General features: G+C 45.2%; 2 protein-coding genes and 1 pseudogene across 2 annotated transcripts; all 3 read left to right on the top strand.

Moving 5' to 3' along the window:
* The first annotated feature begins 3,306 nt into the window (after nucleotides 1–3,306).
* keap1a (kelch-like ECH-associated protein 1a) lies at nucleotides 3,307–25,568 on the top strand. Its single transcript, XM_046324481.1, is given in 13 exon segments — nucleotides 3,307–3,629; nucleotides 10,869–11,079; nucleotides 11,532–11,731; nucleotides 12,016–12,172; nucleotides 21,821–21,913; nucleotides 22,051–22,197; nucleotides 22,281–22,390; nucleotides 22,546–22,675; nucleotides 22,773–22,969; nucleotides 23,902–24,107; nucleotides 24,322–24,354; nucleotides 24,357–24,497; nucleotides 24,650–25,568. Coding segments are annotated over 13 exon segments (1,869 nt in total). The 5' UTR covers nucleotides 3,307–3,561; the 3' UTR covers nucleotides 24,826–25,568.
* Nucleotides 25,569–41,659: 16,091 nt separating this feature from the next.
* On the top strand, nucleotides 41,660–56,555 carry LOC124010585 (annotated as a pseudogene).
* A 9,893-nt stretch (nucleotides 56,556–66,448) lies between these two features.
* On the top strand, nucleotides 66,449–69,008 carry LOC124010705. The gene is made up of 2 exons (XM_046323355.1): nucleotides 66,449–66,486; nucleotides 68,424–69,008. Exons 1-2 carry the CDS (start codon nucleotides 66,466–66,468, stop codon nucleotides 69,006–69,008), a joined length of 606 nt encoding a protein of 201 aa, XP_046179311.1. The 5' UTR covers nucleotides 66,449–66,465.
* The last annotated feature ends 33,223 nt before the right edge of the window (nucleotides 69,009–102,231 follow it).

The following is a 102,231-nucleotide window of genomic DNA, read 5'->3' as shown; positions in this document are numbered from 1 at the left end:
GTGGCAGGTGTGCGTAATGAGTGAACTGGTGACCTCGAGCACCGAAGAGGGGGAGTGAGAGCACGTAACAATCAGTGTTTTGATATGATGAAGATATTGTGAGTAATCAGATTCATCTATTTTTGTTTTGTTTCATTTTCAGGAGAGCTGATTGGTGTGTGGACTACCTGCTCAGGCAGACTGGGAAGGCCATGCAGGACATGGGCCCTGAGTCGGAGGAGACTGATTTTGAGGACTATGCAATGGACCTCACAGTTGGTAGTCTTCTGGATGACTTCACTACCACACCACTACTGACTTCTCTGCTGCGTGCCCCACCCAGGCTGCTCACCACTACAGTCATCCTGCTGCGTGCCACACCCAGGCTGCTCACCACTACAGTCCAACCTGCTGCGTGCCACACCCAGGCTGCTCACCACTACAGTCCAACCTGCTGCGTGCCCCACCCAGGCTGCTCACCACTACAGTCCAACCTGCTGCGTGCCCCACCCAGGCTGCTCACCACTACAGTCCAACCTGCTGCGTGCCCCACCCAGGCTGCTCACCACTACAGTCCAACCTGCTGCGTGCCCCACCCAGGCTGCTCCCACTACAGTCATCCTGCTGCGTGCCACACCCAGGCTGCTCACCACTACAGTCCAACCTGCTGCGTGCCCCACCCAGGCTGCTCACCACTACAGTCCAACCTGCTGCGTGCCCCACCCAGGCTGCTCACCACTACAGTCCAACCTGCTGCGTGCCCCACCCAGGCTGCTCACCACTACAGTCATCCTGCTGCGTGCCCCACCCAGGCTGCTCACCACTACAGTCCAACCTGCTGCGTGCCTCACCCAGGCTGCTCACCACTACAGTCCAACCTGCTGCGTGCCCCACCCAGGCTGCTCACCACTACAGTCCAACCTGCTGCTTGCCCCACCCAGGCTGCTCACCACTACAGTCCAACATGCTGCGTGCCCCACCCAGGCTGCTCACCACTACAGTCCAACCTGCTGGGTGCCCCACCCAGGCTGCTCATCACTACAGTCCAACCTGCTGCGTGCCCCACCCAGGCTGCTCACCACTACAGTCCAACCTGCTGCGTGCCCCACCCAGGCTGCTCACCACTACAGTCCAACCTGCTTCCTCCAGTGCCAAGTCTGCTGCTTTCTTCACCCACATCCCAGTCTGCTGCCAGCCAACTCCACCCATGAAAAAAAACTTGATTGGTTTGATAAGTGGCAACGCATCACTAGTTTCCATGTAGACTCTGCTGTACTGCAGACCTTTTTTAAAATCTTCTTTCTAAAATTAGAGGGTTGATTCAATCAGATTGAGCGCTAACCAACGTTTGCTCTTGTGCGTCACAAACCACTCACTTCCTTCCCACACACACTTGTCGAATCAATGTTGTTTCCACGTCATTTCAAATCAATTATGTTGAACCCACTTGGAGTAGATGTTGAATTGACGTCTGTGCCCAGTGGGATATTTTCCATACCGCGATAGAAACTGTAGGCTATTGCATCATTTCCATGTTAATTTGGGTGGGGGGATATAAATCGTATCGGTCTAATCGGGAGTAGGGCCTATCGCCTACAATAGAACATCACACATTCAGGTGTTTGAACTATTAACGCGGCTGCAGGAACTTCTGACACGGCTTCATGGGATTTGTTTGATATTGGCAGTTTAGGTGATAAGGTAGCACAAGGAGCCACTTGTGGATTTGACAGCTCTAACACAGCTCGAACATTTCACATTTCCCATTCATAAATATATAATGATGTTTCTAGATGTCAACCAATTATACTTTTGGGTGTCAGTGAAAATGTATGGAGTCAAAAGTACATTACTTTCATTAGCAATGTAGTGAAGTAAAAGTAAAAATGTTGCCAAAAATAGTAATAGTAATGTAAAGTACAGATACGCCCAAAACTATTCAAGTAGTACTTTCAAGTATGTTTTACTTAAGTACTTTACACCACTGGGTTTGAGTGTGCCAAGAACTGCAACGCTGCTGGGTTTTTCACGCGAAACAGTTTCCTGTGTGTATCAAGAATGGTCCACCACTCAAAGGACATCCAGCCAACTTGACACAACTGTGGAAGCATTGGAGTCAACATGGGCCAACATCTCTGTGGAACGCTTTGGACACCTTGTTTTGTCCATGCCACAATGAATTGAGGTTGTTCTGAGGGCAAAGGGGGGTGCAACTCAATATTAGGACATTGTTCCTAATGTTTTGTACACTCAGTGTATGTGGCTCTCAGAGGAAATTGTCATACATCCCACTTTGCACACACTGGTTGAACCCATGTGGGATAAACAGTGTTCATTGTTTTTCAGCTTATAATACATCAGGAATAATAAACACCTACATTAAGATTAGAAATGGGGAGGGATATTATAAATAAAGTAGGTATTTGCTTTCAACTGTCCAATCATTTCACATACGTGCAGACGAAGAAAACGAAACGAGGAGAGGAAGACTAAGAAAGGAATCCTCTTCAGATAGATTGAGATGCAGCCATACCGCTGTGTCACTGTGCCATGGTAGTTTCACTTGACTTTCTCCTATCAGTGTTGAAAGTACTGTTAATAAAATAATAAAATACTGTTAATAAAATAAAAAACGCACACGCGCCTGCCCACTGGTCACCTGCCCACAGGTCACCTGCCCCAATCCTTTCACTATGTTCTGTAATGACGTTATAATTACAGATACAGACAGGGGTTTATGTACATATACATAATCACCCACGCTACGTTTATTTGTGATCCTATCATGCATATTGAGAAATCAGTGATTGAACGAACCGTTTACGGATCCACAACCACTAGGTCGAGAATGTGGCTGTAATTCTTAGGGGAAATGCATGCCAGCAAACGTCATGGTGTTCCATTAAACCGTTCCGCCAGATGCCTCCACATCAGAATGGGACACCACCCAGAACGTTCTGATGCTGGGCTGTCTGATGATACTGTTCCATCAAACTACGCATCCCCATATCCACATAGCAATGTGTACAGTTTATTTGTTCATAAACTGCTGACCTTGCACACACACACACACACACACACACACACACACACACACACACACACACACACACACACACACACACACACACACACACACACACACACACACACACACACACACACACACACACACACACACACACACACACCCTTCGTGATCTATTTGACTTTCAATATGAGGTACTGCATGCTTAATTGAATAGGCCTGGAGCACTATATTTATTTATGACTCAAAGAAACTGTTTAGGACCTTAGTATGTGGGCGTTGATTTGTTTTTAGCGTATAACTGTCTGATGTCATAGATAGTCTACAAGCCACGCTGAACTGAGCTGGGTTGGCGTATCTTGCGTTATAATCGTCGGGTAATCGGGTTAATTTCTTGGAATGTTGTTATTGTTGTTTTGTGCGTACTTGCCGACTTGCCGGGTGTCAATAATGGAGTTGTACTGCGAGGCTATGCTGCTATGAAGTTGAAGTTGCTAAGTCATGGTGATGTAGAAATCGCGCAGCGCGCATATAATGCATCTACTGTGATGTGAATGCCCCACGTCAATGCGAAACGCGCAGCGTTCAGGCGCTCACAGCACAGGAGCCAGCTTCAAACAAGGTATTGTGCATCTGGATGTGTCTAAATTGTATCCGAAAAAAGTCACTCGTTTTATTCAATAGGTGCGATGTCATTTAAAAGTGAAGTGGCAAGTTTTGTTTTTGTGCCGAAATAATGTCTACGCGGTTGCGTCATCAAAGGACAACTGCGTTCGCAGTTTGACAAGCTGATTTCCATACTGACAGTCAGTGAGCCGAATGTGTCGTAGCCACATTGTTTACTGTGTCCTTAACCGCGAAAATAACACTAGATGGAAACTACTATTTTGGAATAAATCCCTGTAGCTTAAAATATAATATAGCAGGGGAGGTGAGTATCTACTGATTTGAGCATATAGGCTAGGCTACATCAGGGTCTGATGTGTGTAATATTTTACTTTTGACATGTCCTATTGTTGTTGAATGCACTGCAGTCGAAAAGGAAGTGAAAATTGATTAAGAAGCAGATGAGCGCCACATATGACTAACTCCCGCTCATATATCTCAATCTAAACTTGCCTGGAAACCTGACGTTGAATTGCATTGCAATAATGGTTGAATTGAAGACGTTTAAGCTGCCTATCAGTCGTTGTTTTTTGCTACCAGTGAAAATGAGCTCTTGCAACAGCTGCATAGTGCGTATTCAGAGGCTGATTAATGCAGGTGCTTACGGGGTCTGAAGCCCCTGTGCTCAAGCCCGTAGGGGGTCCTTGAGGCAGAGAAAATTTGAGAGAAAGTTATGCGTTTGAGAGTCTATATAAACATTCTGATAAGTATAAATAACGACAATCTCAAGGGAATACGTTTATCTATAACATGAATATAGCTGATTTATGGAGTGAGTCATGATTATGAATGAACAATAAACAAGATAAAGGTATTGGTTTTGCATGTTGTCATGCATGCTGTCATCAGCATTATTAGTACACTCTTGAGTGGTTTCCGATTATGTGCACCTTATCAGTTGTTCCAGTGAACAGAGTTGAACCCTTCCCCTGCATAGGAAGTGATCATGCCACAACTGGGTTCAGTGGCCTTGTTCAGCTTTAGGGCCTATGGTTTCATATATTGTCTAATCATTGTTTGACTTGTATGTTGACTTTTATGTTCTTGGAAAAACATGTTTTTCTTTGTAGTCAAATATGTCTGTGCCAGATGCCTTATGACAGTGCAAAATAGTGACACACACACACACACACACACACACACACACACACACACACACACACACACACACACACACACACACACACACACACACACACACACACACACACACACACACACACACACACACACACACACACACACACACACACACACACACACCCACACAAACAATCATATTCTGTAAGTGTTGTAGTGAGTCACCTGTCTGGTCAGAACCACTTTCTCATTAGTCATAATGTTGAAACATGCCTCTGCTCTGTTGTGTGTGTGTGTGTGTACTGTATATCCGCACATCCTGTTATGAAATAATTAAACATTATCCTCATCCAATTGAACTGAAACAATTGAGAACTTATTTATTGGCAGTTCATTTAGAATTTTCTGACCATGTTTGGTTGCTCAGCATGTAACCTCTAGCCTGAAATGATTTCATTGACATGGATAACGGTGTCAAGCAGCATTGCGTGAATACTGTCGTGTCAGGCTATGACATAGCAAATACCATGTTGTAAATATATTCATATTATTTACCTTTATTTAACCAGGCAAGTCAGTTAAGAACAAATTCTTATTTTCAATGACGGCCTAGGAACAGTGGGTTAACTGCCTGTTCAGGGGCAGAACGACAGATTTGTACCTTGTCAGCTCGGGGGTTTGAACTTGCAACCTTCCGGTTACTAGTCCAACGCTCTAACCACTAGGCAGGGTAGCCTAGTTAAATGCCTCTAGTCAGGTTGTTAAATGATGAAGGGGATGAGCTGAGGAGAGGAAGCCAATTCAAAGTATTGAGATGCAACCCTCAGTGATAGAACAGCACTGTGTGTTCTTGTTGGTTCTGTTGCACGTGGACACACCCACTGTTCTGTTAATGGTTTACTTTTGGATACTGTCACAGTGTTTGAACAGTGTGTGCTGTAAAACTGCATCTTAGTTTCAACTAGTATTTGTTACATTGTATAGCATATACTGTACCATTCAAAAGTTTGGACACACCTACTCATTCCAGGTTTCTCCCCTATTTGTACTATTTTCTACATTGTTAAATAATAACGAAGACATCAACACTATGAAATAACACAGATGGAATGATGTAGTAACCAAAAAATTGTTAAACAAATCAAAGTATATTTTATATTTGAGATTCTTTAAAGTAGCAACCCTTTGTCTTGATGACAGCTTTGCACACTCTTGGCATTCGCTCAGCATATGTGGGAACTCCTTCAAGACTGTTGGAAAAGCATTCCACGTGATGCTGGTTGAGAGAATGCCAAGAGTGTGCAAAGCTGTCAATCAAGGCAAAGGGTGACTACTTTGAAGAATCTCAAATATAACATATATTTAGAGTTGTTTAACACTTTTTTGGTTCCTACATGATTCCATATTTGCTATTTCATAGTTTTGACATCTGTACTATTATTCTACAATGTAGAAAATAGTAAAAATAAAGAAAAACCTTTGAGTGAGTAAGTGTGTCCAAACTTTTGACTGGTACTGTATGTTCGCGGTGTAACTTTGTTTCAGTAGTTGAAGTTCTGCAGATTCTCACTCTGTGCCCTGTGGACTGTACGCCTATTTGCTGTGTCGACAGGGTTAGTTTTGGTGTGTTAAAACTCCTTAAGCCAGATCAGGAGTTCAGTACCAGGGGACACAGCTCAGGACAATGGACCTTTATAGGAGGTAGGAGGGGGGTTGAATATGAAAGACTCTCTCTTTCTCCTCCTCCTCACTCCCCCTCTTTTTCTATCCCCTCCCTCTTTTTGCCATTCACCACACTCTTTCCATCCCCTCTCTTTCCTTCCCCCTTTCGCTCTCTCTCCCCACTCTCTCTCCTGGCTGGTGGGTGTAGGTCTTGTGACTTGTGATCAGGCTAGCTTTAGGGTGACACACACCACACTAGGCCTATGTAATATCTGGTATGACTGTTTGTCTTCTATTTATAAGCCATAAGGAAGTGAAACTATGCTTGAAGTTCTCATATAGTTTACCCAATAGCAATTTTTAATATTCATACTGAACATAAATATAATCGCAACATGTAAAGTGTTGGTTTCATCTTTCATGAGCTTGAAATAAAATATATTTTTTTAAATCCATACGCACAAAAAACGTATTTCTCTCAAATTTTATACACAATTTTTTTTATCCCTGTTAGTGAGCATTTTTCCTTTGCCAAGATCATCCATCCACCTGACAGGTGTGGCATATCAAGAAGCTGATTAAACAGCATAGTCATTACACAGGTGCACCTTGTGCTGGGGACAATAAAAGGCCACTCTAAAATGTGCAGTTTTGTCACACAGCAAAATGACACAGATGTGGCATGCTGACTGCAGGAATGTCCACCAGAGCTGTCGTTTCAGAGAATTTTTCAGTACGTTCAACCAGCCTCACAACCTCAGACCAGGTGTAACCACGCCAACCCAGGACCTCCACATCTGGCTTCTTCACCTGTGGGATCGTCTGAGACCAGCCACCCGGGCAGCTGATGAAACTGTAGGCTCGCACAACCAAAGGACTTCTGCACAAACTGTCAGAAACCGTCTCGGTGAAGCTCATCAGTGTGCTCGTCTTCCTCACAAGGGTGTTGACTGACTGCAGTTTGGTGTCGAAACCGACTTCAGTGGGAAAATGCTCACCTTCGATGGCCACTGGCATGCTGGAGAAGTGTGCTCTTCACGGATGAATCCCAGTTTCAATTGTACCGGGCAGATGGCATCCTGTGGGTGAGCATTTTTCTGATGTCAACGTTGTGAAGAGAGGCCCATTGTCATGCCATTCATCTACCATGTTTCAGCATGATAATGCACAACCCCATTTTGCAAGGATCTGTACACAATTCCTGGAAGCTGAAAATGTTCCAGTCCTTCCATAGCCTGCATACTCACGAGACATGTCACCCATTGAGGTTGTTTGGGATCCTCGCGTACGACAGCGTGTTCCAGTTCCTGCCAATATCCAGCAACTTCGTACAGCCATTGAAGAGGAGTGGGACTACATTCCACAGGCCAAAATCAACGGCCTGATCAACTTTATGCGAAGGAGATGTGTCGCGCTGCACGAGGCAAATGGAGTTCACACCGGATACTGACTGGTTTTCTGATCCACGACCCCTCCCTCCTTTTTGTCAAGGTACAATTGAAGTCAGCGGTTACGCACACGATAGCAAAATACATTTAAACTCAGTTTTTCACAATTCATGACATTTAATCCTAGTAAAAATTCCCCGTCTTAGATCAGTAAGGATCACCACTTTATTTTAAGACTGTGAAATGTCTTAATAATAGTGGAGAGAAGGATTTATTTCAGCTTTTAATTCTTTCATCACATTCCCAGTGGGTCAGAAGTTTACATACACTCAATTAGTATTTGGTAGCATTGCCTTTAAATTGCTTAACTTGGGTCAAACGTTTCAGGTAGAATTCCACAAGCTTCCCACAATAAGTTGGGTGAATTTTGGCCCATTCCTCCTGACAGAGTTGGTGTAACTGAGTAAGGTTTGTAGGCCTCCTTGCTCGAACACACTTTTTCAGTTCTGCCCACAAACCTTCTATGGGATTGAAGTCAGGGCTTTGTGAGGGCCACTGCAATACCTTGACTTTGTTGTCATTAAGCCATTTTGCCACAACTTTGGAAGTATTGTGGCAACATTGTCCATTTGGAATATCCATTTGCTACCAAGCTTTAACTTCCTGACTGATGTCTTGTGATGGTGCTTCAATATATCCATATAATTTCCCTTCTTCATGATACCTTCATGATCTATTTTGGGAAGTGCACCAGTCCCTCCTGCAGCAAAGCACCCCCACAACATGATGCTGCCACCCCAGTGCTTCACGGTTGGGATGGTGTTCTTCGGCTTGCAAGCCTCCCCCTTGTTCCTCCAAACATAAGGATGGTCATTGTGGCCAAACAGTTCTATAATTGTTTCATCAGACCAGAGGACATTTCTCCAAAAAGTAGCATCTTTGTCCCCATGTGCAGTTGCAAACCGTAGTCTTGTTTTTTTATGGCAGTTATGGAGCAGTGGCTTCTTCCTTGATGAGCGACCTTTCAGGTTATGTTGATATAGGACTTGTTTTACTTTGGATATAGATACTTTTGTACCTGTTTCCTCCAGCATCTTCACAAGGTCCTTTGCTGTTGTTTTAGGATTGATTTGCACTTTTCGCACCAAAGTACGTTCATCTCTAGGAGACAGAACGCGTCTCCTTCCTGAGCGGTATGACGACTGCGCGGTCATCATGGTGTTTATACTTACATACTATTGTTTGTACAGATGAATGTGGTACCTTTTACAAATAAAATCAGAGGTTTTGGCTCAGGATTTTCCCATGATGTCAAGCAAAGAGGCACTGAGTTTGAAGGTAGGCCTTGAAATACATCCACAGGTACACCTCCAATTGACTAAAATTATATCAATTAGCCTATCAGAAGCTTCTAAAGCCATGACATTATTTTCTGGAATTTTCCAAGCTTTTTAAAGGCACAGTCAACTTAGTGTATGTAAACTTCTGACCTACTGGAATTGTGATACAGTGAATTATAAGTGAAATAATCTGTCTGTAAATAATTGTTGGAAAAATCACATGCACAAAGTAGATGTCCTAAACGACTTGCCAAAACTATAGTTTGTTAACAATAAAATTGTGGAGTGGTTGAAAAAACGAGTTTTAATGACTCCAACCTAAGTGTATGTAAACTTCCGACTTCAACTATATCTGTGACCAATAGATGCATATCTGTATACCCAGTCATGTGAAATCCGTAAGTTAGGGCCTGATTAATTCATTTCAATTGACTGATTTCCTTTTATGAACTGTAATTCAGTAAAATCGTGGAAATTGTTGAATGCTGCGTTTTATATTTTTGTTCAGTGTACGTGAAGAGGGTAAAGTTGGTAATCATTTTACGAGCAGAACAGCTTCATTTCCAAAAGTTTAAGAGGTGAAAACCATTTGTTTTAGAGACAGGGGTGTCACCAATGCTGTGTTCTATTCATTAGGTATGCCAAAGTTCATTTTAAAGGATATGTTACAAGCTCAAAACATTTGTAGCAGAATTACAATTATGACAATAACCATGGTCATTTGCATGACATTTCATCTTTACACAAAGTTCCATAATCATCACAGCCCTAGGTCTGTTGACAGTGGTGTGTGTGTGAGTGTGGGGGAGGGGGGGGGTGTTAACACATTTGATATACACTCTCCATTGGATACACACATGCTGCCTCTCCTAATGACTATATTGTATTAATTTGCTCCCAGTCAAACAGAAGCCGCCAGATCATCCCTGATGTCATCTATCTTGGACGTAGTGGATTTAGAGGACAAAAAGTGAAGAATTGCCAACCAATGATTCATTCCTGAACTCCAGAACTAGAAGCGCAACACCAAAGGACCAAGCTGGAATCTCATGGACTAAATCAGGAATATCTGCTCTAAAGATGGAACCTCTGGACTAAACTAGAACTCCATGGACTAAATAGGAATAGTTCTTAAACCAGGAATATCAGGACCAAAAGCTGAAATATCACAGACTAATTTAGGCATTTCTGGACTAAAATTGGAGTCTCTGGGCTGAATATGGAATTGCTGGGCTGAACTAGAAGTCTTTGGGTGAAATCAGTAATCTCAGCGACATGACAGTTTTTTTCTGTGATATCTGACTGACTAGCTTTGAGGATGTGTGTGTTGTAACAGGCTAGTCACTAGGTAGCTATGCTAGAGAGGTGAACATATTATCAACACATTGACTCTGGAGGAAATACTGCCAATAGTGATGGAAGGAAGTTATAATCATCAAATCGGACAAACGGAGGGGTACGTGGGTGTTACTTGTGTAGGACTTTGATTTATTTGTAAAAACAGATACTGCGTGTAAAACCCCACCCGTGAACGTTTAGTAGTATTGATAAGTATCACGCGTTGAGTGACTATGCACTATGCACTGTGTTACAATCATTCAATAAGGATTAATCGGGTACAAAAGTCGACTTGGGGGATTCAGGGAAAATCTATACTTAGTCCATTGATTGATTAATCCGTCTCTAAGACAGACACCCCCCCCCCTCCCCCCTCCCATCGGTCAGGATGTTGTGCCCCAGGAAGAAGCGCCTCACTAGGGATGCAGATTTCTCTGCCATTGCGGTGCCATCGATGCGGGGGTCTGGGTACCTGGACTACACCATTGAGACCCACCCCTCCAGAGCCCTGCAGGCCATGGAGGACTTCAGAAGGCACGAGATGCTGTGTGACATCACCCTACACGTCACCTATAAGGACACGACTGTTGACTTCAAGGTGAGATGGCTGCTCTTTGTTCCTACTTATAAAGCTGTATAAGGTGATACTTGACTGTAAAATACAGCGTTATGGGCCTCCCGGGTGGCGCAGTGGTTAAGGGTGCTGTACTGCAGCGCCAGCTGTGCCATCAGAGTCCCTGGGTTCGCACCCAGGCTCTGTTGTAACCGGCCGTGACCGGGAGGCCCGTGGGGCGACGCACAATTGGCCTAGCGTCGCCCGGGTTAGGGAGGGCTTGGTCGGTAGGGGTGAAAAAAAGGGGTAAAAAAAACAAAATTCAACTTTAAAAAATACAGCGTTAACCTTGTGCATTACCCTGGGGGTTTGCTTATCAAAGCAAAAGGCTGTAAAATACTTTCTTAGTTGAATCATGTGTTTTACTGCTTGGTTGGAGTAAAAGCCTGCACCCCACTCATGTATAAGATTGGCCACACCTCCCCTCCCAACCTCAGGTGCATAAAGTGGTGCTGGCGTCCTGCAGCCCATATTTCAAAGCCATGTTCACCAGCAGCTTTAAGGAGTGCCACGCCTCCGAGGTGACGCTACGTGATGTCTGCCCCCTGGTGGTAGGGAGGCTCATTGACTTTGCCTACACCTCACGCATCACCGTGGGGGAGAAGTGTGTGCTGCACCTCCTACTGGCCGCTATGAGGTATGAGTCTATGTGGTGACATAAATAATTTGACTGGAAGATGGTTTACATATAAAGTTCTTCCTGGTGTCTTATATGATGAATCCTTCTGTAACTTTTAAGGCATGTTGTGACTACTTCATTGAACAGATGTGTGTGTGTGTGTGTGTGTGTGTGTGTGTGTGTGTGTGTGTGTGTGTGTGTGTGTGTGTGTGTGTGTGTGTGTGTGTGTGTGTGTGTGTGTGTGTGTGTGTGTGTGTGTGTGTGTGTGTGTGTGTGTGTGTGTGTGTGTGTGTGTGTGTCAGGTACCAGATAGAAGATGTGGCTAAGGCTTGCTGTGACTACCTCACTAAAAACTTGGAGCCTGCCAACGTGATCGGCATCGCTCGGTTCGCTGAGGAGATTGGCTGCACCGAGCTGCACCTGAGGAGCCGCGAGTACATCAACACACACTTCAACGAGGTAGGAACCACACACACACACACACACACACACACACACACACACACACACACACACACACACACACACACACACACACACACACACACACACACACACACACTTTGTATCTCATTCACATAATGTAGCCAATATGGCTGGCTATGTGTCTGAAGTGACCTGAAGTAACCTTTCAGATGTCGGTTGGATTTGGGCCAAAATAATGTTGCTGTCTGTCAAGCAGCTGTCATATTGCTGTACACATGAGCTATTTTAGCACGATGTCATAAAGACTATAAAACATCAACGAGACAAAAACGATTTTGCCTTTTGTTGATAGACGTTAGAAGAACCAAGAGGCCCTGACATACAGACTTTTAGAGACCATTACAGCATCCATTATGTTTTCACACTGTGAAGAGCAGGAAGCCACTGTCGTGTCTTTGGCTATGCCAGATTGAGTGATATGACATGCTATTCCATAAAATAAATTCTCCGTAATTAATATTACCTGATTGAGCTAATCATGTAAATGTAATTAACTAGAGAGTCGGGGCACCACGACAGAATATTTATAGAGATGTTATCTTCCGAATAAACTCTTAAAGACCTAGTAATATTTTACATCAATAGCAGTCAATATTAATCGTCACCTTAATTCTGTCTCACCTGAAAGTTGTAAATTCTTGGTTATCTTCACGAACCCTGGCTAACAAGTTGAAACAGCAATACAAAATTGTGTTTAATTATTTATTTACTAAATACCTAACTAATCACACAGAATTACACATACACATAATTAATCATAATTTGATTACAAATTACGTCATAAAGGAAAACGTCCCTAGTGGGCGGAACAGATATGACAGCTTGTTACACAAAAGAAAAGGGTCTGGGTTTGAGTGAAAGAGCGGGAAGACTAAGTAACAAAGGAAGAAGCTGTGCCATCGTAAATACAGTATCTTATGCATTCTAAATTACCGCCCATTTGGAAAAGGAAAATGCAATAAATATTTACTCTGCACTGCGCTTCAGTAGGTTGGTGGTAGATGGAAGGCTGTGTTGCCAAACCGAGTCCTTTGAAGAATGTCTCTGGTGGTCAATTGGACACGTTGTAGTAACGTCGTTGTGTGATAGACGGGATACTCTGTCTGTTCCTTCCTAACCCTCGTTTGCAGCTGCTGTTGCTAACTCAACGGCAAGGAGGTATCACTTCTGTAGTGAATAAGAGTTCAAAGTTCATACTATTCGCAGCCAAAGCTCACACTGATGTTGGCTTCATTCTATAGTTATTATCTGAACCATTCTAACATTGGACCGTCGTCCTCACATCCTCAGAACAGGAGGTTATATTTTCGTCAAGGCTTTATATAGTGGAGCGAGAATGGTGTGTCTGAAAAGTTTTATAACCCATGACTCTTCACAGGGGCGGGCCACTGATTGAGCAGAGCCCTAACCTTATGAAGACCCAAATCTCTCATTTGGAAGCTAACATTACATTTAATCTCTTCACCAATAATTTTATATTCAAACATTTAAATTGAACAACAATTCCATGTGAATCCGATAACTCTGATGTGTAGACTTTCCACTGTAGAGTTTATGTCATCTTATCATTGATGAGAATGTCTCAGATGACAACCGAACGGACATCATATTCATTAGGTACCACCGCATATGTTCAATTGGTCGGATTACCAGAATATAGTTCATTTCCACCCCACCTTCTGAGGTTCCAAGAATCTCTATGTTAAGCAAGGGGTTTTCAAATGTAACATCAGTAGGGTAGAGAGATGAAAAAGGGGGGAAGAGGTATTTATGACTGTTATAAACCTACCCCCAGGCCAACGTCATGACACCACTGGATGGGTAATGGTTTTGGTAGGAATCCCAGAGCTTCCACAATGTAGGGTTGCACATGTACACAGTATATACACCCTTCATCAGTTCTAGAGTGAAAGCATTAGAAATGTGCTTATGCTTATCGTCAGGCTTGAAGTCGTAATTATACAGGATTCTCTGACCTTTCTTGTACATGTACAGTACCTTCAGAAAATATTCACACCCCTTGACTTTTCCCACATTTTGTTGTTAAAGTGTGTTTCAATTTGATTTCATTGTCATTTTTGATAAACGATGTGGAAGAATAGTGGAAGTGGAAGAATAATTCTAACATCTATTTAAATAAAAAAATATTAAAAATGAAACACATATCTTGATTAGATAAGTATCCACCCCCCTGAGAGAATATCTGTTAGAAACACCTTTGGCAGTGATTACAGCTATAATTATTTTGGGGTAAGTCTCTAAGAGCTTTGCACACCAGGATTGTACAATATTTGCCCATTTTTTTATTTTGAAAAGGTTCTTCAAGCACTGTCAAGTTGGTTGTTGATCATTGCTAGAAAGCCAATTTCAAATCTTGCCATAGATTTTCAAGCCGATTTAAGTCAAAACAGGAACATTCAATGTCATCTTGGTAAACAACTCCAGTGTATATTTGGCCTTGTGGTTTAGGTTATTGTCCTGCTGAAAGGGGAATTTGTCTCCCAGTGTCTGTTGAAAAGAAGACTGAACCTGATTTTCCTCTAGGATTTTGCCTGTGCTTAGCTCTATTCCGTTAATTTTTATCCTAAAAAAACAACCTAGTCCTTGCCGATGACAAGCATACCCATAACATGAGGATGCCACCACCATGCATGAAAATATGAAGAGTGGTACTCAGATGGATTTCCCACAAACACAATGCTTCGTATTCAGGATAAAAAGTACATTTCTTTGCCAAATGTTTTGCAGTATTCCATTAAGTGCCTTATTGCAAAAGGGATACATGTTTTGGAATATTGTTTATTCTGTACAGGCTTCCTTTTTTCACTCTGTCATTTAGGTTAATATTGTGGAGTCACTACAATGCTGTTGGTCCATCCTCAGTTTTCTCATATCACATCCATTAAACTCTGTAACTGTTAAAAATCACCATTGGTTTTATGGTGAAACCCCTGAGCAATTTCCTTCCTCTCTGGCAACTGAGTTAGGAAGGACACATATATCTTTGTAGTGACCGGGTGTATTGGTACACCATCCAAAGCCTAATGAATTACTTCACCATGCTCAAAGTGATATTCAGCACCTGCTTTTTTATTTTTACACATCTACCAAGTTGTGCACTTCTTTGGGAGCATTATAAACCTCCCTGGTCTTTGTGGTTGAATCTGTGCTTGAAATGCACTTTTTTCGATTGAGGGATCTTACAGATAATTGTATGTGTGCGGTACACAGATGAGGTAGTCATTCAAAAATCATGTTAAACACTATTATTGATCAAATCAAATCACATTTTATTGGTCACATACACATTGTTAGCAGATGTTAATGCGAGTGTAGCGAAATGCTTGTGCTTCTAGTTCCGACCATGCAGTAATATCTAACGAGTAATCTAACAATTTCACAACAACTACCCTATACACACAAGAGTAAATTAATTAATAAGATTATGTACATATAAATATATGGATGAGCGATGGCCGAATGGCATATGCAAGATGCAGTAGATGGTATAGAATACAGTATATACATATGAGATGAGTATTGTAGAGTATGTAAATATGATATAAAGTGGCATTGTTTAAAGTGACTAGTGATACATTTATTACATCCAATTTTTAATTATTAAAGTGGCTAGAGGTTTGAGTCAGTATGTTGGCAGCAGCCACTCAATGTTAGTGGTCACAGAGTGAGTCCATGCAAATGATTATGTGACTTGTTAAGCACAGTTTTACTCCTGAACTTATTTAGGCTTGCCATAAAGAAGGGGTTGATTACTTATTGACTCAAGACATTTCAGATTTGCAATGTTCTACAAACAAAATTGATTTTTTATTCAGGCTGTAACACAACAAAATGTGGAAAAAGTATAGGGGTGTGAATACTTTCTGAAGGCAATGGAAAAGTTGTTCATGGCAGTGAATCTCAAGTAGTAGACTCCTCTTACTGGTGGTGTGGAGATACCTGGAGCAGAGGACAAGAACATTTTGCATACATTCTTTAATAAAGCCATGGTTTCTTGCATGTTAACATTAGAAGCCTAATCCCTAAGTTTGTTTTACTCACTGCTTTAGCACACTCTGCCAACCCAGATGTCTTAGCCGTGTCTGAATCCTGGTTTAGGAAAACCACCAAAAAGTCTCTCACTGTTGCCGCTTGCTATAGACCTCCCTCTGCCCCCAGCTGTGCCCTCGATACCATATGTGAATTGATTGCCCCCCATCTATCTTCTGAGCTTGTGCTACTAGGTGACCTAAACTGGGACATGCTTAACACGCCGGCCATCCTACAAACTAAGCTTGATGCCCTCAATCTCACACAAATGATCAATGAACCTACCAGGTACAACCCCAAATCAGTAAACACGGGCACCCTCATAGATGTCATCCTAACTAATTTGCCCTCCAAATACACCTCTGCTGTTTTCAATCAAGATCTCAGCGATCACTGCCTCATTGCCAGTATCCATAATGGTTCTGCGACCAATCGACCGCCCCTCATCACTGTCAAACGCTCCCTTGCCTTTCTAATCGACCTGGCCGGGGTATCCTGGAATGACATTGACCTCATCCCGTCAGTAGATGATGCCTGGCTATTCTTTAAAAGTGCCTTCCTCACCGTCTTAAATAAGCTTGACCCTCTCAAAAAATGTTGAACTAGGAATAGATATAGTCCTTGGTTCACTCCAGACCTGTCTGCCCTTGACCAGCACAAAAACATCCTGTGGCGTTCTGCATTAGCATCGAATAGCCCCCGTGATATGCAACTTTTCAGGGAAGTTAGGAACAAATATACACAGGCAGTTAGAAAAGCTAAGGCAAGCTTTTTCAAACAGAAATTTGCATCCTGCAGTACAAACTCAAAAAAGTTCTGGGACACTATAAAGTCCATGGAGAATAAGAGCACCTCCTCCCAGCTGCCCACTGCTCTGATGCTAGGAAACACTGTCACCACCGATAAATCCACTATAATTGAGAATTTCGAAAATAATTTCGCTACGGCTGGCCATGCTTTCCACATGGCTACCCCTACCCCGGTCAACTGCCCGGCAACCTCCACAGCAACCCGCCCAAGCCCCCACCATTTCTCCTTTACCCAAATCCAGATAGCTGATGTTCTGGAAGAGCTGCAAAATCTGGACCCCTTCAAATCATCTGGGTTTGACAATCTGGAACCTCACTTTCTAAAATGATCTGCCGAAATTGTTGCAACCCCTATCACTAGCCTGTTCAACCTCTCTTTCGTATCGTCTGAGAGTCCCAAAGATTGGAAAGCTGCCGCGGTCATCCCCCTCTTCAAAGGGGGTGACACTCTAGACACAAACTGCTACAGACCTATATCTATCCTACCCTGTCTTTCTAAGGTCTTCGAAAGCCAAGTTAACAAACAGATTACTGACCATTTCGAATCCCACCATACCTTCTCTGCTATGCAATCTGGTTTCAGAGCTGGTCATGGGTGCACCTCAGTCACGTTCAAGGTTCTAAACGACATCATAACCGCCATCGATAAGAGACATTACTGTGCAGCCGTATTCATCGACCTGGCCAAGGCTTTTGACTTGGTCAATCACCACATTCTAATTGGCAGACTCGACAGCCTTGGTTTCTCAAATGATTGCCTCGCCTGGTTAACCAACTACTTCTCTGATAGAGTTCAGTGTGTCAAATCAGAGGGCCTGTTGTCCGGACCTCTGACAGTCTCTATGGGTGTGCCACAGGGTTCAATTCTCGGACCGACTCTCTTTTCTGTATACATCAATGATGTTGCTCTTGCTGCTGGTGATTCTCTGATAAACCTCTACGCAGATGACACCATTCTGTATACTTCTGGCCCCTCCTTGGACACTGTGTTAACTAACCTCTAGACGAGCTTCAATGCCATACAACTCTCCTTTCGTGGCCTCCAACTGCTCTTAAACTCAAATAAAACTAAATGCATGCTATTCAATCGATCACTGCCCGCACCTGTTCGCCCGTCCACCATCACTACTCTGGACGGCTCTGAATACATGGACAACTACAAATACCTGGGTGTCTGGTTAGACTGTACACTCTCCTTTCAGACTCACATTAAGCATCTCCAATCCAAAATTAAATCTAGAATCGGCTTCCTATATCGCAACAAAGCATCCTTCACTCATGCTGCCAAACATACCCTCGTAAAACAGACCATCCTACCGATCCTCGACTTCGGTGATGTCATCTATAAAATAGCCTCCAACACTCTACTCAACAAACTGGATGCAGTTTATCACAGTACCATCTGTTTTGTCACCAAAGCCCCATACACTACCCACCATTGCGACCTGTACGCTCTCGTTGGTTGGCCCTCGCTTCGTACTCATCGCCAAACCCACTGGCTACAGGTTATCTACAAGTCTCTGCTAGGTAAAGCCCCGCCTTATCTCAGCTCACTGGTCACCATAGCAGCACCCACTCGTAGCACGCACTCCAGCAGGTATATCTCACCCCCAAAGCCAATTCCTCCTTTGGTCGTCTTTCCATCCAGTTCTCTGCTGCCCATGACTGGGACAAATGGCAAAAATCTCTGAAGCTGGAGACTCACATCTCCCTCACTAGCTTTAAGCACCAGCTGTCAGAGCAGTTTACAGATCACTGCACCTGTACATAGCCCATCTGTAAACAGCCCATCTATCTACCTGCCTCATCCCCATACTGGTATTTATTTATTTTGCTTCTTTGCACCCCAGTATCTCTACCTGCACATTAATCTTCTGCCGATCTACCATTCCAGTGTTTAATTGCTATATTGGCCTATTTATTTCCTTAACTTACCTCATTTGCACTCACTGTATATATACTTTTTGTTTTCTTTTGTTCTACTGTATTATTGACTGTATGTTTTGTTTATTCCATTTATAACTCTGTGTTGTTGTTTGTGTCGAATTGCACGAATTACGCTTTATCTTGGCCAGGTCCCAGTTGTAAATGAGAACTTGTTCTCACCTAGCTTACCTGGTTAAATAAAGATAAAAAAAATAAAAATAAATAAATACTACCTGTTGTCGGGTCGTAGGCCTTGCCGATATTGGTGATGACTCTGGTGTAGACCGGGGTGGTGACATTATTGAAGGGGCCTACAGGTCCATTGTGGCTCAAACCAGCAGAGAAGGCCACTTTTGGTGTGCCCATGAACACAGGAGAGAAAACGGTAGAATTACTTGATGATACTGATTCAATTACATCATTCTTCTATTCACAATCACAGAGTGCAAATGACAGTGTATTTTATGGTTCACGGGTTCTCAATTGTAGTTAATACATTATACTTGTGCAACAGTGAATTCTGCAGCAATGTCGATTTAGTGAAATTAACTGATCCCCAACTCAAAATCAATGTTGTTCACATCCGTTTTACTAGAACTGCAGCTGACCTCGTCAGCTCTCACTGGCACTCTGGCCTCCAGGCCTGAAAACCACAGACATATATTCACACTAAGAGTCACCAGTAACTTTACATCCAACATGAAACAATGTTAACCCTTCTTCAAATCACTATAAACATTGGGACGCTGTGACTGACTTAGTCCCTTCAATTTACACCTTTACAACTATACCTGTTAAATCACCTGTGTCCTTTAATCTTCATCTTCCCCATGGTGGCTTCTAAGGTCCACCACTGTGTTTCTATACCTCAGCCTCATTGGCTGTCAGTCTGACCTCCATGTTACTTCTCTCTCTGCTCCACCACGATGGTTCCCAGGTTGTGCACTATGTCTCTCAGCTCCTTCATCTCGGTCCAGATGTCAGGGGGGAGTGGTGGTCTGTTCGTTGGTCGTCTCTCCATCTGAACCTCACTCACCCTGCACTGTGTCCCTGTTGAGTGATGTCACTCTCTCTGACCCCTCCACTCTCCTCTTGAGTCCATGCCCCAGACAGACAGAACACCCTCCACTCTCCTCCTGAGTCCATGCCCCAGACAGACAGAACACACTCCACTCTCCTCCTGAGTCCATGCCCCAGACAGACAGAACACCCTCCACTCTCCTCCTGAGTCCATGCCCCAGACAGACAGAACACCCTCCACTCTCCTCCTGAGTCCATGCCCCAGACAGACAGAACACCCTCCACTCTCCTCCTGAGTCCATTCCCCAGACAGACAGAACACCCTCCACTCTCCGCCAGAGTCCATTCCCCGGGCAGACAGAACACCCTCCACTCTCCTCCTGAGTCCATGCCCCAGACAGACAGAACACCCTCCACTCTCCTCCTGGTCCATGCCCCAGACAGAACACCCTCCACTCTCCTCCTGAGTCCATGCCCCAGACAGACAGAACACCCTCCACTCTCCTCCTGAGTCCATGCCCCAGACAGACAGAACACCCTCCACTCTCCTCCTGAGTCCATTCCCCAGACAGACAGAACACCCTCCACTCTCCTCCTGAGTCCATGCCCCAGACAGACAGAACATCCTCCACTCTCCTCCTGAGTCCATGCCCCAGACAGACAGAACCCCCTCCACTCTCCTCCTGAGTCCATGCCCCAGACAGACAGAACACCCTCCACTCTCCTCCTGAGTCCATGCCCCAGACAGACAGAACATGCCCCAGACAGACAGAACACCCTCCACTCTCCTCCTGAGTCCATGCCCCAGACAGACAGAACACCCCCACTCTCCTCCTGAGTCCATGTCCCAGACAGACAGAACACCCTCCTCTCTCCTCCTGAGTCCATGTCCCAGACAGACAGAACACCCTCCACTCTCCTCCTGAGTCCATGCCCCAGACAGACAGAACACCCTCCTCTCTCCTCCTGAGTCCATGCCCCAGACAGACAGAACACCCTCCACTCTCCTCCTGAGTCCATGCCCCAGACAGACAGAACACCCTCCACTCTCCTCCTGAGTCCATGTCCCAGACAGACAGAACACCCTCCTCTCTCCTCCTGAGTCCATGTCCCAGACAGACAGAACACCCTCCACTCTCCTCCTGAGTCCATGCCCCAGACAGACAGAACACCCTCCACTCTCCTCCTGAGTCCATGTCCCAGACAGACAGACACCCTCTCTCCTCCTGCCCCAGACAGACAGAACACCCTCCACTCTCCTCCTGAGTCCATGTCCCAGACAGACAGAACACCCTCCACTCTCCTCCTGAGTCCATGCCCCAGACAGACAGAACACCCTCCACTCTCCTCCTGAGTCCATTCCCCAGACAGACAGAACACCCTCCACTCTCCTCCTGAGTCCATGCCCCAGACAGACAGAACACTCTCCACTCTCCTCCTGAGTCCATGTCCCAGACAGACAGAACAGCAACACCAGCAGACCTACAGCACCCCTCATTCTGATACAATGCCTCTTCAGATATGATGCGCTTCATGAGGCTCAGACCCCCTCCTTATATACACACATCAGTTAAGCAGTACTTGTACAAGAGACACGTTATTAAAAGGTCAAGGTAGGTAAGTCTTGTAAATGTTGTATAAGACCAATGAGAAGTCTGCAACTGTTGTTTGGTGAAGGGTCCCCTGGCGTCACCTGTTCCCTATAGACAAAAACAGTGTGCGTAGTCAGACATAGACATGCCTTATTGACGGATTGTGTCTGTGTGTGTGAGCATGTGACGCGTGTTGACTGTGCGTCTATTTGTCCCTACCCCAGGTAACCAAAGAGGAGGAGTTCTTCAGTCTGTCTCACTGTCAGCTGTTGGAGCTCATCAGCCAGGACAGCCTCAAGGTGCTCTGTGAGTCAGAGGTATGGATTTGATTTATATTCTATATACATGGCTTATCCTGAGGTGTATATTTATATACTTCACTTATATGCATATTTCTATGTGAAAATCAAGATAACCGCCTGCCAAAGTTTGACCATGAGCCCCTTGATGTCAGGTGTACAAGGCTTGTACAGACTGGGTGCGATGGGACGTGGAGAGCAGAGCTCCGTATCTCCACGCCCTCCTCAATGCTCTCCACGTCTACGCTCTGCCTCCCAAGTTCATCAAGATACAGCTCCAGTCCTGCCCCATCCTCAGCAAGGCAAGTCCCTATCTATGAAACCTATGTCGTCTATTCATCTATGACCGGCTGCTGGGATTGATTGATACCTTCCTTCATTCCAGGCCAACTCCTGTAGAGACTTCCTGTCTAAGATATTCCAGGAAATGGCGTTGAGGAAGCCCCTCCCCCCTGCGCCTCACCGTGGAACGCAGCTTATCTACGTAGCCGGAGGGTAGTCTACAAACATATGATGGGATGGTGTGGGGTGTCGTAGGATAGGAGAGTGTAGGACACGATACAATACAATGAGATAATTGGAAGACAGGATATGATGATATAATCCTATTATGGTTATGTACTGTCTGATCCTCCTGTGTTCCATCCCAGGTATCGGCAGCACTCTCTGTCTTCTATGGAGGCCTATGACCCTGGTAGGAACATCTGGCTGAAGCTAGCTGACATGGGCTCTCCCTGCAGTGGCCTGGGCTCCTGTGTGCTGTTTGGCCTGCTCTACACGGTACACGAACGCACGCACACACCTTGCTTTTTACAGCCTTGTCTGTCTCTCTAACCCCTCCCCCCTCTTCATCCCTCCCTCTCTCCCTCCTCCTCAGGTGGGAGGCAGGAACCTGTCCCTACAGAACAACACTGAGTCCAGTTCCCTGTGCTGCTACAACCCCATGACCAATCAGTGGAGCCAGCACGCCTCCCTCAACACCCCCAGGAACAGGGTGGGGGTGGCCGTGGTGGACGGGAGCATTTACGCCGTGGGGGGGTCCCAGGGGTCCACACATCATAACACTGTGGAGAGGTGAGGAGAGGGGAGAGAAATAGTGAGGAGAAGGGGGGGGGGGGGTGTAGAGGAGAGGAGAGAGAGCAGAAAGAGAGTGAGATGTGGTGTAAATTCCCCAAGATAATGTTGGAATTCCTGAGCCCGAGGTGGGGGACTAATTAGTGTGACAGCCTTTGGTCCGGCTGTGTTGGTACCTGCTTCCAAGGAATGTCAATCCGGTTGGGAATGCTTCACAACTCGCTGCTGAGCGGCTACAAGGTAGGAAATCATCTTCACCGGAATGTCATTACAGGACCCGTGGCTCTGGTAGAATACCTCAGAGATGTGTCCAACCTGCCTTTTTTAAAATATCTTCCTTCCCTTCTTCCATCCATCCACCCTTGCCTCTCCTCTCAGCTGCTCTCCTATCCTCCCACCTAACTTGTTACTAGACACCTCACAAAGTACGTAGCTTTATCTTAATCCACTGTAAGTTGCCTGGCTCCTATACAATAAGTTAATTATACTATCTAACTCACACTCTGACAGCACCTACAGTCCCATGCACTCAGGTCATGATGATAACAATGATAATGAGCATTGCACTATGCAGAAATCGCACAATTTCTAATAGTTTGCCTAATTTGAATGTTTGCGACAAAACAAGCAAGTATAGTGTAGAGAATCTTTGAACCATCTTAACCTCTGTGAAATATCTTTTCCATAACCAAAAATATTGTATTTTCAGCTGTTTGACGTTGGTGTACATAACCGAAAGTAAAAGATTCAAAAGTAAAACTTAAGAATGGGAAGCATAGAAATAACACGCATAGAACAGATCTACTGCTTCTTAGACGTTCTTTCTTTAAGTCACATTTCTATGTAAATTTGGTCGGGACGCCCAAAAAGTTACATATTACAGCTTTAAGACAATAACAACCATAAATTCTCTCTCTCTCGCTCTCTGCCAGGTATGACCCAGAGGCGAACCGCTGGGTGTTTGTGAGCCCCATGTCAGTAGCCCGTCTGGGGGCGGGGGTAGCAGGTTGCGAGGGGTCTCTGTACGTGGTGGGGGGGTTCGACGGCCAGAACCGCTGGAACACAGCAGAGAGGTTCCACCCCGATTCCAACACCTGGCACCAACTGGCACCCATGACCACTGTACGCAGTGGACTAGGTGAGAATGTGTGTGTGTGTGTGTGTGTGTGTGTGTGTGTGTGTGTGTGTGTGTGTGTGTGTGTGTGTGTGTGTGTGTGTGTGTGTGTGTGTGTGTGTGTGTGTGTGTGTGTGTGTGTGTGTGTGTGTGTGTGTGTGTGTGTGTGTGTATACACCTGTAAAGGTGTGTGGATAATGTCTCTCTCTGTTTCTCCCTCGTGTGTGTGTGTGTGTAGGTGTGGTGTGTGTGGACTCATACCTGTATGCAGTAGGGGGTATGACGGTCATACCCAGCTCAGCTCCATGGAGAGGTACAGTGTAACCAGAGATGTGTGGGAGCCAGTGGCCTCCATGCAGCACTGCCGCAGCGCTCACGGGGTCACCATCTACCAGGGGCGCATCTTCATACTGGGTGAGCCTGGAGAAACCTGCCGTCTCTCTGGAGAGTTTGGCCAACTTTAGAACCAGATATACCATGTTGCTCCTACTTAGCCTTGGATTCACCCATCCTGTTTCCCTCTCTCTGCCCTTCCATCCCTCGTCCTCCCTGCCTCCTGCCTCCAGGTGGTTTTAACTCCACAGGGTTTCTGTCCAGTGTTGAGAGTTACTGCCCTGACACCAACCAGTGGACGTCCATCACCAACATGTTACTAGGACGCAGCGGAATGGCCGTCGCAGTAACAATGGAGCCCTGCCCCGGCAACCTGCCCGAGGAGGAAGAAGAAGAGGAAGTGACATAGAGTTCGAGCGAGGAGACATGACTCATCATAACTCTTTTTGTATTTGACTCAACATGGCGGCAGAGCAGGACTTGTTGCAGTAGAATTAGAATGAGTAGAAAGTACAAAGCTCTTAGATCACTTTTATCCAAAGCCACAAAGTTTGCATTAATCAGGAATGTCTGTTCTGATCATTCTAATTCTATGTGGAGTCAGTAGGAAGTGGACCAGGGGGAGGAAGTGACCTCACAATGACTTCAAAGTGACCTCACCATTATTAGGGTGCTACAGACAAAGAGTTAGAAATTAGATTACTAGAATGGGCATGAACCTTCATATGATGCCATTATAAGACACTTTGCCTGAATCACTAAATGGGCTGTCACCCCCAAACAGAAGACAATTGCATTGGTAACAATTTATTTTTAAATGTATCAACTTAAATTTAAGGAACACCGAACTTTACAAGACTGACATGACTTATTTCGACAACAGCAGCCATTACACATTCCAACGGTACATCATGAGGTTAGAATAAGACCTTTCGGCTACAAAGACCCAACTGACTGGAATCACAGTGAATTTAAGAGCCATTTTTCAAATGTTAAGAACAAACAGTTTGTGTTTTTAATCAAGACACTGTCTTTCAAAGATAATTCTTAAAAATCAAAATAACTTCACAGATCTTAATGGTAAAAGGTTTAAACACTGTTTCCCATGGTTGTTCAATTAACCATAAACTATTAATGAACATGCACCTGTGGAACGATCGTTAAGACACTAACAGCTTACAGACGGTTAGCAATTAAGGTCACAGTTATGAAAACTTAGGACAGTAAAGAGGCCTTTCTACTGACTCTGAAAAACACCAAAAGAAAGATGCCCAGGGTCCCAGCTCATCTGCGTGAACGTGGCTTAGGCATGCTGCAAGGAGGCATGAGGACTCCAGATGTGGCCAGGGCAATAAATTCCAATGTCCGTACTGTGAGACGCCTAAGACGGTGCTACAGGGAGACAGGACGGACAGCTGATCGTCCTCGCATTGGCAGACCACGTGTAACAAGACCTGCACAGGATCGGTAAATCCGAACATCACACCTGCGGGACAGGTACAGGATGGCAACAACAACTGCCCGAGTTACACCAGGAATGCACAATCCCTCCATCAGTGCTCAGACTGTCCGCAATAGGCTGAGAGAGGCTGGACTGAGGGCTTGTAGGCCTGTTGTAAGGCAGGTCTTCACCAAACATCACGGGCAACAACGTCGCCTATGGGCACAAACCCACCGTCGCTGGACCAGACGGGACTGGCAAAGAGTTGCGCTTTTGAGTTGCATTTTTGTCTCACCAGGGGTGATGGTCGGATTTGCGTTTATCGTCGAAGGAATGAGCGTTACACCGAGGCCTGTATTCTGGAGCGGGATCGATTTGGAGGTGGAGGGTCGGTCATGGTCTGGGGTGTCACAGCATCATCGGACTGAGCTTGTTGTCATTGCAGGCAATCTCAATGCTGTGCATTACAGGGAAGACATCCTCCTCCCTCATGTGGTACCCTTCCTGCAGGCTCATCCTGACATGACCCTCCAGCATGACAATTCCACCAGCCATACTGCTTGTTCTGTGTGTGATTTCCTGCAAGACAGGAATGTCAGTGTTCTGCCATGGCCAGCGAAGAGCCTGGATCTCAATCCCATTGAGCACGTCTCAGACCGGTTGGATCGGAGGGTGAGGGCTAGGGCCATTCCCCCCAGAAATGTCTGGGAACTTGCAGGTGCCTCGGTGGAAGAGTGGGGTCACATCTCACAGCAAGAACTGGCAAATCTGGTGCAGTCCATGAGGAGGAGATGCACTGCAGTACTTAATGCAGCTGGTAACCACACTAGATACTGACTGTTACTTTTGATTTTGACCCCCACTTTGTTCAGGGACACATTATTCCATTTCTGTTAGTCACATGTCTGTGGAACTTGTTCAGTTTATGTCTCAGTTGTTGAATCTTGTTATGTTCATACAAATATTTACTCATGTTAAGTAAATACTGAAAATAAATGCAGTTGACAGTGAGAGGACGTTTCTTTTCTGCTGAGTTTATGTATATATTATAGGTACTTAGTTTTATTAGTTGTATTAGTAGTTGGAGCAGTAGTTTTACTTGTAGCCCTACTATGCTGTTAATGTATGTATTTTTCAAATATATTTTGTTATTATCAGACAGTAGTTGCCATATTATTCTCGTTACTAAGTATTGTTTGTTTCGGCCTGCAAGATTTCAAACACTAAAATACATGTAAACAGACCATCAATGTCTACATGTGTTTTCTTGGGAAATAGAGTGATACAATATCAGTACTTGTTGCATTTACAACTTGTCTAAATCTTACAGATAAAGGTCAGACATTTTGGTCAGGGAGTTTGTTTAACCATGGTTTGCCAGTGCTGTGATAAGATAGTGTCAAATAATGAAGATGAAGAATTTCTGCACTCTGTGTGTGTTAGCTTGCCAGCTAATTTTAGAGGAATGATTCCATAAATGTTTCAAATTAACTACCAATATGCCAACATTCTATTCAAACAATACAGTCAATCCACAGCCATACACTGTCTCAAATCAGTTGATAGGATTTAGACAAGTTGTAAATGCAGCAGGTACTGATATTGTATCATATAATATCACTCTGTTTTCCAAGAAAACAAATGTAGACATTGATGGTCTGTTTACATATGTTAGTTTTAAAAAGAACTGAAAATGGTATAAAACCCGTATAAACTGTATTTATGAATATATGACAATATTTTAGGTTGACAGTATTACATAATTTCCAATATATCACATTCCTTCCTTAAATTGTCCAGCATACATAAAACCAGGATTATGCCAGTACTGACATTCATTCCAATTAGACTGGTTTGGTTTTCTCCCTGACCACAACGGCTGCCATTTTCACTCTACTCTGGAACTCTGAGGGCTAATTTGACATAGCCCCTCTAGTCATTTAATGAAATCTATTTTGCTACAGAACTTCTCAGAGACTCTTCTAATTGACTGTGCCATCATGTCCCCTCTCACTATCGACAACTCTGACCATAACTTCAGCAGTTTTTCACATGCAGTGTTTTCAGATTCCAAGTGCACCTTATTATAGTTCACATACACGGTTTGTTGTCTTGTCCACATCATAGGAGGAAGCTCCAGAGAAGCTGAAATGAAGACAGTTCTCTCTCTGACCTCACATAGTTTGCGTTACAAATGGCACCCTATTCAATTCATAGTGCCATATTTTTTGACCAGGGCCCAGAGGTATTAAAACGTGTGCTTCGTTCCTCTTGCTGCGCTGCAGTAGAGCCTCGTCACTGTGGGAGCATGTTGGTTAACCACCACTAGGTGGAGGAAGACGACTACCAAAGACTAGAGGGATGAGAACACAACAGGGCACATAACAGAAAGCACATAACAACAGGACACATTGGAGTGTGTTGTTCATTCTGTATTCTAACTATGGTCATAGGACTGTTTAGTAGACGTCACAGCATTAGTCACCACTGGTTTACGTCAGACTACTGTTTCCTTATCTCTCTGTGTGTGTGTGTGCCTGTTCGACCCCTCCCCCTCTGTGCTAGCTGATGTTATCTCTGTGTGTGTTCAGTAGGAGTCTTTAGGGTCAGGCATATTCACAGCCAAACCTCCAGGTCTCTAGTACTGCTGGTTTTCATTCCTCACTGACTGACTAGCCAGGGCAGCGTTCACCTGGTGTCCCAGGTCTCACACCTAAGATCAGAATCAGCCCCTGATAAGAGGGGAACGATGAGCACGAAAAGTGTGTATATTTGACTGAAAGAGAGTGGAAATGGAAGGAGGAGAGAGAGGAGGTGGAAGGAGAGGAGAGAGGAGGTGGAAGGAGAGGAGAGAGAGAATATGGAAGGAGGAGGTGGAAGGTGGAGAGAAAGGAGGTGGAAGGAGGAGAGAGAGGAGGTAGAAGGAGAAGAGAGAGGAGGTGGAAGGAGTAGATAGGGAGGTGGAAGGAGGAGAGAGGGAGCAGGTGGAACAAGGAGTAGATAAGGGAGTAGTTGGAAGGAGGAGAGAGGGAGCAGGTGGAACAAGGAGTGAGTGAGGAGGTGGAAGGAGAAGAGAGGGAGTAGGTGGAGGGAGTAGAGAGGGAGGAGGCGGAAGGAGGAGAGAGGGGAGGTGGAAGGTGGAGAGAGAGGAGGTGGAAGGAGTAGATAGGGAGTAGTTGGAAGGAGGATAGAGGGAGCAGGTGGAACAAAGAGTGAGGGAGGAGGTGGAAGGAGAAGAGAGGGAGGAGGTGGAAGGAGAAGAGAGGGAGGAGGTGGAAGGAGGGGAGAGGGGAGGTCGAAGGAGCAGAGAGGGGAGGTGGAAGGAGTAGAGAGAGGAGGTGGAAGGAGTAGATAGGGAGTAGTTGGAAGGAGGATAGAGGGAGCAGGTGGAACAAGGAGTGAGGGAGGAGGTGGAAGGAGAAGAGAGGGAGGAGGTGGAAGGAGAAGAGAGGGAGGAGGTGGAAGGAGGGGAGAGGGGAGGTCGAAGGAGCAGAGAGGGGAGGTGGAAGGAGTAGAGAGAGGAGGTGGAAGGAGAGGAGAGGGAGGAGGTGGAAGGAGGAGAGAGGGATCCGGTGGAACAAGGAGTGAGGGAGGAGGTGGAAGGAGAAGAGAGGGAGGAGGTGGAAGGAGGGGAGAGGGGAGGTCAAAGGAGGAGAGAGGGGAGGTGGAAGGAGGAGAGAGGGGAGGTGGAAGGAGTAGAGAGGGAGGAGGTGGAGGGAGTAGAGAGGGAGGAGGCAGAAGGAGGAGAGAGGGGAGGTGGAAGGTGGAGAGAAAGGAGGTGGAAGGAGGAGAGAGAGGAGGTGGAAGGAGGAGAGAGGGGAGGTAGGAGAGAGAGGAGGTGGGAGGAGGTGGAAGGATGGGAAAGAGGAGGTGGAAGGAGTAGAGAGAGAGGAGGTGGAAGGAGAGGAGTGGGAGGAGGTGGAAGGAGGAGATGGGGAGGAGGTTGAAGGAGGAGAGAGGGGAGGTGGAAGGAGGAGAAAGGGGAGATGGAAGGAGGAGTGAGGAGGTGGAAGGAGTAGAGCAGGAGGAGGTGGAAGGATAAGAAAGGAGGTGAAAGGAGGAGAGGGGGAGGAGGTGGAGGGAGGTAGAGAGAGAGGAGGTGGAAGGAGGAGTCAGAGAAGGTGGAAGAATGAGAGGAGGTGGAAGGAGGAGAGAGAGGAGGTGGAAGGAAGTGAGAGGAGGTGGAAGGAGAGGAGAGAGAGAATATGGAAGGAGGAGAGATGGAGGAGGTGGAAGGAGGAGAGAGAGGAGGTGGAAGGAGAGGAGAGAGAGAACATGGAAGGAAGAGGTGGAAGGAGGAGAGATGGGGGAGGTGGAAGAAGCAGAGAGAGGAGGTGGAAGGAGTAGAGACGGGCGGTGGAAGGAGGAGAGAGGGAGGAGTAGGAAGGAGGAGAGAGGGGAGGTGGAAGGAGTAGAGAGGGAGGAGGTGGAGGGAGTAGAGAGGGAGGAGTGAGGAGGCGGAAGGAGGAGAGAGGGGAGGTGGAAGGTGGCGAGAACGGAGGTGGAAGGAGGAGAGAGAGGAGGTGGAAGGAGGAGAGAGGGGAGGTGGAAGGTGGAGAGAGGGAGGAGGTAGAAGGAGGAGAGAGGGGAGGTGGAAGGAGGAGAGAGAGGAGGTGGAAGGAGAGGAGAGAGAGAATATGGAAGGAGGAGAGATGGAGGAGGTGGAAGAAGGAGAGAGGGGGTGGAAGGAGAGGAGACAGAGAATATGGAAGGAGGAGGTGGAAGGTGGAGAGAAAGGAGGTGGGAGGAGGAGAGAGAGGAGGTGGAAGGAGGAGAGATTGGAGGTGGAAGGTGGAGAGAGGGGAGGTGGAAGGAGGAGAGAGAGGAGGTGGAAGGAGTAGATAGGGAGTAGTTGGAAGGAGGAGAGAGGGAGCAGGTGGAACAATGAGTGAGTGAGGAGGTGGAAGGAGAAGAGAGGGAGGAGGTGGAAGGAGGGGAGAGGGAGGTCGAATGAGCAGAGAGGGGAGGTGGAAGGAGGAGAGAGAGGAGGTGGAAGGAGTAGATAGGGAGTAGTTGGAAGGAGGAGAGAGGGAGCCGGTGGAACAAGGAGTGAGGGAGGAGGTGGAAGGAGAAGAGAGGGAGGAGGTGGAAGGAGTAGAGAGGGAGGAGGTGGAAGGAGAAGAGGGAGGAGGTGGAAGGAGGGGAGAGGGAGGTCGAATGAGCAGAGAGGGGAGGTGGAAGGAGGAGAGAGAGGAGGTGGAAGGAGTAGATAGGGAGTAGTTGGAAGGAGGAGAGAGGGAGCCGGTGGAACAAGGAGTGAGGGAGGAGGTGGAAGGAGAAGAGAGGGAGGAGGTGGAAGGGGGGAGAGGGGAGGTCAAAGGAGGAGAGAGGGGAGGTGGAAGGAGGGGAGAGGGGAGGTGGAAGGAGTAGAGAGGGAGGAGGTGGAGGGAGTATAAAGGGAGGAGGTGGAAGGAGGAGAGAGGGGAGGTGGAAGGTGGAGAGAGAGGAGGTGGAAGGAGGAGAGAGGGGAGGTGGAAGGTGGAGAGAGGGAGGAGGTAGAAAGAGGAGAGAGAGGAGGTGGAAGGAGGAGAGAGAGGAGGTGGAAGGAGGAGAGAGGGAGCAGGTGGAACAATGAGTGAGGGAGGAGGTGGAAGGAGAAGAGAGGGAGGAGGTGGAACAAGGAGTGAGGGCGTAGTTGGAAGGAGGAGAGATGGAGCAGGTGGAGGGAGTAGAGAGGGAGGAGGCGGAAGGAGGAGAGAGGGGAGGTGGAAGGTGGAGAGAAAGGAGGTGGAAGGAGGAGAGAGAGGAGGTGGAAGGAGGAGAGAGAGGAGGTGGAAGGAGAAGAGAGGGAGGAGGTGGAAGGATGGGAAATGGGAGGTGGAAGGAGTAGAGAGAGAGGAGGTGGAAGGAGAGGAGAGGGAGGTGGAAGGAGGAGATGGGGAGGTTGAAGGAGGAGAGAGGGGAGGTGGAAGGAGGAGAAAGGGGAGATGGAAGGAGGAGTGAGGAGGTGGAAGGAGTAGAGAGGGAGGAGGTGGAAGGATAAGAGAGGAGGCTAAAGGAGGAGAGGAGGAGGAGGTGGAGGGAGGGAGGGAGGGAGGAGGTGGAAGGAGGTAGAGAGAGAGGAGGTGGAAGGAGGAGTCAGAGAAGGTGGAAGAATGAGAGGAGGTGGAAGGAGGAGAGAGAGGAGGTGGAAGGAGGTGAGAGGAGGTGGAAGGAGAGGAGAGAGAGAATATGGAAGGAGGAGAGATGGAGGAGGTGGAAGGAGGAGAGAGAGGAGGTGGAAGGAGAGGAGAGAATATGGAAGGAGGAGGTGGAAGGAGGAGAGATGGAGGAGGTGGAAGGAGGAGAGAGGGAGGAGTAGGAAGGAGGAGAGAGGGGAGGTGGAGGGAGTAGAGAGGGAGGAGGTGGAGGGAGTAGAGAGGGAGGAGGTGGAAGGAGGAGAGAAGGGAGGTGGAAGGTGGAGAGAACGGAGGTGGAAGGAGGAGAGAGAGGAGGTGGAAGGAGGAGAGAGGGGAGGTGCAAGGTGGAGAGGGGGAGGAGGTAGAAGGAGGAGAGAGGGGAGGTGGAAGAAGGAGAGAGAGGAGGTGGAAGGAGTAGATAGGGAGTAGTTGGAAGGAGGAGAGAGGGAGCAGGTGGAACAAGGAGTGAGTGAGGAGGTGGAAGGAGAAGAGAGGGAGGAGGTGGAGGGAGTAGAGAGGGAGGAGGCAGAAGGAGGAGAGAGGGGAGTTGGAAGGAGTAGAAAGGGAGGAGGTGGAAGAAGGTGTGAGGGGAGGTGGAAGGAGGAGAGACAGGAGGTAGGAGAGAGAGGAGGTGGGAGGATGTGGAAGGATGAGAAAGAGGATGTGGAAGGAGTAGAGAGAGAGGAGGTGGAAGGAGAGGAGAGGGAGGAGGTGGAAGGAGGAGATGGGGAGGAGGATGAAGGAGGAGAGAGGGGAGGTGGAAGGAGGAGAAAGGGGAGATGGAAGGAGGGAGGAGGTGGAAGGATAAGAGAGGAGGTGAAAGGAGGAGAGGGGGAGGGGTGGAGGGAGGGAGGAGGTGGAAGGAGGTAGAGAGAGAGAGGAGGTGGAAGGAGGAGTCAGAGAAGCTGGAAGAATGAGAGGTGGAAGGAGGAGAGAGAGGACGTGGAAGGAGTAGAGAGGGAGGAGGTGGAAGGAGAGGAGAGAGGAGGAGAGGGAAGGAGTTGGAAGAATGAGAGGGGAGGTGGAAATAGGAGAGAGAGGAGGTGGAAGGAGGAGAGTGGAGAGTAGGAGGAGAGGTTCTTACTCACATGGCAAACACATGGCACACGCTGACACGCAACACACACTGACTGTTCCTGATCTGACTGGCTCTTGCTTCAGTCTATGCAGTGTGTCCTTAAAGAAAGCAGAGCTAGGTTTCAACCCGTCTTAAACACATAGAAACAGATCATATAGAATGTTTTTAGTTCTGTGTGATATATAGAGGTTTAAATGGAATGTGCATACCTGTGGAAGTGACCTTGGGAAGGGATGACCTTATCAATATCTCTGCCTGCAAACATTGTGTTGCCTTCTGAAGCTCCAACGGCACACACACACATCAACATCCCTCCCTGCCTACAAACCTTATCTGTTACATTCTGAAGGATGCTCCATGTTTAGTGTTCCATGAAGGTGACATTGGTGGTAACGCACACACACATACACATATATACACACTACACACACACAGGCACACACAGATTACATTGATGCATATGGATGATACACACACACACACACACACACACACACACACACACACACACACACACACACACACACACACACACACACACACACACACACACACACACACACACACACACACACACACACACACACACACACACAATGGAATAGTGTACCTGATTTCCCCCCAAGCCATGTTCCCTGTGACGCAAAGTAATGTACGTACAAGAATGACATATGTACAGCGCGCAGGTGTGTATGTGAGAGTGTGTATGTGCTCAAAGCTCCAAAGCATCTAGTTTGTTACCTGTCCAGTTCAACCTGCTCCAGGTGTGGTGGCCTGGACACAGTGACCAGGTAAGACCATCCATGACGGCCTGTCCCAAATGGCATCCTATTCCCTTCACAGTGTCAAAAGTAGTGCACTACAGTATGGTAGTCAAAAGTAGTGCACTACAGTATGGTAGGGAATAAGGTGCCATTTGGGACGGCGATTACTAGAAATCGCACTCATCACAAGGCCCCATGTAGATGTGATGGTTGCCGTGCATCGCCCCCCCACCTCCTTACATACCCCCCAACTGTTACAATACCTTCAACTTCACACAATAGAGAAAGAGGCTTCAGGTTATATGGATTATGATCAGGGATCATTTCAGATATTCTTTTCAAGTTGAATTGGAATTTTGATCAATTTTTGTTGTGAGAGATCTTCTGAATGTGGGCATATTCATTTTGCATCCTAGCATATGAAGACATGTTTTTAAACCCTCTTTTAGTGTATATGAATGAAGTGTTGAACGTTACGCAGTCCATTTCAGTGCTCAAAACATAATGACTAGAGTTTAAGTATAGCCTTCGTGTAGTTATTGTATTACACTGTTATTTAACTTCACATGATTCTTCATTTGATAATCGGTCAAGGAAAAGCAAAGATTAATGAGTGTGATCGACAGTGTGTGCAATTTGTGCGGTGCTGCTGATATCCCACTAGCTGACTGTATTCAGTTTGACTGTGTTTCTCCAGAGCTCCGAGGAAAGCATCAGTTGACAGTTTCAAGCTCCCCCTAGCTGAATTGATTCTACTATGAGGCCGCTCGAAACGCAGCACCGAATGGCGGGGGTCTGCGATGTTACGTCCTTCTTTAACCAACCCCTTTAAATACACAAAACTCGTCGAAATAAAAAGTAAGCCTATTCGTCTTCTTTGTTGTTTATTTTAGACTTTAAAGTAGTCCGAATTCAAGTTGAGCAGTCATTGGTTATGAATGCAATGTTTTGTCAAATATGCCCCCCCCCTTGTTCTTGGAAATAGTATATTCCACAATTTATTCCAGGCAAAGACTGACAGTTTTTTGGGTCACAGAACGGCTGTTGAAGTCACCAGTTTACCCTCCCCCCGCCATAATAAGGAATTAGTACATTTATGATAACGAAAAGGTTAGTGGACTGAGGGAGAAAGCATGTTGACATGTCTGCCCATTTCTACTGAATGAAAAGTATTTTGTCATCTTTATTAAAAGGCTTTAATGTTTTCTTGTTTGTTTCTCTAGTCTACCACATCCACCTTTCTTATATCATTTCATGTGAAAATGTAGGCCTGCCTATGCTATAACACATTTATCATAAATGATGACATTATAATAGAGTAATGCCAGTGTATTCCATGCCAGTGCACATCTTAGTGATGTGAAATATGATTGTCATGTTGTAGTTTTATTTTCTCCAGAATAAAAAAAAGACAAACAGAAGAGATAGAATAATAATATGTTGGACAATTATTCTCAATAACAGAAAACTCTCTCCCCATATCCTGTACTGTACATATGGCTGGTAAATGAACAGTGCTAGCAGTTAAGGGAGAAGGACTAGTGACACTTGACTCCACAGGTCCTATGTAGCCATTCACACAATAATCCTAATGCTTCAAACACAGCTCAAGACCTGGACGATAGCATACATACTCACTGTGTGTGTGTGTGTGTGTGTGTGTGTGTGTGTGTGTGTGTGTGTGTGTGTGTGTGTGTGTGTGTGTGTGTGTGTGTGTGTGTGTGTGTGTGTGTGTGTGTGTGTGTGTGTGTGTGTGTGTGTGTTAAAAGAATACAGTGAATCCCCAGGACCAATCAAGCATTAGTGTATTTAAGATCTGATTATCCCCTATGGTGCTTCTGTGGTTGTTGTTGATGGTGTTTTTCATGTTGCTACATTGTTAACCCTAAAATCCGGTTGTGCTATAAGTCAAACGGTTTTGCTATATTTCAGTCTTCTGTGATGTATATGAAGTATAATATTGGGATGCAAACTCAAAATGTAATACATTTCAACTCTATATCTGACATGGTGCAGGTGTCTTCTTTTTAAGCCCACAACCATGTGTGTGAAGGTGAATACTTGTTTTAAAGTAGATTTGTTTAAGATACCAATACCTTGATTTAGCTCACTGCTGTAAAATGTTTAAATAAAGAAATGCACACATTTATAGTCAAATTTGATCTTTCAAATATATATTTGAACGTTTTTTCCTGTTTTGAACAGATATTTGGACACATTTCATCCAGCCACTTGTTATGAACATTTGTCTGCTATTCATTCAAAGTGTTGTGTTTCTGTGATACTCAGAGGCCGAGAAATTGGCGATTGAGCTAATCTGACATACTGACACGATTTAAAATGGCCAACGATATGGTCACTTGTGCCAACAGACTTTGAGCTCTAACTTTGGAAAGCTACGGGCTGTCAACTCAGTTCTACTTACATCTGAAACATGACACTCTGGACTTGGTACGGAGACATTGACTAGAAGAATGTGCATTGACATTTGACTTTTTTAACAACAAAAATGGTTCATATGTTGTTTTCACCTCTTTCCACAACTAATAATCTTTAAAACCTGTTAAATCAACATCAGATTTTGACAAGCAATTGATAAACCTTTCAAGCAAAATAGAAAGATTAATGTTTCATTCACCACATCTGGATAGAACATAATAGAATAGAGCAGGTATGTACAAGTGCTTTGTGATGTCTGCAGTAGATACTGCTGAACAGCTAGAATGGACCCATTATGGCTAACACTGGATTAACGTCATCCTTCACTGTGAGTGTGTGTATGTACCCCCGTTAGCTAATGGGGATCATATGTGGAGTCAGCACAGAAACACTAAACTATTTACTTTCCCCACCACCACCACACTCACAAACATCCTCTGCCTTAAACCCCTCGTCAGTGAGTTAAACACTACTCCTTGGGGAGGTAGAGTACAGCCCTGCCACCGTGTGTGTTAGAGATAGGTGAATGGAGGGAGAGGCGAGAAGGGACAGGGAGAGAGGGAGAGAGAGCAGGAGGAATGGAGTGCTCAGAGGGAGAGGGACAGCGGTATAGAATGAGAAAGACGGAGCGAGAAAAGAAAGAGAGGTTTAGAGGCCCACAGAGGGGTAGAGGGGCCCTGTAGTTCTGGCAGAGGGGCGAGACTGTCAACAACGCATGTATCAAAACCCCCAGACAACACACTCCATATACACACAAACACACAGGCCCCGTTTTTGGTGTGTGTGTACATACGTAACACTGCATGTGACACCAAGAGCAGAGGTAGGACAAACATAATGCCAAGCAGAACCTTCTCTACTGGAGAGAGAGGGGTGAGAGAGAATGAGACAGAGGGGTGAGGGAGAAGGAGAGAAAGGGGGATGGAGAAGGAGACAGAGGGGTGAGGGAGAAGGAGACAGAGGGGTGAGGGAGAAGGAGAGAAAGGGGGATGGAGAAGGAGACAGAGGGGTGAGGGAGAAGGAGAGAAAGGGGGATGGAGAAGGGGATAGAGGGGTGAGGGAGAAGGAGAGAAAGGGGGATGGAGAAGGGGATAGAGGGGTGAGGGAGAAGGAGAGAAAGGGGGAGGAAGAAGGGGATAGAGGGGTGAGGGAGAAGGAGAGAAAGGGGGAGGAAGAAGTGGAAAGATGGGAGAGGGTGAAGGAGATAGAGCACAAGGGAGGGAGCAGGAGAGAGGGGGGAGAGGGGAAGGGAGAAGGAGAGAGTGGGAAAGATGGGAGAGGGAGAAGGGGAGAGAGAGCAAAGGGAGAAGGTGAGAAAGGGGGAGGGAGAAGGAGAGAGAGGGGGAGGAAGAATGGGAGAGAGGGGGAGGGAGAAGGAAAGAGGGGGAGATGGGTAGAGAGGGGGAGGGAGTAGGATAGAGAGAGGGGGAGGGAGAATGGGAAAGACGGGAGAGGGAGGAGAGAGGGGGAGGGGAGAGAGAAAGGGAAATGGAAAGCAATGAAGAGAGAGAATATTTAGAGAGATTGGGAGGTGGGATATAATAGAGCATTATTTATTCAGTCAGCAAACATACCTGGGAAAGTAGTTATGTGGTCATTTTACCTAAAACCATTTAGCAATTCGGGAAATAAAGCAATATCAAGACATGACCAGATAACTATTGCAGTAAGAGTTTGATTGAATTCAATATTTAAATAAAATAGTGTTAAAAGCTGAGAACATCAGTGTACTGTCTGACTCTTAGGTCGTGTAGTAATAGATCACACCACAGTCTGTGTTCCTTTAATGAAAAATCTGTGTTCCGTGTGTGTGTGTGTGTGTGTGTGTGTGTGTGTGTGTGCGTGCCACTGTTAAAACCCTTCTTTAAGAGGACATGCAATCTGGATCCTATTTAACATCCATGTGTTTTTATTTCAGGGCTCTTAGGTCAGATGTACTTGACTCTGCTCCAACTGTTTAAAAGTTTGCCATTATTGACACACAGTATCAAAACTTGACTTAGATTGAAGTGGTGATATTTGACATTCTGATCCCAAAGCCTGTGTATGTGTGTGTGTGTTTGTATGCCTATGATATGACTGTACGGAGTTGTGTTCTGTCAGAAATAGGGCAGGTTAGGTCATAGACAGTTTCATAAGCCCAGTCTGACCTCTTTATACAGACACACACAATCTCCCTCTCTCTCCCTCTCTTTTTCTTTCTCTCCTTTAATCTCTCGGAATATTAGTCAACTCTCTCAAATTCCCACATCTCTCTCTTTCTCTCCCTCTGGATCCCCTTTGTTTTCCACTGGCTGATTACAACCACGCTGATACGATTCATATCTACACGTAACAAAAATATAAACGGAACATGTACAGTGTTGGTGCCATGTTTCATGAGATGAAATAGAATAAAAGATCCCAGAAATATTCCATACGCACATACATTTATTTCTCTCAAGTTGCGCACAAATTTGTTTACATCTCTGTTAGTGAGCATTTCTCCTTTGCCAAGATAATCCATCCATTTGACAGGTGTGGCATATCAAGAAGCTGATTAAACAGGATTATCAGTACACAAGTGCACCTTGTGCCGGGGACAATAAAAGGCCATTCTAAAATGTGCAGTTTTGTCACACAACACAATGCCACAGATGTCTCAAGTTTTGAAAGAGCCCGCAATTGGCATGCAGATTGCAGGAATGTCCACCCGAGCTGTTGCAAGAGAATTCAACGTTAATTTGTTTTAGAGAATTTGACAGTACGTCAAACCGGCCTCACAACCACAGACCACATGTAACCACACCAGCCCAGGACCTCCACATCCGGCTTCTTCACTTGCGGGATTGTCTGAGGGGAGAAGGAGCTGAGGAGTATTTCTGTCTGTAATAAAGCCCTTTTTGTGGGGAAAAACTCATTCTGATAGGCTGGGCCTGGCTTCCCATTAGGTGGGCCTGGCACCCAAGTGGATGGGCCTATGCCCTCCAAGGCCCACACATGGCAGCGCCCTTGCCCGGTCATGTGAAATCTATAGAATAGGACCTACTTAATTTATTTTAATTGACTGATTTCCTTATAAGAACTGTAACTCAGCAAAATCTTTGAAATTGTTGCATGTTGAGATTTATATTTTTGTTCAGTATAAAACAGCAACCTGACATTTTAGTTTCTGGAAATATGGTCCACCTATATGTTGTGGCGCTAAAACCCATGTACTTACATGGTAATTAGCAGGTAATCATTAGCGAGTAATTAGCATGAGCAGGTAAGGTCCAGGGACACATTGTTGAAAAACGCCTACAACTGATATACCTGTTTGCAGCTTGCACAAGGAGTGGGGAGGATGGAGAAGATGGGTGGAAGAATTCATGAATGGGAGACAAGGGGAGAGGAAAGGAGAGGAGAGAAAAAGAGGCTGAAAAAGCAAGGAGAGGCAGCGTCATACCGAGGCAGTGGTTGTCTGTGGTTTTCCCCTCAGACAGAGTGAAAATAGGGGCGTAGAGAAACCAGGCAGTATGATCTTTAGAGAGATTACATTTCTAAAGAAATAGAAAGTATTGAGAGAAAACAGAGATTAGAGAGATACAGGAGAAGGTAGACATTTCCCTTAACTCTAAGGCTGTGTTTACACAGGCAGGCCAATTCTTCTGATTGCTCAAAATACCAATTAGTGGAAAAATAATCAGAATAGAAGTGGGCTACATGTGTAAACGCAGCCTAGCTGGTCCCAGGTCAGACACTTGTTCAGTCCTGTTAATGGTTATGATCAGAATGTGAGGTCGGGTAACCTGATCCTAGATCTGTAGTTAGAGGTAACAGCTATTCTGAGAGATAGTAGAACTATCAGGAAGTGTGAGAAGCAAAATAGTTAACCACATTGATTCAATGTGCTACTACTTAAACTCACACTCTCTACTAGCTAGATTGTGGTACTGACATGCTCATGTTAGAGCCCTGTTCCAGTAACCTCTTTCTTTCTTACAGCATTGAAACGGGGCCCAAGTCTTTGAGACGAAGCCATCTATAGGAATCTAGTGAATACTGATCCAGAAATCCAACAAACAGCCTAATTGGTGAGTCAAACGGCCTCATTCAATTAGCAATGAAACATGTGAATGTAATATTCTGAGAGGTCCTCTTCTGGAGTGATTGAAAATACAGGTCTGGCTCGATTGAACACAACCTGTTTGGAGTGTGTGTGAGATGTGTGTGTGTGTGCGCGTGTGTACATTAGGGTGAATACCTCTGAATTCCAGGAGTGTAGTTGATTTATAATTACCCTAACGAATCATCCTACCCTATCAGAAATATACACACACACACAGGCACACACGCTCAACAGTGTGTGTGTTCTGAGAGGTATGTGGGCTCAGGCCAATCGATACTGATGCTATGATGAGACAGTGATAGAGTTTGAGGTCTAGAGCTGAGTAGATACAAACACACTCTCCCTCACTCTCTACCCTATTGGAGCAACACAAGCACGCTGACAGCTCTGCCTAGCTAGACGGTGTTTGTGTCCAAGCTCTTGGTACACTCTCTTTACCCCGTTTTTGGACAACGTGTTTGCTTATGTGTGTCCTGTAGAAAACAGTGGAGGTGGCTAACCCCAAGAATGACACATGCATGCAGTCAGTGTGTCCTTCCCACAGATGAGCAACATTTAAGCAGATCACTTCGCTCCTGCACACACACACACACACACACACACACACACACACACACACACACACACACACACACACACACACACACACACACACACACACACACACACACACACACACACACACACACACACACACACACCCAGCCACTGCACTGCACCCACACTCACACACATTCTTAAAGGGACAGGACACACACCCATCCCTCAACTTCATACTTGGTATACATGTACACATTTGATTCATTATTCCCGTTGCCTCACATAGGCTGTGTTTAGACAGGCACCCCAATTCTGATCTTTTTTTCTTCACTAAATTGGTCCTTTCACCAAACAGATCAGCTCTGGAAAAGATCTGATGTGAAAAGATCTGACATGAAAAGATCTGATGTGATTCGTAAAAAGACCAATTAGTGGCAAAATGATCAGAATTTGGCTTACTGTGTAAACACAGCCATAGAACTATATCTAAACAGGACACACAGAGCTGTTATATACCATTCCTGGCCGGAACATACCTTACAGAGCACACAGTTACATGTGGGCACAGTAGGGTACTGTTAAAAGAGGCATGTTAGTGATCAAAACCCTGCACACATCCATGTGGGACTCCAAGCCCAGGAATGAAGAACACTGACCAGTCTATCATAATTTAGTTTGGCAAATAAACAAAAAAAAGGGATCTATCCCTTTAAGAAGCCCCCACCATTCCATAACAGGGGGAGCGTGGGTAAAACCCTGGAACAGCGACTGAAAAAAAAAAGATCACCAACAGACGGTTTCAAGCTCCCCGCGACGGCAGCAGCCCCTGTTCGGATCGGCAATGTTGAGGATGGATGTAGCCTGCTAGAAAAAAAGACACCGGGGCACAGTGAGAGAGAGAGAACACTACTGCTGTGTAGCTATGGAGATCGTACGTGGTCGCTTTCTTTGACAGGTGTCGGAACCGGACTGAATAAAAAGTATCGAAACCAGCTTCAAGGATGTACGCCAAGGGGAAAGGTGCTGTTGTGCCCTCAGATAACCAAGCAAGAGAAAAGTAAGTGGGAATAGTGCAATGTCACAAACACCAGCTAGAGACACTAGTGATAGGATATCTACTGTTATCTCCAACGCTCACATACACCACCTCGCTTGTTGTCATAGAAAGGGTGCAGATTAGGATACGATATGCTCTCCGTAGTTGTTTCGGGTCTTTGTTTTTCAGGTTTTCTTGCATCGGTGAATTCTTGTAAGCAAATAGTTATTGGGGGTTGATTGCTAGCCTAGCTAAACGTTAGCTTACTACCAAGGTATCCATTCCTACTAGTTTCATTCTCATCCGGTACAGTATATTATTAACTTCATGTATGACATTGGCGATATTAAACAACATTGAAAAAATCCTTTGTTTTTTAAAACGGTCTGCAATATGTTGCATTTTAGAATTGAGTGGAAAAGAGCATCCCTACTTCTCTGGGTATTGGGAACAATACACAAGCATCTTCACGAATGCGTTTCAGGAAGCCTGGGATTAGTTTATGGTGAAATAACGTAGCCGACTGATAGCTTTTACAAAGTTGAAACTAATGTAACCAGTTTTGTTTCAATGTAACAAAGGAGTGTCCAACGTTCCAAAAAGGAACTATTCGAACTCCTCTACATTGTATGAATGTGTACCTTCATACGCGAGTTACTGCTAGGTAGGCTAGGAGCTAGCTAGCGGCAAGTATGATAACTGTGTCCAAACAGTTTGTTTTAGCCCTTATTAAAGAGTAAAATAAGTGTCCTTTATAAAACGAGGTTTTCTATCGTTTAAAATTGGCCACTACGCTGAGCAATTCGCCTAATAGTTGGAGTTACAAACGAGGTAGTGTGCTAGCTCAGATAGCGGTAGCTTACCTATCCCTTTGTCTGCTAGCTACGGATGCCGTTTTGTCCGTACAGGATGATGTTCCGCTGAACTGGCTGCTAAGTACGACAGTAAACTTTATCGTATCCACCCAGTGCTACTGTGTTGCATTTATGTTTCTTTCCTAAACATGTTTGTCACAGCATGTGTTATTTGGTTTCTAAAGAGATTTCAAATTTGTATGGTATAACCTGCAGACCCAGATACTCACAAGTATGCATTGTGAACAACACAACTACTAGGCTATTCGTACTGATTTATTTGAGCTTTACTGACCAGCTGTAGATGGCTCTCTTTTACCCTTGTCTTGCCAAATGTCAACAAAGCCGATGCCTTATTATTTGCCCGTACTTTCCCCCCACACATTTCAGCCCATATTTAAATTAAAGCTGTTCTAAGCCCTGTCCCTTGGATGTGCAAATAAATTGTCAACACATTTGTCTGCTCCTTCTGTGTATGTCACTGCTGTGCTTGATATGATTATGTTCCATCTACAATCTAGCCTAATTGATTTTATGAATCAACCCCAAAACTTGAGCTCTGGGCAGACCATAGCTTAGCTCAGAAGGCAAACTTTTGTTGGTTTTCCTCCCCTCTGTCTCTATTATTCTGCCTCCTCGCCTCCCTTCCCTCTCCTCCTCTGTCTCCTCTCCTTTCTTCCCCTCCTCTCCAATGCCCAGTTCTCCCTTCCTCTCTTCCAAGTCCTCATCTCCCTCTTCTGTGTTGAATTATTGAGTGTCTGACTGAAGCGGTTGCTCTGTGCTGTGAGTCGGAGCGGTGCGTGCGTGCGGTGGCTCTGAGATGGAGCAATGTCTGTGTTTCTCTGTCTGTGAGAAGGAGAGTGTTTGCTGGTGGGCTGTCTTAGCCATGTTTAAAGAGGGGTTTTGTCTGCAGCCGCAGGCAGGATGTCAGGTGTACTGGTGGTGAACATCAGGGGGGAAGTTGGTGTGAGAGAGAAAGGGACTGAGGGAGGAGTGAGCTGTCCCTTTGCTGACTAATTGTGTGTGTGCAGAGACACTACCTTCCCATCAAAACATCTCCCAGTGTTGCAGCTCAAGAAACTCTCTTCCTGTCAATGCGTGAGCTTAAATAATGCAGCAGACCAGGTGCACATAGCCCCCCACCCCATACACACACACACACACACACACACACACACACACACACACACACACCTCTCATCACACATAAACATTTCATCAGTGCCCTTGTGGGGGAGATCGGTAGTTTGATCGTTAACCATAGCCTTCTGTAAACGGTCAGGAGAAGACATGGTGTGTATGTGAGAGAGTAGACCTACACTAACCAAAGTCAGTGGTGTAGTGGAGGGTAAAGGCAGTTTACCCACCATGCATCCCACTTCTGGCTTGCCTCTGAAGCTAAGCAGAGGCACTCTTTCCTGTGATCTAAAAAAAAAATAAGTATCCCAGTGCCCCAGGGCAGTGATTGGGGACGTTTCCCTGTGTTTAGTGCTGTCTTTCGGATGGGATGTTAAAGATCCCATGGCACGTATCATAAGAGAAAGGATGTTAACTCCCAGTGGCCTGGCTATATTTCCCCACCTTTTGGAGAAAATGCATTGAAAGTATAGGCAGCGTTACTTTATTCACTGTGAACACTGATCAGTTTGTGTGTGTGTGCTGAGAGACCCACACTCTAAACCAGAAATCTCAGAGCTAAGTTACTTTCAAATCATTGACTGCCCTGTGCATTGGTCAGGTGTGTGTGAGAGTCTTAACTGACCCAAGACTGACAGTAAACTTTACTACACCACCAGGCAGCCACAGACAATTGTGTGTTAGAACCACTACCTCTGACGACCTGGCTCATAAATCAGAGGCTCGCCTGTCTGAAGAGCTGAAACCCCACAATTACCTCCTACTCTTAAGACTGTTTGTACTCTTCTCTGGCAGTGTGTTTGTCCTGTCTCACCAGTTGTTTTATCTGTGATCACAGGGTGGGAACACCCCTCAGCTATTTATGGTCCTGTCCTGTGAGACTGCCCTTACGACTGTACACACACCAGACCTGGATTCAAATACATGTATATTTTGTTACTCAAATACACAGAAAATAAGTATTTAGATATTTTCAAATGACATGGGCCGAATCAACTACTTCTATTGTATTCGCAAGCTGTTGCGTCTCAACTGATGGCAGGCACAACACGAACCTCAGATGATGAAAGGTCTAAACTACAACATATTTGAATATAAAAAATATTGTTTTTCATGAAATTATTAAATATTTTGAGAAACTTGTTTTTGTAAGTAAAAAAAAAATATATATCAAACTCAACTGGTATCTTTTATAGTGGTGAAGACATGGCTGTCTCATGGTATGTGAAATGGGTCAACTTTGAGCACCTTAATTTTCTGGATGTTTTGGTATTCAGGTGTAAGAAGCCACTTTCGGACCATTTAGGTCATGGTCCAATATGTATGGGGAAAAAAGATTTACACAGTTCTGCAATTCTACCCATTTTTCCATGGGGTGGAAAAAGAGGCACTATGCAGACATTTCTCTTCATTCTAATAGTTTGACAAATTTCTGTTGGACAAAAAAGTGAGCATAGTGTAGAGAATCATTGTACCATCTAGACTGCTGTGAAATTGTTTCCATAACCAAAAATATTTAATTTTCAGCTGTTTGAAAACTGGTGTACAAAAGTAAAAGATGCAAAAATATAATTTAAATGGGAAGCATCGAAATGGCGCACATAGAAGAGATACTACTTCTTAGGCTTTCAATGAGTGACAGATCTGTAACTCACGTTTCTATGACTTTTGCCGGGTCGCCCAAAAAGTTACATATTTTAGCTTTTTGAAGCAAATTTCCAGTAGTTCTACACTTTATGACGTATGCCATGTTAACCCTTTCCAGCCTGAGCGGATTGTTCCACTGGATCATGACCTCTGTGTGCATTAATGAGCATAATGAAAACATGATACCTATTTTGAATGTTGAGAAACTGCCCTCTCAAATGACAATCAGTCAAGAAAGAGCACCTGTGAAAATGTATCTTACATGAAAATCTATGCCCCCCCCCCCCCAATAACTGCAATTTATAACCATTTCTAATGAAGATCGAAAACACTTAGAGCATATTGAGTGAGTCTCTTGTTTTGTAAGGATTGATAATATGAAATAAGAATATAAATACCTTTTACTGTGAACAAGTTGTTTTGGTGACCAATGGTATTTAAAAAGAATTCTATGGAATGTTCCTTGATCAGACACTTATCTGCGTGGTATATTCAACACATCTGCTCCAAAACAAATTACAAATAGCATTTAGTCTGACGTGATAAGCAAAGACATAAACGAGCAATAATATAAACAAGACAACTTTATTGAAATAATAACGTTAAGCATCGTCTCATTCAAACCTGTACAAAAAACTCAAAGTTAAAGTTATCACCATCATAGCCATAACATTAAATACAACATTAATCTCAGAGGTATTGTCATTGAAATGTGTTGGAATGACAGAATATGATAAAGGCATAATACCAATTTATTGGCTTTTATAACTTAAAATGTTTTCTCTACATTATTACCCCAGGCCTATCACGTGAGCAGTCAGAAAGGGAACCATTTTAAAAGCCCAACATTATTTTAGTCTTTACATGTCCTTTACATCTCCAAGGCCATGGGAGTCATGTGTCAAACATGTTGGCAGGCTGGCATGCAGGATATATGGGAACAGGAAAGGACAACATACAATTGTGAGGAACATGCACGAGAGAGTTATGGAGGAGCCAAGGTGGGGGGGGGCTCTGGTGGGCAGAGGAGTCGGCTATCTCAGAGTAGCTGCGGTGGACCTGGAGGCTGGTATGCAGCCAGTGTGAGCACAGTGGTCAATCTGGTTTAATTGACATTTGAGTCATTTAGCAGACGCTCTTATCCAGACCGACTTACAGGAGCAGTTGGGGTTAATTGCCTTGCTCAAGGGCAGATCAAAATATATATTTTTGTCATGTAGTCAGCTCAGGGATTCGAACCAGCGACCTTTCGGTTACTGGCCCAACGCTCTTAACTGCTAGTTTACCTGCTGATTTTTACTAGGCCATACTAGCGACAAACTTAGCTATGTTTGACAGTACACAGAAAATCTAGCTCCAAAAATGTCAGAACGGAGGGAGAAGCAACTTTCTTACCTCATCTGATCCACCTGGTTGTTTCCACTTTGAAGCGGTCAAAATGGCACTCGATCCACTCTCCTTCCAGTCATCTACCAGGGCACTGAGGCAAATGGAGGATTTGCTCTGTGACCTTTCATTAAAGTAAAAAAAAAAACAAGTTCCCACCCATAAAGCCCTAAACCATTTAATATATCTACTTGTAGATCATGTGTAAATGGCAGTTTACAGAAATACATTTGGTGGTTGGACGGTGGTGTTATGGCTTTAAACCATTGTTGAACTATTATTACGAAATTAGAATGCTCTGGCTGGAAAGGGTATTTGGTATTTGGCCATGATTACTACACGTTTAGATTGGTCAATTAATCCAAGAATTGTTCGCTGGCGTGGGTCATTTAGTGACTGACATAAGAGAGATTGCCGATGCGTTACCAAATTTCGAACTTGCAACTTGTGTACTCTACTATTCTAACTCACAACAGTAAGTTGAGGCCCCGACTGGGTTCCCAAAACAGCCTAGCGGCCTGGGGCCCTAAGCGACCGCTTATGCCTGCAGCCTGCCGTGCACACACAGTCAGCCTTGTTGTTCTAGTAGGTTTGTGTAATCCTCAACCAGATCTTTGCTAATGCTAACTCCTATGGCTTTTTCTATAGTTTTGCTAATTCAAGGTCCTGTTCTCCTCTGTTGCAGGTTAGCGCTGTACGTATACGAGTACCTGCTGCATGTAGGAGCACAGAAGTCTGCACAGACCTTCTTGTCAGAGGTAAGACGCACACACCTTTCTGTCCGATGTCGTCCTACCTCTAGCCTGGTGGTCGCCAACTTTGGTCCTTCCCAATAAGCAAGGGACTAGAGTGAGAAAGGAGAAAGGTGGAGAACGACAGAGGAAAAGAGGGGGACACTGAGGTAGAGAGCTGTGGACAGGTAGCGGTAGCCTAGATGGTGGTAGAGGGAGACCGAGAGAGCGAAGGGGAAGGACGGCGTTGGGGAAGGGGAAGGACGGCGTTGGAGAAGGGGAAGGACGGCGTTGGAGAAGGGGAAGGGCGGCGAAGGGGAAGGGCGGCGTTGACAAAAGGGTAGAACGAGGTGTGACTGTCTGAGGGTATTGACTGAGAGGTAGGGAAAGGAGTGTAAGGGAGAGTGTGGTACCGAATAGGGACAGAGTTGACTGGCTGAGACAGACTGATTATGTGTTCTTAACCTCTCGGCCAGGGGTGTCAAACTCATTCCATGGAGGGCCAAGTGTCTGGGTTTTTGGTTTTTCCTTTCAATTAAGACCTAGACAACCAGGTGAGGGGAGTTCTTCACTAATCAGTGACCTTAATTCATCAATCAAGTACAAAGGGAGTGAGAACCTGCAGACGCTCAGCCGTCAGTGGAATGAGTTTCACACATACTCTACCGGCACACACCCACCCTGACAGTCTCCTCTCCTGCTGAGTTTAGAACTAGACAGCATGTTGCTCTCTCTCTTTCAGATACGATGGGAAAAGAATATTACGTTAGGGGAGCCTCCTGGATTCCTGCACTCGTGGTGGTGGTGAGTATCTCAGCCCCTTGCATCTTCTTGTGTTCACACGTTTGTATTCCATTAGTGTGTGTGTGTGTGGGTGTGTGTGTGTGTGTTGCCATTTATCGACTGTAACAGGCCCACAATGTGGTTACTTAAGTCCCATTTGGATATAAGTTAGCTGTTTTCTCCAAGTAACGTTTAGAAGTGACTGCTAAATGCTAACTGCCGTTCGTATAAGCTGGTTAGCATACAGAAATTGGTGGTGGTCAGTTGTTTTTAACTATATAATGCGATTGATTTGTAATAGAGGTTGGCCGAATATGATTTTAATACCGATACCGATTATCAGAGGACCATAAAAAGCCTATTTATTATTATTTTTTTGTTTGTAATAATTACAATACTGAATGAACACTTATTTTAACTTAATATAATACATCAATAAAAATCTATTTAGCCTCAAATAAATAATGAAACATGTTTAATTTGGTTTATATAATGCAAAAACGGTGTTGGAGGAGAAAGTAAAAGTGCAATATGTGCCATGTAAAAAAGCTAACATTTAAGTTCCTTGCTCAGAACATATGAAAGCTGGTGGTTCCTTATAACATGAGACTTCAATATTCCAAGGTAAGGTTTTAGGTTGTAGTTAATATAGTATTTATAGGACTATTTCCCTCTATAATATTTGTATTTCATATACCTTTGACTATTGGATGTTCTTATAGGCACTTTAGTATTGCCAGTGTAACAGTATAGCTTCCATCCCTCTCCTCGCCCCTACCTGGGCTTGAACGAGGAACACATCGACAACAGCCACCATCGAAGCATCGTTACCCATCGCTCCACAAAATCGGCCCTAATTAATTGGCCATTCCGATTAATCAGCCGACCTCTAATTGTAATGATGACATGAACACATGTTGGGGTTGACATCCATACAAGCATTATATTGAGATTTCTACCTCAACATAGTGTGAAATACACATGTCAACAATAGCCTAAATGTCGGCTGATTTTGCTGGGGGGCAATGAGAAGATCTTTCCCCCACGGTCCTTCATGTGTCTCCATGGCAATTCCAATGCTTTGGTGGAGTTCGCTTGACCTCTTTATCGCCTCGATTGGCTCATCAGGTGCTCCCTGACACGAACCCTCTTCCTCTATTTCCTGTTGCAGTGTATTCTGGGATTTGTATTGCGCTGCGCCGGACAGACGGGAGAACTGCGAACACTCCAGCGAGGCCAAGGCCTTCCATGATTACGTGAGTGACCGGCCCAAGTGTGTGTGTGTCTTCGTCCCGCCTCTCCCGTGTGTGTGGCTATCGTCAGTGTGTGGAGATAATGGAATGGAGGTCTTAATCCAGTAAGCCCAGCACTGGGCCGGGGTTAAGCCAGGGATTTGTGGGTGGGTTTGTGTGTTGCAGCCCTGGCATCTGGCCCAGAGCAAGGGGGGCTTTCACATCCTCGGTGCCAGAGAGAGCTGGTTAACCGTGTGTGTGCATGCTTTGTATGCTCTGTTTTGTCTGCCGTGGCTGGCAACTGTTTGAGTGAAGTGCCAGTTTGCCAGTCTCGAGGACCAGATGGTCACTCAAACACACAAGGTGTGTGTCTATATCCATGTAGAGCATTCTGGCAGGGGGGGGGTGTGTGCATCTCTGTCTCTGTGTGTGTGTGTGTCTGTGTGTGTGTGTGTGTGTGTGGCCTCAGACATGCTGTTTTCTAAGTCCATAGAAAACAAATGATTTAGTTATCCTGTAACTCTCTTAACCTTCTTTCCTCTCTCGTTTTGCCCCCTTTACTCTCTCATCTCTTTGTTTGTGGGAGGGGGGGGGGTTTACCACTCTTCTCTCCCCCTTTTTCTTTCTCTCTCCCTAAATCTTCCAGTGTTTGTTTGTCTTACCATTGAAAAGGTCAATAATGTGTTGAGCACCATTGATCTGTCCATTTTCTCTGTGTGTGTGGGCTGGATAGATCAATTCCATTCAGTATCGGTGAGCCACATACCACATCACCCAATCAAATCATCAATTTTGATTTGTTGATTAATTATTCATGGTGGTGGATTCCTATAGGCTGAGCCAGACGTTAACCTTCCCCTGTGGTGCTTCCTGTCACTGTGTGTTGCCATTTATTTCTGTTTGTGTGGGTGAGTGATAGTCCACCATGTAGCTTTATTGATGTACAGTTATTTGTCATTGAGGTGTAGGATTTAGGATTTGTCTGTGTTTTGTCGATATGTCAAGCATGATGCCAGTAGCCTGGTTAATGGTATTTCTATACGAACCTTGCCCTCTGGTATGATAGGTGGAGTTTTCACCATATTGCCTATATCTATCCAATTATTTCATATCCACACAAGTGGTTAGGGCCTGGCTAAAGGTTGTTACTGAAAACCCGTCACTCTGTCTCTCTCTCGTCTCTTTCTCCTACCTCCCTCTTCTCCCCCTCTCTCCGAGAGGGGGATGCTAGAGGCACGGGGAGCAAAGGACCAGTCTCCATAGCAACAGCTTCGACAAGCTACTGCAAGAGATGAGAGAGGGGGAGTGGGCAAAAGGAAGTGAGAGAGACGGGGAGGGTGAGGTTAGAGACGGGGAGGGGAGGTTAGGACGGGGAGGGTGAGGTTAGGGCCGGGGGAGGGTGAGGTTAGGGCCGGGGGAGGGTGAGGTTAGGGCCGGGGGAGGGTGAGGTTAGGGCCGGGGGGTGAGGTTAGGGCCGGGGGAGGGTGAGGTTAGGGCCGGGGAGGGTGAGGTTAGGGCCGGGGGAGGGTGAGGTTAGGGCCGGGGGAGGTTAGGGCCGGGGGAGGTTAGGGCCGGGGGAGGTTAGGGCCGGGGGAGGTTAGGGCCGGGGGAGGTTAGGGCCGGGGGAGGTTAGGGCCGGGGGAGGTTAGGGCCGGGGGAGGTTAGGGCCCGGGGGAGGTTAGGGCCGGGGGAGGTTAGGGCCGGGGGAGGTTAGGGCCGGGGAGGTTAGGGCCGGGGAGGGGAGGGCCGGGAGGTTAGGGCCGGGGAGGGGGAGGAGGGTGAGGTTAGGGCCGGGGAGGGGAAGGAGAGGTGAGGTTAGGGCCGGGGGAGGGGAAGGAGAGGTGAGGTTAGGGCCGGGGGGGGAAGGAGAGGTGAGGTTAGGGCCGGGGAGGGGAAGGAGAGGTGAGGTTAGGGCCGGGGAGGGGAAGGAGAGGTGAGGTTAGGGCCGGGGAGGGGAAGGAGAGGTGAGGTTAGGGCCGGGGGAGGGGAAGGAGAGGTGAGGTTAAGGCTGTGGGAGAGGTGAGGTTAAGGCTGTGGGAGGCGGAGGAGAGCTGAGGTTAGGGCTGGGGTGAGGTTAGGGCTGGGGTGAGGTTAGGGTGAGGAGAGGTTAGGGCTGGGGTGAGGTGAGGTTAGAGCCAGGGGAGGTGAGGTTAGGGCTGTGGGAGGGAGAGGAGAGGTGAGGTTAGGGCTGTGGGAGGGCCGTGGGGGGGAGAGGAGGAGTGCAGATGTTTGGAGAGGGTTAAGGGGAATGAGCCGGGGAAAGAGAGCAAGATGGAGGGAAGACCCTATGTTGTCCCCAGGGACTCAGTGGCCTGTTCATGGGCAGAATTAACATAAATGTATAAAGACAAGGTGTGTGTCAGTTTAACATAAAGTGGAAAGGGCAGGTTTTAGGATGGTCTGTGTCTGTGTGACTCTGTGCTTCATTTTTTAACGTGTGTGTGTGTGTGTGTGTGTTGCAGAGTGCGGCAGCAGCCCCCAGTCCTGTGATGGGGAATATGCCTCCTAATGATGGTATGCCAGGAGGACCAATGCCGCCTGGATTCTTCCAGGTAATACACCTCTTCATCCATCTCTTTTGCTACCTCCCTCGCCCCTCACTTTACGCATGGTAAAACTCCCTCCCTCCACTCCACCAATCATCTTCATCATCCATGACTTTATTCCCGCTCTTCCTAGATCTCCTCACACTTCTTTTTCACCTCCCTCTCTTGCTCTCCACCCCCCTCTTTCTCTCCACCTCCAATAATCCCTCTCTCCTCTCATATATAGATCACACACACACGCACACACACACAAAGCCAGACAGCGTGATGGACAGCCCTGGCATTTGGCAGCGGCGATGATAAGGTGGAACGGAGAGAGATGGGCCTCAATGTGTTTGTTTCTGTGGCGATCACTTCATTGTCTGTCGAGAGTGGAAGAGCGAACTGGAGAGAGCTGAAATGAAAGAATGGGAGGGAGGAAGTCTGTGAAAGTGGGAGATGGCAAGAGAATAGTGAGGGAGCGAGAAGAGAGGAGAGGCACGGAAGTGCTATTTATAACACAAGTGAAGGAGGAGGGTGTCTGTGCTTGTGTTGTCCTTTTTGTACAAGTGGCCTTATCATTAGCAAGAGCTGCTTGCTGCAATTATGCCTGTGTTGCTATTATCATGTGTGTGCTTGGTGTTTGTTCACTAATAAAAAATAAAAAAATTGAAGACTCACACAATTCACAAAACAAACCTGAAGTCATTCATGCACATTCAAGCAATTCCTCAGTCTTGTTGCATGTCCTGATGTTGAACAGTATGGGATGGACGGTGACCAAACATGCTGTAGGCTCCTCTGATCCACTGTTGTTCTGAGCTGTGTTTTATAGTTGTGTCAACATTGCCCTCTAGTGGTGAAGATCCCCTCTTACCATGGATTAGGAAAAATGCCCTCCTCTCCCCCTCGGTGTTCTGATTGGCTACTGCCTAGCTTCTCTTCCACATCCCTGATTGGCTTGTTCCTGCAGCTGTAGTTGTTAACTCCTCTCTCTGATGTCACTCTTCTCTTCTCAGGGTCCGCCAGGCTCCCAGCAGTCTCCTCACGCACAGCCCCCCCCACGGCATGGGACCACACGGACAGGTAACAAACACACATAAATAATTGACTCTCCTCTGGAGCTTTTCTGGGGGGGGGGGGTGGAAGCTTTAGCTTCCACACAGACACACTCCACCAACCCCTCATCAATAAAACAAAAGAGGAGCCACTGTGGACCAACACACTGAGTGCACATGTGCACGGGACAGACAGAACACACACAATGCTCTACATGTACCACTACATGTAAGGCTAATGGATGAGAGCGACGCCTGCATCCTTGAAGACAAGCTTCCTCTGTAAAATATCTTGTTGATTAGCCGGCTCATTGTTTTAGTGTTCTGTGTTCTCACCCCCTTCCTCCATTCACACTCTGTCCATCTGTCTGCTCAACTCCTTTTCAGTGGAAATGACAAACTCTCTCTGTCTCTCTGTCTCTCTCAGCCTTTCATGTCGCCACGGTTTCCAGGTGGACCCCGCCCCTCTCTCCGAATGCCAAATCAGGTATGGACCACACGCTCACCTATACAGCTGAACATGCACTTCCAGGTAGGTATGTGCTGGTGGTCCATACTCACCATCGCCCCTTCTCTCATCCATCTGTTTCCCTCAGCCTCCCGGGGGAATCCCTGGTTCTCAGCCTCTCCTGCCAAACAGCATGGACCCCACCAGACCACAAGGTGTGTGTGTGTGTGTACACATTATTCATGCTTGTGTTTATGGAAGCTTGCAGTTTTTCAAGTGACGTTCCTTTCTGAGAACGCCGGTGCCCCCAGGACCTTACAGATCTAGGGGTCATCTGGGTGGAAGATAGGATAGTGTGGGTCTCTGAGTTTTGGCTTGAGATTACAGGTTCAGATTATAGAGTACTGTTTAACCCAACAGGGGTCCCAGTTAATGAGGTTAGAGGAGAGTTTAGTCTGTTGCCTGCCATTAACCCTGCCTTCCTGGTTCAGACTGACCATATGTGAATTAGGTGTGGAGGTGACCGTCTCATTGGATAAAAGTGTTTGCTAAGTGAATCGAATTATCCATATTAGACCATCACATAGTGTCTTTAACTACCAGTGTGTGTTGGTGTTAAGACTGTTTCTTGTCATCTTTTCTCCTGTAGGACATCCTAATATGGGCGGGCCAATGAGAATGAACGCTCCACGAGGAATGGGGCCCATGGGTCCACAGGTAAGCACACACACACACACACACACACACACACACACACACACACACACACACACACACACACACACACACACACACACACACACACACACACACACACACACACACACACACACTCTATAGTTTTGACACTCTCTTTTCTCTATGTAGAACTACGGGGGTATGAGACCCCCTCCTAACGCCATGGGTGGTCCTATGCCTGGGATGAACATGTAAGTGTTCCCTCCATAGGGAGAAATACAGTCTATCCCATAGCACCAGCTTCATGGTTGAATATCGAATGTCATGTCGAACATCATGCCTGTTGAACTGTTGTTTTCTTGGTTTATGGCAGTGTTTCCTATACTTAAAGTCTGTCTCTGTCTCTCAGGGGACCTGGTGGTAGAGGGCCGTGGCCTGGTCCCAATGCGAACTCAGTAAGTTGTTTCCTCGCTCAATTTTCCATAGATTAGATGATTCATTACAATGATTATTATTTAAGATGGCTTGAAATGTACAATACAGCCCTCTTGTTGCTGGAGGAAAGACCTACTGGTTAGTTGAGAATCTCTCCCGGCAGTAACTATGACCCCCCCCCCCCCTCCTAACCTCTAGTTTCCCTTCTCTCATCACAGATACAATACTCCTCCTCATCTCCCGGCCACTATGTGGTGAGTAGCCAACCGTCAGTGTTTTCAATAACTTGTCAGTTATAAAACTGTTCCTTAGCTGTGGAAATAGGGGGAAATTGTGTGCACTGTTCTCATTGACCTTTTTGAACTGTTTCCCAGGGTCCTCCAGGAGGAGGGGGGCCGCCCGGAACTCCCATCATGCCCAGCCCAGGTGGTGCGTCTCTTAAATATGTCCCCCCAGCGCCAGTACTATATTTACACTATGTGTGTTGCCTCTCTCTCTCTCTCTCTCTGTGGACTAATGTTGTACTATTGTGTTCGTCTCCCCCAGACTCCAACAACTCCAGTGAAAACATCTACACTATGATGAACCCTATAGGACCAGGAGGAAACAGACCCAACGTGAGTCACATTACACGTCGTATTCCACCGCGTGATGTCACGCAGCGTGACACCACCAATACAGTATGACACAGTATGACTTTACCCCCCTGCTGATTAGATAGGGCAATAAAACCAGTCCGAAGGTCCAGTTTCACTGAAACATCTTTCATGTTCTGTGTGTGTGTTCACTCCCAGTTCCCTATGGGCCCGGGGCCTGATGGACCGATGGGAGCTATGGGAGCCATGGAACCTCACCACATGAATGGCTCACTAGGTGGGTGCTATGACAGGGTTATAAAACCTGTTACTAATGCAGTCGTAAGGGTGACAAAATGTTCAGTGCATGGATGAACTGTTTTGAATCTCATCTTTCTCTCATGGTCTCTCAGGCTCTGGGGACATGGACGGGTTGCCAAAGGTGAATATAAATCCCCTTTTCTACAACATTTGACTTCAATCTCTCAAACAGACAGAGGGACATGTCTTGGAGCTGCTGGTCAAATAACTTGTGGTACAACATATTTATAGAGTTATCTTACTCTCTATCTATCCAGAACTCTCCTAACAACATGGGGGGTATGAGCAACCCTCCCGGGACGCCACGGGACGATGGAGAGATGGGTGGAAACTTCCTCAACCCATTCCAAAGTGAAAGTGTGAGTACTGCTGGCCAATGACCCCCTGACCCTTATACCTTGACCCCTCAAGAACCAGGGTGGGTGACCTGGTATGTAATGTTGTAGCGTTTACATTTTTCACTCATGTCTACCACCCCCCCCCCCCCCTTCTCTCTTCACAGTATTCACCCAACATGACGATGAGTGTGTAATTTTAATTTCTTTATTTTTGTATTTTCTTTTGGTTATTTTTGTTTTTGTACCTTTCCACCTGGATTTTCCAACCCCTCACCTTGGATCGGACTCATTCTGCCTTTCCCACCTCACCTCCACCCCCCCGAACTCTTGCCGCTACCCAGGCTTCTAGGACAGCCCTGGGGCATGCTGGGCCTCTAGTGAAGGCGGAGCTTCCCGACGCTGTCTGTGGCCTAGACAGGAAACAGAGACACAGGAAGTCCCTACTCTCTAACCCTGCCCCCTGCCTCTCTGACTTCTTGTCAGGCTCTGGACAATGAGAGAGGGGATGATGGAGAGACTGGATAACATGGACACCCTTCAGGACACAGCATGGTAGGGTTCTGTCAGTAACTGTCTGGAAGCTCGACAAACATTTACATTGGCATTCGCTTTTATTTTGATGTTTTTATTGTTTCTAATGGATTTGATTGTGTTTCTAATGGATACAGGGGTGGATACAGGGAACGAATCTCGAATGATCCCCCTTTCCCTATGTAGTGCACTACTTTAGAGGAATAGGGTGTCATTTGAGACCTAGACATGGAAGTGTCGTCTAGCCCCCTTCCCCCCTCGTTCACTCTGTGTATACATTTAAAAAACAAGTGTTGTGATGTTTTCCATTACTCTGTATGTAATGTATTATTGCTATTCTTTTATAATATTTTATTGTTATGATTTAATAATATTATGAATCTGTTTATTTTAAAATGTAGGATTTAATTTCTGGAGGTTTTTTGTTGTTGTTGAAAGGGCATGCACCCACTGATGACGTCACAGGAAAGTGAACCTTCACTAGTCTCCTTAAGGAAAACCCACAGGATATACACAATCTACTGCCCAGTCAGAGAACAGCACCTTGGTCCATCATGGTACTTTAAATTGTAATGTCCCTCTCCACCCCCCCCGAGAAGGCGTTTTCTCTGTAGTAGACTACTAGACTAAGTGACCGTGAACATGCAGAGGATGCAGTCTTATTTATTTGTTTAATCTTCCTTTTGAGACAGACTTATTGTCAACCTGTTCTATCTGCACACTCCGGAATCACTCTGCACCAATCAGCATCCACCTAGAGGAAGACATCTTGGAAGTGTCTGGTTTTTATTTGTATTTTTTTTTACCTGGAGGGCAGTTCTTCTGACCTTCTGTGAAATTATTCTGCTTGGATGCTTAAAGGACTCTTGTAACAGAGCTGAGCCAATCAGGAGGTGGTGTGGCAATTGCCATGGTAACTGGCAAAACCCCCCCCCAAGAGGTCAACATTTGTCCTTAATAATAATAATAATAATATATGCCATTTAGCAGACGCTTTTATCCAAGAGTCATGTGTGCACAACATTTGTCCTTACTCACACACAACCAACCAATCGGCCTACCTACACCTACACCCTCCCCCTCTCCAACCACCTCTCTCTCCTTTTGTGGCGTCTCCATCTGTCTTTGGTTTGTTTTGTAAATACTGTAAAGTGAATTTTGATATCATGACATGTTTTGATATTTCCGTCACAACCTGCGAGATGAGTTGATTCAGACCAACTTGGTTTGAAAAGAGACGGTGTGTGTGTGTGTGTTTTTTTACAGTACCTCACTGTTTATCTCTGACACAACTAGCGCCAGGAGGGACCCTCTTTATTGGATCATTATGTAGGACCTACAACTAACGTTAAGAGTCCAGTATTTCCTGGCCAGGTCAAGCTGTTAGGGAAATCTCCTGTCCCTCGTAACGATATATGATTGTTTTCTATTCAGCCCTTTTCTGTATTTGAATTGAGAAAAGATGTTAAAGGTTCTTAATGATGTGGAGAGAGTTAAGGGGGGGGGGGCTTCTGGTGTAGTTTGAGATACTGCTGTATAGATTCAACTCTGAACCATATTCACTAAGGGCAAATCGGAAATGCACCCAATTCCCTATATAGTGCACTACTGAAGCCAAAAGTAGTGCACTACATAGGGAAATTGGGTGCCATTTGGAACGTGCCCTAGTTTGCACCAGTGCAAACTGTTTGTTGGAAGAGGATAATTATTGGAAAACGAACCGTGAAACTGTTTAGTTTTTAAAATGTGAGATATATTTACTTACCATAACTAGGGCTAGGAGTTTTTTTATGTGCCCTTGTCAGTGGAGGCTGCTGAGGGGAGGATGGCTCATAATGTCTGGACTGGAGCGTGGAACCATGTTTGTATGTAACATTTCACTGATTCGGGCTCCAGCCATTAGCACAAGCCTCCCATCCCAATTAAGGTGCACCGACCTCCTGTGGTCCTTGTCATTTCATGTGCTCTGGAAAAACTCATGACCTTCTTTTGACCTTTCCACTCTGCCCATACGGAAGAGGACGCCCCTTTATCTGTGACCGCATGGGCAGCGCCATTGAGGCTACAACCCGTAGGGACCCCCATCCGGTTGACTACTTTAGCATGGCGAAAGCCCTCAATGGCGCTACCCATGCTAAAATGGCATTTTGGCCACTATTATTCTCTATGGCTCTACCTTTTTTCAAGTTGTTTCCCGACTGTGACCTGTTCAGGGAAACCTCCTGGCCCTAGTGGTGTCAAACTGTGCACCGGTGCAAACGCCTCTCCTGTATGAAAAATCAACGTTTGTCACATTGTTGGTCATTTGTGTCTTTCTATGGTGACGTATAATACTGTTTCATTCTGGGTTGAAAGGAGGGGACAGTGGGCGAGGACACATTTGACTGTTCCTTGGGTTTGTCCATCTCGCTAGTCTAAAGTAGCGTCCTCCTCTCCCTTCACCTGCACTGACGTGGAAGATGGATCTGTGCAGACGAAGGAGATGACGTGAGGAGAGGAAGCCACTTTAAATTTGAGCCGCAGGCCATGTTTTTCCTCTGACGACAAAGCAGCATTGGATACGAGGCAGTTTGTTTTTCCAGAACATTTAGTCCATTACAATGATCCTGTGTTTTTAAATTCTGTTAACCCCTTTTTTTTTTAGATTGGGTGCCACCTTGATTTGACGATCCAACTGAAAGAACTTTGACCCATCTCTTGCAGTGCTGTGTAATATAAATGATCCCATGACATTTGGTTGGAATATTGCCATATTCAGGTTCTTTTCAAAAGCAGCGGGACCATAATCTAAGGGGCCAACATGGTATCATGCCAATCTGGATAAAACATGGTGAAGAACTGCTTCCTGGGTTTGCTTGGTATTTCCTGATAGGCTAGTTTCTACTCCTAAATGTCTTGTGTAGTAATAAAACGTTTCCTATTTGTACGTTTTCTTTGTTGTAATAAAGTTTCTTTAGAGACTGATAAAGTTGCTTATTGGGAAGAGAAAAAAAGGGGGAGATCTTGCATCAACAATAAATGTCAGTTGTTTTGGGTTTTTCACCGAGTCATCTTTTTTTTCACCCCTGTGTCCTTCTCGTTGTTGTAGATGATACATCAAAAAAACAAATAAAGTGAATTCACTACTTTTGCGAAGACATTTAGTTCTTTCAACATCTTTTAGAGGCTTCTAGTTCACATCACCTCAATTAGTTTGCGCTCTCTTGCACTGCTGACGATGAGCGCAAAGGATGTTTTGTGTGTGTGTGTGTGTGTAGGCAGAATAGCCAGAAAACATTCCTCCTTATCCACTATCTTTTTATCACCATTCTGTGTAGTGACAAGATGCCGTTGACAGACATGGCAGCTCTGCTTCTAGCTCCTAAGCAACTTTGCAGTATTTCTTTTTTGTTTTTGTGACAAGCATTTCGCTGCACCCGCAATAACATCTGCTAAATGTGTATGTGACCAATAAAATTGGTTTTAGAGTGCCATTTCTGCACACACACACCCCTCTGGGCTGTTTGAACTCAGGCGGTGGTCTGCCAGATGAAGGCTGTTCAAAGCTGACTTCTATCAGTCCTTCCCAGAGCCTTTTGTAGTGTGGAGACTCAGCAACAGGTGACATTTAGAGCTGAAAACCATTGACAACTTTGAACACTCACCGCTACCCACGCCTGCCCTTCACCTGAGACAGGACCCCCACGCTCCTCATACAGGAGAGAGGTAGAACGGAGCGAAGAGGATGTGTATCAGTGTCCAGTCGGCTGAAGTTGTCTGCTGCCAATATGTGATGTGTGGATCTCCACTTGGTCTGGAGTGAAACCTTCACAACCCAGGACCTCAGACAACCATGTCGGGCCCCCAGGACCTCCTGCCAGACGGCAGTCCCCTGATTGGAGCAGCGAGGCTGGGGAAGCTTCGCCTCGTTAGGCTGCTCCTGGAGGGTGGTGCTCAGGTCAACGAGAGGAACCCGGGAGGAGAGACTCCTCTCCTGGCAGCGTGTAAAGCCCTGAGAGGGGAACCCACTGGACCTGGAACCCTGAAACTGCTCAGATACCTACTAGACAACCAGGTCTGTGTCTGCTTTTAAAGGAGAGCTCTGTATGTTTAATTTTCCCTTGTGGGATTCTATCGTATTCTATTCTAAACAGGTGTGTGTGTGTGTGTGTGTGTGTGTGTGTGTGTGTGTGTGTGTGTGTGTGTGTGTGTGTGTGTGTGTGTGTGTGTGTGTGTGTGTGTGTGTGTATACCTACATCCTAACCCAGGCAGACCCTAATGCCCAGGACCGGTCAGGCCGTACAGCTCTGATGTATTCCTGTATGGAGAGGGCTGGAGCTCAGATAGCCTCTACTCTCCTCACAGCTGGAGCTGACCCCAGTATGGAGGACTACTCTGGAGCTTCAGCTATGGTCTACGCTATCAACGCACAGCACCAGCCTACACTACAGGTCAGGAGGGAGGAGGAGGGTGTGTGGTTAACTATACTTGTGGGGACCAGTAGTCCCCTACTAGAATAGTAAACAAACAAACATTTGAGGGGACATTTTGTTGGTCCCCACCAGGTCAAACGCTATTTCTAGGGGGTTAAGGTTAGAATTAGGTTTAGGGTTAGATTTTTGGGTTAAGGTTTGGTTAAGGGTATGGGTTAGGGAAAATAGTGTTTTGAATGGGACTGAATAGTGTGTCCCCAAAATGTTAGTTATACAAGACTGTGTGTGTGGTGAAATGATTATAACTGACCATTAAATATCCCAGGTGCTACTGGACGCATGCCGCGCCAAAGGCCGTGACATCATCATCATCACCACGGAGATGGGTGTGAGCGGAGGACCGGTGACGAGGCGCTACCTGAACGTTCTGCCGTCTCCCGATGCATCACCTGTCACCTGCATGTCACCCTCTGACATCATCATCAAGACGGGCTCACCCAACTCACTTGAGGGAGAGAACGTGTTCAATTTCAGAGGATCAGGTTAGAGGGAGGGAGGGAGGGAAGGAAGGTGTTAAACATCTCAGGAACCTGTCTCATCCTTTCTTATCTCATCCCAGGTAAGAGGGGGAGTGGCAGCAGCAGCAGCAGATTCTCCCCATGTGAGCTGAGTCCAGTGGACCAGTCCTGTGTCACCCCTCCCAGACAGCGACAGTGGTCTGAACCATGGCTAGCTATTCACAATCTGGCTCGACTTAACAAGGTCTACCAAGAGGGAAGGAGGGAAAGGAAGGTAGAGGGAGGAGAGGAAGAAGGAAAGGGAGAAAAAGGTTCTCTTCATCACGACTTTAAGAAGGAAAGGAGGGAGAAGGCCGAGCTAGAGGAAGAGGTGGGAGATGACAAGGAGAGTCGATCTGTCCATCTCTACCATAAGGAAACCTCTTCCGGGGCCTCTTGTTCTCTCCTCTTTCCCACAGAGGAGCACCTTTCCCAGGCAGCCCAGAGCAGACTGTCCCCTGAGAGGCTAGCCCCTGGAGGTTCCACCTTGGATTTATACAGAGAACACCCCAGTACTCAAACTGCTTTACATTGTAGAGGGGGATCTAATGTCATCGGAGGCGATCCAATGACCCGGAAGTGCTCTGTGGACAGACTTCCTCCCTGCTCTCCCTCTCGCTGGCAGGGAGCTCGTAGGAACACCCTCCCTTCCTTGACTCCAGCTCCACCCCTTCTTCACCTGCCTCCCCTATCGTCTTATGAGTCTCACTTACAGGTCCCGCCCCTTGGCCTACCTGTTGCAGGTGTAGGCATGATGTGTCGGACGCAGGTGACCTCTCCCTCCTCCCCTCTTTCTCTCACTCCGCCCCTTTCTCGCACTCTCTCCTCCTCCCCCGCTCTTCCCTTTAAAACAATATTTAGACCGGGCTTTCTGCCTCCTCTACCCCTCTCCTCGTCCTCCTTTGTTCCCCCTCTCCCTCCCTCCAGTGAGAGGCCACCTCGACGTCACTCTATCCAGCTGGAGCCGCTGAGAGGAGAGGAGGAGGAGGAGAGGAGGAGGAATAGAGGAAGAACAGAGGAGATAAGAGGGAGAGGAGGAAAGGAGGAGCGGGAGTGAGACCCTATGTTAGCTGTTGTGGTGTGATATGTGTAGTTACTTGTAATAACCTCTAGCGCATGCTGGACACTTATTTAGTGCTTGCTGACCTGAATGTGTGCTTTCATATCAACAGTCTAAAGCAGTAATCTCCAATCCAAAGAATTAGTTGGAATCATTTGTTTATTAGATATTTCCTATTTATACTGTATGGATATAAAACCCATCCTTTATTCCCTTCTGTTGTAGCCTTTTCCCCACGCTGAAAGTTGTCGCTGAATTTGAGTCTGTCTTGCTTTATGATAGTCACATGCCCCTACCTTTACAAGAAGTTAGTCAGTATTCTTAGTGAGGGCTTTAAAGCAAATGTTAATTTGACTGTGTACTTTATCTACAGGATTGGTGTCCCGTCAACAGGATGGTTAAGCTAACGTAGGCTAATATGATTAGCATGAGGTTGTAAGAAACAAAAACAAATCACAGGACATATCTGATATTCTTGCTAATCTAACTGCACTGTCCAATTAGCAGAAGCTATGTTACAGTGAAGGAATACCATGCTATTTGAGGAGAGTGCACAATTATGAACTTGAAAATGTATGAATTAACCGATTAGACACATTTGGGCAGTCTTGATAAAACATTTTTAATAAATATGCAATAGTTCATTGGATCACTTTAAAACTTTGCACATACACTGCTGTCATCTAGTGGCCAAAGTCTAAATTGCACCTGGGCTAGAATAATTCATTTTGGCCTTTCTCTTGCATTTCAAAGGTGATGGTACAAAAAAACGGTTGTTTTTGTCTTTCACCAGATCTAATGTTTATATTCTCCTACATTAATTTCACATTAACACAAACTTCAAAGTGTTTCCTTTCAAATGGTATTAAGAATAAACATATCCTTGCTTCAGATCCTGAGCTACAGGCAGTTAGATTAGGGTATGTACTAATTTTGGCATTTGATCTCGTAACAGGGGTGGGCAATTCCAATCCATGAGGGCCTGACTGGTGTCACAGTTTTTCCCCAGCTAACACACCTGACTCCAATAATCACCTAATCATGATCTTCAGTTTAGAATGCAATTTGATGAATCAGCTGTGTTTGCTAGGGATGGAGAAAAAGTGTGACATCAATCAGGCCCTCGAGGGCTGGAGTTGCCCACCCTTGCAGAATTCACTCTTCTTTTCCCACTCACGTGTTGGACAACAGCTGATAATTAGCTAAATTGAAGCGCTGTACCAACATGTACAAATGACGGAGTCAATGCAATCGTGCATTAGATGACGCATTCAGAGTGCTGCGTTTATGTGCTAGCCAGAACGAAGAAACTCGGAAATGTCAGACTTGTTTACTGGTTGTAGTTATATACGTGTCGCATTCAACGAATCAGCAAGTCGGACATTCCAGAATTTCCTAGTTCCGACTAGCATGTGAACGCTGCATACTTTCACATACTATAAAACATATATTTTTTTGCATACTATTTAGTATGCTAATATGGGTATTCTGATACTGCCTCTTTCTCTCACACACTGAGCACGAGCACAGTCATCTCCATTATGACCACAGCTTCCTCTGACCTGGCAGAGCACCTGTCCTGTTCCATCTGCACAGAGATCTACGCTGAGCCTGTGTCTCGGAGCTGTCTGCCTAGCACACCTTGGAGATGCCTCCAAGACAGCCGGAATGCTGGACACCAGCTCTGGTCAGAGCCAGAAACTTCCAGATCAACAGACTGATCAGGAATGTGGCCTACCAGCTGAAACTGGAGGAAGATCCTGAAAGATAGAGCGCCACAGCCGAGAGAGGAAACGGCAGAGAAGATGAACATGGTGAACATGGAGAGGCTCGGAAGACGGACAGTAATCTGATCTCTGGGATCTGCAGAGATGGGAGAGACGACAGAGGACACACATTCCAACCTAGAAGAGAAGAACATAAGGATCTGGAAAAAAAGAGGTCGCCTCAGATTTGTAAGTCGCTCTGGATAAGAGCGTCTGCTAAATGACTTAAATGTAAATGTAAATGTATGCTACTTCAAGAAGGACATTAGTGTTCCGGAATAGGATGAGCAGCAACGAGAAATGTCTCAAACAAACGAGATGTCAGATCATGTCAAAGCCCAGATCAGGGGTGATTTCAAACAAGTTTTTAAACAATACTGTTCTATAGTCAGCTGATATTGATTTCCTTAATTAATCATATATTGAACTACAATGCAAGTATTCAGGGACACCTACTCTTCAATGAAATGTTTCAGGCCTATATAATTACACATCCAGCACATCTTATTTCTCTACCAGCATGCGAACCGTGAAGATCCCTCAACTGCAACAGCTCTAGTTGATTTAACTGATCAATGGCTCAGGTCACTTGACCAAAATAAACTTATAGTTGAGCTGCTTCTTGATTTTAGTGCAACATTTGACCTTGTTGACCATATGGCTAATAGCTGAGGCCATTGAAGAGATATGTTTTCTTGGAACTGTGATACTGAGGTGGCATAGACTATGGAAGACTTGTTTTAGTGTAGTAAGGTAGCCTACAGCATGTATTTAATTAATAATGATCAGGATGATGAAAAAAATGGACATTAGTGGTAGACTGAGATCAAACAAATAACCTAAGTAAACCTGGATGAGTTGTGAAATCTAAAACATATTGACTTTGAATTAGGCAAAACACCTGTATTATGGTCAACCATTTGATAAGAGGTAGAGCATTTTATTTTAATATAACATTTGGTTACATGGATTCAATGTAAATATTAAATATGACTGTGCTCAACAGGTAAAAAAAAGTGAATTGTTCCAGCATTTGATTACACATGAGAGCTTCTGTGGGTAGTCATAGCAATGGGGCCTTCATTGTGACATCACAAGATTCTGATTCTGGGAGGTTAGCTGTTGCACAGACAAACAGAACAGTGCAAAGAGACTGATTCAACTAACCACTGACAGATTATTCATGTCCTATTTCATTAGCAAGAGAACACGCTGCTTACTTGAGAGGTAGGTTGTAATATAACTTACTGTTTAACTATGTTTCTGAAGAATAACTACTTTTTAAATGACTTGTGTACTAACATGACCCTTTAAGTAGGCCTGACATGCAATCATGGTGACAAGTGAAACTATTGACGAGAGAGTTTGCTTGAATCCATTTTTTTGTGAGAAAATTGTTCATCCTGACAACTGACATGGCATGTTACAGTTGTTGTAGTCAGCCAGCCTAATGGCAAATACATTCTATTGATGAAAGAAAACTGCATCTCTGTGTTAATCCCCAACATATATTACAATCAATTATCTCAATAAATATGTACCTCTTTAAATTCAGTTGCTCTCAAAGGCACTCAAAGAGCAGACTGGTGTGATTCAAATAGATGAAACTGTACAACAAGTTAGGTACATGATGGATATAGAGTCACTTTCTTCCCCAAAAACCTTTTTGAATGATATTATACAAGTGATTAGTGTGGTTTGTGAGAACCAGAACCAATATGGTGTGGCGTTACATGAGGGGGTTGAATAAGGCTCAATAGTAAGGTACAGAGAGAGCCTGAAGTTAATTAATTGTATGTAAACGGGAAGAAACGTGTAAAGAGATGTATTATTCTTTGGTTAGCAACACACCACTTACTACAACGTTATGTACTTTCCAGAGTTATTGTTAGCTAGGAGGAAGACATGGAGGGTTCAACGCTGACACAGAGGAGGGCTGAGTGTCAGTTGAAGGAAAGGGAGATCCAGACAGACTACATGATGGAGCTGGGAGCCAGGTTGGCTCTGGTGAGACAGATCCAGAGGGAGCAGGAGAAGGAGATGAAGGATTTGGTTTGAGACGAGGAAAATGCCAAGCCTGATTGAGGAGGTAACAAGACCAAACTTTGACAAAGTCGACTTGAGTTCTGTTGAACAATATTGATTAAATCAAATATATGTCAATATACGGGCAAAATGTGTCATATGCCATGGAATGTAAGCTAACAATATTTTGTCAGATAACTTTTCTTGTGTTGTATCGTGTTTGTCTCTCTTTGAGTATTGTTATGTATGTAGTCCTCAGTTCTTATGGTTGCCTTGTCTTGAAATTGTTTTAAATATGAAGACCAAGTGATCTCTCGTAGACCTTCATATCAGGATTATGTAGTTGTCCCACCTTGCTACCTTAAGTTGAATGCATTAACTGTAAGTCATTCTGGACAAAAGCGTCTGCTAAATGTCTAAAATGTCAAATGTTATGCTGGGTGTAGTGCATGTATTTTTACACTTAGTTGACCCGTTAGCTAGAAGATCCAGGGTTGGTACAGACTGGTGCAGAGCATCTGAGAGGACACTAGATCTATACAGTGTCTTAGGAAAGTATTCAGACACCTTTACTTATTCCATCTGTTGTTACGTTACATCCTCATTCTAAAATGGATTAAATCAAATTAAAATTCTCAGCAATTTACACACAATGATCACTTTGTAATTATGGAGTAAACTGTTTTACATTTTCTGTTGCTGATGTATTAAACTACCTTATTTACATCAGTATTCAGACCCTTTGCCATGAGTCTCAAATGAGCTCTGGTGCATCCTGTTTCCATTGATCGTCCTTGAGATGTTTCTTCAACTTGATTGGACATGTGGTAAATTAAATAGATAGGACATGATTTGGAAAGGCACACACCTGTCTATATAAGGTCCCACAGTTGACAGTGCATGTCAGAGCAAACACAAAACCATGAGGTCGAAGGAATTGTCCGTAGAAATCCGAGACAGAGAGGTGACCAAGAACCTGATGGTGACTCTGACAGAGCTCAAGAGTTCCTCTGTGGAGATAGGAGAACCTTCCAGAAGGACAACCATCTCTGCAGCACATCACCACTCAGGCCATTATGGTAGAGTGGCCAGATGGAAGACACTCCTCAGTACAAGGCACATGACAGCCCGCTTGGTGTTTTCCAAAAGGCACCTAAAGACTCTCAGACCATAAGAAACAAGATGCTCTGGTCTGATGAAACCAATATTGAACTCTTTGGCCTGATTGCCAAGCGTCACGTCTGGAGGAAATCTGGCAGCATGGTGGCAGCATCATGCTGTGGGGATGTTTTTCAGCGGCATGGACTAGGTGACTAGTCAGGATCGAGGCAAAGATGAACGGAACACAGAGTTCCTTGATGAAAATCTGCTCCAATCCCGATCAGGACCTCAGACTGGGGGAGAGGGGTCACCTTACAACAGAACAACGAACCTAAGCACAAAGCCAAGACAACGCAGGAGTGACCTCGGGACAAGTCTCTGAATGTCCTTGCGTGGCTCAGCCAGAGCCCAGACTTGAACCGGATCGAACATCTCTGGAGAGACCTGAAAATAGCTGTGCCGCAACTTTCCCCATCCAACCTAACAGAGATTGAGAGGATCTGCAGAAAAGAATAGGAGAAACTCCCCAAACACAAGTATGCCAAGTTTGTAGCGTAAAACTCAAGAAGATTCTATGCTGTAATCGGCGCCAAAGGTGCTTCAACAACGTACTGAATACTCATGTACATTTCCAATTTTATTTAATTGTAATGAAATTGGAACGATTCTGGTTTTGCGTTGTCAATATGGGGTATTGTGTGTAGATTGATGAGCGAAAATAAAGATTTAATCAATTTTAGAAGAAGGCTGTGAGGTAACAAAATGTGAAAAAAGTGAAGGGGTCTGAATACTTTCTGAAGGCATTGTATATGTGATGTATAAGTACATAGTGTTCACTCATAAAGTATGTATGTACTGAATGTGATCACTTTCATCATGTCTGTTTCTTTTCTCCTGCAGAATGTGAGAGATGTGACCAACCGTCCACTCACTGAGTTCATGGCTCCCTGTATTGACTCCCTCCCACCACTGGCTTTCACCAATCGGAGGCCTATACCAACCATGTTGCATCCCCCCTCTCCATTGGCCATACGCACTCAGTATGCACAGCGGTTCATTGTATTTTCCTACTTTGTCCCTGCTGAGTGCCCAGTTGCCACAGAGGCCACTGCAGATGTATCTGCTGGTAAAAGAGAGGACTTGTCGCCCGATGCACATCTATCCTCAATGCTGCATCGATACCTGCCACACTTCTTTAATGATGACTCCATTCCACCACAGCAGACAGTAGAGGGAACCACTGAGGTCTCAGTTGCTCCAGTGGCAATATCTAATATCAAGGAAGAGGACAAATTCTATCCGTTCTCCCTCCCACCACTGGCTCAGCGGCTCATTGGCAATTCATTCAATGTCCCGGAAACATCCCAGCTTGCTGTTTCAGCCACGGAGTGTCGAGTTGCCAAAGTGGACACTGCAGCCACTGTCAGGAGAGAGAACCGATGGGCAGCTAGCTTCCTTCAACTGTCCATGCCTGCCAGTCTTTGAATGACTTCATGCCTCCAGAGCACACAGTAGAGGATGCCTATGGGCTCATTTTTTACAGCCACTTCAGGCAATTCTTCCTTCAATGCAGCTAAATGCCCTCCCAATTGCCTCCAAGTCTGCCACTTGTCTTTGACATTGACTACAAACTGCCAGGGGCGGCAGTAGAGGGAACCAACAAGTGTCCAGTTGCCAGTGAAACAACCAATGATGTGTCCACTCACCTCAAAGAGGAAATGGCAGCTGATCAAAGCCCTCCTGACCCTGCAGCACTGCCTCCAAGCTCGCCATGTATCCGTGACTCTGACCACAAACTGACCAAAGAGGAAAGAGAAGATGTACCCGAGTCCTCCCTTGCCACAGAGATCACTGTAGGCACATCCATTGTCCAGGGAGAGGACCTGGATAAAAGCCCTGCTCCAAGGCTGCCTCCAAGCTTGTCACACGTTTTGGACAATGACCATAAGCAGCCAGAGGAGACGATAGAGGGCACCACTGAGTGCTCAGTTGCCGCAGAGGCATCAGTTGCTAATAGAGTGGATCCATCAGCAGCTACAGGTCTTCCCTCAGTGCTGCCTTCAAGCCTAAAACGTGTCTTTGACAATGACTACAAACGGCCAGAGGAGGCAGTAGAGGGCACCAGCAAGTGTCCAGTTGCCAGTGAAGCAGCCGCTTCCGTGTCCACTGTCCTCCAAGAGGAGTTTTTGGCTGATAAAAGTCCTCCTGCACCCACAGCACTGTCTCTAAGGCTGCCCTGCACCCACAACATTGACCACAAACAGCCAGAGGAGATCGTTGAAAACACCACAGAGTGCTCAGTTGACATAGAGGCATGTGCAGTTGCATCCACTGTCAAGAGAGAGGAACTGATGGGTGATAAAAGCCATATCCATGCACTTCCTCCAAGCCTGGCATGCATCCATGACAAGGACCACAAGCAACCAGATCAGAAAGGGAGGGGCACTACTGAGGAGGTGGAGATCTGCCCTCATGCTCACCAGCTGGTCCCAGATGCTAAATTAACTCTGGCAACCTGCAATGATGAGCCGCCCACCCCTCTGATCAGCGTGGTCACTAAGATGCCTGTTAGAGTTGGAGCCTCCATATGCAGTTCAGAGGATGAGGAACCCAGGCCCTGGACCCTGGAAGAGGAAAAGGTAGGTGTCCTATTTCACACTAAAACTTTACAGGGATGGTGGTCAGTTCTATTTCAATTCAAAGCGTTGAAGAGAATTGGAATTTTAGAGTCCTTTGATCGGAATTGAAATGGAATTGACCCCAACCCTGCTGCTCTTTGCTCACAGTATAAAACATCACCCCTCACTAGGGTTAATTGGCCATCATTGTATGTTGATCACTTAATTGTGTATTGAATTTGCCACATTGGAACAATATTATATCTAGTATCTATGTCTTCCTGTTAGGATTATTGGATAGGCATTGAAATTGAGAGTGAAGAGAGGAGCGTCACTGAGGAGGTGAGCCCGAGGGAGGGATTGAAGAGTGAGGCGGACTGTGCCCATTCCAAGTGCTCCAATGGGACGGTTTCATCAGAGAGAGCAGAGACCATCTTGGGAAGAGTGGGCTTTCTGCTCATGAACCAAATGCAGAAAATCCAGTTTTTGAAGATGGAGGAAAAAGAGAAAAATAAGAAACTGAATAAGTTGAAATATGAAGAGAGAAAGGAGATGAAAGACAAGGAGGAGGAGCAAAAAAAGAGGGAGAAGAAAGAGATGAAGGAGAGAGAGAAAGAGCAGAAGAAAGTCTTGAAGGCTGAGAAGAAGAGGGAGAAGTTAGAACAGAAAAAGAGAGAGAAGGAAAGAAAAGAGAAGGAAAAGGCAGAGAAAAGGAGGTTAGAGGGGCTGATGAAGATACATAATGACATGATGAAAGACAGAATTAAGAAAGAGAGGAAGTGTTCTGAGGAGCTAAAAAAGAGAGAGAAAGTTCGAGCTGAGTTCTTGGAGATGGAGAGAAAGATTCAAGAAAAGGAGGAGAAGAAGAGAGAAAAGATGAGGAGAGAGGAGAGGAAGAGACTAGAGAAGAAGAAAAAGAGGGAGCCAGCTGGAGGTGGAACTGAGACGGTGATAGAAGAGCAGGGAAGGGATGAAAGCTTGAAGATGGATGAGTAGACTGGGTAATAGAGAGAGATATAGGGAGGGATGGTATTTTTGCATGCAATGAAAAAACAAAGAATTAAAATAAAAAAATAAAAATGTTAACTCTGATTTTTGTTAAGGCATACTGTACAACACTGTATAAACACAAAATGTTTACTTTTCACAAATCTGGGGAGTGTTTAATGATGAGGAGTTGAGGAAGAACAGGGGGGGAGTTGGAGGGTGGAGAGGAATATGATACAGAGGAATTTGATAGAAGGAATATGATATTTTATTTTATTTAACCTTATTTAACCTTATTTAACTCGGCCAGTCAGTTCAGAACAAATTCTTATATACAATGACGGCCTACCAAAAGGCAAAAGGCCTCCTGCGGGGATGGGTCTGGGATTAAAAATAAATAAATAAAATTAAAACATAGGACAAAACACACATCACGACAAGTGAGACAACACTTTAACCTCTTTCAGCTAGGGGGCACTATTTTTATGTTTGGAAAAAGAACGTTCCCAAAGTAAACGGCCTATTTCTCAGGCCCATATGCTAGAATATGCATATAATTGACAGATTAGGATAGAAAACACTCAAACGTTTCCAAAACAGTCAAAATATTGTCTGTGAGTATAACAGAACTGATATTGCAAGCGAAAACCTGAGGAAAATCAAACCAGGAAGTGGCTTCTATTTTGAAAGCTCCATGTTCCATAGCCTGCCTTCGCTCCATTTAAGGGATATCAACCAGATTCCCTTTCCTATCGCTTCCTCAATGTGTCAACAGTCTTTAGACATAGTTTCAGGTTTTTATTTTGAAAAATGATTGAGAAAGATAACATTGCGTAGTGGATAGCTGGGTGTTCGCATGAGTTTTGCTTACCGAACAGAGTGGGACAGCCATTGACTCTCCTTCTCCTACTGAAAAAGAGACAGTGCCGGTTGATATCTTATCGATTATATACTTTAAAATCAACCTGAGGATTGATTATAAAAAATGTTTGACATGTTTCTGTGGACATTACGGATACTATTTGGAATTTGTCTGCGTTGTCGTGACCGCTCGAGCCTGCGGATTTCTGAACACAATGCGCCAAACAAACGGAGGTATTTTGGATATAAAAATTATCTTTATGGAATAAAAGGAACATTTATTGTGTAACTGGGAGTCTCGTGAGTGAAAACATCCAAAGATCATCAAAGGTAAGCGATACTGGGGTACAAAAGTGAAGTGAAAAAATAAATAAATAACAATATGGGGATGAGGTAGTTGGGTGTGCTATTTACAGATGAGCCAGTGGTTTTGGCAACGAATATGTAGTGAGGGCCAGCCAACGAGAGCATACAGGTCGCAGAGGTGGGTATTATATGGGGCTTTGGTGAAAAAACGGATGGCACTGTGATAGACTACATCCAATTTGCTGAAAAGAGTGTTGGAGGCAATTTTGTAAATCACATCGCCGAAGTCAAGGTAGAATGTGTGAAGGAGGCCTTGTTGCGAAATAGGAAGCCACAGTGTCCAAAGAAGGGCCAGATGTATACAAAATAGAGGTAGACCGATTATGATTTTTCAATACCGATTATTGGAGGACCAAAAGGGCCGGTACCGATTTAATAGGCCAATTATTATTATTATTTTTTGTAATAATGACAATTACAACAATACTGAATGAACACTTATTTTAACTTAATATAATACATCAATAAAATCAATTTAGTCTCAAATAAATAATGAAACATCTTCAATTTGTTATAAATCATGCAAAAACAAAGTGTTGGAGAAGAAAGAAAAAGTGCAATATGTGCCATGTAAGAAAGCTAACGTTTCAGTTCCTTGCTCAGAACATGAGAACATATGATAGCTGGTGGTTCCTTTTAACAAGAGTCTTCAATATTCCCAGGTAAGACGTTTTAGGTTGTAGTTATTATAGGAATTATAGGACTATTTCCCTCTATAATATTTGTATTTCATTAACCTTTAACAATTGGATGTTCTTATAGGCACTTCAGTATTGCCAGTGTAACAGTATAGCTTCCATCCCTCTCCTCGCTCCTCCCTGGGCTCGAACCAGCAACACAACAACCACAGCCACCATTGAAGCAGCGTTACCCATGCAGAGCAAGGGGAACAACTACTAGAAGGCTCAGAGCGAGTGACATTTGAAACGCTATTACTGCGCGCTAACTAGCTAGCCATTTCACTTCGGTTACACCAGCCTCATCTCGGGAGTTGATAGGCTTGAAGTCATAAACAGTGCAATGCTTGACGCACAATGAAGAGCTGCTGGCAAAACGCAAAGAAAGCCTGTTTGAATTCATGTTTACGGGCCTGCTTCTGCCTACCACCGCTCAGTCAGATACTTAGATACTGTATGCTTGTATGCTCAGTCAGATACATAGATACCTGTATGCTCAGTCAGATTATATGCAACGCAGGACACGCTAGATAATATCTAGTAATATCATCAACCATGTGTAGTTAACTAGTGATTATGATTGATTGATTGTTTTTATAAGATAAGTTTAATGCTAGCTAGCAACTTACCTTGACTTACTGCATTCGCGTAACAGGCAGTCTCCTTGTGGAGTGCAGTGCAGGTCGTTACGACGAGAGAGAGGCAGGTCGTTATTGGGTTAACTGTAAGGTTGCAAGATTGGTTCCCCGAGCTGACAAGTTGAAAATCTGGAGTTCTGCCCCTGAGACCGTCAGGCAGTTCCTTTTTATTTATTTTTATAAATTGGCCGTCATTGAAAATAAGAATGTGTTCTTAACTGACTTGCCTAGTTAAATAAATTTCCAGGTTTAAAAATCTATCTGAGATATATATATATTTATATATAAAAATAACTTTTCATTTATTTTTATATAATAAATTGCAAGTTCATATCCCTGAGCTGACAAGGCAAATTGGCGCCCAAAAATCCATGAAGGTTATGATATCTGTCTCTGCCCACAAGAACGTTCTGCCCTGACAAGGTACACCCGTGACCGATTTTCCTAGGCGGATTTTCTGGATTTTTAAATAAAGTTTTAAAAAATAAGATTCCATCTCTCACAGTTGAAGTGTACCTATGATAAAACAATTACAGACCTAATATGATACTACATGCTTTGATAAGTAGGAAAACCTGCAAAATCTTGGTCCAGTATACTATAAACAAATATTAACATTTACATTTACATTTAAGTTCTCCCAGAGCGACTACAAATATTCATGAAAGTGGAACAGTCACTTTACCATAGTAAAATCTTATAAACGGTATTCCTTAAAGAAGGAAGGTGGTGATTGATCCATGAAGTTTGTTCCATTTTTTGACACCTGTACTTCCTCAAGACAGGACAGAGAAAACACTTGTTTGGGTGTAGGGCCTGATCCTGACTGCTACTCCGTAGGCAAGCACCATGGTCTTGTATCTTGGGACAGTCTCTGCCCAACGGGCTGCGGCGTTCTGGATGAGAACTAAGACCCAGCCAACAGCGAGTTGCAGTAAACAACAGATAGCATTAGGCCTGTGCCGCTTCCTGTGTGAGCAACACATGACAACACATGCATTGTCCAGCAACACAATATGACAACAAAATGGTAGCAACACAACATGGCAGACATGCACAACATGGTAGCAGCACAAAACAGGGTACAAACCTTGTTGGGAGAGCAGGGACAACAGCACAAAGGGGGCAAGAAGGAAGAGACAACAATACATCACAGCAAAGCAGCCATAGAGGAAATATGATAGAGGAATATGATAGAGGGAATTTGACAGAGGGAATTTGAAAGAGAGTAAAATGATAGAGGGGAATATGATATAGGGGAATATAATACACAGAATATGATATAGATTATTATAATACAGGGAATATGATGAGTTGAGGGAAATTATGGAGAGGAAAAATCTGGAGATAGAGCACAGGGTAGGGTGTGAGCAGAATATGATATAGGGGGAATATAATACACAGAATATGATAGAGGGGAATTTGAAAGTGGCTTTAGCAGAGTAAAATGATCCGCAGGGAATATGATATAGGGGAATATAATACATAGAATATGATAGGTTGGAGAGGAATATGATGGATGAGAGGAAAATGATAGCGGAGATGAAATTATTGAGGGAATATGATGGAGGGGAATGTGATATAGGGGAATATAATACAGAGAAATATGATACAGGGAACTGAATATGATATATTATTATAATACAGGGTAATATGTTAGGAGGCGAGAATATAATAGAGAGGAATGTGATAGAGGGGAATATGATATCCATGTTTCCGTTAGAGGAATGATAGAGAGGAATATGATAGGGGAGCTGAGGAGGCATAGGGCAGTCCTTTTGTTGACCGCAGAGACAGCGGAAATATTATAGAGGGAATATGATCAGTGGTGATTTGAGCTTGTAAATCTTGGTGGGGAAATAAAAAATGTGTGGTATGAATGCCTTGTCTGGCAGGGAAATAGTTCCTTCATCCAGTGAGGCACATGGGCTACTCCCAACACCTTACACTGCTACACCTGGCTTAGCTACCTTGTCTGGCAAAATAGTTCCTTCATCCAGTGAGGCACTGGGCTAGTATTACATTTATTCATTTCTTAGCTACAGTATACATTTCTCCCTGCCTAATTAAATCAATTATGAAGAATCATACAAGACATTTTTGGACTCAACTTGTTGTGCTGTGCTCACTTGAGCAGGAAGGTGGTGCGGCGGTCCTTCGTGGGCAAATTTTGTCATCAAACTTTGTCATCAAGGTCTGGCATTCTCTGGATTCATGGTACTTTCAAGAAAACTGGGAACTCAACAAAAAAAGCTTGAATCATGATGACGTCAGTGATCTTCAGGTCGTAGCTCTTTAAAGAGGCCCAAGTTCCAAATGTACAATTCCGAGCTTGATGAAAAATGAAAACATATTTTCCAAGTCGTAGCTCCTTTTTCCCGAGTTACCAGTTATCTTGAACTTACTAAACTTACTTGATGTCAGCTTTGCACACACTTGGCATTCTCTCAACCATCTTCACCTGGAATGCCTTTCCAACAGTCTTGAAGGAGTTCGCTCATATGCTGAGCACTTTTCCCAAACCATCTCACTTGGGATGAGGTCGGGTGATTGTGGATGCTGGATCATCTGATGCAGATCTCCATCACTCTCCTTCTTGTTCAAATATCCCTTACACAGCCTGGAGGTGTGTTGGGTCATTGTCCTGTTGAAAACAAATGATTAGTTCCACTAAGTGCAAACCAGATGGGATGGCGGATCGCGGCAGAATGCTGTGGTAACCATGCTGGTTAAGTGTGCTTGAATTCTAAATAGATCACAGACAGTGTCACCAACAAAGCAACCCCACACCATCACACCTCCCTCCATGATTCACGCTGGGAACTACATATGCGGAGCTCAGGAGGGGTCAGGAGACCTACAGGCTGTGTAAGGGCGATTTGAACAAGAAGGAGAGTGATGGAGTTCTGCATCAGAAGACCCGGCCTCCACAATCACCCGTCCTCAACCCAATTGAGATGGTTTGGGATGAGTTGCTGTCATATTCTGTCACATTTCCTCTATCATATTCCCCTCTATCATAATTCCTCTATCATATTGTAAGGACTGGGTTTGTTATTATTGTTTTATTTCACTGTAGAACCCCCAGCCCTGCCCTACATGCGTTAGATAGCTCTTTTGTCCCACACCCTACACATGCAGAGACCTCACCTGGCTTAACTGGTGCCTCCAGAGACATAACCTCTCTCATTGTCACTCAATGCCTAGGTTTACCTCCACTGTACTCACATCCTACCATGCCCTTGTCTGTACATTATTCACTGAATCTTTTATACCACGCCCTGAAATCTGCTCCTTTTATTCTCTGTTCTCAATGCACTAGAATGACCAGTTCTTATAGCCTTTAGCCGTACCCTTATCCTACTCCTCCTCTGTTCCTCTGGTGATGAACAGGTTATTCCAGGCCATGTAGTCCCCAGCACTACACCTATTCCCCAGGCGCTCTTATTTGTTGACTTCCGTAACCGTAAAAGCCTTGGTTTAATGCATGTTAACATCAGAAGTCTTCTCCCTAATTTTGTTTTATTCACTGCTTTAGCACACTCCACCAACCCTGAGGTCCTTGCCGCGTCTGAACCCTTGCTTAGGAAGGCCACCATAAATTCTGAAATGTCCATCCCCAATGACAACAGTTTCTGACAAGATAGACCTGCCAAAGGGGAGGAGTTGCAATGTACTGCAGAGATAGCCTGCAGAGTTCTGTCATACTATCCAGGTCTGACCCCCAAACAATTCAAGCTTCTACTTTTAAAACCCCCCTCAGCCCCCAGCAATGCCCCTGGACACCATATGTGCATTGATTGAAGCTGTCAATCATTGTCTCTGATTGAGAACCATACTTAGGCAGCCTGGTTTCCCCCTTGAGTTGTGGGTAGTTGTTTTCTGTTTAGTGTATGTCACCTTACAGAACTGTTTAGTTTCTTCCATTCGCTTTGTTATTTTGTTTTATGTGTTCAGTCTAATAAATTAACATGGACACTTATCACGCTGCATATTGGTCCGATCCTTCCTACTCCTCCTCAGATGACGAAGAGATTCTTTACACTATCTATCATCAGAGTTCATACTGTTATGTGACCTAAACTGGGATAATGCTTAACACCCCAGCCATCCTACAATTTAAGCTGATGCCCTCAATCTAACACAAATTATCAAGAAACCTACCAGGTACAACCCTAAATTCCTAACCATGGGCACCCTCATAGATATCATCCTGACCAACTAGCCCTCTAAATACACCTCTGCTGTCTTCAACCAGGAACTCAGCGATCACTGCCTCGTTGCCTGCGTCCGTAATGGGTCCACGATGAAACGACCACCCCTCATCACTGTCAAACGCTCCGTAAAACACTTCAGTGAGCTGGCCTTTCTAATCGACCTGGCCCGGGTATCCTGGAAGGATATTGACCTCATCCCGTCAGTAGAGGATCCCTGGTTGTTCTTTAAAAGTGCTTTCCTCACCATCTTTAAATAAGCATGCCCCATTCAAAAAATGTACAACTAAGAACAGATATAGGCCTTGGTTCACCCCAGACTTGACTGTCCTTGATAGCACAAAAACATCCTGTGATGTACAGCATTTGTAATTCGCTCTGGATAAGAGCGTCTGCTAAATGACTTAAATGTAATGTAAATGAAAGCCCACGAGATATGCAACTTTTCAGGGAAATCAGGAACCAATATATACAGTCAGTTCGGAGAGCTAAGGCTAGCTTTTTCAAACAGAAATTTGAATCCTGTAGCACTATTTCCAAAAGATTTGGGATACTGTAAATTCCATGGAGAATAAAAGCATCTCCTCCCAGCTGCCCACTGCACTGAGGCTAGGAAACACTGTCACCACCGATAAATCAACGATAACCGATAATTTCAAGAAGCATTTTTCAACATCTGGCCATGCTTTCCACCTGTTTACCCCTACCCCCAGCCAACAGCTCTGCACCCCCCCGCAGCAACGGGCCCAAGCCCCCTTCCCCCGCTTCTCCTTCACCCAAATCCAGACAGCTGATGTTCTGAAAAAGCTGCAAAATCTGGATCCCTACAAATCAGAGGGGCTAGACAATCTGGACCCTCTCTTTCTAAAATGATCTGCCGAAATTGTTGCAACTATTACAAGCCTGTTCAACATCTCTTTCGTATCGTCTGAGATCCCCATAGATTGGAAAGCTGCCGCCGTGGTCATCCCCCTCTTCAAAGGGGGAGACACTCTAGACCCAAACTGTTATAGACCTATATCCATCCTGCCCTGCCTTTCTCATATCTTCGAAAGTCAAGTTAACAAACACATCAATGACCATTTCGAGTCCCATCGTACCTTCTTCACTATGCAATCTAATTTCCGAGCTGGTCATTGGTGCACCTCAGCCACGCTCAAGGTCCTAAACAATATCATCGATAAAAGACAGTACTGTGCAGCCATCTTCATCGACCTGGCCAAGGCTTTCAACTTTGTCAATCACCACATTCTCATTGGCAGACTCAATAGCCTTGGTTTTTCAAATAACTGCCTCGTCTGGTTTAACAACTACTTCTCAGATAGAGTTCAGTGTGTCAAATCGGAGGGCCTGTTGTAAGGAACTCTGGCAGTCTCTATGGGGGTGCCACAGGGTTAAACTCTCAGGCCAACTCTTTTCTCTGTACATATCAATGATGTCGCTCTTGCTGCGGGTGATTCTCTGATCCACCTCTACGCAGACAGCACCATTCTGTATACATCTGGCTCTTCTTTGGACACTGTGTTAACAAACCTAAACTTTCCTTCCAGACTCACATTAAGCTTCTCCTATCCAAACAAAATCTAGAATTGGCTTCCTATTTCGCAACAAAGCCTCCTTCACTCATTCTGCCAACATACCCTCGTAAAACTGACTATCCTACCGATCCTTGACTTCGGCGATGTCATTTACAAATTAGCCTCCGACACTCGACTCAGCAAATTGGATGCAGTCTATCACAGTGCCATCCATTTTGTCACCAAAGCCCCATATACTACCCACCACTGCGACCTGTGTGCTCTCGTTGGCTGTTCCTCGCTACATATTCGTTGCCAAACTCACTGGCTCCAGGTCATCTATAAGTCTTTGCTAGGTAAAGCTCCGCCTTATTTCAGCTCACTGGTCACCATAACAACACCCACCCATGGGACACGTTACAACCAGGTATATTTCACTGGTCATCCCCAAAGCCAACACCTCCTTTGAAATTGAGAGTGAAGAGTTCTCTGCTGGCAATGACTGGAACGAATTACAAAAATCACTGAAGCTGGAGACTAATATCTCCCTCTCTAACTTTAAGCATCAGCTGTCAGAGCAGCTTACTCTACCTGTACACAGCCCATCTGTAAATCGCACACCCAACTCACCCAACCTCATCCACATATTATTTATATATTTTTGCTCATTTGCACCCCAGTATCTCTACTTGCACATCATCTTCTGCACATCTCTCACTGCAGTGTTAATGCTAAATTGTAGTTATTTCGCCTCTATGGACTATTAATTGCCTTACCTCCCTATTCTTACTACATTTGCATACACTGTACATTGATTTTTCTATTGTGTTATTGACTGTACGTTTGTTTATCCCATGTGTAACTCTGTGTTGTTGTTTTTGTCACACTTTTTGCTTTATCTTGGCCAGGTCACAGTTGTAAGTGAGAACTTGTTCTCAACTGGCTTACCTGGTTAAAGTGTTGTGTTGTCTCTCTTGTCGTGATGTGTGTTTTGTCCTATATTTTAATTTGATTAATTTATTTTTAATCCCAGCCCCCATCCCCGCAGGAGGCCTTTTGCCTTTTGGTAGGCCATCATTGTAAATAAGAATTTGTACTGAACTGACTTGCCCAGTTAAATAAAATAAAAATAAATAAAATAAAATATCATTTTCTTTCTATCATATTCCTCTCTATCATATTCCTTTCTATCATATTCCTCTCCATCATATTCCTTTCTATCATATTCCTCTCCATCATATTCCTTTATATCATATTCCTTTCTATCATATTCCTCTCTATCATATTCCTCTCTATCATATTCCTCTCCATCATATTCCTTTCTATCATATTCCTCTCCACCCTCCATCCACTCCCCTCCCTTTTCATCCTCCTCATCTCATCTTAGCGTAGCCCCTATACATCGTGTCGAACATTTAAACACTCCCCAGATTTGTGAAAAGTCAACATGTTGTGTTTATACAGTGTTGTACAGTATGCCTTAACAAAAATCAAACAGAGTAAACATTTTTTTTTTATTTTTAAATGCTTAGTTCTTTCATTGCATGCAAAAATACCATATTCCTCCCTCCCTACTCTCTATTACCCAGTCTACTCATCGATCTTCAAGCTTTAATCCCTTCCCTGCTCTTCTATCACCGTCTCAGTTCAACCTCCAGCTGGCTCCCTCTTCCTCTTCTTCTCCAGTCTCTTCCTCTCCTCTCTCCTCATCTTTTCTCTCTTCTTCTCCTCCTTTTCTTGAATCTTTCTCTCCATCTCCAAGAACTCAGCTTGAGCTTTCTCTCTCTTTTTTCAGCTCCTCAGAACACTTCCTCTCTTTCTTAATCCTGTCTTTCATCATGTCATTATGTATCTTCATCAGCCCCTCTGACCTCCTTTTCTCTGCCCTTTCTGCTCTTTCTTTCTGACTTATTCTTTCCTCTCTCTCTTTCTCTTCTTCTTCATGACTTTCTTCTGCTCTTCTCTCTCCTTCATCTCTTTCTTCTGCTCTTTCTCTCTCTCCTTCATCTCTTTCTTCTGCTCTTTCTCTCTCTCTCTCCTTTATCTCTTTCTTCTGCTCTTTCTCTCTCTCCTTTATCTCTTTCTTCTGCTCTTTCTCTCTCCCCTTTCATCTCTTTCTTCTGCTCTTTCTCTCTCTCCTTTCTCTTTCTTCTGCTCTTTCTCTCTCTCTCCTTTATTTCTTTCTTCTGCTCTTTCTCTCTCTCCTTTCTCTTTCTTCTGCTCTTTCTCTCTCTCCTTTATCTCTTTCTTCTGCTCTTTCTCTCTCTCCTTTATCTCTTCTGCTCTTTCTCTCTCTCCTTTATCTCTTTCTTCTGCTCTTTCTCTCTCTCCTTTATCTCTTCTGCTCTTTCTCTCTCTCCTTTATCTCTTTCTTCTGCTCTTTCTCTCTCCCCTTTCATCTCTTTCTTCTGCTCTTTCTCTCTCTCCTTTCTCTTTCTTCTGCTCTTTCTCTCTCTCTCCTTTATCTCTTTCTTCTGCTCTTTCTCTCTCTCCTTTCTCTTTCTTCTGCTCTTTCTCTCTCTCCTTTATCTCTTTCTTCTGCTCTTTCTCTCTCTCCTTTATCTCTTCTGCTCTTTCTCTCTCTTTATCTCTTTCTTCTGCTCTTTCTCACTCTCCTTCATCTCTTTCTTATCCCTTTTTTTGCTGATGTTTCATCTCCTTTCTCTCTTTCTCTTCATCCTTCAATTCTTATTCAGTTTCTTATTTTTCTCTTTTTCCTACATCTTCAGGAACGGGATTTTCTGCATTTGGTTCATGAGCAGAAAGCCCACTCTTCCCAGGATGGTCTCTGCTCTCTCTGATGAAACCATCCCATTGGAGCACTTGGAATGGGCACAATCCGCCTCACTCTTCAATCCCTCCCTCGGAGTCACCTCCTCAGTGACACTTCTCTCTTCACTCTCATTTTCAATGCCTATCCAATAATCCTAACAGGAAGACATTGACTCTAGATGTAAAACTGTTCCAATGTGGCACATTCAATACACAATTGAGTGATCAACATACAATGATGGCCTAATAACCCCAGTGAGGGGTGATGTTTTATACTATGAGCAAAGAGCAGCAGAGTTGGGGTCAATCCCATTTCAATTCCGATCAATTCAGGAAGTTCTCTAAAATTCCAATTCTCTTCAACGCATTGAATTGAAATGGAACTGACCACCATCCCTGTAAAGTAGTAGGGTGAAATACGACACCTACCGTTGCCTCTTCCAGGGTCCAGGAACTGGGTTCCTCACCCTCTGAACTGCATGTGGAGGCTCCAACTCTAACAGGCATCTTAGTGACCAGGCAGATCAGAGGGGTGGGCAGCTCATCATTGCGGGTTGCCAGAGTTAATTTAGCATCTGAGACCAGCTGTTGAGCATGAGGGCAGATATCCACCTCCACAGTAGTGCCCCTTCCTTTCTGATCTGGCTGCTTGTGGTCCTTGTCATGGATGCATGCCAGGCTTGGAGCAGGGCTTTTATCCAGGTCCTCTCCCTGGACAATGGATGTGCCTACAGTGATCTCTGTGACAACGTAGGACTCGGGTACATCCTCTTTCCTCCTTGGTCAGTTTGTGGTCAGAGTCACAGATACATGGCGAGCTTGGAGGCAGTGCTGCAGGGTCAGGAGGTCTTTGATCAGCTGCCATTTCCTCTTTGAGGTGAGTGGACACATCATTGGTTGTTTCACTGGCAACTGGACACCTGTTGGTTCCCTCTACTGCCGCCCCTGGCAGTTTGTAGTCAATGTCAAAGACAAGTGGCAGACTTGGAGGCAGCATTGGGACAGGGCATTTAGCTGCTGATCTGTCCACTCCATCAACAGTAGCTCTGCCTGAAGTGGCCTCTGTAAAAAATGAGACCACATAGGCATCCTCTACTGTGTGCTCTGGAGGCATGAAGTCATCGTCAAAGACTGGTGGCAGGCATGGAGGCAGCACTGAAGGAAGAATTCTAGCTGCCCATCGGTTCTCTCTCTTGACAGTGGCTGTACCTGCAGTGTCCACTGTGGCAACTCGGCACTCCGTGGCTGAAACAGCAAGCTGGGATGTTTCCGGGACATTGAATGAATTGCCAATGAACCGCTGAGCCAGTGGTGGGAGGGAGAACGGATAGAACCTGTCCTCTTCCTTGATATTAGATATTGCCACTGGAGCATCTGAGACCTCAGTGGTTTCCTCTGCTGTCTGCTGTGGTGGAATGGAGTCATCGTTAAAGAAGTGTGGCAGGTATCGATGCAGCATTGAGGATAGATGTGTATCTGTCGATAAGTCCTCTCTTTTACCAGCAGATACATCTGCAGTGGCCTCTGTGGAAACTGGGCACTCAGCAGGGACAAAGTAGGAAAATACAATGAACCGCTGTGCATCCTGAGTGCGTATGGCCAATGGAGAGGGCGGATGCAACATGGTTGGTATAGGCCTCCGATTGGTGAAAGCCAGTGGTGGGAGGGAGTCAATACAGGGAGCCATGAACTCAGTGAGTGGACGGTTGGTCACATCTCTCACATTCTGCAGGAGAAAAGAAACAGACATGATGAAAGTGATCACATTCAGTACATACATACTTTATGAGTGAACACTATGTACTTATACATCACATATACAATGCCTTCAGAAAGTATTCAGACCCTTTCTCTTTTTTCACATTTTGTTACCTCACAGCCTTCTTCTAAAATGGATTAAATCATTTTTTTCGCTCATCAATCTACACACAATACCCCATATTGACAAAGCAACAACAGAATCGTTCCAAATTCATTTCAAATATAAATAATGGGTATTTACATAAGTATTCAGTACTTTGTTGAAGCAACTTTGGCAGCGATTACAGCATAGAATCTTCTTGGGTTTTACTCTACAAGCTTGGCATGCTTGTGTTTGGGGAGTTTCTCCCATTCTTCTCTGCAGATCCTCTCAAGCTCTGTTTGGTTGGATGGGGAGAGTTGTTGCACAGCTATTTTCAGGTCTCTCCAGAGATGTTCAATCCGGTTCAAGTCCGGGCTCTGGCTGGGCCACTCAAGGACATTCAGAGACTTGTCCCAAAGTCACTCCTGCGGTGTCTAGTCTTTGTGCTTAGGGTCGTTGTTCTGTTGTAAGGTGACCCATTGCCCCCAGTCTGAGGTCCTGGGCACTCTGGAGCAGATTTTCATCAAGGATCTCTCTGTGCTCCGTTCATCTTTGCCTCGATCCTGACTAGTCTCCTAGTCCACGCCGCTGAAAAACATCTCCACAGCATGACGCTGACACCACCATGCTTCACTGTGCCGGAGCTGCCAGATTTCCTCCAGACTTGACGCTTTGCAATCAGGCCAAAGAGTTCAATCTTGGTTTCATCAGACCAGAGCATCTTGTTTCTCATGGTCTGAGAGTCTTTAGGTGCCTGTTGGCAAACTCCAAGCGGGCTGTCATGTGCCTTGTACTGATGAGTGGCTTCCATCTGGTCACCCTACCATAAAGGCCTGATTGGTGAAGTGCTGCAGAGATGGTTGTCCTTCTGGAAGATTCTCCTATCTCCACAGAGGAACTCTTCAGCGCTGTCAGAGTCACCATCAAGTTCTTTGTCACCTCCCTGACCAAGACCCTTATCCTCTGAATGCTCAGCTTGGCCGGGCGGCCAGCTCTAAGAAGAGTCTTGGTGGTTCCAAATTTCTTCCATTTAAATATGATGGAGACCACTATGTTCTTGGGGACCTTCAATGGTGCAGAGATATTTTGGTACCCTTCCCTCAATCTGTTTCTCGACACAATCTTGTCTCGGCAACTCTACGGACAATTCCTTCGACCTCATGGTTTGGTATTTGCTCTGACATGCACTGTCAACTGTGGGACCTTACATAAACGTGATTGGCGTGATCCTGGACAACACCCTGTCGTTCCCAACTAACATCATGGCGGTGGCCCGTTCCTGTAGGTTCATGCTCTACAACATCCGCAGAGTACGACCCTGCCTCACACAGGAAGCGGCGCAGGTCCTAATCCAGGCACTTGTCATCTCCCGTCTGGATTATTGCAACTCGCTGTTGGCTGGGCTCCCTGCCTGTGCCATTAAACCCCTACAACTCATCCAGAACGCCGCAGCCCGTCTAGTGTTCAACCTTCCCAAGTTCCCTCACGTCACCCCGCTCCTCCGCTCTCTCCACTGGCTTCCAGTTGAAGCTCGCATCCGCTACAAGACCATGGTGCTTGCCTACGGAGCTGTGAGGGGAACGGCACCTCAGTACCTCCAGGCTCTGATCAGGCCCTACACCCAAATAAGGGCACTGCGTTCATCAGTTCCCGCTCAGCCCAGTCAAAACTGGTCGCTGCTCTGGCTCCCCAATGGTGGAACAAACTCCCTCACGACGCCAGGACAGCGGAGTCAATCACCACCTTCCGGAGACACCTGAAACCCCACCTCTTTAAGGAATACCTAGGATAGGATAAAGTAATCCTTCTCACCCCCCCCCCCCTTAAAATATTTAGATGCACTATTGTAAAGTGGCTGTTCCACTGGATGTCATAAGGTGAATGCACCAATTTGTAAGTCGCTCTGGATAAGAGCGTCTGCTAAATAACTTAAATGTAAATGTAATAAACATGTGTGCCTTTCCACATGTCCAATCAAGTCGTAAAAACATCTGAATGACGATTAATGGAAACAGGTGGGTGCACCTGAGCTCAATTTCGAGACTCATAGCAATTCTTATGTAAATAAGGTATTTCTGTTTTTAAGTTTAATACATAAGCAACAAAAACATGTAAAACAGCTTGCTCACTTTGTAATTTTGGTTGTTTTGTGTGTAAATTGCTGAGAATCTTTATTTTATTTAATCCATTTTAGAATGAGGATGTAAAGTAACAACAGGTGGAATAAGTAAAGGTGTCTGAATACTTTCCTAAGACACTGTATATGTCATGTATTGTCATGTTATGTCTTGTTCCTGTTCTTTCTCTTCACTTCGTTTCCCCCTGCTGGTCGTATTAGGTTACCTTCTCTTCCTTTCCTTCCCCCAGCTGTTCCTCATCTCCTCTAACAACCTCGTTTACTCTCTCCCACCTGTTCCCTTTTTTCCCTCTGATTAGGTCTCTATTTCTCTCTCTGTTTCTGCTTCTGTGTTTGTCAGATTCTCGTTTGCTTCACCCTTGTCCCGTCCTGTCGTAATCTGCCTCTTCATCAGATGCTACGTTTATCAGGTACCTCTGTCCTCTACAACCCGCGCCTACCCGGAGAGACCAGCAGTCTGTTACCGCTAACTCTGCTATTCTCCTCTGCTGCTAGAAGGGGACTCTCCTGTAAAGATCAGAGGACTTTATGATTTATTTGTCGCCCTCTCTGCGGGTTGTCTATTTTGTTAATCGATACATCTGAAGAGGATATATGTCTTCCCTGTGTTTGGACATTAAAAGACTCTGTTTCTGTTAAACCGCTTTTGGGTCCTCACTCACCTGCATAACAGAAGAATCTGACCAAGAATGGACCCAGCGACTTCGGATCCTCTCCACTCAGCCGTCGAGATCCAGGGAGCGATGCTAGGCAGACACGAGCAGGAATTGTCTGCTGCTCGACATGCCGTTGAGACCCTGGCCGCCCAAGTCTCCGACCTCTCGAAACATATTCACCATCTCCGCCTCGATCCACCGGCCACTTCCAGGGCTTCCGAGTCTCCGGAGCCCAGAATTAATAACCCGCCGTGTTACTCTGGGGAGCCCACTGAATGCCGCTTGTTCCTCACCCAGTGTGATATTGTGTTTTCTCTCCAGCCCAACACGTACTCCAGGGGCACAGCTCGTATCGCCTACGTCATATCTCTCCTTACTGGACGGGCTCGTGAGTGGGGCACGGCAATCTGGGAGGCGAGGGCTGAGTGTACTAACCAGTATCAGAACTTTAAGGAGGAGATGATACGGGTTTTTGATCGTTCTGATTTTGGGGAAGAAGCTTCCAGGGCCCTGTCTTCCCTATGTCAAGGTAATCGATCCATAACTGATTACTCTATAGAGTTTCGCACTCTTGCTGCCTCCAGTGACTGGAACGAGCTGGCTTTGCTCGCTCGTTTTCTGGAGGGTCTCTGCGCGGAGGTAAAGGATGAGATTCTCTCCCGGGAGGTTCCTTCCAGCGTGGATTCCTTGATTGAACTCGCTATTTGCATAGAACGATGGGTTGATCTTCATTTAACATTACATTTACATTTAAGTCATTTAGCAGACGCTCTTATTCAGAGCGACTTACAAATTGGTGCGTTCACCTTATGACATCCAGTGGAGCAGCCACTTTACAATAGTGCATCTAAATCTTTTAAGGGGGGGGAGGTGAGAAGGATTACTTTATCCTATCCTAGGTATTCCTTAAAGAGGAATACCTCACCGAGCTCGTGGAAGGGAGCTCGCGTTATCCGTTGCCCCCCTCTCCGCATCACTACCATCTTCCTCCACTGGCTCGGGTGCTGAGCCTATGCAGCTGGGGGGTATTCGCATCTCGACTAAGGAGAGGGAACGGAGAATCACCAACCGCCTCTGTCTCTATTGCGGTTCTGCTGGTCATTTTGTCACTTCATGTCCAGTAAAAGGCCAGAGCTCATCAGTAAGCGGAGGGCTACTGGTGAGCGCTACTACTCAGGTCTCTCCTTCAAGATCCTGTACTACCTTGTCGGTCCATCTACACTGGACCGGTTCGGCAGCTTCCTGCAGTGCCTTGATAGACTCTGGGGCGGAGGGCTGTTTTATGGACGAAGCCTGGGCTCAGGAACATGACATTCCTCTCAGACGGTTAGGGGAGCCCACGGCCTTGTTCGCCTTGGATGGTAGTCCTCTCCCCAGGATTCAGCGTGAAACGCTACATTTAACCCTCACTGTCTCTGGTAATCATAGCGAAACCATTTATTTTTACATTTTTCGTTCACCTTTTACACCTGTTGTTTTGGGCCATCCCTGGCTAGTGTGTCATAATCCTTCTATTAATTGGTCTAGTAATTCTATCCTCTCCTGGAACGTCTCTTGTCATGTGAAGTGTTTAATGTCTGCTATCCCTCCTGTTTCCTCTGTCTCTTCTTCACAGGAGGAGCCTGGTGATTTGACAGGGGTGCCGGAGGAATATCACGATCTGCGCACGGTGTTCAGTCGGTCCAGGGCCACCTCCCTTCCTCCGCACCGGTCGTATGATTGTAGTATTGATCTCCTTCCGGGAACCACTCCCCCCCCCCGGGGTAGACTATACTCTCTGTCGGCTCCCGAACGTCGGCTCCCGAACGTAAGGCTCTCGACGCCGGTACCGTAGTCCCCTCCTCCTCTACCGCCGGAGCGGGGTTTTTTTTTGTTAAGAAAAAGGACGGGACCCTGCGCCCCTGCGTGGATTATTGAGGGCTGAATGACATAACGGTTAAGAATGGTTATCCGCTTCCCCTTATGCCTTCACCCTTCGAGATCCTGCAGGGAGCCAGGTTTTTTCACTAAGTTGGACCTTCGTAACGCTTACCATCTCGTGCGCATCAGGGAGGGGGACGAGTGGAAAACGGCGTTTAACACTCCGTTAGGGCACTTTGAATACCGGGTTCTGCCGTTCGGCCTCGCTAACGCTCCAGCTGTCTTTCAGGCATTAGTGAATGATGTACTGAGAGACATGCTGAACATCTTTGTTTTCGTTTACCTTGACGATATCCTGATTTTTTCACCATCACTCCAGATTCATGTTCAGCACGTTCGACGCGTCCTCCAGCGCCTTTTAGAGAATTGTCTTTATGTGAAGGCTGAGAAGTGCTCTTTTCATCCCTCCTCCGTCACATTTCTCGGTTCTGTTATTTCCGCTGAAGGCATTAAGATGGATCCCGCTAAGGTCCAAGCTGTCAGCGATTGGCCCGTCCCTAAGTCACGTGTCGAGCTGCAGCGCTTTCTCGGCTTCGCGAATTTCTATCGTCGTTTCATCCGTAATTCTGTCAAGACGTGCTTTAAGTGGTCCGTTTCTGCCCAGGGAGCTTTTGATCTCCTCAAGAAGCGTTTTACATCCGCACCTATCCTTGTTACACCTGACATCTCTAGACAGTTCATTGTCGAGGTTGATGCGTCAGAGGTGGGCGTGGGAGCCATTCTTTCCCAGCGCTCCCATACTGACGACAAGGTCCACCCTTGCGCGTATTTTTCTCATCGCCTGTCGCCGTCGGAACGTAACTATGATGTGGGAAACCGCAAACTGCTCGCCATCCGCTTAGCCCTAGGCGAATGGCGACAGTGGTTGGAGGGGGCGACCGTTCCTTTTGTCGTTTGGGCTGACCATAGGAACCTTGAGTACATCCGTTCTGCCAAACGACTTAATGCGCGTCAGGCTCGTTGGGTGCTGTTTTTCGCTCGTTTCGAGTTCGTTATTTCTTATCGTCCGGGCTCTAAGAACACCAAGCCTGATGCTTTATCCCGTCTCTTCAGTTCTTCAGTAGCCTCCACCGACCCCGAGGGGATTCTCCCTGAGGGGCGTGTTGTCGGGTTGACTGTCTGGGGAATTGAGAGGCAGGTAAAGCAAGCACTCACTCACACTCCGTCGCCGCGCGCTTGTCCTAGGAACCTTCTTTTCGTTCCCGTTCCTACTCGTCTGGCCGTTCTTCAGTGGGCTCACTCTGCCAAGTTAGCCGGCCATCCCGGCGTTCGGGGTACGCTTGCTTCTATTCACCAGCGTTTTTGGTGGCCCACTCAGGAGCGTGACACGCGTCGTTTCGTGGCTGCTTGTTCGGACTGCGCGCAGACTAAGTCCGTTAACTCCCCTCCTACCGGCCGTCTCAGACCGCTTTCCATTCCCTCTCGACCGTGGTCTCACATCGCCTTAGACTTTATTACCGGACTGCCTTCGTCAGCGGGGAAGACTGTTATTCTAACGGTTGTCGATAGGTTCTCTAAGGCGGCTCATTTTATTCCCCTCACTAAGCTTCCTTCTGCTAAAGAGATGCCACAAATCATCATTGAGAATGTTTTCAGAATTCATGGCCTTCCGTCAGACGCCGTTTCGGACAGGGGTCCACAATTCACGTCTCAATTTTGGAGGGAGTTTTGCCGTTTGATTGGGGCTTCCGTCAATCTCTCTTCCGGTTTTCACCCCCAGTCTAACGGTCAAGCAGAACGGGCCAATCAGACTATTGGTCGCATCTTACGCAGTCTTTCTTTTCGTAACCCTGCGTCTTGGGCAGAACAGCTCCCCTGGGCAGAATACGCTCACAACTCGCGTCCTTCGTCTGCGACCGGGCTATCTCCTTTTCAGAGTAGCCTCGGGTACCAGCCTCCTCTGTTCTCATCCCAGCTCGCCGAGTCCAGCGTCCCCTCCGCTCAGGCTTTTGTCCAACGTTGTGAGCGCACCTGGAAGATGGTCAGGTCTGCACTTTGCCGTTATAGGGCGCAGACTGTGAGAGCCGCTAATAAGCGTAGGACTAAGAGTCCTAGATATTGTCGCGGTCAGAGAGTATGGCTCTCCACTCAAAACATTCCCCTTAAGACAGCTTCTCGCAAGTTGACCCCCGGTTCATTGGTCCGTTCCGTATTTCTCAGGTCATTAATCCTGTCGCAGTGCGACTTCTTCTTCCGCGACATCTTCGTCGCGTCCACCGGTCTTCCATGTCTCCTGTGTTAAGCCATTTCTTCGCGCCCCCGTTCGTCTTCCCTCCCCCCAGCCCATCCTTGTCGAGGGCGCACCTATTTACAGGGTCCGTAAGATTTTGGACATGCGTCCTCGGGGCCGTGGTCATCAGTACCTAGCGGATTGGGAGGGGTACGGTCCTGAGGAAAGGAGTTGGGTTCCATCTCGGGACGTGCTGGACTGTTCGCTGATCGATGATTTCCTCCGTTGCCGCCAGGTTTCCTCCTCGAGTGTGCCAGGAGGCGCTCGGTGAGTGGGGGGGTACTGTCATGTATTGTCATGTTATGTCTTGTTCCTGTTCTTTCTCTTCACTTCGTTTCCCCCAGCTGGTCGTATTAGGTTACCTTCTCTTCCTTTCCTTCCCCCAGCTGTTCCTCATCTCCTCTAACGACCTCGTTTACTCTCTCCCACCTGTTCCCTTTTTTCCCTCTGATTAGGTCTCTATTTCTCTCTCTGTTTCTGCTTCTGTGTTTGTCAGATTCTCGTTTGCTTCACCCTTGTCCCGTCCTGTCATAATCTGCCTCTTCATCAGATGCTACGTTTATCAGGTACCTCTGTCCTCTACAACCCGCGCCTACCCGGAGAGACCAGCAGTCTGTTACCGCTAACCCTGCTATTCTCCTCTGCTGCTAGAAGGGGACTCTCCTGTAAAGATCAGAGGACTTTATGATTTATTTGTCGCCCTCTCTGCGGGTTGTCTATTTTGTTAATCGATACATCTGAAGAGGATATATGTCTTCCCTGTGTTTGGACATTAAAAGACTCTGTTTCTGTTAAACCGCTTTTGGGTCCTCACTCACCTGCATAATAGTATAGATCTAGTGTCCTCTCAGATGCTCTGCACCAGTCTGTACCAACCCTGGGTCTTCTAGCTAACGGGTCAACTAAGTGTAAAAATACATGCACTACACTCAGCATAACATTTGATATTTTAGACATTTAGCAGATGCTTTTGTCCAGAACGATTTACAGTTAGTGCATTCAACTTAAGGTAGCTAGGTGGGACAACTACATTATCCTGATTTGAAGGTCTATTATAGATCGCTTGGTCTTGTTATTTTAATTTTTTAAAGACAAGGCAACCTTAAGAACTGAGGACTGTGTACACAACAATACTCAGAGACATACAGAATACAACACAAGAAAAGTTATCAGACAAAATACTGTTAGCTTACATTCAATGGCATATGGCACATTTTGCCCGTATATTGACATACATTTGATTTAATCAATATTGTTTAACAGAACTCTCGTCGACTTTGTCAAAGTTGGTCTTGTTACCTTCTCAATCAGGCTTGGCATTTTCTTCATCTTAAACCAAATCCTCTTCATCTCCTTCTCCTGCTCCCTCTGGATCTGCCTCACCAGAGCCAACCTGGCTCCCAGCTCCATCATGTAGTCTGTCTGGATCTCCCTTTCCTTCAACTGACACTCAGCCCTCCTCTGTGTCAGTGTTGAACCCTCCATGTCTTCCTCCTAGCTAACAATAACTCTGGAAAATACATAACGTTGTAGTAAGTGGCGTGTTGCTAACCAAAGAATAATACATCTCTTTACGATGTGCTCACATTTCTTCCCCTTTACTTACAATTAAGCAAGTGACGATCCCAATCCAGAGATGAATACGCAATAGGCCTAACTGAATTACTAGTAAATTGTTGGCTACTAGAAAAGCGACCAAGTTCAAATGAAAGCTAACTCTCTCTCCTGCTCTCATCCTTCTAGACCTATCGGCTGCCTTCGATACTGTGAACCATCAGATCCTCCTCTCCACCCTCTCCGAGTTGGGCATCTCCGGCGCGGCCCACGCTTGGATTGCATCCTACCTGACAGGTCGCTCCTACCAGGTGGCGTGGCGAGAATCTGTCTCCTCACCACACGCTCTCACCACTGGTGTCCCCCAGGGCTCTGTTCTAGGCCCTCTCCTATTCTCGCTATACACCAAGTCACTTGGCTCTGTCATAACCTCACATGGTCTCTCCTATCATTGCTATGCAGACGACACACAATTAATCTTCTCCTTTTCCCCTTCTGATGACCAGGTGGCGAATCGCATCTCTGCATGTCTGGCAGACATATCACTGTGGATGACGGATCACCACCTCAAGCTGAACTTCGGCAAGACGGAGCTGCTCTTCCTCCCGGGGAAGGACTGCCCGTTCCATGATCTCGCCATCACGGTTGACAACTCCATTGTGTCCTCCTCCCAGAGCGCTAAGAACCTTGGCGTGATCCTGGACAACACCCTGTCGTTCTCAACTAACATCAAGGAGGTGGCCCGTTCCTGTAGGTTCATGCTCTACAACATCCGCAGAGTACGACCCTGCCTCACACAGGAAGCGGCGCAGGTCCTACTCCAGGCACTTGTCATCTCCCGTCTGGATTACTGCAACTCGCTGTTGGCTGGGTTCCCTGCCTGTGCCATTAAACCCCTACAACTCATCCAGAACGCCGCAGCCCGTCTAGTGTTCAACCTTCCCAAGTTCTCTCACGTCACCCCACTCCTCCGCTCTCTCCACTGGCTTCCAGTTGAAGCTCGCATCCGCTACAAGACCATGGTGCTTGCCTACGGAGCTGTGAGGGGAACGGCACCTCAGTACCTCCAGGCTCTGATCAGGCCCTACACCCAAATAAGGGCACTGCGTTCATCCACCTCTGGCCTGCTTGCCTCCCTACCACTGAGGAAGTACAGTTCCCGCTCAGCCCAGTCAAAACTGTTCGCTGCTCTGGCTCCCCAATGGTGGAACAAACTCCCTCACGACGCCAGGACAGCGGAGTCAATCACCACCTTCCGGAGACACCTGAAACCCCATCTCTTTAAGGAATACTTAGGATAGGATAAAGTAATCCTTCTCACCCCCCTTAAAATATTTAGATGCACTATTGTAAAGTGGCTGTTCCACTGGATGTCATAAGGTGAATGCACCAATTTGTAAGTCGCTCTGGATAAGAGCGTCTGCTAAATGACTTAAATGTAATGTAAATGAATCGATTTTGGCTGTTCCTATCATTATGTGCACAATATGCTTTATGACATCTTCATTGTGATGCAAGGCATTGCCATTGGAGATGACAAAGCACAACATAGACTTTAAAAAATCAAACTTCAGGCTCTCTCTGTACCTTACTATTGAGCCTTATTCAACCCCCTCATGTAACGCCACTCCATATTGGTCCTGGTTCTCACAAACCACACTAATCACTTATATAATATAATTCAAAAAGGTTTTGGGGGAAGAAAGTTACTCTATATCCATCATGGACCTAACTTGTTGTACAGTTTCATCTATTTTAACCTCTCCAGTCTTCTTTGAGTGCCTCTGAGTGCAACTCAATTTTATGAGGTTCATCAATTCAACCATTTGAAATGGATGACCATTCAATCAAGAAAATCTGATTTTTAAATTAGATTTTTAAATGAGCAACTACAAGTTAGCCAAGTTCGCCTACTTGTTTTTTACACAACCTACCCTTGTGTTACACATTTATAGAGATAATTGATTACAATGTATGTTGGGGATTAACACAGAGATGCGATTTTCTTTCATCAATAGAATGTATTTGCCATTAGGCTGGCTGACTACAACAACTGTCTCTCGTCAATAGTTTCAATTGTCACCATGATTGCATGTCAGGCCTTCTTAAAGGGTCATGTTAGTACACAAGTCATTTAAAAAAAAATTTTTTTTCAGAAACATAGTTAAACCGTAAGTTATATTACAACCTACCTCTCAAGTTAGCAGCGTGTTCTCTCTCTAATGAAATAGGACATGAATAATCTGTCAGTGGTTAGTTGAATCAGTCTCTTTACACTGTTCTGTTTGTCTGTGCAACAGCTAACCTCCCAGAATCAGAATCTTGTGATGTCACAATGAAGGCCCCATTGCTATGACTACCTACAGAAGCTCTCATGTGTAATCAAGTGCTGGAACAATTCACTTTTTAAAACCTATGCAGCACAGTCATACCTAATATTTACATTGAATCCATGTAACCAAATGTTTTATTAAAATAAAATGCTCTACCTCTTATCAAATTGTTGACCATTCATAGTACAGGTGTTTTGCCTATTTCAAATGTAATATGTTTTAGATTTCACAACTATCCATCCAGGTTTACTTAGGTTATTTGTTTGACCTTAGCCTTCCGCTAATGTCAGTGTTTCTCATCATCATTAATAAAATATATAGGCTACCTTACTACAGTAAAACAGGTCTTCTGTAGACTGTGACACCTCAGTGAGTGTTCAAGAAAACATCTCTCACCAATGGCCTCAGCTATTAACCATATGATCAACAAGGTCAAATGTTGCACTAAAATCAAGAAGCACCTCCCAAAAAGGCTCTTACATTTTAATTTTTACTTACAAATACAAAAAAAATGCATGGATGGACATTGACAGGAATAAGATCAAGTGTTGACGTGGTTCTACTGTCCTAATACACCCTCACATGGCAACTTTGATCCGTATAGATACTAAGCATCTAGACCACGGGGATTGGTGGATGTCATGCAAAACATTTTTTTCCGCATTCATGTAATGATGGCACTGAAGCAGACACATTGAGCACACGTTTGGTATGTCAAAGCTTGTGGTACTAATTACATATGCCACCAACAAAGGTGATGGATACAATTTGAGATTTTAACTTTCCTGACCAGGACAGTCACGCAATACTGGAATATAAAAGAAAACCAGAAACCCTGAACAATGTGAGTAGATATAGTATTAATGATCTAGCAATGCTGTGTGTGCGCGCTCATCCGGAAAACGAGTGTGGATGGCTTTTGACAGTTCAGTATGGGGTGCACGTCCAACTGACCGTCAACTGGCTAGAGATCGTGTGTGGTGTAACGTTATGGGTTCAAATAACCCATTGAATGTCAGAATACAACTATAAGGATTATATTAATTCTAGGTAAAATAGATTAAAGCTAGTATAAACTGCTGATCGTCTCTTATGGGAACATGTAGCACAAATCTATTGCTTCATGCTAATGCTAGCTAGGTAGGGTTTGACGTTTTGGTATTGGCGCGTCAGTTTTAGCGAGGTGGCTGTCACTGGCTAGAAATCGTGTGTAAACCATCAACTGAAATTTCAGAATATAATTCATTGTATGTCTAATAGATTGACGTTAGTACCAATTGCAGATCTCTTATGAGAGCAGGTAGCATTGATAGTCTATGGTTAGCTTGCTAGCTAGCTAATTCATTTTGATGTCAGATCTACTTAGCTGGCTATTTCTTACCAGTGTCTGGATGTCGGCGTTTCAGAGCAAGTTCAACCATCATTTAACCCCCGGGAATGCTGTTCCATGGTGAGGTATCCCTAGATTAGCAATGTATGTGTGTAGGTGTCAGTCAGTGTCATACAGGTTCGATTGCATCACTATCAGAATAAAATGATATGATACAAAGGTAAAACTCAGTAACTGCAGCCAAGGACAGGTTGAAACCAAACTAAAAGTCATTAAGTTCAGTTACTGCCATTTACCTTGGTTTCACAGTAACTTTTTGCAGTTACTGCATATACGACCCCCATTTTCTCCAAAACACAATACAATAGAGGCAGGATACTTGTCCACATGATTAAGCATGCATTTAATGTAACAAAAATGACATGAACTCATTTTTGACCAAATGAGCAGTTTCTGCCTTTTTGCTTGGGAGGGCAGAATAGTGAAGACATCAACACTATGAAATGACACATATGGAATCATGTAGTAAGCAAAAAAGTGCTACAAAATACATTTTATACATGAGATTCTTCAAGGTAGCCACCCTTTGCCTTGATGACAGCTTTGCACACTCTTGGCATTCTCTTAACCAGCTTCATGAGCTAGTCATCTGGAATGCATTTTAATTAACAGGTGTGCCATGTTAAAACTTAATTTGTGGAATTTTTTTCCTTCTTAATGCATTTGAGTCAATCAATTGTGTTGTGACACGGTAGGGGTGGTATACAGAAGATACCAAGTCCATATTATGGGAAGAACAGCTCAAATACGCAAAGATAAATAACAGTCCATCATTACCTTAAGACATGAAGGTCAGTCAATCAGGAAAGTTTCAAGAACTTTGAACGTTTCTTCAAGTGCAGTCACAAGAACCATCAAGCGATATGATTAAACTGGCTCTCATGAGGACCGCCACAGGAAAGGAAGACCCAGAGTTACCTCTGCCGCAGAGGATAAGTTCATTAGAGTTACCAGCCTCATAAATTGCAGCCCAAATAAATGCTTCACAAAGTTCAAGTAACAGACACATCTCAACATTAACTGTTCAGAGGAGACTGCGTTAATCAGACCTTCATGGTCAAAATTCTGCAAAGAGATCACTACTAAAGGACACCAATAATAAAAAGAGACTTGCTTGGGCCAAGAAACACAAGCCATAGACATTAGACTGGTGGAAATCTGTCCTTTGGTCTGATCAGTCCAAATTGGAGATTTTGGTTCCAACCTCCGTGTCTTTGTGAGACGCAGAGTAGGTGAACGGATGATCTCTGCATATGTAGTTCCCAGCGTGAATCATGGAGGAGGTGTGATGGTGTGGGGTTGCTTTGTTGGTGACACTGTCTGTGATCTATTTAGAATTCAAGCACACTTAACCAGCATGGCTACCACAGCATTCTGCAGCAATCCGCCATCCCATCTGGTTTGCTCTTAGTGGAACTAATAATTTGTTTTCAACAGGACAATGACCCAACACACCACCAGGCTGTGTAAGGGATATTTGAACAAGAAGGAGAGTGATGGAGTTCTGCATCAGATGATCCAGCCTCCACAATCACCCGACCTCATCCCAAGTGAGATGGCTTGGGAAAAGCAGCCAACAAGTGCTCAGCATATGAGCGAACTCCTTCAAGGCTGTTGGAAAGGCATTCCAGGTGAAGATGGTTGAGAGAATGCCAAGTGTGTGCAAAGCTGACATCAAGTAAGTTTAGTAAGTTCAAGACAACTGGTAACTCGGGAAAAAGGAGCTAGTTGTCTTGTAAGCACCATGAATCCAGAGAATGCCTTACTTTAATGACAAAGTTTGATGACAAAATTTGACCACAAAGGACCGTCGCACCACCTTCCTTTCTCTAGTGAGTACAGCACAACAAGGTCCAGAAACGTCTTGTATGCCTCTGAATAAATTATGTAATATGGTAGGGAGATATGTATACTGTAGCTAAGAAAGTAATACTAAGTGTATGTTGTGTGGTAAGCTGTCGGTAGCCCACGTGCTTCACTGAATGAATGAACTATTTCGCTGCCAGACAAGGCTCCGCTGATAGCCAGGTGTAGCAGTGGTAAGGTGTTGGAACTCTGCTGTTGGGACAGCTTTATGTTGGGACAGCTTTATGTGGGCTCTAACAGTTTGTGGGTACCTTTTTCTCACCGTTATAGTGCATTTAATCTATTGTTTGTGTTGTGTAGCGGCTTTGTTGGCATGCATCCCACAATTTGTTATGTTTTTTTGTGGCCGGATTTACAAGCTAAGATCACTACTGATCTCTATCATATTCCACTCTGTCATATACTCTCTATCATATTCCCTCTCTCATATTCCCTCTATCATATTCCCTCTCTCATATTCCCTCTATTATATTCCACTCTATCATATTCCCTCTATCATACTCCCTCTATCATATTCCTTCTATTATATTCCTCTCTATCATATTCCCTCTATTATATTAATCTCTATCATATTCCTTCTATTATATTCCTCTCTATCATATTCCCTCTATTATATTCCTCTCTATCATATTCCACTCTATTATATTCCTCTCTATCATATTCCACTCTATCATATTCCACTCTATCATATTCCACTCTATCATATTCCACTCTATCATATTCCTCTCTATCATATTCCCTCTATCCTGTTCCTCTCTATCATCTTCCCTCTATTATATTCCTCTCTATTATATTCCCTCTATCATATTCCCTCTATCCTGTTCCTCTCTATCATCTTCCCTCTATTATATTCCTCTCTATTATATTCCCTCTATCATATTCCCTCTATCATATTCCCTCTATCATATTCCACTCTATCATATTCCCTCTATCCTGTTCCTCTCTATCATCTTCCCTCTATTATATTCCTCTCTATTATATTCCCTCTATCATATTCCCTCTGTCATATTCCACTCTATCATATTCCTTCTGTCATATTCCCTATATTATATTCCCGCTGTCATATTCCCTCTGTCATATTCTCTACATCATATTCTCCTCTATCATATTGTAACGACCGGTTTAGTTATTATTGTTTTATTTCACTGTAGAACCCCCAGCCCTGCCCTACCTGCCTTAGATATAGCTTTTGTCCCACACCCCACACATGCAGAGACCTCACCTGGCTTAACTGGTGCCTCCAGAGACATAACCTCTCTCATTGTCACTCAATGCCTAGGTTTACCTCCACTGTACTCACATCCTACCATGCCCTTGTCTGTACATTATTCACTGAGTCTTTTATACCACACCCAGAAATCTGCTCCTTTTATTCTCTGTTCCCAACGCACTAGAACGACCAGTTCTTATAGCCTTTAGCCGTACCCTTATTCTACCCCTCCTCTGTTCCTCTGGTGATGAACAGGTTAATCCAGGCCCTGTAGTCCCCAGCACTACACCTATTCCCCAGGCGCTCTTATTTTTTGACTTCCGTAACCGTAAAAGCCTTGTTTTAATGCACGTTAACATCAGAAGTCTCCTCCCTAATTTTGTTTTATTCACTGCTTTAGCACAGTCCGCCAACCCTGAGGTCCTTGCTGTGTCTGAACCCTTGCTAAGGAAGGCCACCATCAATTCTGAAATTTCCATCCCCAACTACAACATTTTCCAAGATAGACAAGATAGACCTGCCAAAGGGGGAGGAGTTGCAATCTACTGCAGAGATAGCCTGCAGAGGTCTGTCATACTATCCAGGTCTGTGCCCAAACAATTCGAGCTTCTACTTTTAAAAATCCACCTTTCCAGAAATAAGACCCTCACCGTTACCTTGATATAGACCCCCCTCAGCCCCCAGCTGTGCCCCTGGACACCATATGTGCATTGATTGCCCCCTATCTGTCACGTCCTGACCTTAGTTCCTTTTTTATGTCTCTATTTTAGGTTGGTCAGGGAGTGACCTGGGGTGGGCATTCTATGTTTGTGTTTCTATGTGTTTGGCCTGGTATGGTTCCCAATCAGAGGCAGCTGTCACTCGTTGTCTCTAATTGAGAACCATACTTAGGCAGCCTGGTTTCGCCCTTGACTTGTGGGTAGTTGTTTTCTGTATGTCACTTTACAGAACTGTTTTGTTTCTTCCATTCGCTTTGTTATTTTGTTTTGTGTTCAGTCTAATAAATTAACATGGGCACTTACCACGCTGCATATTGGTCCGATCCTTCCTACTCCTCCTCAGATGACGAAGAGATTCGTTACACGATCTATCATCAGAGTTCATACTGTTATGTGACCTAAACTGGGATATGCTTAACACCCCAGCCATCCTACAATTTAAGCTGATGCCCTCAATCTAATACAATTATCAAGGAACCTATCCGGTACAACCCTAAATCCTTAACCATGGGCACCCTCATAGATATCATCCTGACCAACTAGCCCTCTAAATACTAGCCCTCTGCTGTCTTCAACCAGGAACTCAGCGATCACTGCCTCATTGCCTGCGTCCGTAATGGGTCGACGATGAAACGACCACCCCTCATCACTGTCAAACGCTCCGTAAAACACTTCAGCGAGCAGGCCTTTCTAATCAACCTGGACCGGGTATCCTGGAAGGATATTGACCTCATCCCGTCAGTAGAGGATGCCTGGTTGTTTTTTAAAAGTGCTTTCCTCACCATCTTAAATAAGCATGCCCCATTCAAAAAATGTACAACTAAGAACAGATATAGGCCTTGGTTCACCCCAGACTTGACTGTCCTTGATAGCACAAAAACATCCTGTGATGTACAGCATTCGCATCGAAAGCCCCCGAGATATGCAACTTTTCAAGGAAATCAGGAACCAATATACACAGTCAGTTCAGAGAGCTAAGGCTAGCTTTTTCAAACAGAAATTTGAATCCTGTAGCACTATTTCCAAAAGATTTGGGATACTGTAAATTCCATGGAGAATAAAAGCATCTCCTCCCAGCTGCCCACTGCACTGAGGCTAGGAAACACTGTCACCACCGATAAATCAACGATAACTGATAATTTCAAGAAGCATTTTTCTACATCTGGCCATGCTTTCCACCTGTTTACCCCTACCCCTGGCAAACAGCTCTGCACCCCCCGCAGCAACGGGCCCAAGCCCCCTTCCCCCGCTTCTCCTTCACCCAAATCCAGACAGCTGATGTTCTGAAAAGGCCGCAAAATCTGGATCCCTACAAATCAGCAGGGCGAGACAATCTGGACCCTCCATTCTAAAATGATCTCCCAAAATTGTTGCAACTATTATTACAAGCCTGTTCAACATCTCTTTCGTATCGTCTGAGATCCCCATAGATTGGATAGCTGCCGCCGTGGTCATACCCCTCTTCAAAGGGGGAGACACTCTAGACCCAAACTGTTATAGACCTATATCCATCCTGCCCTGCCTTTCTAATATCTTCGAAAGCCAAGTTAACAAACACATCAACGACCATTTCGAGTCCCATCGTACCTTCTCCACTCCACAATCTAATTTCCGAGCTGGTCATTGGTGCACCTCAGCCACGCTCAAGGTCCTAAACGATATCATTGATAAAAAGACAGTACTGTGCAGCCATCTTCATCGACCTGGCCAAGGCTTTTGACTTTGTCAATCACCACATTCTCATTGGCAGACTCAATAGCCTTGGTTTCTCAAATGACTGCCTCGTCTGGTTCACCAACTACTTCTCAGATAGAGTTCAGTGTGTCAAATCGGAGGGCCTGTTGTAAGGACCTCTGGCAGTCTCTATGGGGGTGCCACAGGGTTCAACCCTTATTCCAACTCTTTTCTCTGTACATATCAATGATGTCGCTCTTGCTGCGGGTGATTCTCTGATCCACCTCTACGCAGACGGCACCATTCTGTATACATCTGGCTCTTTGGACACTGTGTTAACAAACCTACACTTTCCTTCCAGACTCACATTAAGCTTCTCCTATCCAAACAAAATCTAGAATTGGCTTCCTATTTCGCAACAAAGCCTCCTTCACTCATTCTGCCAACATACCCTCGTAAAACTGACTATCCTACCGATCCTTGACTTCGGCGATGTCATTTACAAATTAGCCTCCGACACTACTCA

The sequence above is a fragment of the Oncorhynchus gorbuscha genome, linkage group LG23, assembly GCF_021184085.1.
Source record: "Oncorhynchus gorbuscha isolate QuinsamMale2020 ecotype Even-year linkage group LG23, OgorEven_v1.0, whole genome shotgun sequence".
In the NCBI taxonomy this organism is placed as follows: domain Eukaryota; kingdom Metazoa; phylum Chordata; class Actinopteri; order Salmoniformes; family Salmonidae; genus Oncorhynchus; species Oncorhynchus gorbuscha.
Note: the sequence above shows the minus strand (reverse complement) of the source record. Positions and strands in the feature narration are given on the sequence as shown.

Coding starts and splice junctions, on each gene's coding strand:
- LOC124010705 (XM_046323355.1), top strand. CDS start 66,466: ATGCCAAGCCTGATTGAGGAG. Junction 66,487..68,423: donor TGCCAAGCCTGATTGAGGAG/GTAACAAGACCA, acceptor TTTCTCCTGCAG/AATGTGAGAGATGTGACCAA.